Source organism: Megalops cyprinoides, chromosome 25, assembly GCF_013368585.1.
Source record: "Megalops cyprinoides isolate fMegCyp1 chromosome 25, fMegCyp1.pri, whole genome shotgun sequence".
Lineage (NCBI taxonomy): Eukaryota > Metazoa > Chordata > Actinopteri > Elopiformes > Megalopidae > Megalops > Megalops cyprinoides.
The window spans coordinates 10,795,826-10,896,985 of record NC_050607.1 but is presented as its reverse complement, the minus strand read 5'-3'; the positions used below and the strand labels follow the sequence as shown (position 1 = coordinate 10,896,985).

The following is a 101,160-nucleotide window of genomic DNA, read 5'->3' as shown; positions in this document are numbered from 1 at the left end:
TCCCTCTTGACCTCCTTGATGCCACTTGCTTGCCCCGTGGCCGTAACATTAGCTGCCGCTGGCTGATAAACGTTATCAGTATTACCTGCTTGTCCTTCATCTTCCACCGCATCAATCCCTCTTTTTTCACCTCGTTTATCAATGCCATCACAATTATTGGGCTTTTGGCAATGGTATGTAGTGATATAGCCTACCAATGCGATGGCTAAAGGTAGCCATCGAGGTCATGCACGTGAGATCAAAGACAAGACTAGACAATAGCCAATTAATCGCCACCAACTGGACAGGGGTGTGAATTACTTAAAGTTACGGTAGATCTCCCTCAGTGTTCTAATCTATCAAAATGACGGACAGCCTTCAGATTTTTCCATCATTGTTAGAAAAATTCAGTCAATGAGGGAAAATATTTGCTTAACGCGACGTCAGATCAAGAATAGGGAGTCCAAAGAGTCCACTGACCATTCCACAAATTCTGCCTGACCCGCCTATATCTTTCAGACCCGCCTATTCACAGTACTACTTATTCACAGCACACTGGTGGAATGAGCTTCCTGTTGAGCTTCGTACAACAGACTCCCTGGATGCCTTCAAGAGAAAGCTGAAAACTCATCTCTTCAAGCTTTATCTCTCGTCTGCCTTCCTTTCTATCCTATCTATCCACATTTTCTATTTTAAAAAAGCACTCTACACTCATTTAGCAACTCAGTATCTTACTGACCTCTTGTAGTACTTCTCGATAACTAGTCTTAGCATTGTGATGGACATATTTGGAAGTCACTCTGGGTAAGAGCGTCTGCTAAGTGACGTAATCTAATGTAATGTAAAATTCATACACAATTAACCAAACCTATTCAAACCGGACCCATTTACCACTTCCTTTTCACATGGCATCTCTCCTCTGCCCTCTTTCTCATCTCCCCCTGGGGGGGGTGTGGGGCTCGTCAACAACTTCATCCCACAGCCAGGTGTGATCCCTTCATTGGCCTGCAAGCCAAATAAAAGGGTTGCTATGCTATATGCTTTGATTCACATCTACTGAATTGGGAGATCACTATAAGGGTAGAGAAGTGGATATACGAATAACACAAGCACCTGAAGCACCTTTATCACGTTCCATTATTGAGAGAAATGTGTGTATTTATATGGAGGTATTTTCTAGAGTATCATCTAATTGTGATGCATTCCCATTTAAAGTGTTGCTGAAACACTTAAACTGATCACCTGATCTACCATCTGTGGTCAGGAAAAAGAACACTTTAGCGCAGACATCTCTAAACTCCTGTGCTGAATATCATCTAAATTCATTCCGCAACTAGGTTTTCAACTGGACAACTGGCAGTGCTGGTTTATAGGGAAGACAGACTGTGTGCATGTGTGACTAAACTATGCACATATAATTATGAATCACCTAAATGTACTCCTTTCCTCCCAAAACATACATTTATGTCACCTTTTTTCCTCACAAAGAACAATTATTCAGCAATTGCACATCTTTTCCAAAAACACAAAAAATAAAACCAGCTATTCCATCGAAAGATGTTTTCTAGATTCTATATATATATATTTTATTTATATCAGAAAAATATAAAATAGCAATGAGCAGTTTGTTCTCAAATCTGCTATTTTGCACGGTGAACTTCAAACATCTGTAAGAGAAAGAGACACCAAGGTCACATAGCAAAGCTGAAAAAAATCTTGCTACATGAATAATGAGATGCGCGAAGCCACAAATGTATTTATAACTATACACCTTTGTCTGCTCTCTCTCTCTCTTGAACAGGGATTTCCAAAGTTCAGTCAATCCTCCTGGTGTGTGTGCATTATGTTATAACGTTCTTCATCCACAGATGGACCCAAGTTTTAGCCGTCTTTGGCTGCTGCCAGACTTCAGCTGTGTCTGGACTAGTTTTGCTAAATGGGGTTTCCTACCTATAATAACATTATAATATAATAACATAATAACATAACTCTGCAAGTCCTCTGTCTGAAAGCTTGCTTCTTACCACAGGGATGCCAGTTGGACACTGTCCTTGGTCTCTGGTCTCCAAACTGCAAACATACAGCTGAAGTCTGTCAGCTGAATGTCTGAATGACATTACTCCGGGTAGTATAATGGCAAACGGGTATCCTTACAGGAGTATATAATTCAATCAGCTGGTTGAGTCTGCATTGTGGGAGATGGCTTTGATTGAGACGCCATGTAATTTTTTCCCCTTTTCTGTGTCTGCTGATAATTACCGCCCTGCCAAATGTGAGATGCCAGCCTGGTTGCCAAGTACAGATCGATTGGAGCCCTCCCTCTCACCTCTCTTCAAAACACTTTCAGAACTGGTGGAAAAAAGCTAAGAAGCCAGCTAAGAATATATATTCACGTCCTTATAAAGTGAAGTCAAGTCAGCAGGGTCATCCCAGTACTGGTGGTTCTATAGGCCTTGAAATTGAGGAAGACTAATTTTTGGCTGGAGAGAAAACGGGACAGAATTTACCACACCGTGTTTGTATACAGGTCATATTCTATCACTTCAGTCTCGGCAAAATGTGGGCCAGAAATAGAATTAGTTAAAGAATATACATTTTTAACTTTTTAAATTCCTTAGTCCATAAGCTTGACATTGTGCAAACGTGTATTAACAATCAACTTTCATTCATCGGTGTATGTTTTGCAATACGCTGCAAATAGAACAGCAAAATACTTCCCGATATCAGCTTCTGAACAGCCAAAGGGAAGTAGATTGACATTGAAAATGAATTTTGTGCAGGGAACGCTTACCAGCAACGCTAACTACACTTTACCTCTGTGTCTTATTGAAAAAATTATTATTAAAAAATAATACAATGCCTCGAACAGTTAAGTGTTATTTCTATTTTTTTGGCATTACAATTCAATAAAAAGTGTAACATATATAAATATTGTGTTGTCTTTGCCAGCAAACAAAATCAAACAAAATGATAATCTTTCATAATCAGTTAACAACAATACTTTAATTTCTAGTGTAGGATAACTGTCAGTCTGAGTGCTCTCACAAATTTAAACCTATTTACTCTCATAAATTACGAGCATTTATATGTCAGAAATGGGCATTTGCTACGTAAGAAACCTATGTATCTAGTACATGCTGTGTTTGTCTTTTCCATGCTTTTTGGCCTGCACAAATGTATGTTCAGGTTTGTCCCAATAGTAATTTTCAGTGTATTCCAGAACTATACAAAAAGCAGAACGCAGGGCTGTATTTCCCATCAGGCTTTGCTGGATGTCAGCATGCGACCGTCCTGATACGTGATGGTGTCGCTACTCCGCGAGCTCCTGGCGGCGGCGTGTGAGTTCGTCGAAGCTGGCCTGCTCGAAGGCGCCCTGGAAACACAATGCAACAGGAAGGGGGTGGCAGTTAGCGGGTGGGCTGGACACTCAGTGGCTGCTGCCCTCGTCGAAGGACTCCACCCCCGAGTCACTGGCCGCCGCGTTCAGCTTCTCCTGCCGCCTCCGCATGATCTCCTGCAGCTCGGAGCCGGAGCCCCTCTGGAAGAGAGAGAGAGGGGGGGGGGGGGGGGGAGTCAGGAGGGGTGGGCGGGGCTGAGTTCCCTCCAGTTACCTCATACACTGAGATTTAGTCTTTTTGCAGCGAGGCTCTGAAAGGGTCTGTCTTTACACAAGTTCTCCAGACCAGGGGTTCCCTGACTGTGCCGAGGAAGGCCTCAACACAGCCAGCCTTTCCCTTCTTCTCCAATCACACGCTAACAGGTGGGAGGGGTCAGGTAAAGTGCCTCAGTCCACACAGGTATTTATACAGGTAGGAGGGTAGGTGCCAAGTTTGTGGGAAAACCTGCAGGACAGATGTGGATTTGCATTGGAATGGGGAACCCCTGTTCCAGGATTAATGGTTCTCTACCCCAAGATTACCTCTGTATCGACTACCAGCCAAGCTACCTACATGCAGCAACACTGGTAACTCCTTCAACAGCGCATGGTGATTAAGCAAGCATCCAGCCAACAGTTTAGTGCTTTAGCCACACCCATCTTGGAAACACACTTTCAGATACAGAGGAACACTGCAGTAAGGGCTGGCGATGGTTTACAGATCAGGCAGGACCAGAATTCATTCTAACCCGGCTGACCCTACGCATGGGCACAGATATTTAATAGCAGGGATGGAAGCCTGAACGTAGTGGTCTCATTATACTTGTCCCAGTAACAACAGCAACCCAACTGCACAGACAAGCAAAGGGTCAACCCAAAAGCCAAAATGACCCTGAAGTACTGTGGTTATTCAGTGGAACATGGAGGATGTGTATTTAAAATTAATCACATCCAACTGGCAGCACAGTGGCAACACTGACCTCTTACCCTTGGGTTAAAAAAAAAAAAAAAAAAAACTTGCAATGAAAACACAGCCGTTCCTTAGCTACGGTTTCTCACAGAACTGAGGCAGATGCTAACACATCTAGACACTGCTGCGCTATGCGGTTGAGGCTAAACAGCAATGAATGGGGAACACCGGATTAGTAAGGGATTACCGAATAAGGGAACGCTACATAAAGCAATGCAATGGCAGTAATCTAACGGGATACACATTAAAACCATGTTACCTATGTGTACAGTTGTGAACTCCATTGGCCAGAATCAAACAGATGCCAAGTTTTACATGATCAAAAAATTTGAAAATGCGAACTTTTGTAAGACCCAGTGTTTGTGATAATGCCAGTTTTAAAAATGTACCCACAAATGTGCAACATTTTAGAGCTGATCTACATGCTGTTATAAAATAGTACTGTATTACGGAATCCTTAGCTTTATTGATGTTGTACAAGTTTAGTTGGACTGTTACTAATGTTTCAACTAGTTTAAGCATCTTCCCAGAAAGTTTAACTCATAATTTCCACTTCAGACAATTTTAAATTGCAGATTCTGAAGCCTTATTTAATTGGAGAGAGTCTGTTGACTGGTTCCAGTTAGGTCAGAGTGATCAGAGTCTGTCCGTGAGTGTTAAGGGAACTCCTTTGACTGCAGCATCTGCATGAAACCTGGCCAACAAAGTGCAGCTGCCTGACTTCCTTAGGCAGGGTACCTGTACGTGTTTGTGATGGAAATCAGCTGAGTAAAGGTGGGGGGGGGGGGAGTCAGAAGAACACCTGCAGGTAGGAAATAGAGAGAAACCAAAGGCAACCTCGCCAGAGCTGGGGAGCATTAGCTTCAGATCCTGGAGACTTTCACGCATGAAAAAAGTGACAGTGACAAACCTGCTTGAATCATAAATCCATGCTGTTGTCTGTATCAACTGAATAGATTCTGAAGCTCATGAAGCAGGATAGTGAATTGTAAGGGTACCATGATCTTAACTGCAATGCACATCACAATAAATGGGTGGAACTCCCGTAAACAATCTCAAAGTAAAAGCAGCAGGCCTTGGCACAACTGAACCTGCAAAGCAGCTTGTCTGTTTGAGCAAAAACAAGATGCGCCTCGGCAATGTCAATGAAATACCAAAAGGTTAACGCCTTGCCCTGGGACTTAGCTAGCTGTTTCAGTGCCGTCTCTGTGAGGCTCCCCTAACTGCTGTTCAACCCATTCAAGATTCAGCTGACAAGTCAGAACTGCTCCTGGTGTCAGCACACGAGACCCAGACTGCAGCGGTGCAGTGGGCGTGCGTCCGGGCGGAGGGGCGTCTCTTACCTCGAGGGCGGCCTTCTGCACGGTGACCTGGCTGTACACCCGCGCCCCGTCGTCCGGGCACACCGTCTTCAGCTCGTCCTTGTTGAGGGAGAAGAGCTGGGCGCCTGTGAGCACGCCCAGGCTGTTTATGGTGCTATAGAGACATGGGGAGATGGGTGGACCAGACTATCATTACTTCACATTCATACACCTGGAGCAGTTTCGAGTCCATCCCAAAGGAGGAAGCAGGCACCCTCACATGTCCTTCAAATGCACCGCACACAGTGACCGCTCACTGCCACTTTAAAGGGTGACAGATTACTCTGAAGTCATTACCTTTTTATCTATCAACTGTGGAGACATTTACTTTATCAAATGTATGTTTTTTTTTATGCAGGTATTTGGATGCGTTATTTGTAGTGCTGACAGAATAAGAACTTAAGGACTTTATCTCGCAAAATATTGTTGTGATTTATAAATTTTCTGTGGGCTTTGCAAAACATACTCTCTGTGGACAGGCTCTTCCCTGTATATGCTTAAAGAATTCTACTTTATTCTATCAGTGATAATTCTACATTACTTTGACCTAAAAGAAATAGCCTGTTCTTACAGCCTGTGTATATGTGCATGTTTGTGTGTGTTGCATGTGAGAGTGTGTGTGTGTGTGTGTGTGTGTGTTGCATGCGAGTGTGTGTGTGTGCTGCATGCAAGTGTGTGTGTGTGTGTGTGTATATGTGTTGCATGCGAGTGTGTGTGTGTGTGTGTTGCATGCGAGTGTGTGTGTGTGTGTGTGTGTGTGTGTACGCAGGTGTCACTCACACAGAGCTGAAGCCCTTGACCTGCAGCCAGGCTTTGACCTCGTCGGGGGTGGAGTCGTAGGTGATGTTGACGGCCGGCATGCTGGAGCTGCGCGGCGGCACCTGGAACTTCTTCTGCGCGCTGCGGCCCAGAGTGAGGCGCTGCTGCAGCTCGTCCTGCACCTCCTCCATGTTGGACTTCCTGCCTGCAGCCCCAGCACAAGCGTCAGTCAGTAAAACACCACAGGCCATCTCTGCCTCCACTCACATCTGAGCCAACGAGCACCCAGCAGCACTGGCTGCAGATCCCTGTGGAGACTTGACTGAAACCTGGTGCACTAAGCTAAGCGCCTTTCCATTCCAGGCACTGAGCGGAGATGGAGAGCCAGGAGGTATCATTACATTACAGTGCCTTACGTGCATTTAGCAGACGCTCTTATCCAGAGAAACTTCGATAGAACATAAGTGTATCCACTCAAGTTGAATGAGCAACAGTGTCACACCAGGCTAACAACACTCCCAGATCAGTGAATGTGAACATTTACACTGCATGACGAGTTTAAATAGTTGGCCAGACAAGGTACAAGGTAGCTGGTACATAACTGGTGAGCATAACACCATTCCATCCCTACCACAAGGTAACTTTGGAAACCCTCACCATGGGTGGCAGGGGGAGGGGCAATTACAAGCAGGGAAAGGCGGGGCTGTGGGCGGGACTCACGGTTGACGGGCGCTGGCCGCTGGTGCTCCCTCATGGTGACGCTGCCCGTTTCGCTGGAGGCGCTGCTGTTCTGCCGGCTGACGCTGGAGGGCGACGCCCGTTGCTCCCCCGGGGGGGCCGCGGCCGCCGGGGGGAGGGGCGGGGTGGGGAGCCGGACGGGGGCGGGCACGGGGGTGGGGGCAGGGGCAGGCGGTGGCATCGGAGCAGCGGGCATCGGGGTCGCTATGGATTTGGGGACGTAGTCCGTCCTCTGCTTCTGTAGATCAGGGATGAAGACATCACTGAGGTCAGTGTGGTCCCTGATTATCCCTCATAACAGGCATGTGCAAAAACTGCCCTATGGAAAGCACCTGATAACCCGAAGGCTTTAGATAAAATTGAAGCAATGGTAACTAAACTGTAGGTAATTACTGAGCTTGGTCTGGGTCATGTTTCCTTCACACTCCACACTACTCCAGCTAGCCTCTGTTTAACCTACACACAACTTTGTTTAACGATGCTGCAGAGTATTGGGAAGACATGACACTGACAATTTAAAAAATGACATCACATCAGACATTTTTTTTAAACTACACTCACAACACCTTGATATGTGATTGAATGAGTCCATCATGTCAATATGTTGCAATATGTTGAAGCAGCCGCAGAGCTACACTGGCATACAATACAGACAACTTTGCACTGTATTTGCAACTGTCATTCTGACTGGCTGTAAAATCTCTCTGGCAGTAAAACATCTACTGATAGGCATAATAACTAGCAGCTTATATCTAGTGGATGTAATGTAGCAGTTGTACAGGGTAGTGTGGTAAAAGCTACTGACACAAAGCTATTTCTACATTCTAAGCTGTCAGAGGCCTACATAAGCACGGCATACATTTGTCTTAGTTACCTCATTCAACTCGCCGAGTAATTGCTTGTGAGAGGAAATAAAAAATAAAGGGAAATAAAAGGCACGTGGTGATGACAGTGTGATTGTAACAACAGAGCTTCCCGGCACTGCAAACACACTCGGGTACAAACCAGAAACGACGCAACTTCAACAGGGAGTCTTAAGCAGGCAAACTGGTTCAATAGGTGGGCTCAGAGAAAAACAGATCACAATACTGATCATCAATACCCAAACAGCCACTGGAGATGATGAGTGGATCTTCATGAGTCACCTGAAAACACTGTCAGCATTAATTCATGGGGAAAGTGAGGTTCTATGGCTAAGCAGGCCAGTGAAAGCACACAGATGTCACAGCAAACATACATTTACACTCATGTCACCAAAAAGGGGAGGGTAGCATCACCAAAGATCAATGACAGAGGTGACACTTCTTATAGTTCTGGAAATGACTAGAAGATCAGATCTCAGTACATTAACTCTATAGCAATACAGAAGATACAGAGTCACAAATCTACTGGGGGCAGACTAATTAGCAACTACTGATACTCAAAGGAAAACCTAAAATCATTTTCAAGCTCTAGTCAAATAGAGTTTAAATGACTACTCTGGGGCAAAGCACTCACAACTTTGTCAGGAAACACCCATGAATGTCCTTTCAGACAGCCATTTAGGAGGGAAACCTATAATAGAGCCTCCTGAACGGAAATGTAGGTTCCCTAACAAAGCAGCCACAGGCATGGTAGATCTTCGAACATGGGGCTGTACTAGCCCAAATGCCTGCATTGTTGTCTTCTTTGCAACCTCCTTCTCAAAGCTGCTAAAGATCCGAGAAGCAGACTGCTAGCAGGCTGCAGTGAAGCTGATATTTTATTGATAAAAAAGCTCCTTCTGTGGCTATTTAACAGCAGTGAAGTTCAGACTTCAGAGTCCTGCTTTTATGAATTTCCAGTTCAGTGCACTGCAGTAAGGATATATCCCGTAATATATCCTTCCCAAAAGCTCCATTTGATGGTGCCTTCTCCTGATGGGCATCTGGCCAAAGCACCAAAAATGATTCAGTGGAAGGATTCAGCTACTGGTCAGTGAGCCAATTTGACCTTTGATTTAAGTAAAATAAGTTTCATAGTGAACTATGAACAGATAACTTCCTGCTGTCTCCCAGCAGTACAAGTCAATCATTTTGCCTTCAGATTTGTATGGCTACCAAAAGCAATACAATACACAAAAAGTAAAGGCCCAGCCAATATACTGATTATCTTTTGCCAAAGCTTCTAATGCCAACATACCTCAAAACAATCTGACATCATTCAAAGAAAGGATTGCTGAGGTTATTCAAATACTAAGTCAAAATAAGACCTTTTATATAATCTATGCCTCTCTCTAATCTACAAAAAATTCTAAGACATTCTAATTGGTCGGAAAGGGTGGCCCAAAGGTAACAGCAAACTAGAGGCACAAACTGAGCACACGGACAGCCCTACCTTGAACAACTCAAATTCCTTCTTTGGCATCATTAGCTTTTAATATCAAAGAAGAGCAACACAAAAAAGGTAATTGAAAGGGTATTTGAAAAGAATGAACTCATATAAGTAACTATTATTAATAGGGGTTTTATGAATGTATGTAGCTTGTTAAAGCATTTAACAGACAGATACAGCAGTTGTGTCTGCCTGGCACAGAGCAGAGACCCACCTGGATGGTGTGGCTGTAGACGGGCTCGCCCCGCCCGTTGATGTCCACCGCCCGCGAGATCTCCAGGATGTTGTTTGGCACATAGCCAGAGGCACCGCTGCTGTTCCTCACTTTCCACCACTGCTTCCTGTCGTCCAGCACCTGCACCACAGACATTCTATCACGGCCAGATATCCCGCTCACATGCTCCTTTGGCAATGTCTAGGAGGTTCTGCTTGGTAACAGGAGGTTCAGGGACCGGCTGATTGCGGATGCTCTATTTTAGACCACGTCCCTTTAATAATGTTCATAAAGAGCCAGCAAATCAAAGCACTTGTAGCTTCAATCATGGCAGAGACAGAATTTTCGGTGTGATGTGCACCGAGCTGAATAGCTAGTTAATGTGTGAAGAATCTGTGCCTGAAGAATGCACCTGGGCCTTGGCTAAACAGCATCCCCTAGCAGCTCATATATATCTCTATCTCTCATATATCTATAGCTCTTATATCAGTACCAAATGGATAAATTACTACATGGCACAAAAAATGACATTGTGTTATTATTTCTAAAACCACTGTCACACTGATTAGTGAGAAAATAAGACCATACAACTGATATTTCTACTAGAAAGTCATCACGCTGATGATTTTAAATGCTGGGTGCGTATTATAGCTGATACTACCACTAAATCTCAAGGAATGTCCTCAGGTGTGTGAGCCATTTTTGGGCCACGCTTTTCTTTCGGTACCTCCACAACTTCATCCTTCACCACTGACAGCTCCGTGTTGTTTCTTGCCACAAAGTCGTACTTGGATTTGGCAAAGTTCTTTGGTTGGGTGCGACCGTGGGCCTCGTAATTCCTGCAACCACACATGCAGTCAGTACAGCTCGGTGTGATGAGCGCGGAGGAAGCTCTCCTTGCTTTCCCACATCCCCTGAGACTGCCTGCTCAACTTCTGCGTTATGGTTTTCAATTAAGAGAGCACAATCATGTATAACAGGGTTAAACACTGTACTAGATTCATTTCAGGTCAGGACTGAATTACAAGAAACACTAACAAAATGTAATGGAAGATTAAAGCACATTATGTGTGGAGTACATTACATGGGAGTGTAAGAATATTTTAGGTCATACATAACATACCATAACAATCACTGCCTGACCATAAGTGTCAGTAGGCTAAGTGTGTAGCAGACTACAATCTGATCTAAAACTGCAAACTAACAGACCAGCTGATCTAATTTCACTTCCCCAGTCACTGACATTGAGATGCCTAGAAGCAAAACCGAGCTCAAAATAATAAACAATATACAAAGAACTGAACAGACAAATACATTTCCAGTCCAAATCTGAAACACATGTGTAAATCTAATTTAAAATTGATACTAGTGACACAAAGCATGATCTGCTATAGTTAACGAGCCAGTGTACAAAAGCCAAAAAAGGTTAAAAACAGCAGGCTAACCAGGGTAAATATGACCTACAGGTTAACATGGGTGAATATGATCTACAGCTTAACATGGGTGAATATGATCTACAGGTTAACATGGGTGAATATGATCTACAGGTTAACATGGGTGAATATGATCTACAGGTTAACATGGGTGAATATGATCTACAGCTTAACACGGGTGAATATGACAGGTTAATGTGGGTGAATGCAATCGCCGGATGAACATGGATGATTATCATCACAATGAGAGGCACACAACAAGCCAAAAGTAGAGAGTATTATTACAATATACAATATTACTGACTGTCACAGCCATGGAGAAGTGCCTCAACTTTAAAATCAGAAGGAAAGAAGATAAAAACAACCAGATATTGCCAGATTGAAAAAAAGGTTCCTCTTCTATTGAGAGGGCAGTTTAGGAGAGCACCCAGAACCAAACCAGGAAGAATCAGGCATGCAGGTTCAACAGTACTTGGGCAAAGAGATTTTGCTAGCTCTAATTTATGAACCAAGAAGAGACAGAGACACCCGAGCCTTGATCGACACACCAGCTGGGAGACAACCAGAAGGGGGCCCCAGTGAGCAGGAGTTCTGGCACAATAAAGCCAGACAGTTCTCCACGGCCTGCTGACCAGTCATGTGACCCGTGTTACCTATCTACATGGCGGCTGACCGCCTGTTTAAAGGCTGCCACAGCCATGTCCTGGTCCAGGAGGTGCTTGCGTTTGTAGGCCGTGTTACTGAAAGCGTACCCGTCAGCAGAGGGAAAGTCCTGGACGCTGGGTGGCTGGGAAAGCAAGGAGAACCAAAAGGTCAACTCTCAGACTGTAAGCCTTTTATAGGGCTTTAATCTCTCCTCCTTGACTAATTGTGCCATTAGCCAAACAGAGATTCTAATTATTGACTGTTAAATTGTTTAAGTCACAGTGATGTCTGCATTTTCATGCATATAAAGCATAAAAATGTTCATGTGAAATGCACAGTGTTGTATAACAGAAATTAGTCTTACTGAATGTCCCCTTTAACACTCGTGTGACACCATAATCACAATTACTGTCCTTTCTGTCACCCACGTGCCTTTCCATCCTCCCTGTTACCCTGGTAACCTGACCACTCCTTCCTCCTGTGCCCTCTGTCTCTACTTTTGCGTCTCTTCTACCCTCTTGTGAGCAACTGAACCCACTGTCTTTACCCCCCCCAAGTCTGACCTCTTCCTGTTTCAGCCAGCACTGGTTCCCTTTCTCCACCCTATATTCACCTAACCCCCCCTCTGACACCCCTCTGAACCCTCCACCCCCTGCTGCCGGTGTCTCGCTCCGGTGCCACGCCCCGGTGCCACGCGCTCACCTCCAGGGACAGCCTGCGCGCCACCTCCTCCTGCCGCTGGACCTCGGCGTGGGCCAGCGACTGGGCCAGCTGGGTGAGCTCCTGCTCCCGCGGGTGCCCCACGAAGGCCAGCACCGGCGGCTCCCAGCCGTCCCGGAAACGGGGCGTGTACGGGGGAAAGTGGTGGTCCTTGGGCCACTCCAGCCTGGAGGAGGAGATGGACAGAGTTAGACTTTCCACAGGGAGCACAGGGCTCATATGCCCATGTGCTCCTCCAGCTGCTGCTGTAGCTAGCTCTGTATATCAACTGACCTGGACCCAGGTTTCTACCAAATTAACCACTGCTTAGACTCGCTCCGTACGAAATCAATTGATCTGGAGCTAGATATCTACCATGTCAACTGCCAAACAGGTCACGTATGTTATGCTGAAGCTAACTATATCTGATGTCAAAACAAACACAGGTAAGATTACTGAAATCAGGTTGCTCATTCAACTTGAATGGATACACTTATGTTCTATTGTGCTGGAAGTCGCTCTGGAAAAGAGCGTCTGCTAAATGAATGTAATGTAATATGTAATGTTATCATCTCCAAAAAGGAGACCTGAATAAACATTGACAAGGCAGTATCATTAGTTATGCTCCTGTCTGAATGATGGTCGGAAAGACTGATTTGTTAGCAGGTGCTGGTGCTGCCTACAATACAGAAACGGAACCGCCCCACCCACCTGCACTTGGTCCAGCCGTCCCCGAGCGACACCCACAGGTGCCTCTCCTCGGCCGTGCCCGCGGAGTGCAGGAAGTCGATGGCCTCTCGGGTCAGCAGGGGGCTGAGGACGGTCTTGGCCAGATCCACGCCACCGGAAGTCTGAACGACCTGAAGGGGGCGGCAGAGAGAGAGTGGCGGTAAGGATCACAGATGCCTCCTCTTCCATACACCTTAGTCCCGACAGCAAGACTTGACTAAACAGTCTGTGCGACCTCCTCTGAGGAGGACTGAAGGTACCCCAGATCTTTACCTTGGGATTGTCTTTTTTAATTTTGTGTATTAGGTATGTACATATATTAAAATGAATATAAAGTATTGCCTTACAGCTGCTTATTATGGTTTTGGTGTGCTTCTTTGTTTATATTTGTATGTAGTGAAGTTAAATTAATTCTAATTGGTGATGACATGAATTCAACACAGGCTTGTGATGTTGCATTTTAATGCCCATTTTTTATGCAAGTTCCCATAGATGGTGAAGATTACTGCTCTTCAACTGAATTTCCCTTTTCTGACATGCAGTAAAATATGTTAATGGTTATTGGTATGTTAATGGTTAATGGTCAAATATTAACAAGAAGATGAAATATGATTCATGATCTCCCACCAGACAGGAAATGCTCAATATGAGGCATCCCTGTGGGTGGGAAAGTACCTACATGCACAAACATTAAAGAATAGGAAATAAGACTGAAATTTACAGAGCATTGTATACATATCTATTTAATTTAATACAAGATGCGAGTAGTACAAAATGGTGATTCATACACCTTCCCCTGAATATTCCTGGGAGAGGAAGAGATCAACAGGATGTCACTGTGACCATTAAACAGAATGTACTGTTACAGCAAAAGGCCAGTGGTATCACTTACCATGTTGAGTGGGGTGAACAGGAAGTGGACTAAATCCACAGCGCTTGGGTTCTGAATGTGTGCTCTTAACTTCCCCTGTGAACCAGAACAGTTGGGTTTCAGGGCTCATGATAATAGAGGTACAAGTATGATACAGAAGTAGCACAATGTAAGGTAGCTGCAGGTGGTGTTGTTATGTCACTGGAATCTGGAGTAGGGTGTTGTGAGTTCTGGTCGGCTCCATAGCCTTTACATACTGATAATTCAGGCAGGATGAATTACTCTTCTTGAAAAGATGAGTTGTGAAAAACATGGGGTAAAAACTTCTACTGAACCAAAACAAGTCATTTTAATTGTGTATGCTGTTTTGTTAATTACATATACATTTTTATTAAATATTCTTTACATTATCACTGAATGTAACATTCAGTCCATCACCTAATATTTTACTTCAGCAAAGCAAATAATCTAATGAGGAAGAAAAGCTTTATATACACTTAAATTAATTCTTGACGATAACCAGACTGATCTTACCAGTAAGTTGAAAGCATGCTTAAACTTTTGGAAGCAGTCAATGAATTCCTCTTGAGCTGGTGGCTTTGCTCGCAGCGTCAGCACGCCCTCTGGTGGACAAAACGGGCACACAAATCATACTGCCGAGTTACAGGACCAAGCCGGATTTTGAGAATCAATAACCTCACGTGGTTAATTACAGCTCTTTCTAGGCCCTGAAAAAGGGTCGGGTGAGGACATTTTCTGTCAATAAAAATAATTCGGCTAACTAAATATAAACATGGAGAACAAATCCAAGTCACTCTCGCAGTGGATCACAGGTAGCTGCCGTCTAAAGCAGACGAGGGTTTTCATTTTGATTAAATGCCATCCGTGGAACAAAATCAATTCCTACCTCCTGGACCCTTCTTTTTACTCTTTTTCGATTTCTTCCTCTTTGAAAGCTCATTAAAGGCCTCAGCAGCCTTCTGAAGCTTGGTGACAAAATACTCAATATCATCAAGGATGTGGTTCAGGATTTGCTGCAACGAAAATGATGCAATGCGTGTTAGAAGTGTATGCCATTAGAAACATGTGATGCACTGTTGGCATTCAAAACATCCTGTCCTATTGCCATATTTCAAATCAGTGTCTGGCTGCTCTTGTAGTCACATGCCTATTTGCAGTTTTATTTTTTTTAGACAGCATCTACAAGACTGTAGCTGAACTGAAAAAAAGAATAAAGTGAAAGTAATGAGCAAAGTAAGACTTTTGAGTTCAAAGTCAAGGACAATCTGCAATGCGGTTAGCTCGTATCCAGTCTCAATCAGGACAGACTGATTACCATCCAACCTAAATGAATTATGCCAGAGAGTAATTTCAGGTAGGAGACGCTCACAAGCAGTAAACTAGATTTGGCTGTTCCTTGTGAATGGAAAGGCTGCCACGGTACATTATGGATCAGATGATGATGACCTGGCTCACTGCTGACTCCTTCAGAAAGGACTTCCTCCATTATCGCTTCAGTCCCTGAAATTACTTGTTTTGCTGTGGCAATGCTTTCTAAATACAATATTCCAAGAGTCTACGTCTATGTCCCAGGACGTAACAATGACGAGACGAAATGAGCCGGGTTTGCTCAGGTTGAGCCAAAAAGTCTGTTGCTCCAAATGAACAGCCTCGGAGATGCAACCTTGTACACAGAAAGGGCCAAAACTGAGCTTTGTCACAATCTGGGGAGTGTATTCAGTGGTCACCTGTTAAACTCTGGTCAACTGTTTCTACATCCTGCTGGGAGGAGTGAGTGTCCTGTGAGTGCATTTTGGGAAACTGTTTCAGATAGCAAGTTCAAGGCCAGGACTGTGCCACCTTCTGTATATGTACACATTATCCTGCAAATGAGGACAGGTCTATTACTATGACTGGTAGAGTAACCAAACATATTACTGAGACTCATTCTTCCAGACCAAGGCAGTAAGCTGGAGCGCTCAAGACCACGTCTGCCAGCTGTCTCGGATGAGCAGTGTGGTGCAGTGGGAAAGAGCGGGGCTCTTAAGCCAAATGTTGCTGGTTTCAATTCCCCAGAGGGGCACTGCTGTTACACCCTTGAGCTTAACGCAAATTTGCTTCATTAAATATCCAGCCAAGTAAAATGGATGAATGGATCTATAAACTACGTTAGTCACTCTGGATGAGAGCGTCTGCTAAACAAAAGTCATGTAATGTAATGTAATGATGATCTGTAAAGCAGGGGTGACCAGTGAGCCCCTGTGTGTGTTCGGCAGAGCTCCTCTGGGCTCCAGCTGCACTGAACAGGCTGCTGTTCCGGAAGGGGAAGACCTCTGCTGGTATGGGGGTCCGCGGAGAGAGGGTGGCGGCACTCACCACGTCACGGTCCACCCTGGCAGCCATCATCTCCGGGGGCTCGTCGTGCGCCCCGTACTGGCCGTGGCCGTCATCTAACAGGGGACAAGTCAGGGAGACAGAGCTCAGGATCCACAACGTGCGAGGAACATTACACCACAAGCCTCCATCCCTGAAACTCCTGGCATCCTGGTGCTTCTAGGCGGAAACATTTCTTTTGATCTTATTCATTAGTTTTAATGCGGTTTAGGCTTTGGCTTATGTTGTAAATTATGTGAAATACATTTTTAAATCACGTCAATTTTGATCCCCAGCTTTTCTGTGTTTTTTTATATTTCTGAATTGAAACATGAGAAAATGAGCATGCCTCCGCACACTTAGTCAGGCTGGGTAATTTACCCGCCCCCACACTTGGAGAGCTACAGCGTCTGCAGGTGTTTGCTTCTGCAAAGCCTTGTCTACCTTATTCACCTAATCGCTGCCTTGATTCAAACAAACTAGATTTTGTCTGGATTAAACCTGATGTATTTCAAATCTATTAATTTATATCTAGTCCTTGCATGGCGAAGTGCTGTGGGGTGCGTTTTGAGCTGTAGCTGCAATGGGACTTGGGGGGGGGGGGGGTTTCTGAGTTTTGCATGTATCCTCTGGCTCCTGATTGGAGTAGATTCCCAGCATGCACTGCTGCACTCACGGTCGGGCTGCTCGCTGGCCCAGGCTGACCAGGCCGCCACTCGACTCTTGACGTCCACCTGCGTGACCGTGGCCGGGGGGGCGGGGGCGGGGTCCGCCGGGGGCGGGGGGATGACCCCGTCACTCTTCAAGATCATCCTGTGAAGTGAAGGGGGGGGGGTTTATAAAAATACATTAAAAAAATTACATCATTTTCATCATTTAATCCTATCAGCATGATGGGACATTTCCACTTGCTGCCACAGCACATATTGCATAAGCCTGGACCATGTATATCACACTGGCAGCAGTTCAACAATATTCCTATAATCATATTATCATTATCATTATAGTTATTACTGATATTATTATTACACCATTTAGCACATGTCCTTAGCCATGACTCACACACAATTATTCTTTGTCTGAAGGGTTTATATATTAATCTATACTAATGAACATCATTGGCAGCAACAGTAGTACTTGGTCAAATACAAAGACTTCCTTTACAGTTACAAAAAAACAAAACAGAAGCACTATATATACTACCGGTTATAATAAGACACAGATAAGGCCAGCTAAGCACTCCCCCAACAATAAAGGCTTGTGTTCTAAAATAAATAAAAGCATTCAGCTGGGTGCCAAAATCCTACAGATTCCTTGGTCCTTAAATAATCCTTTTATGGGTAACAAACATATGGTCACTAGGGCCGATTAATGGTGTGAGTGGATATCACTAGGAAATCAAGGGTTTGAATGATGATAACACAGAAGTTCACCAGTTATAAGAACCACTCAAACAAACTAAAAAGTCCGGAATTTAGACCCATTTCGAAAGCTTCTCCCTAGTGTGATAAGTAAATATGGAGTGTGTTTACCTCAGGGTGTCTGGACGTTTCTTCATTTTCCCCCCCTTGTGATCGCTGATGGCACTTTCGATATCCGCGTGGATCAGGTTCGCCTTCAACGAGACAAGCACCATCTCCTCAGCGCAAAGTCATTGCTACCCCATCTACTAACAGGCTCAACCATATGACAGCCATCACAAAAGGAAATGTTCAGAAGTGCTGCCATTTCCTCAAAGGCAATAAAGGCATAAACGCATAAAATGATGATGCTTTGATAGACGGGGTGGACACAGTACATGTGTCTGAGTTCCTCACTGTTATAGAGTCGTATCAAGTGAATTACCTAAACCATCTGACGAAAAGAGTGTACTCTTGTGCAAATGTGCACTCCCAACAAGTGCGTGACTCATAGCAGGATGATATTAGGTTTAATGTAAAAAAATTCAATATTCTTAATCAACGTCATTCGGGACTGATCAGAAATTACTGCCAGTCTTATTGTAAAATGTTAAACTCTGTTCGACAGTATACAATTGCAACAGTATATAATTGCATATAACTGTTTTCCTTAGTGCTTCCTAAAAGCAGTTCCACTCCCCCTCCCTCTCGCACCAGGAGTTCGTGACTAGTTTTTTTTTTCTGATGTTGCGGCTTGCAGTGTTTTTGTTGCATGGGTGATCCCCTCTCCCTATTAAAGGGGGACTCAAATATGAAGAATGTGAGGGATGATAATATGGGGGTTGACAATTTTCGGTTACGCAGTTTTTCACAATTTCGTAAACTGCCACCCCATAATGCTGCTACTGCTAGTATATGCTGTATCTACTGTACACAAACACTGCTACACACACACACACACACACACACACATTACAAAAACACACACTCTTGTCCATGCTTTTGATCATGCTTTCTGCTTTTGATCAGGTGTGGGTGGAGCCTGATCTGGGCGGGGCTCACCTTGATGTCGTCACACTGGAAGAGGTGCAGGTCGGGCTTGCCCTGGCCCGCCTCCTTACACACCAGCGCCAGGATGGAGTCATAGCTGCAGGCGCTCATCACTGCCTGACAGTGCTGGATGGTGCTGAGGGGGAAGTTCTCCAGCTCATTCTGAAACCCAGCACAGTCATCAAAGAGTCATCAAACTCGAGTCATTACTCACTGTGGAGCACTGTGCTGAATCGTACCAGACGAGAATACACTGAATAAACAGTACCTTATTTTCATAAGGAAAAGAAAACTCAATACAAATATAATCACCTGGGAATAAATATACCCAGATGTAGCTGGAAACACACCTGAAGTCCCATAAAAAGTACTTAAAAATTAGAAGTGGATCTTACTTCTATGACCCAGACACTCAGAATCAATTTCAGACTTCCTAAACAACGCATCATCAAGGTCTTAATCAGAACAGTTGTGCAACAGCTAGAGGGGGCAAAGAGCTGATTTCCTACCAAATTTCCCAACGAGTGGAAACCACTGGGAATGTGTGGGTGCTGCGACTCACTGAATTAAAGTGATAAAAATATGTCAACACTTAAAAAAACATAAGAAAAAAAACAGGAAAAGCAAGTCTTGCAAGTTTAGTGCAGTAACTATGCTGTACGTTACTGTAAAAACATAATATTTTGGAATAGACATGATTCCTTACAGGGAGGGGAAGTAAGTCTCTAAGAGAACAGTTCACTGTTTGACAATGGTTTCCTGCTTTTAATGAGCCCGGAGGCTGCATAAAGTGAATACTTCTTTCAACTGCAATGAACAACCACAGTGACGTCACACGGCCACTTCACAGTGATGTCACACTAACTGCTAACAAGCTGGTTTGGGGTCTCGGGATCTGATCTTGAAACGTGTGCTTTGCGGTCCTTAACGAACCATGACCTTGGAAGGTGTGCCTTGCGGTCACTCCTCCTGCAGCATGTGGAAGGCCCCACCTTGGTCTCTGCATCGATGAGGCTGACCGCACGGTCGTCCACCTGAAGAAGCATGTCCTGGGTCCACACCTTGCCCTTAGCGTCCAGCAGGCGGAGCTTCCTGATCCCATCCTCGATGGTGATCACCGCCTCCTTCCGGTCCATTACGAAGGTGGTCAGGTGCTGGGGGGACAGAGGTGGGGCTTATATGCACCAATCACCATTCAGAACTCTTACACACTCTTAGAACTCTTAGTATACAGGTTTTCCATACAGTTACAATACACCAAACAGCACAGGATGAAACACGATGTGTGTCTCTTCTAGTCCTCTGTGGAATGGCAATTTGTAATTATAAGTATTTATTCTAAAACCGAAAGTAATGAATATTTGATAATTCTGATGTGTTAACCGAGGAGAGCCTGCAGCCGGAATCATACACACATACGCATAAGTGTGTTCTGCAGGTATGAAAGGGGTGCTAATTGATAGCGCTGCAATTTAGCTGTTATTTTGATGCTTTTTAATCAACCATCTACCATATTCACAAAGTAGGCAAGCACATCCTCAAAAAAAAAAAAGCTTTAGTAATACATAAAAACTCCTAGCGAGACACAGATGAGTTTCAGTGCGATGTTATCAAGCATTGATCAATTTCCTGTAATTCCACCTTACCTCCACGCGGTACTGGGATGTGTCAGTCATGCTGTTAATACTGTTTTTCGCATAGTTCTTCCTTTGCTCTGTAGGAAGGAGACATTAAATGAGACCATCCAACAGATCAGCAATTTCATAAGCACACACACACACACACACACACACACACACACACACACTTAGGTCGTGTTGCTGGTTTCATGGCAAGTAGTAAGAAACTGAAATAAATTGTTCCTAACTGGACACTTTCATCACATATTACCACTATAGCATTAAATAACTGGATATAATGCCATCAGCAGACTGCTAGTGATTCACTGCATCTATCTGTAGCACTACTGGTGCCAAGAAACCTTCCCATAACTAATGCTGTATGGGATTCTGAACACTATAACTGAAATAAGATCATGTCTACAGGTAATTTGCATTCAGTGTTACACACAAGACGAGCTGGGAGCTGGACACACGGCAAGCAAAGCCATTTCACACCGCAGAGGGTTTGGATGCCCCTCTGTGACCATTCATTTCAGTGCTCACGCTTAGGGTAATTTTCCACTTGCAACCAGCAAGCGTAGGAACATATCTTTCACTAGCTACTGTTACAATACGTCATTCAAATTACTCATGGCTGTGAAGACTCATTTTATCTCTGCTTATCTAAGGGCAGGGCAGAGTGTGTTGTAGGAGCTGGAGCACTGAAGCAGAGGGTCATGAGTTTGCTTCCACGGCTGGTCGCTGCTGCTGCTGTATCTCTGACAAAGGGTAACACACCTCTACAGCTGCAATGGGGTAAAATTCAAAGCATGCTAAGTCACCTTTTAAAAAGGCAAATTGCAAAGTCGCTGAACTTTGCTGTTAACGAAAACACGGCCGTTATCTAAACCACGGAACACACACTTGCACACGCAATCACTGCACTCAGATTTCCTGGAAAGGTTGTGCTGGGGTAGGTGGGGCCATGAGACACAAGTCAGCAGACTTCAGCGGAAAAGGTCATTAAAAAAAAAAAAAAGGAGTAAAACCACCAGTTCTGCAGATCCAAAAAATCCCATTGGTGGAGTCGTCCCCTTTGGTCAAACACACACTGACTTTCGCTTTGACTCCCTTTGCTTAGAATTTAACGGCTGTGGGCATATTTGCCTTCCAGTGCCGTGACACTGGCACCCGACTGTGGCAGGCAACTCCACCAACAGCGAAGAAATCGGATTTCTTTGGTTCTGCAGAGGGAGGGGGCTACAAGGCCGCAAAAAACCGCCAAGGCAAACAGCTCGGCTTGTTTCTACCTTTCTTTTTGTGTTTGGCAGACGTTCGGAGGAAGTATATTCCATCAGTCCCTGAGCACAGCAGTTTGAAAGGGAAAGAACAGTAACCGGTGAACCTGTGGTGAACTGTTTCCTTTCACAAGGGCTCAGGAGCTTATTCCCCCCCATTCAGTCTCACTGTTTTGCTTTATTCTTGACTGCAGACCCACAGGGCTTGACCTTAAAACAGTGGCTATTCAGGAGTTAAAGATAAATTCATGATTAGCGTACAGGGCCCTGCTGAGACTGAATCGAGCCAGATAGGAGGAAGAAGAGCTGCTATTCATACATAATCACTTATGTCACATTATTACAATGGTGGTGCTGCTTGCACTTCTGTTCAGTTAAAAGGGCCAGGCTCTTGCGTAGGCTGTCACCTGACCTGTACTGGGAAAAGTGATGAATGCTCGAGAGATGGCCAGGTTGGGTTATCTTTCAAATTAAATGGAAGACAAATTAAATTTATGTCCTTAATGAGGTCAGATTAAAACCTGACATCATGTAATTTTATTATATGCTGCATACAGGAGTGTAGCAACACTTCTTTCTGACATAGACCCAAAGTACTATAAATGACAAATAAAAATATGTATTAACAATGTATTTACATGATGTAAACAGACTGGCAGCACAGTTACTTTTCCCTGTCCCAAGGAAGTGTGCTATACCCATAAGGCTTTGCTGAGAAAAACCTTGAGTGACATTCGCTGTAAAACTGAATCCCTGCTATGGTGCTCCTGAAAGGAAAATCACAGCTGGGCGTGTACATGACTGTCGCAGAGATGCAGGAGGGGGAGAAAGCCATGCAGACAGGCCTGCATCCGGGAATGGGAAATGGACTCAGCTGGGTGCCTCTACTCTGCCAATCACAGTCAAAATGACCTCCTATTGGATGCGGAGGCCACGGCCGGCCCACAGTACATGAAATCATCACCAACTGCGTCTCTCAGCTCAGGGGTGGGGGCGGCTTTCATTAAGCCTTTGAAACCTCGTTGCGCAAAGACCACCCATCTGCACCCCTGGCTGAAAACACGCGCGCAAATCAGTCGCATTCTTCTCCTGTTAGACCAAGGTGCGCCAGCTCCTGAAAAAGACGGTGGCAACCGGCCTGCAGCTGCGCACAGCCTCGCGTTAACGACCGGAGACATTCGGAGACGGCTCTCCTTCGCTCCTCGCAGACACGGCAAGCGCAGCCGCCTCTCACAGACACGTGAGAGGAGAAGCAATGATGCAGCGCGAAGATTAGCCCGGGAGTCTCCATGACGCGAGGCTGTGCCGCAGAGATAAGAAAGGCTTCTGAGAGCACGTCGCGCAAACGACTTCTCTCAGGCAGGTGGGGCCCGTTTGCCAGGCTGCGGGCTAACAATGCAGTCCTGAATTAGCGCAAATTCCTCTGTGTCTTTGGCGCTCATGTGTCTTGACACTGCAGATATGGGAGACAGCCCGAGCCCATCTTACCTCCATGCATCAGGGCCAGGGTGACTGCAGACACAAAGACCGGACAATCGGATTTCACCTCCTCATCAAAAAACGGTCGAGATCAACAGTTCCACACCCGCTCATTTGCAACCTGATACAATTTACAATTTTGTATTTCGCAGACGCTGTTAAACCAAAGCGACTTACAATTAGTGCATCAATCAGGTTTAGCTAGCTACCTCATAAGCAAAAGATCGCAGCAGGAATGCAATCTGATACAATCAGTGATGACATGGAGGCAGCCAAATCGCAGCTTAGCAGCAATGATGCCTTTTCAGTATTAACGTCATGTTTGACTCGATACTCAGCGCTGAATGTTACATCCCTGCGTTGCTGAATCTTAGTAGTTGCAGTGAATGCTGAGGTTTATGGACATTCATTCGCAGTGAGACTGTAACTGGTGCAGTACAGTGAGATTGTAACTCTGACCCTGACTGCCAAGGGTATCTGCAGAGTTTCTGTAACTGCCAATCAAGCGGAATCCAAACACATCCCAGGCTTTTCCGCTCCTCATTAATCACAGTGTGGCCATCACAGGAACTCCCTGGGCTGCAGCTGGAATTCTTCAACAAGGACAGGAAGGAACACAGATTGCACTCTCGCGCCAGTGATGAACAGTCTCTGGTCACAGTTTGGTACAGTGATTAGGACAATGAACTTGTCACCACACTAAGATGTCAAATCTCAAATTTAAACAGTCATTTCCCCAAAAGAATATCTCCCTTAACTTTTAAGAGCAACATTGTCTGGCAAGACAGCAACTGATGTTGACTATAATGAATAACTCATATTGCTACATACCATACAGAGCCTTGGCGCTGGAACTAGCAGGCGGATTGTTGTCAAGGAGGTCGGGGGACTGGGAGTTGTGTCCACTGTGTGAAAGACAGAGGTTTTGAAGAGTCGGTACTGACACGTGACTGCCACAAACCACATTCATCGCCTGCCCTTTCTTAAACACAAAGCGTGTGAGTGCCCCCCAACACAGCGAGAGCTCAAATGTCCTCAGTGTTAATTAGCTGCTTGATACCTGATATTAGCTGATCTGATTCTGCGGCGTGTTCTAATTGGTTAAATAATAGATGGGCTCAATTAAACTGTAGCATGTCTTAGCTTAGGGACCAGCTGTTCACCAAGAGCCCGCTGCGGAGAGACAATTATATCAGACCATTATGGTGTTAATAGGGAATTGTGTTTGACCAGCCCTCCCTTGAAAGGCTATTAATATTGGAAATGAACAACAAAGAGAAAGAGGTGAAGAACAACACCTGTAATATTACTAAATGGCTAATATTACCCTAAGCCCTGCAAGCATTTTAGTAAACAAACTCCAGTTATAAAAAGATGCTCACCAAATTAAAAGTCTGGCCCACCAGATGAACCTTACATATTATTAGCAAGACTTTTACAGCAATAGATGAACTACAATGTAAAGTACAGCTACAGTGAATTGACAAACACTTGGTTTGTTTCAGTTTGTTTGCGATCACTTTGCCCTTAAGCATTTGCTCAATATAAATGACCAGGGGCACCAGGGATATCCGGTAAGTTGAGTTTATAATAGAACACAATATTCACTATTATTCACAATATTCAATATTCAGTTGGGAGATTTGGTTTGTTTGAACTGGTTTGCTTTCACTTTTGCACAAAACTGCTTTGATTCTCAGTCTTCAGAGAAAGTGTTTAAAACATGGGTGTGTATCAACTTGCCTTAAAGCATTTGCTCATTATAATTGACTGTTGTTCATACTAGGGATTTATAAGTTGAGTTTATTGTAGAACAGAGTACTCACTTTATCTGGGAGGTGTATGATCCAAACCCCCCAGAGGGGTAGGAAGGAGGAGTGTAGCCATTCATTCTGAGCCTCACAGAGGAGTTATCTGGAACAAACAAATTAAACACAATTACAGCCAATCAAACATCCATTCAACACAGCTTTTGACCTAAATCAAAACCTCATCTGCCCACCAATAAAAAGTAATGCTGTTTGAACCCACTATTTACTCTTTTACATGAGTGATTTCTATTCCAGGAATTACACTACCTGTTGAGACAGTGGAGCAGGAGTGAAAGAATACAGCAAACAAATGGCTACTCTTAACGGGCACAAAATTCACTTGAAATGAATTAGGTTGCAAATTTTGCAACACCCTGCTGTAATGCCCTATGTACTGCAGTAAGTACAGTAAGTATAGTCCTATGAAGGTCCTATGAAGATTCAAGTGGGAAGCATAGCTCCTAAATGCTTATACAAACACTCCTTGCAAAATGGGCAACAAAACAAGATTTTTCATGGTTTATACCCTGCCCTACAATGCATTGGTGCACTAACAGCATATAAAACATTCCTCTCTGTATCACAATCAGTCCCATTTAAATGCTAAGGCAAAGATAAGGATGCAGCTTGCTGTAACAAAGGCAGCAGGTCCCCAAGACAAAGCCAAAACTCCAGGTCACATGAGGGCTGTGTCACATTTGCATTGGTAGCCAAGAACGTCCAAGACCAAGGGAGGGCATCTTGCTATACAGCTGACTCAGCTTGCAACTACAGTACAGTCAACAGCATCTGTAGGTCTCCATCTCCATCTCCTCTCAACAGTAGTGTCCACACAGGTTTGAGGGACGCACGACACAGAAGGGATAACGTAACACCAGGACGTGCAGAGCAGAGGAAGGCCACTGGATTCGCCACAGGATCTTCTGCTTTGATGAATGCTTGAACTCATTACCAGCAGCAACAACAAAGCCACCAGTGAAATCATTAATGCTCCAGACTCCTGTTACACACTACACAGTGCATGAAGGACATGAAGACTAAGTACATGAAGAGAATGATTCATAATTATTATTATTATTACTAGATGGCGCACTTATCTACAGCAGCTTGCTTCCATACTGTCCCCTTACAAAATTCAAAAAGGTATGTGAATATAGTCCTGTTGCACATATCTACTTTTTACTGATGAAGAAAGAGTGCTGATACCAATCATAAAGCTATAAAGCTTGCTTCTCTCCTAAACGTTTCAGAAACTACAGTGCTCCCTTCATTGCCATGGTAATAATAATTATCACCACCTTCCTGTCCTGATAGGCTGTGTAACTGTTGTGGTCAGACGACTAAAGACCGGGTTACAGGTTTCAAGCTATTTCCAAGTGGCATGTGGTTCAGTTTTCCATTCTCAAGGAGTTTTAGCTGTTTCAAAGCTGTGATTGCTGAGAGGGGTTGTTCCAATCTGTGACTGCCTAATCAGAGGCATCTGACTGAACATGATAATTGCTGGCAAGCTGGCATATTTTTCGCGGTAAATTACCTGTGATAATTCAGTGGCTCTGAGAAGGATTAGGTGGTGCAATGAAGCGAGCATGACAAGAAAGGATGTCTAATTAATACTATATATAGATTAGTACTATACAATTAATACTATATATAGAATATATATATAGAATAAATTAATGACTGAATTGCAGGATCTCTGCATTTTTTGATATTTCAGCAGGCAGTAAGAAAAATCAGCCCACTTTTTGGGGTATATTTAATGAACCAGGAGGTGCTGAAATTCACCAAAGAAAAGAAAAAATGGACCCTCAGTGACAGAAATGGCAGTGTCATTACTTGCTCTTCGGTGGTGCGCCGTCTTTTCTTCCACTACAAAAGAGGCGTGTCCCACATGCAGGCAGAGCTGTTCCAATTTGACCGTGACACCACGCCCTCAGCTGGGGGACACAAGCCCTCCCGACTTGGTAAAACACAGACACGCTGCTCCGAAGAGTCTGGTAATGCTGGTCTGAGCAGTGGTGCCAGCTCACAGAGCAAACACTTCCCTTTTAATTGCAACTTCAAACGACTCAGCGGTGCCTCTGCAATCGGCTGCCCTTTCCGCACACCTGACCTTGCGTCTCCTCTGAGCTGGGAAACAAAGTCAGACAACTGCTGTTCTGTTTCCCTCCTTCTCCCTTTTCTTAGTACTTGACAAAAGCGGTGGGTTTTCTTGACTTTTAAGGTATCACAGATATAAGGTCCAGATGTTTTAAGGTATAAGTGCCTGACAATGCTTGCTGTCTCATTATTGGGATGCCTTGTCAGATATTTTACCTCCACTACCCAGAACACCTTTCAAACCCCATTGGTGGAGACAGCCGTTGACACTTCTTAAGGGTCTACTGGTGCTGATCTCCCTGCCCGTCCGATAATCCCCTCAGCGCAACTCATCTGTCTCACAGGGCAAGGCTCAGGCCTGAATCGAGGTCATCAGGTGAAAGGGGCGAGGATGGTGTGCCTAAAACGAGGCTGAGGGTAGCCGCTAAGAGACACAGAGGGGGTGATGCGGGGGCAGAGGACTTAAGAGAACATACATTCTGGTTAATCTCCCTGGGACTGAAGGGCAAAGCCTCCCCATTCAAATCAATTGATTCAAGACTATAGACAGCCTCCCAAATCAACCACAGACCAATTAGAAGAAATCTGGCTTTGCAGTCTCTTCCTCTTAATCAGTAAGGGTACGGGTTTAGGTGTCTATATCACTGCTCCGACAAGGCAAGGAAATAGAGCAGGTTGTGGCAGTGCAATGATCGCATCACACAATGCAAGCAAAGAACTGCAGCAAGAACATCTAATCGCCCCATAATCTGAACAAACGCTGCCAGACAAAGCATAACAAAGTTCCCAGCGAGGAAGTATCCAAACCAATCTGCTCCACAGCTCACAAAGAGAGGCTTTCAGGCTTTCTACTTCCTGTTCAGATCATGAAGAGTTCTCTTTTCAAATGAAAATTAACAAATTAATCCACATTTAAGGATGTGAACTCACGTTTCTTCCTTGTTAAGGAAAAGTCTGGACCTGCCACACTAATACAGAACTGATCAGATGTTTTCACATTTAGCCTGCTTTGTGTTCACTGTGTTCGTTTGTGGTAAGATCTTATTCATCCACAAGCTCATTGGGTATTACCCAAATAAGAGTTGTCAGACTGAACATAAGTAGGTGGGGTAACCTGTGCTGCACTGTAGCTGCGTTTAAACATAAGGCATGTTGGATTTAGCGGGTGCAGCATTAGGGTTGGTCTCTGACAGCAGCAAACATTTTTGCCTGCATTTTGAAATGAATAACATTCACATACACTCTGCCTCAGAATTTTCATACCTCTTCTGTGACAAGGACAACAGCCACCCCTTTCACAAGATGGCTGAACAGCAACACCAACTGCTACAGACTGCCGTCGGCCATGTTTGCTCGGCTCGGCTTTTGGCAGGGAAACGACAGCGTGCTTTGAGTGCACCCTGTACCACACGGCTCTTGCTAATGGCACTGTCAACACATCAGACAAGAAAACAAACAGGTTATCACTCGATCCCATGATCTCTCCTCGTGCTCTCCCCACAGCGAATGTGAAAGGAGGCCTCCCATCTCCGAGCCCCGAGGGCACACATTTTCCACTCTTAGATAAGGGCAGACAGGGTCTTTTGACCTTGCCTGCCCTAGACAAACTGGCCAGGCTCACTGCGCCTCATCAGTACGGTGTTAACGTTGTGCTTCCCTGACTCAGCTGCTTCTGGCCTGGCCTTCCACTGCGATTGGATCGAGGTCTGTGGTGGTTAGATAACATCAACCCGAAAGCTGTTCTTGACTCAGGCAGCCATGGGCTCCAGGGGGGCACTGGCCTGTTTGGCATACGCAGGCTTGTGTACGTACACAGTGGTGCGTCTGTATTGTGTCCCTTACTATGGCATGGTACTCTGTGCAACATGGACTTTGTCTGCCACCTCAGCCAGCTTTTGTTGATTTGTCTCAGTCTGATACTGGCACTGTAACTTCCCCAAAAAATATATAAAAAAAAAATCTTGCTTCCAGTCTAACGCAAGGGTCTGTTGTCCGATTATAGACACAAAATAGGCACAAATAACCCACTGTATTTCAACATTCAACCAATAACACTTATTCGGCGTTTTAGTTTTTGTTGTAGTTTTCAACACTGCTAAGAGTTTACTCAGGCAACTAACAGCTAAATTTTACCCACTCAGTCTGAGCGTTCAGATGTGTTCTTGAGCAGCTCAAAAGACAAGCTGCTTGAGGAGGCAATGGAGGTGGGACGCCCTCACAGCGAGGGTACACGTGTCTGTACAGGCACATGTACGGGGCCACCGCAAAGGCGCTTCTGCCCCCCCCCCCCCCCCCACCAGAGTCACCAGTTCCACCCGAGACCGCTTCTCCAGGCCCCCACAGTAACACCAAGTCATTACATCCCGTGCAGTCATTAAAAGATGATTAAAACTAGCCTGGGATTCACAGGGGAATGCCTAAATCAATCTTGGAGGAGGTTCTGAAATTAAAAGCCCTCCGTACAAAAGAGTCCCCGAGGTTATTTATTAGGTCCTGACAGTGTTTGGACTCGGTCTGATGTAAGTTGGACCGGCAGTGGTGGAAGTCTATTACCCTGGGATACAGACCCCATCATCAGCACGGAGCTGCTCTATGTACCATACAGTCCTGTGATTACTTTTCCCAGGCTATTTTATTGTCTCTTCATGAGTGGGGTATATTTACCCAGAATGCATTGCTGGAGTCCATCTTTCAGAGGAACAAATTACAAAGGGTTTTTTTATCATCCAAAACCACACAGGGTGACACTTCTCCTCTTATGTGGAAGCATCAGACTGATAGGGATGGGTCTTGGGGGATAGTCTCAACAACTGTTCAAACTGATTACAAATATGGAACTTTGCAATTTTGGCTATTTGTGAGTTAATTCAGTGTTTCTGGTTCATAATGACCATCTGTTTTGAATTTGAAGTGTTACAGAAACACATTTCCACTGAAGCCATCTTCCCATAGACTCAAACCAGGTCACAAATCTGCAATGTTTGTTCCTTACGATCTGTGGAGTCTGCTTATAAAAACAGGAACCTTTGCATTTTCAGGATAAAAGACGCCAGTTATAAATTTCTTGGAACAGTAAAGCTGTTTTGGGGTTGTACAACCTTCAACAAAGCACTCTTTATCAGATGTAATAGACATGGGGCAATAAAAAAACATCCTTAAGCCTGCAGACATTTGTTCCACACGTATATTAATTTCCCTCAATTCTATACACACAAAATACGCAAATCAGCTCTGGCACAGGCCTGGCACTTTCCACTGCCGTGAACGTTAACTGTTTTTACAGGAACACCTGGTGCAGCTGAAAGCCCGACGAGAGGTGGACGCGATAAGATCGTTCGTGCACACGGCCTCGCCCGCCGGCTCCGTATCCAGTGATTTCCACATGATATCAGCCTGAACGGAATCATCGCTCCGCCTAAATATAGCCCCACGGGAGTTTCCCTCCTCCCGCACGCGCGCGGAATATCTCATCGCAGGCCGGATTAACGTAGCCGGCGGCGGGTTTTGGCCGCATCAGCTGCAAACTCGATTTAAAGCCGCTGATTGATGGCTGGCCGCAGGGAGCGCTGGCAGCGACTCTGTGGTGGGTGTGGAAAGACAGATCCGAGACGCGGACAGCGGCAGTTACACGTACGATGAAGTGACAGCTCCGAGGGGCTCCGGGCGCGAGCTGGAACGGAAGACAGCGGAACCACAAAAATCAGGACAGGGGACATGCACTGGCCTGCAGCGTATAGCGGCCCTATAGCCCTCCTACGGCTGCTCCCGGCCTCATCACAGACTGAGTGCTGCTATTATTGTAGCATGCGCTACCTAGAAGGATGACTGGGCTTTGGGAAGCTGCTTAATGTCACGTCTGGAGGCTCAGACATCTTCAGCCTCAGGTGCTGTCTGTCAGCATTAACACGCTGCCATTTAACTCAACTATTGTATTTTTGCGCTCCTCTTTGTTGCACTGAAAATCACTCGGGGCAAAGGCATCTGCCAAATGAATAAGTAATACACAACGCATTGATTAATATGGCTCAGGAACATAATTAGCTGTTGTTTACAGTGTTACGGCGCTGGCAGCTTTTCTATTAACCCTTAGAACTGCATTTGCACATGCAACGCACACATGGCCTTTGAGACCATGTCTGCAGAGTTCACATGGTTACCCCCATATACTAAATATACAGGAATATGTATGTTGATAAAAAAAAAAAAATCAGAAAAAACCTTTGAAACAAATAACAGAAGACATGCATCTGTGCATATGAGGATTTACATACAGTGTATATACATTAGTGAGATTAAACATATTGAAAACAGGTGCCAAATCTTGTATGTACCAGGTGTATATAAATATATAGATCCCATACAGAACTTACCTACAATCATGCTCAGCATGCTCAGCTTGATGAGTTGTAATTCTTGTTATGATAATGGACTAGGTCAACTTCATTTTGTGTTGACAACTAAGGCTACCGTGAACTAAACAGAACTCAGCCCCACCCTAACACCTCTGTTACCTCCACTTTGTCCTGCTCATTACTGCACCAGCACCACAAAGGGGCCTCAACAATGACCTGACCATACCTTTCCTTCCCACAACTTCAGATCCGCAATACAGTGTATCCTGCTTATAAGAACCAGTGATAAAAGAATGCTTATAGAGACCACAGTCACAGGCACACACCAATGCAGACCTATTATTTATGCTTTCCCAAGTGAATTAAGACAAAATGATTTTTAATTACTTACTCTGAGCATATACTTAAGGATCAGATGCTTCCAAGAAATGAGTCACAGAGAACAAATGTGATTCTGCTACAGTTGCTGTGCAGATGCTGGGACAGATAAGCTGGCGGTGATACTGAGGAGGTACATGTAACAAACAATGCAGCAACCTCAAATAACACAGGGACAGGGAGCCTATCTACAAACACCTCATTTAAAATTACCCAGTCATTGTATTTTTAGAAATACACATCCTGCATCCATATAGCACTTGTATGGAACATCTTTTTTTTTTTTCTTTTCAAAATACATAACTCATTTATATGAGTTACATGTGCTCCACCCCTGTTTGAAAGAGAGGCCAAAGCACATATCTCAACACCCAGTTAATGGTCGAGCCAGGAGGTATTTTGCCAACACGGAGAGAATCAACTTACTTCCTGGTGGCAGGAAAAGGCCCAGAGCCAGGTCTAAAATTAGCCTCTCGCAGGCTGAAAGGGCCTGCCACTCAGCGGGTGATTCGCCCTGATCTCCGGGAGGGGTGGGGCTAATCCCACAGCCGCTTCATCTCTGTCAAATCACCTGTTGATGTGTCCTCTGCCATGGAAACGGACTGAACCGGGGAAACGGTGTTTAGACGGCCTGGGTCGAAGTTTCCTACTCACTCATTTACACGGTGCACAGATCATTTTGGAGTAACTTAGTTTTTCCACTTAATTTCTTGTAAGTGAAAAATTCAAGCCTGAGGTGTCTTAAGATATGAGTTGAGTGGAGTGTTTATCCTGGATTTAAAATAATCAATTTTCTTTTACCCTCAATGAAAATGTTTTTACAGACTTAAACAGCTAAATGGGGACAGGTGAAAGAGATTGAGCTTCTGAGATTTAAAGGGAAAGGCCTTATAAGTTTATGAAGATGTCATCTTTTCCAATATACTGGTTACTTTGCCAAATAATACATGTTAAAGGGAAAAAATCCTACAATTAAGACAGGTGGCAGGACTTTTGAGCTACAGGGCCAGAGGTCAGAAACTGCAAATATTCAGATCTGGACAAAAAAAGAAACATGGTTTGTGTCATGCTTTTAAGCAAAAATCCTGCTTTTGATACAGTCCTATATACAGTTGTAACATGTTGCAGAACGACAGCTCTTAGTCCACAGACCATATTTTCATATTATCACTATAGATGATTTGTTCTGTGTTGGCATTGAGTAATCGGCCTTATTTTTCTGTCTCTTTCCTGTTATATATGTCATGACTTGCCTGTTAATGCCATCTGCAAACTGCTCTGCAACTGTTCCTTTGTCAAAAACAGTATATTCAAGTGGACTAATTGATATGAATCCTGCTGTATGTAACCTATTTATTGTTGTATCTACCCACCTAATGCACAGAATGGTCTCTAAACGCAGCACTTCTTCCTGCAATTGATCAATTCCATTTCAGATGGAACCTTCCAGAAAATGGGCACAGCACATCTTTTTGTATGATTAGGAAGATATCCCAAAAACAAGGGTAAGGCCGCCCATGAAGTGGCTCCTTTAGGTCAGCCACGCTGGTAACTGTTAGCTGGAGGCTTCTGAGGCCTACAGGAACTGGCCTAGGCCCAAATGGAGCCCTTCCAGGAATGCCTTTGTTTGGGCATGAGGCCTTGGCCTTGCTTGGACGTCACTATGGAGATTGAAGGCCCTAACGCTACTGGGGCATGAAAGCTTTCAGAAGGTCAGTCTGCCTACTGGCAGCAGCTGCTTTGACAATTTGTCTCATAGGTTATGAATTGAGACATGCAGGCAGGGTAAACTGGTTGTCTCTCAGGGAAGAAAACCTAGAAAACCTAACATATGAATAACTGGCACTGAAAAGATTCTGGTAAAGGGCACTACATAAATTCTTGTAGCATCTATATGTAAATGTCAAAAATGTTAAACCGAGTAAATGACAGAAGCAAAGGCAAAATTTATTGTGCCTGGATTTGAACTTGCAAACCCCAGATGAGACATAAATGGAAGTATATGGCTAAACTGTGAACTGTCACATGCTCACAGTGCTTCAAGATGTGGAAACAGAGTCAGATCATGTGAATGGTGTGACTCCATATGCTCCATATGCTCATCATCTGAAACAGTCACAAGAGACAATATCTTGGTCAATATTCTATTAAAGGTTACAGCTGGTCAATAGTCCTTTGTTTGATAGTAACTAATTCCCTATCCCTGTAAATAATACCAGGATATTGTTCTTGAAAGAAATGTACAGCTGTACATCTGATTATGTGAAATTACATATCAATAATGTAGCTCGACTGTAATGACACAATTGAAACAATGGCATTTCCAGTTACTTGTTCAAAAAATTGTAATTGCCTTTAGGTATATTGTATTGTGTCTGTTTCTACAGTTTTATTCCATAAAACAAGGTGCTTTGCAGTCGGGTAATCCCAAAATAAACATTCACATATTCTCATTTCCTCACTTCCATCCTATACAATAGGTGACTGCTCAACCAATCCCAACTCTGTGAGCCCAATGGAAAAAATGCAGCCCAGGTTGTTTGCATGAATAAAGGTCTTATGTCGGGCCAAATAATCGCTTCTCATCAGCTAGCTTCTCAAATGCAAAACACTGACCCGTCAGCGACAAAGTCACCTGGAAACATACCTAAAGGTCATTCAAATGCTCCTCACTCCGCACGGCAGCGCCTGACCTTCACTCAGGTGCGGGAGGAAGTGGAGGAGACGAGGGCTAATGACAGAGGCGTAAGCGGACCTCCCAGGTCCTCCTGAGTGACAGGCATGAATGATTGATGCCGTGCTGTCTCTATGTGGGTCAGGCCGAGAGCAGCCGGTCTGCCCTCACTGGCCTCCGCTGTTCCGTTAGGAGAACCGCTCCATCAATCTGGAGCACGAAGTCCACGTCAAATGAACAATTAACAATTCCACAAAATTACTCAACAAAATTAAGAGCCTGACGATTTATTTTTAAATTTCAGATCAAAATAAATCAGGAATTTGTTATAACAGCAAGTGAAACCACTAGTAAGTTAGGGCCAAATGTGTTTGACACTTTCATTTGCTCCCTTTGACTCTCAAGCATAACTGTCTTATCTTCAAAGTGGCACGTGTTCTGGAATACATGACTGGATGAAGTTTGAAAGGCGTATTTCCAGTTCATGCATTTCACGCTGTATTTGTGCACCTGACTAAATTCCAAATTGCCGAAGCAGGAATATGGACCTGTGTAGCTTGTGGGGCTTGGACCAGATTCAAAATGCACACATTAATGCCATCCACATCGGTCAATAAGAAACAGGAAAACCTTGTGATGAACAAATTGTCTCACAAACAATGCATTATACTGAAAACAGCTCTACATTTCTGCCTTTGCCCATAGTTCAAAGCAACCTGTCACTTGAGTTTATGGTGGAGTCCCTAAACGCAATCAGTGAGCTACTATCTGATTTTCAAGGTATCAGAGAACTTATCTTTAAGCACCATTGTTCCACAATACACTTTGCATTTTCGTAATCACAACATCTCTATGCAAATTCACCATTTCCCTTGGCCATTTTCAGAAGCACGATATACTCCACCCCACAGCAAGACCACTAGGCTACTTAATGATCATTATACTAACAAAAGGCTCTCACATGCTTTCAAAAGTCCCAGTCATTATGAATGAAGGACTGCCATATTCAGAAATCAGAACGGCTTTGCGTCACCAAATTTTCTGAATTCAAAAGAGGTACAATGTAGCAATCACTACTGTAGCGTTCAGTGATCTCTACACATTATGCAAAGAAATTATTCAAATTATGCAAAAGCACGAAACTGACCTTGGTGGACCTGCCAATGGCCGTGTCAAAAGTGGTGGCATCTATTGTTTTCACTGACTCCGAGCCAACAGGCAGCCCTGCATACAAATGACTGCCCCTACAACCGATCATAGTCGGTTATCACCAGCAGAGAAAGGTAACACACAGCAGAACGCATTCTGATTCTACAGTTTACGAGGTGAGGTTTCAGAGTTTAAGAGGCGAGGCTGGCAGGAAAAGGAATACCACCCACAGAGTGCAGTACCCATATGCTCTGCTCAGAGAGAGATTTAAGACACTACACAAAGACGATGAAATACGTACACACATATCTGTTCTGAAAACACAAATGTCAGGGCGGGATGTTGCGTAACAGGGAAATCAGACATTCGGGACATCTCTTTTAAAAGGTTAATGAGCAACCATCCGCCTCTTATCTTGTTTGGTTTGGGCTGGGCGCCTGCTGACACCACACTCTACAATGTACACTCTGTGTTGCAGGGTGTCTCAGCCCCCTTCCTCCAGGAGTATCAGAGAGATTGATACAGTCCAGCCCAGCGTGCTGTTGACAGGGAGAAAGTGGTGTACACAGAGCGGTGTGATCCGAGCTGGGAGCGGTATTTAAGACTGTCAGGTGGAATTATCAGCCGAGACGACAGCACTGCCAACTTTACTCTGGGAGATCTATTTGTAAGAGCCCCCTTTGTGATCCACCACTATTTATGTTGAGAAATAAATTAGTAACAGTAACAGTTACTAATTACATTAGTAATTAGTAACAATTAAAGTTACCAAAAGTCACCAAAAATCTAAAGTTGCCACTGACACAAAATTCAGCTCACTTCATATTAAATTTAACATTAATTTGAGGTTATTTGTGGGCAATAAGAATGTAAGGTTGCTCAATTTAAGGTTATATGGGGGAAATAGCAATATAAGGCAGGATTATTTTATAGGGGTCCTAAACGAGTATAAAAAAGACTTAGGTGTTATAGCTGACAGATGTATATATGGGGCCAGACTTGTGCTGAGGCAATAAAAAAGGCAAATAAGATGCTGGGATATTTACTGTAGCAAATAGTGTTGCTTCCAGATATCACGCATAAATTACAAAGAGGGATTTTGTATTGATCAAGACCAGGCCTGACACAGTGTGAAATACATTCTCGACTACAGGAAAAATGAGAAGTCAATTTGAGCTGAATAGCTTGTTCTAATCATTAAACAGGTCAGGGATATGCTTATACTGTACACAAAACAACTCAGTTCTGATGTTGCTCACATAAACAGTCAGAAATATCATGAATGTGGCTCAACTGTTTGACTATGTAATTGGTCTCAAAAACTACTCTATATATTTCACCAACACCATCTCCCAAGAAAAGTTAATGATACACATAGGCCCACACTGTAAATCTTACTTAACATGCTCATAACGCAACTCATAACATAACTCATAACGTTGTTGTAATGTTCTTACAATGCTGTGACAGTGGGATTAAGTTATTTTTTAGAGGGGCTATATTAGAAGACATTGTGACTACATTCACATTCTTTCTGAAAAATGTCTTCTTTCCAATTATAACTTCAGCACGGGTCCTTGTGTTCTTATCTTCACACCATCTTACAGGTAAGGGGATTTTCCATACAATTCTATGGGCTCGTGCTTTCCAGTAAACCTGTTACAACACCTCAGTTCTTACCACTTTCCTTGTTGCAAAACCTCCTCCTGGCCCACATGTATTGGCAAATATTGATACATACCAGGCTTGTTCTGAAACCACAGAATAAATACATTATTACTGCATAAAAGAAATTGATTTCATTTACTGGGAAAATAAATTAATGTATAACTGGGAAACGCTGATCTACAAGCAACAGCAAAGGACTCATCACCAATGTAGGATACACAGAAGAGCATAAATTGAGAACAGTTTAACGCAGTTGGTTTTAATGATGTTAGGAAACTATTTAAGGACAATGGCACTCATGGGGGAAAACCTGTTGCGGTAAGTGCAGATTGAACTGCAGTTATGATGGGCTGCCGCCAGGGAGCCATTCGGTTAATCCAGGAGAAATGGGAGAGACTCGCTCTCTGTTGCTCTAAGAACGGCCCGATCTGTGGAGCAGGTGAGCAACTACAAGACTGAACTATGCAGTGTTACTGTTTACAGGTTTAAATTCATTGGATGGAGACAGGATTCATCCTGGTGCACAGCACGACTACAGATTAGCATTTAAAAGGGCTGGTTTCTGTTTTTAGTCTTTCAGCAATCAGTATAACTAGAGGATGATGAATATATGAAGTATTTAAATAAGTAATGAGCGTGGGCTATCAATGCTTTAAGCATGTGCATAGTGTAACCCCTCAACTGCCACATTTGGAAAAACTCCCCATTATCAAAAATATTCTATCTGAAAATTTATTTCCCTATCATTCAATAGTTCTATTTAGAAAGATCAAGTCTAAAATGAACACACATTGAGCAAATGTTAAGTATGAACAATCTTTTTACCCAGTATGCAGTGTTTTGTCTTACAAGACTGCTTTTGTCTGAATTTTACGTACATGTTACGTCCATTGGGGATTCATATCAAGTTTTGCCAGGAAAAGGGCTGCACAAGAGTGAGGCTTTAAAAAAACAGTTTTGGGTCTCAGCTGATTGCACTCTCCTCAGTTCAGATAAATCCTCTTCTTGAGAAACTTGTCATCTGGAAATGTGTGCCACCCATCCTGAGCTCACAGGTTCCTGCTGCCCACAAAAGACTAAAGAGCAAGAATGATCCTCATTCACTTCCAGACAGGACAACTTGAGCATCTCTGTGTGCAAAGACATACCTATATTTCTTTTCAAAATGTTTCTTCCTAGTTCCACCAATAAGCTTCTCCCAATCAGCAAATGTTAACCTGTCAAACTAAAATTTAACATGTTAACCAAGTCAGTGAAATAAATCAACCTTTAATGTTTAACTAAACACCCAGATTAACTTTCCTGAGATGAAAGTATACTATTGTACAAGGAAATATAGAAAAGAGGAAATATGACTGTTCAATGGGCCAATGGCTATGGCTCCCACACAGGAGAGAGTTTGCCTGTTCTCATGATGTAACCATTTCCCCAAAAACTCCAAAACCAACTCAATGTCAATATCAAAATAATCTTATGTGCCTTTCAACAGCAATATAGGATCCAATCAAAACCAAATCTCCCAGTATGAACCAGCAAATGCAGCCTAGTCATCTGCCTTACATATTACATCACCCTACATCTCTGCTTGATCTCCAGAGATTATAATAGTATTTTTTCTGGTTTTACGCTTTGGCTTAATTGATTGTGCTGATATTTCTCTTCCTGCAGTCACAGTACAATGGTATAAGTAGCTGTTTTCACTCCGCCTCTCACTGAAGGAGCAGAAAGAGGATTTGTAAGGCGATTTGCATCTACACACTTGCTCTGCTCGGTCATAATCCCCTCCCGAGCAAGGAATGCTGGGATACGCCACAGCAGACGTGTGTTTTAGACATGTGTGGCAGGTCTGATCCAAACTCACATGTTACAGGCTCAGTCACTTCCATTCGAACCATCGGCCAATAATCATGCATAATTACCAGCAATTACTCTTCAGTGGTGTTTAATGACCCCCAGCAAGCAATTGTCCACATTTAATTCTTATTGGCAACACAATATAAGAACTTTCTGTACTGTGACAATTCAACATAAAAAACAATTGAATTCTCCCAAGTCAAGGGTAACTTTCTCTCATGCCAAGGGTACTACTCTCCACATTTAGCAGGTGTTTTTTTCTTGGAATTTCCCTTCCATGAACTCCATATTGTGTCACAAAATGTTCCCATTTGTGTTACATAGCTAGCTGATGCCGAATTCCCACTGTGGTCCTCAAAGGGAATTTGCTTCCTGTGGAAGTTTTACAGCGTTATAATCCATTACAGTCAAGCTTGGTTGGTGAAATGCCCACATCCCTGCCTCCCGCCCACATGTTTTTTGGGTAGTGTTTTGTTTTTTTGACTAGCGCTGGGCTTGTGTTGAACAAACATAGGAGATTATGGGTTTTCTTTGATTTCATGTCAAAAGGAAGTGAAATGAAGTCAGAACCTTCTTAGCATTAAGACAAGCACCAGTGGTGCTATAAACAAATTAGCAAACAGCAATTAAATTTAATGTCCTTGCTAAGTTGACATGAAATGATGTTTATGTGTTGGGTATGAATAAAAAAGTATGAATCTAAGAAGGAAAAGGCTGATTAATTAGGTAGTGCATTAACAGTGTCCTTACATTACCTGATACTGCAATATCTAGGCCAGTGTTAATTAACTTGACTACACATAGCTGTTCATTTACTTCAATAACTTAATAAATATAGTTTGGTAGTTCCATTAAGGAGGCATTATCAGCAGTGAAGTGTGTAAAAAGGCATTCAGATGAGTTGCGAAGGGACAGCAGACATGCTAGTCTGATTGACTTCGGTTTATCGCAGTGCCCTCATGGGTGCATTTATCCCAACTCATTTATACAGCCAGTGTGTGTTTGCACCGAAGTGCCCCCATCGATCTGCTGAAATGGGATGCCACACCAGCAGACTGTGCTGCAACGGCTGCCACACAGACAGTCAAGAGTCTGGATCATGGGAATCTGTGTAGTGGGAGCCTCCTCCCTTTATGATGAGTCCCTTTAAGACTATAGAGCTGCTGTTCTACACCATTACCAAAGACTGCTCTGCATACAACCTGCCTCCCCCAAAATGATCCGGGATCAGTTTATCTAACCCTAATGAGTAAACTGATCCAGGTTGAAAGCAGAATTTACAAACACTCAACATCCTCTCTAAAACATATAACATGAAATTGTTTGTGGGGGCCTGTCCATTGCAGGGTTGAATTAGGCTGTGTAAACTGAATCACTGTAATAGGTATATAAAATGCATACAACAGCACAAGCCCTGGCGAGAGCTTAATCTCATTATAATCCTCTTTCTTTTCCAGGGTTGTTTATTGTGTTTACCAAAGATAAGTAACAGGTACAAGAGAGACGTCATCAAAGTGCTATTATATCAGATGTTACTAAAATTAGACGTGACTGATTTTCTCTTGAACGGGGCCAAGGTGGCAGTAGTATTCTATAGTGTTTCATCCATCTTTGGCAATGGCGCTGTCACTAAACAATACACATAGGCTCAATATATGCCCCATGTTTTTAAAAAAAATCAAGTTGCCCTGGATAACAGCATCTGCAAGGGAAAACTTTAAAAATTTTAGTACTTGGAGCTTTCAATGATTGAGTGCATGTACCTTACACTTAACTACCATCATTATACTATTAATAAACGATTACCTATGGACTAGGGTTATGATCCTATCAACCTTATTACTCTCCCAAAGACATATGGCTCATGTTCATGTACCTTCAATGATTAGTTGTAGAGGACTTCTCCATAGCTTAGTTTCTGGCTTTACAACTGTGAAACACCAGCTTCTGATCACATTCTTTTAAGCAGCACATTGATCTGCTTAGAGACTAAAATCTCACTGAAAACTGACTACAGTTGTGTTGCAATTGCCATTTTACACACCAGCATATCTCCCGCCTGATAAAGGTGAATGCTCTGTAACTGTGCTTTTCATGGTTTTAAATGGAAATTTCCACCTCCTCCAAAGACACCTCGTGATGAAGGTTTGCACAGCAAGTGAAACTGTGCCCCCTTTTTAAGGCTAAGCATCCCTGTAACCCTGGGATGGAACACCGCTTGCAACACATTTACATATGTACTCTGAGTTTACACTGAATCTACATCATACTGAGCTCTCTGAAGCAATAAATGCACAAAATATGACAGCTGGATGAGACAAATCTCTTTATCAGTCTGGAGCACACATCAACACCTAAACATACTGTCCAATTAGCTATTTGTTCACAGGATTATTGATTGTATTCTCCTCTTTGTTTTAATGCTTCATTTGTTTTTGCTTTGAGAACTACACATGAATAAGCTCCACTATTTACATGAGAATAAGCCATTAGGCTGAGAAAACGCATAAAACTGATAAAAGCACTTTCCTGCCTCCAAAAAATTAATGTGGTCCATTGTCTGCTTGAAATCAATTTAGCAAAAAATGTCTAGTTATTACAATCCAAAAATACACAGTACAATCACTCCTTGAAAACATATGCATAAGTCAAAGTAGGACCTAAAAATATAGGAATTCAGGAAAGCACTCAGCTTTTTAATGACTTGACTTCAAAAAAGAGTAACAGTAGTGGTGGAGATGGTTAACCAGCTAGAAGAACCTAATAACTTCAACCTTTGACCCTACTTATGAAAACTGGCACTGCAAGTGCTTTCACGCTTGATTAAAACTGCCGAATGATGTTAAAAGGCAAAGCTTTTAAGGTTTTGAAGTATAGCATTGAATGTCCTTGCAAATCACGGACATTGCTAATCTACGATAGCAGACAGAACACATGCAGTAAGCTGTGTGCGACAAGTAACTTTTAATTAAATACATACTAAAATCTGTGCCGGGACATACAATCAAGTGACAACAAGCAGGCTTCTGGGGATTAAACTTTCATGCAGTTGCTTTGCGGGTGGTGGGCTAGAATGCTGCCCGTTGTTGAGGTTTTGTCACAAAACTGCCATTGTTATCATTTCCACCTGTTACCTGATGCACTTCCCATGTTGAGAGGACAGGATGTTTCTGGTGGAAGTAAAACACTCGGCCATTTTCCTTACAGCTCTTAAAAGTAAAGACTGAAGAGAATGTTTTTTCTCTTCTGAGGCAGTGCTGGGCCGGGGGAAACGTGTGACTTGGTACACCTCCAAAATCCAATACTTCTCCCTCACTGCGTTCGCCCAGCGAGCAGTGAAACTCTGGATGGAACCGAGAAGGGAGAGCATTGATAGTCAGCTCGCATCTGGCACCGAGAAGCTGAGATGCAGGGGACGTGAATAAGGGAAACCGCAGCCAGCCACACAAAACAAAAACTTTCTTCTGTTTTCCAACTGGCGGATCCAAGCATCAGTGTGCAACTGGAGCCCAAAGGCCTTCGCTATTGGACTGTGCCATTCTGGCTCTCAAGAATGAATCCCAGATTACTACAGATTTGTTTACTTTCTCTTGTTTATTATATTTGCTATGGAGTGCTGCAAACTGCATGCAACATATGCTAGGCAGATGAACATGATGAAATCAGTAATCAGAAAGCTTCAAAATCCATTTTAATCTCCCGGTTTATCAAGGTTTGCTACATATGCAACAACTCATCTTAAAATTCCAAAAAATCACAATCAAAACCTCATATCAACACAATCAGAGCAAAAGGAATTACATTTTAGGACTCCATTATAACATTACATAAAAACTGCTGAGTAATGGTAGCTGAGGAGACAGAACTGAAAATACATGACAACTACAACACATAGAAGCATCACTCTACTGTTACAGTCTGTGCTCACTGAATTAGACCATGGAGCCAGTGCCTTGTGTATCAAACCTCAAATCATTACACAACGTCTGATATAGTTTCTGCATGTTTACAGAGTTTCACACAATCTTCTGCATTTGGTGTGTTTTAATGCCAAAAGTGTATTTTACTGTTGGCGGTATTGGTAAACACGTACACACACACACGCACGCACACCTGCACATACACACATAAACACATACTCATATGCTCACAAATCACACTAACAACAACAAAAGTAAACGTACCCACTCACATGCGCACGCACGCACACGCACGCACACGCATTTGGTTACATAAGGCCACGCTTCCCGAGGGAAACAACCTGATTAACCCCAGCGGGTCAGAGGCCAGGCACAGCATCTGCTGGGGTAAACCACACCGGCCTCTCCACTTTCCATTTCCCACAGAACGGACTGCGTGTACCACCGGGTCTCCAAACCAGCTTCCCCTGCTCGCAGGCCTGCTCTCTGCACTGACCAGACAAGGCCGCTTCACACGGCCACGTTCAATTCCACAAACGACCACTCACTTACTGCTTAACACCTTCATCACAGTACACGTCTTACTCATAAGTTCTTCCACTTCAGTAAGGCATTAACCATTTCTTAAAGGAAACCCGTTCCTAAAGGAGTAATGCCACAGTAAGAGCAGAACCGACATGCTGGACAGTAGCAGGCCTGACATTGGTTGAAACAACCCAGGTGAGAACCTTTTCCTTTCTGAAAATAATGCAATATAAATGTTAGACAGGCTGCATGTGCCACATTAGCACTTGTCAAACATTTAAACGGTACACATTAACATCCTAGTTTGAAACAGTTGTAAACATGACGTCAGCTATTATAGGCTATTTCTGAGGAACAAACCATGACAACACAAAGATCTTTGTGAAGTTGTGCAAACTGGGAAACAGCCATTAGAGTCAACATGTGAATACAGCAGCTTGGAAAGGAAATAAAAGGTTGTTAAGCTCCCTGAAGCAGTGGGTCTTCACTATTCTCAGGAGGTGTGTGTGTGTGTGTGTGTGTGTGTGTGTGTGTGTGTGTGTGTTGGGGGGGGGGGGGGGGGGGGGTGTTACTGAATACACAGCCACACAATCTGAGACCTGAATAAATCTCAAGCAGGAAACAAACCACTATGGCTAGCTTCACTCCACTTTCCCAGCAGGGTCCTTCACAGGAAAAGGACATGGAACTGTGTCAAGTCAGTGTGAGCACAGTGTGGCTGCAAAGTAGGAGATCTTGCACAGTGACATAGCTCTGCTTAAAGCTTTCCACAATTACGACCACAAACCTGACAAAAGATGCTGCTAGACCAAACTCAAAGGGCTCTCTGTTGACAATACCAAATGTGCAGACATTCAACACAATGCATCAAAGCACCTCTTCCTTCTTTACAGTAATTCAGCACTTACACCGAATCCAGCAGTTCCAAGATGAAGGGGGGCGGTCTTGGGTACCCTACCACCACGGTGGAGGGCACACAGAAGGTCGCAAAAACAGAGAGGTCCACAAACGTTGTTTTCACATCGCCAAAACGTTGGTGGAGCGTCAGATGCCTATATCCCCAGCAGAACCATGGAGCGATGACAGGGAGAGGGTTCCTCACAGAGGCACGCGGGTCCTGCTCTCTGTCTGCACCTCTCTGCAGCTGCGAAGCCCAGCGAAAGCCTTCAGCAGGAGGCTGCCGGTGGATTTGCGTCTATTGTGGCTATAAGAACGGCAAGCCTAAGCCCCTAATTAATGCCTCGTTAGGGCACTGAGGCTCGGCCCCCGTGGCCAATCTGAGGTTAGATTAGCCCAGGCTGAGCGGCCGGTGGGGGGAGGGGCCTCGCGGCGGCACTGCTGTGGAGCAGCCACACGCCCCCACGCGCAGCCCCCTCGCCATGGCAACCGACCACAACAAAGATGGATGCCCCCGCGATCAGCTGCCCCACTGAGAGAGGAGGCAGGGGCTGTAGGAAACGGTCGGCTGCCGCGGCGCGCCTGGCTTTGTTGTCATTGTCACCGGAACAGCTTGAAGAGTCTGGCTACCGTTAGGCTGCGGGGAGGGAAAAAGCAACAGCTTTTTTCCGTGTGGAAAAGCAGAAATAAAAAGGATGAGAAATTTCAGACGCCCCTCCTCAGATTTCAGCCTCAGTAAACAAGTCAATTGTGAGGGTTCAAAACCTGCAAGAACTCATGTTAAAACCTTTATTTAAGGTGAGCTTATCAATAGCTTCAAACATTATGTGTACTACGTGTGGATCACCCATTAAATCCAGTGAAGAGTGGAGTGATAGCTGTTTGCAGTGTGTCGGGGGTTGCGCTCCAGTGGCTGGCAGGCTGGGAACAGGATGGCAGCCATCTTAAGCTCAGTCAAGTGAAACAACTGTTCAAGGCAAGCACTTGAAACCTCTTTTCTTCTGGGAAAAGGAGCAGGGGGAGCAGAGAGCGTGGACAGGGGTGACCGGTGAAAGACGATAAGTAAATAGCTGACTGGACACTAATGCAGTTCAGCAGCCACAGATACAAAGCTTTCTGTCACACTGTCTGTGCTGCAGTAATGTTATCTTTCACATACGTTCCAAAGGTGTCCAAAGTTAAGGTCTAAACCAAAGCTGTATGTTCCACCAACTATTCTAAACCAGTCGTCCAGACTTACCTGTTGGTGCCTGGACCAATCCTAAAGCCTTCTGCTCTGACACCTGGGGAGGCCACTGACCAGACAAATCATGTCATCTGGACGTATCAGCTGATCTACTGCAATTCTGTTCACAAAACATTTAGGGAACACCATGCTGTACTACAGCAGCACAGACAAAACAGAATACCGATACAGAAAAAAAAGCATCCAATCTCTCAACCGGATAATCCACTTATCAGATAGACATAATCTTGACCTATTTCACTGGTCATCAATAAATCTGGCTTGACGTGCATGGTTTGCTGCACAGTCAGACAGTAAAAGCAAAAAAAAATACTTGTTGTGATCCACCCCTAGCACTAAGCAAGCAAGGAGATCTCATGAGTTTAACACTCAGAGGTGGGGCACAGAGAGCCTCGGATTGATTTTAAGCCAGAAAAACATTTGGCTTGCAGCGCAAACAGCTTGGTTTAAAATTCGATTGATAAATAGCTCCACTAATTCATTAATGCCCTGAAGGAATGTGTTTAATAATGCAGCTAAAAAAAGCACACCGCAACTCAATGGGCACTTGTGGAACTGTTGGATACTGTCTGACTGCTGCCTTGGATGGGTGGAGAGACAGGTGAGTCAGCTTAGACACAGGGGAGTCTTCGTGTGGCCCTCCCTATCAGCAACTGCTTCCAACTGTCAAGTGAAGAAGGAAAACGGGAAGAAAGCCAAAAAAAAAAGCTAAAAAAGCCAAAAAAGGCCACAAAACCACAGACAGTGGGAAATATAAGACATAAAATCTAATTTTATAAAAACCTACAAAACCTAATCTTTTCACAGTCTACCACACTAAACTCATAAGAGAGTGACATTCAGTTTCACAGCATGAGAAAAGACAGATATAAGATATGAGCTGTCCTGTTCCTTTTAATCACATACACTTGGCATTTATGTGACAGTCTAATACGCTCAAGGACAGGTATACAGTAAAGCGCGTTCTGGAAAGTTCTGGCTTCTCCAGATATATGACCGTCCCTCAGGCTAACACTCCCGGCATTGCGTAACACTTCCAAGAACACAAGCAGCCGTTGGCTACGAATGACAAACTCCATCAACAGAGTGACGTGTTTATAGCCCACATACTCTTCTCTATGAGCTACATATTAAGGAACAGTTCACGTGGTACGTTAAGATACATTTCACGCCATCTGAAACACGACCTTTAACCAAAACAAACAAACAAGGCTAAAGTTAAAGTTGCGCTACGGGAAAGGTTTGAAAATCTTCGTGTCATGTTGGCAAAATGCCACCTTACTCGGTTGCAGTTGTGTGAAGTGTACTAAGCTTCTTTTAATTAAAACATACAAGCTGTGATCTGCATTTCCTTTCTGCTTTTATAAATACACTGTGCGCTGTTTATTTATGGTATTTCATTCAGGGGCTCAGCATCTGTGTCTTAAGAAGCATTAAAATGTTTGAAGAATGCTGGATTATGTTTTTTTTTCAGATCTGCCACAGCAGATATGAGATTTCATTTGCCAATCCAATCTAAAATTAGTTTCATATCAGCAGGGTTTTTCAAGAAATTTGAAAATAAAGGAGAGCCAGGGGGGCAACAGAGCTGGCCAAAATCTAGAGCCTTGATCAGCAGTTTGGACACATGTACAATCCACCCCTGAAGAATGTGCCAACTGGGATGTAATTTAGTGAATGCTCTAAGAAGTTATTCTATGTGTGCAAACCATTGCTGGCAGCCATGTTGGGCATAGGCCCAATATGGAAGTGCTCTGCGAAGCGTTTTGTGCATGTCTACAATATACAACTAATAAATATCCCCCATCTAAGTGAGATCACCTGATACTATCAAGATAGGCAGGGATGAAAACCACTACCTCAAGAGGAAAGACGGATGAAACTTTTTCATAACAAGTAAGTCGCCATTGTGGTCAGAAAGCCTGAAAAACAGGGGGAGGGCCTGCATCGGACTTTCAATACAGGGCAGCGATCCAGGTGAGTACCCACAACAGACGGGGGCGAGAGAAGTTCACACATCTGAGTTGACAGAGGTCACTCGTATCGCAGGGCTGCATCCTGGTCAAAGAGCACCTGACACGACAGCGGGGGGTGGAGAGTGTTCACAGTGCTCTGTGGTAAACATAAACACTCCTGCGTTCCAAGAAAAATACGGTTACCTTGACACTCAAGGAGCACTTAAGGTACATTCAACGGTACAGGACATTGATAAATTAAGCCGTTTTTGAAACAAGTGCTACATTTTTGCTTCATTTCAGTGGCTGCTGGCCTCATAAAGTTGTGTGAGAGAGTTTAAAGGTTTAAGGTTTAAGATTTGTTCCAAAAAGTTAAGGACAAAATAAGAAGCTCCAAGACTGAGCACAGGCGTCTTTGTATCATAAGGAGAGCCCTTAAGACTGCCTCAGAGGCAAGGCCAGCATACATATACCAATAATGCTAAATGCCAATAATGTAATGTAATATAAAAAAAATGAGGCTTTCCTTATCATGTGTGAAACAAATAGGATATATAAGATGTGATGATGATTATGACGTGCTATGTGACCACACTGAATGCATACTGTGTCACATTATAACTGTCCCTACGTAATGTTTTCGCTGTGTCACCAAAAGTAATTACAATAGTAGGTAAATTACCTAGTACCAGAAAAATATCATGAATAATAAAACATCATACAGGCAATCACTTTTTTGTTTTGTTCAGCAGAGCACTACTGTATCTAGCCCAAACTCAATGAGGAGTAAATGCATTCAGTGTTACATTAGCCTTCAGACAAGAAGGGATTCGTGCATACCTTTAACTGCCAGAGAGCAGTTACATTTTAAACTAGGTAAATATTTTATTAATGGGAAAATTCATAAAGTGCATACTTTTCAGTAAATAAGCACACCATTTCACACATCTGAACATCAGAAAGCCTATTTCTTACAGAGTAATTATGCACAATCCATTACAACCAAATATTAAATACAACATTTTCAAAGGGTAAACATAAAATATTAACAAATTCTTGTATGTTAAACTTTTTTTTTTTTAAATCATGGCTACTTAAACCACTGGAATATTAATAAATTAAGATAAAAAGATAATGATTCAAACCAAAAGTAATGTTTCACAGTGCTTGTTGGATGCCAAAACCTTAGTGAGTGTGATTTGCATTTTTGCAGGTGTGTGCAATATTGAAATTTTTTCTTATTACATAACCTTTATACAGTACTTATCAGATAAAAATGTGTACAGCTGCCTGGCTTCATCATATTTCTATAATCAACCATGGTCTCTAGTGTATTAACTCTAATCACTGAAGGTCATCAGTGGAAAAGGTGACCGTAGGCAAATTTCTACATGGCTGTTCTCTTTCAACCTGCATAGAATCTTCCATCTTGTTGAAAGTCAGTCAGCCTCTTTTTAGACTGCCTATGACTGATTGAAAAAAATCTTAATCATGAAAGCTTTTTCTGCCCTGGAATAAAAACCAGTCCATTTCAATAATGCAGGTTGACACCCATTATAGGTGCTGAATTTGTATATTCCTAGAGGACACACACAAGAACGATCTTCTGTTACTCTTTGGGCTATTTATTTCCATTTTGTTTACCCAAAACAGTTTCCCTTTCCACATATCTAAGAGAGTGCATTTCACCAAGAACACAACTGTCCTCTGTAAGTGAGAGAACAAAGTTATTACTCACTAGTGTAGAGTGGCAGGATCAAAGAAAGAAAAAGATGCAGATGGATTCATGTGAGCAGACAATACTGAAAAGATCTCCACAGACGACGCACAAAGGCAAGTAAGGAGTCTAATTAAGTAATAATGAGGGAAGGCGGAACCAAAAGCCAACGAACCTGTAACCCTCAGGAACCCGAGACGAGCGCACAACTCCAGGCCTGAGCCTTGAGCACAGATGCTCTATTATGACCAGATAGTCAGGTTGAGCGCTCCTTTGGTCTAGGCGGTTCCAGCTGGTAACAGGAGGGTAGGGTGCTGTTCCCATTCCTTTGACCACACCTTTTCAAGAATGTTTAAATCAGGTCAACAAATCAAGACATGTGTGGCTTCTAAAATGGCAGAGGCAGAATTTTCAAGGTGATGTGCACCAAGCTGACTACGTGGTCCATACCTCCGTGCCTTGAGGAAGGGGATGAACTGGTACGAAATGGTGGTACTCCTTCAGGAAGAGTCCTGCCAGATTCAAACTGAGTTGCTGAGAAACATTGTGGGGGTTATTTAATACCTTTCATATGGGGCAGAAGTGTGGACCAGTGACAGTGTGACTGGATTCTGACCAAGTTGTAGCTTAGGACCACATACAGTGCAGTGTTCCTTCAATGCAGAAAAGGGTCAGCCTACTTAATCAGGATTTAGCAAAATCTCAGCTGAATACTGTACCTGTTCGAAATGTAACTCCCTTTGATTATGGTGTCTCCCAGACTAAATTATGTTTGGAAAAATGTGCTGAACGTCACAATACTGAAAAGAGGAATTTTTTGCAGGGTGCGAGTAACACATCTCTTTTCCTTGACTGGTGCAGTTGTGGGACAAACGCCTTTATTTTAGCTGCATAGGGGAATCCCATAACGGTAAAATTAATATCACAAGGATAGAATTAATGAGAGTGCCCTTGGTGCAAGTTCCTGACATTCTCGGCGATTAAAAAGTCATTAGATTTAAATGAGAACCGGCTCTTTCACCACAAATCCAGATCCTTTTTTACTTCATTCCACGGATGCTGTCCCAGACAGCTTCCCCTCTATGCCGCAAATACTAAGGACCAGACTCACAAATTAAACGGACAACACATACAGAAAAAAACACCTCCATATTTCCACAGAGACTGTGTTCAACAGTGGGAATTTTTTTCAAAAATCTCATCTCAATAATCTTCTCACTCTTCAGCACTAGTGGGAACGTGGCCTGTTTTAAATATCTTTCTTACGCTTTAAAACAACCTCTTCATTAGAACTCCTTGGTGAGACCCTGCCCCTAAGGACCTAAGATTCCTTTCATCTGCAGATATGGGCATTTCCAATGGAGAGCGTACTGCACTTTGGCTGTACCACATTAGGGATTTGCCTGTTTAAATGGAGACTGCGCACTAGCAGACATGCGCTGAAGGGGAAGATTCTGCAGAGCGCAGCTAATTTTGCAACCTGAAATGCATTCCTGCTTTAGTGATGATGATTCAATGATCTCTGCTATTATATATTGATTTTGATTTTCTATATTTATCAATTGCAATCATTGATAAATTTCCTCTAGATCCAGGTCACTTGTGATTTGTTGGCATCCCATCCACTGTCATCCAATGACAAGAGATAAAGATCATTTATATGACCTTAATAATACTTAGCAGCTGTAGTAAGACAAGTATGAAGTAACAGTACAGCCTTATTCGGTAGAACTACTGTGCAGTGCAGAATTTTCTTAGGCCTATGTACTTTTTCCTCAAATGGCACATCTTCAGCTAAAACATCCTCACTGATAGTGCCAAAATGCATTTTGCACTTACGCCTATTTTAACCCTACCTAGTATTATTTTCAGATCAGTCTGTGCACACCAGAATACAGCCAGGTACTTTAAGGCTAAAATAAAACAAGCTGTCAGTTCTCTGAATTGTAAGGTCACGCAAACTGTCTGACTCCTTGAGGTGAGACATTTGCCACACAGCTGATAAACGTTACACGACATGCTTTCTGAAAGAGAACCCCTTATCAAACCATTGGTCCTTTCGGTGTTCTTGTCATGTATTCGCAGATTACCAGAAGAAATTGATATACAAAATTGATTAAATAAACAGAAAATGATTAAACAATTTCTTAGGAGGCTGTTACGCTGGCCAGATTCTGATTTGCCTTTCTAGTTCATGACTTCAGCCTGCTCAGATCCTCCCCAAATAGAACTGGTAGGAGCCCTCCCAGGGAGAGGACGAACGAACCCATGAGGAAAATTATTCTTTCAATCACGTTCAGACCGGCGCAGTTCTTCCTCCCAGCCCCGAGCTCTGCAGCAAGCCTCCTTTGTTCATGTGTTCACTTGCCGAATCAGATCCCGTCAACGTGAGACGAAAATCGTTGGTAGAATCTTTGATATCCCCGGGTGCCCTGAGAAGAGTGGGGGTGCACCACCAAGGCCCCCCCCCTCCCCCACACCCCCCAGCCCCTCCACAAAACCATTCCCACCTTTTTCTTCTTCATCTGAAGTCTAAAATTAGAAATTCCGCAATTCCGTCTCTCACCCATCGGATTCGAGGTCAACACGTGCCACTGCAGTGTTCTGTCTCCACCAGGGACCGATGCAGCCTTTCGCCGCAAACCCAAACGAGGACGAATTCTAAAGACCGAGTCCTTTAAATCCCATTTCTGGATATTCCACAGCTTTGTGTGGCATCTGTCTTCCAATTGCTGAGCTGGTTTCTAGTAATCAGTTTTGAAAATGTTTTTAATACGTCTATGTAATTGTACTTTACATTCAATACTGCACAAAACGTATATAATAGCATACAGTCATTTTAAGTGTATGCAGATATAAATCAAGGTTGTAAGGGTGGATTGTAAGTGTGATTAAATTTTACTGTCATACTCTTAACTACCACTCGTTTAAGATGAAGTTAAGGTATTACAAAGAATACTAGAGAAATCAATAAATATGAAATTTTGTCACTGGCTTTCTGAAGAAAAAAAAAAACTACAAGCACGTTTGCCTTCATTTGGAATACACAGCAGGCTTTTGTCATGGCCAGGTGTGCTTTATTTCAGTGTCAAAAATTACCATCACTCCATACAAGTGAGCAGGCTACAGTTGCTGAAAACTACTTATTACGTAGCCATTACAAATCACAGCCTGCAGATATATAAAGGAAATGTGGAGTACAGTTTCATATAGCAATTATTATTATTATAATTATAACCCATAGCTTTGGTGTGTAGAATGTAGTCCTGGCATTCATCTGGATGTGAACAGATACCTCTGTGCTACAGCCTTGGTTGAGGATATTGCAGTGGAAAAGCTAACATACTGTGCCGGGTCAGCCAGCTTTGGCTCTGGCTTGTGTTAGCCTGGTCCCAGCAGTACTGCGGAAAAGGGTCATCAGTGCACAGACTATCATTAACCAAGATAATTTTCTCTGTTATCACAGGCCAGACCGTCTTGTGAGCCTGTCAAAATGGTGGAATATTGACTACGAAATGGCACACCTGTTTGGAAGTCTCCCCACAATCCCACTAATGGTATCAGTCAAAACAAAATGACACAAAGGATTCTGGGAGGGCCCCACCAGGAAACAAATAGCATGTGAGGTCAACAGTGTTCCCTTCAAAAGACAGCTTCTTCTTGGTAGACAGCTGAATGGAAATGGATTATTACTGCTTTCCTTCTTCCTCAAACCGCAAAGCAACCAATCAGGGAAAGGTCTGCGTCCCACTATGGCACACAGTACTCCAGAATGTTCATTTCACAACCAGTAACCTCAACTCCACATCCTAAGACCATCATTGGTTTTTCCTCCCACATTCTTCTTGTAAGACTTTTTCTACGAGGCCTAATAAAACCCCCACAAAAACATTCAGGACGAGACGAGGCCATCCAGTCCATCGCATCATTCTGCTTACAGTTAAGAGCATACATCTATCGCTGTGTCAAGCCTGGTCACAAAAACACCAGAGGGCTCTACTCCCATGACAAGTCCAGGTGAGCTATACCATGCATTTACAACTGGAAAAAAAAAAAAATCATCTTTACCTTTCAAAAATCTCCACCTACATCCTTTTTATTCTACTCAAAGAACTTTTCTAGCTGATGTAATTACCTTATTAATTGCTTAAAAGAATGAAAAATCCTCATTCAAATCCTCTCTGAGCCTTCTTTTGCTGAGGCTTACAAAATTAAGTCTTAAGTGTCCTACGTTTTTATTCATAACTTGCATGTTTAATATTTAGAACCCCTGTTGTTGCCCTTGTCTGTAGTTTTCAGAGAGCTTCTATGTTGTTCTTACTACGTAGTGGACACAGAATTGCATATATGGTCTGGCAAAAGCTTTTGTATAGCTTTATTTTTATTATTACCCTGTCATTTTGCCAGCTCTGTACTCCGCTCATTCTAATAATGAAGTCTCGCCAGGAAATGTGAATACAATCTCACTATTGAGATAAAGAGTCCCCAAGAACTGACAAAGTTGACAGCTACATAAAGCATAATCACCACTTTAATCACATCAAGGGAAATGTGATTACATTAGAGGAACATCAAAGGTAAACACAGGAAAGGTTATCCTTTTCAAATCAGTCAGATATTTTATAATGCGTGTCAAGAGTATGCCAAGACTCACCAAAATTTCATTCAGCCCAGTCGCCGTTACTTGAACTGAAGAAGGAAAGGTTTCTCCGCAACAACAAAGATCCAAGAGGGGGGCCTCGAAAGAAATTCACACATACCTATTCACACATCGGGACACAAACCAGAACACATTCCCTGACTGAAGTCCGATGCAGCTCCGAGCCACATGCTAGCAGTATAAGCCTACACTCTTAGGTTGCTATTTGTACAAGGATGTGGCATTTGCTGTCCCCACCAAGCCTCACACAGGCCCTCGGCCAACAGGAAAGACAACAAAGCAGGACTGTGCAACAAGCTATGATCCAGCTAGAAAGTCGGGAGCCTATGAATAGAAAACAATAAAGGACATAGTGACAGTAGAGATAAGCAAAGAGGAAATGTGTCCAATAGAAACACGCTCGGCCAAGATGACTCTCAAAGGGATTATTATGCCTATAGACTTTATCTATCGCTTCTATCTAATGTCGAAAGTGGGGAAACAATGCTTTCATAAGCAAAACATGGCAGGTTTCGCATGGCTTTGCACTCATTTCCTCATGTTGTTTCACACAGTCTTGTGATTTAACAGTAAAGCCATATAAGCCACATTTAATGATTTCCCTGCTTACTATTTAGACTAACTTCAGCCTCTGCTTGTCCCCTTGACTTACGGTCTATGACATGCAGACTGCTAGGGTAAACTGGACCAAACTGCACCAAAATGCATGGTCCTTGCACCTTGTCAGGTTAAGTTCAAATCAGTCAGTCATATTCCAAAAATCACACAAATATTAAAATTGGGCCTTGCAGTTTGGCATCACACCACAAGTCAGGTTTTTAATCGTCATTATAAAAGAAAATGAAATCTTGATCCTGCTTGAGCCACATAGCGGGATTAGCAAACCTCACTCAGCATGGGTTATTAACCCTGTTGTTCAGTAGGATGCATATCCTGACCCCTATGGTGCTGCGGCTCGCTAGTCAATCTTCAAACAAAGGCTCTGATCTTCCTCCAGATCTGGTTACAATCTCGCCACCAAACGCAAATCGCTTCAGATCTTCATTGAGGATGTGCTTGGGCGGCAGACTCTGCTCCACCACTATGGTAGTCCTGGCTGCTTGCGAGTTGGGATTCTGTCCACATTGCATGTAATGCGGCTGGGGGTATGCATTTACGCATGGGCACCGTATGTGTAAAGGAACAAATAAAAACAATGAGGAAAGCCGTGTCGGTTATTTTATATTTGAATTTTGGATTTGCGCTGGCTCTTGTGATGCACGTGCTTATCTGCACACCTAATCCAGGTTACCGGACTTCAGAGAGAAACAAATCAGAACATACAAATGAATTACTCAGAACTACCTGGTGCTTTACACATGCAAGTAAATGCAAAGTGCATGAAGAGGTACTGCCTCTCATGCGATTCACTGACATGCAATGGATTTACTTTTCTGTGTTTAACTAACATTTAACTAACATCTGATTCTGTGCTAATGTGTCAGTGTCACTGATATACTGCACAGTACAATAAAAAACACCACATGTAAAAAACAACAAAAAAAAAAAACATAAGAAATCTAAAATGGAGAACATCCAGTGCTGTCCTTAAATGCACTACTTGAGCCCCTCTCCCGTTGCCACCAGTTTCAATCTGTAGCTATCCAGGGTTTCCACGTCTTCACAGATGGGTGCTTTACTCAAAAGCCTCTTTCCCCACCACCATAACTTTTCACGCGGGCCCCATGACAGCTCCGTGGCCCACTCTTACTGTCACCATCTGCTCCCAGTGTAAACTCCAGATTAGAGCTTCAGTTCCCTCTTAATACCCACGATCCCCTGCTCCCGGGTTAATTGCGCCCAGAGCACTTGCTTTGAGCCGCTTAATTAATTCACAGAAATAACAGGAAATGGCGAGGGTCCTCTGCCCCGGGCCCAGAGGTCCGGCCGAGCGACCGGCTCTTTAATGATCACCAACCCTCTCAGCACAGCGGACTGGTTATCAGCCCTTCTGGACCAGAGGATGAACACTTTGGGTGCTTTAGTGCCATGCTTGAGGGGTCACAACAGAATGGACTGGACTCCAGCTTCATTCTATGGTAGAATTCACACTCGTACTGGGCTATTTATAAGATACATAATAAAGCAACAGAATGCAAACAGTGCGTATGTAATTCCATGTCTAGAAATGCCACTGGACATAACAGCCGTGATTCATCAAGCAATTTTAGGACTGTGCTAGCACTTCACATACTTAGAAAGCTCACAAAATATTTAAATGAAGCACAAGAACACAAGTAGTTTAATGACAAGCGTGGGCCAATCAGCCCATCTTGGCTTCTTATTTTTGCTATTGTACAGTACAGTGCATCTAGTCCTGTGTCGAGTCTGGCCTTGATAATTAACTTGTAAATTGTGGATCTCTGTTTAGGATATAGTCCTGGGGCCTTTTCAAACATCTGATAGTCATGCCACTTGGTGATAAAATGTCATTTTGAAGATTCTGTGCGGAAAAATGTGAGCAAAACAAACCACCCTTGAAGGACTTAATTAATCAGGGCACGCATAACGAAAGAAACACCAGCTGCTGACCGGCAGTTCCGTCACCTTCCCCCGCAGCTGGCAGGACTTGTACTGCGTTCAGCGGCTTTGCAGTGGAAGCCCCATTTCAAACACCCTGCGATGCAGCTTTGCACAGATCTGACTTTTCCCACACAGATGAGTCTCTCTTTGTTAAACGTGCCCTTCGGTAAACAGGCCATAGCCTGCACGGCGGAGACCACATGGGACAACACAGATGCGCGCAATGTTGTCAACAACAAGTCAGCTGGGAACCTCCAAAAATAGGCTACTTGTCCAGAATGCGGGGACTTCTGCCAGCAGAACTTTCACATGGAGGCTGCAGTCCCAGTCAAAGCCCAGCAGAAAACATCTGGCCATAAATAGGAATTGTCTGGTGTGTAGTCATGGTTCTGGCACAGGGTGATGTTCTACAATACGATTCTCTGTGGATGGATGCGTTGTACGTAGATGGAACTTTTAAAGAAGTCCATAAACTGACTCTGAAAACTGAAATCACCATTACTTGTTTTTTATGTTTCTATTCAGAAAACAAGAGACCCAACAAGTGATACGACAGCAAAAAAAATGCCAACTGCTGGAAGGTGTCAACTGGGTAAAGGTGTGATGTCCCCATATTATGATCTGCACTCTATTTAGCTTTAATTCTGACACTTCAATATCAACAAGTGTCACATGACTAGGGACAATGGCCAAATAGACTTGCTCCCTGCATATCAGTCATGGATCCAGTAATTACACATTACGCCGCGGTCTTGGAGAACATAACGTAATCCTGACGGCCACTGTCAAATGAGCTCTCTCGCTAGAAGCTCATGTTCCACTTTTCACTTAAGTGTTAACAACCGACTCTCCAGAGATTAGCATCACGCACACACACACACACACACACACACACACACACACACACACACACACACACACACACACACACACACACGCACACAGTACGGTTGCTAAGGGTGACCGTCCCAGAGAGCACACAAAAGAACCGCGGTTATTCTGCCTTCATAAGAATCATGCTCAGTCCAACAAGATATGCGTATGTGCTGGAAAAATTAATACTGGGCTGTACAGTGCCTTTCACGGATCCCACAGTGCTGCACAGTGAAGGGGGGGGGATTTACCCCCCACCAATGTTTAGCACACAACTGGCTGATACGGAGCAGCCATTTTGTGCCTGAATGCACTACACTGCAGATAAGGTGAAGAAAGAGGGGTTTATTTGGCCAACTGAACTGGTGAACGGCTAGATGGTCAGACTTCACGCTGACTTTGCACTGAAAATTTGGTTAGGATACCAAGGAATCCCCTACTCTTTGTGATACGTGCCACAGGATGTGAAACTACCACAGTGAGTTAGACCTTGGTTCTCATTCGAAGTACAGCATCTCCACCAGTAGAATGGCCCCATCACTGTGTGGGGCAATGGCTGTCTGTCTGGCAGAAAGAAAACTGCCTGTTGTGTTCTGCATATATCATTTCCAGGTATCTTCCAGGTTCTCCACTCCAGTACTAAGCTGAGTCCCACTTTGCTTCAGCCGTCAGACAAGAGAAGGTTAGAGGCTGGTGTGGCTTATCTGAACAAGAGGTTCCTTCCATGAAGCCAGCAAAATAAACAGTGAACCTTCAAGGACGCCGCACTAATTACACCAGCAGTCGAGGGCATCTGAACAACATCAAAATTGTGTTGATTAAGGCTTGAATAGTGTTGTGCTCACACTCACTAGTCTGGGAGTGTTGTTAGCCTGGTTTGACACTGTTGCTCATTCAGCTCGAATGGATACACTTCTGTTCGTTTGTGCGGGAGGTTACTCTGGATAAGAGCATCAAATGTAATGTAAAATGTATAGCACATAGACAGCTAGCTAATTCTGATGTTCCTTCAACTAGCCAGCTAACTCTACTGCCTCAGAAATCCTCCACCGGGATATCTAACTGCTTATACACCAGAGCTTCAACCCAGGCTCTTATTTAAAACAAAGACATTTTAGAACAACAACTAAGATGGATAATAGGCATGATGACCTTGCTTATGATTTTGAAATTAATTGCTAGATGGTTGGTTTGTAACTCTGGTTACGTAGCTCTAAGGCATGCCTCAAATGAAGTTAAACATTTAGAGATCTAGGTAACAAAAAGCAAACATGTCTATATGTTTCACAGTTATGGAACTTTTCTGTAGCTATCACTCATAAGCAATGCTAAAGCAGATTAATGACCACAAAATACCTAATAATCCTGTTTAAGACAGTTAATGAAATTGAGCAATAAAATATTAACGTCATACAACCATTTCAGTTCCATGGTAAGCATGCTCAAAAGACAACCCCCTAAGCATTACCCTCTTACCTTACCGTTCCAGCTGATTCTTTGTCATGGGATGACATTTACGCTTCAATGTTTCATTCAAACATTTGTAAACCGTGCTGGGGGTGTTTGCAAATAAATCCAGGAGAGCCGGACAGGGTGTTTACCCAGTGAACACCCCAGGATCTAGGATTGGTTATCACAAGATCACACAGTTGATTGGTTTGTATCAAGGAGGAGAAACGTGTATCAAAATAGGAAATTGTGATATTAATGTTTTGTCAAAAAGGGGCAAAATGAATCAACACGAGCAATGATATTTAAAGAGCCTGAGATGTCAAAATGAAATAAGTGTATGTTATAAGAGCCCGAGGCGTTAAAATACCTAACGTTTTCTGCTTTGGTCAAAACGTCTGACTGAATAATGGCTGTAAATATTCACTGTTTGAGTAGGCATTTGAGTATTTGAGTAAATATAATATGTCGGCAAATCAAAGCTAACCCTGAAAAAGGGAGCACAAACTCCCCATGCGCCTAAAAGAAACGGCGATGCACGCTGCATACCGGAGGGTGGTACCGCAAATCCGGCTCTCACGCTGAAATCTTTGCAGGAATGGGAGGCACCGTGCACGTGAACCCCAAATAAATGCTTAAAGCGTGACACAGGGACACCGCACAGATCTCAGCTGTAAATAAGAATGACATCACAATAAGGTTACTGCAAAAATGGCAAAGACGGTGTCGGTTCATTATATTTTCAATCATTCAAACGGTCTCGAGCTGACGATTGGAATTTCACGCGCACCCTGCAGAATATAATAATACAACTACTTGATACAGCTTGCATGAAAACGCCATTACCCGTCTGGGGCGACAAAGAAACGTACGGTGTGTTTTGCACAGACCAAACCCTTGGAATAAATATGCAGATTCGTTCATGTATGTGCATCATGTATGGACATTAATTAAAGTTGAGTTCGGTTAAATATATGCACTCTCTCTCTCTTTGCTTGGTTGCTGGGAAATTAATATGCATATTATATATATATATATTATATATATATATATAGCAATATAATATAAAATGCACTCGTAAATATTGAGAAATTTTGAAATTGGCAAAGTCTTTGGCTTTTCAAAGTAAATTACACTAAATAATCAGGTAAGCACGAACTGCACACGAAACGTTATATTTTATTTCCATTTCATAATATATCGCATTATGACTTGATGTGAAAAAACGACCCTTCCATGAACCCGACAAAATAAATAAAGAACACCCCTCATTGTCAAGAGACTGTGGATTCAGATTCGCCTTCACCAAAACAAAGGACCGCAGCGTCGTTAGCCAACTCGTGTCTGACTTTAACACGCTAAGCACAGTTAGACAGAGTCGGTCGATACAATCAGTACCACGATTATATTTTCCATTCATAACGTCTTCTTATAGGCTATACTTGATACACTAATATCCAGAATTGCCTATAGCTTTATTTTGGCACCCACATTCTGATGGCTACAGTGTCGCGTGGTCCCTTGATATATACCGTTAACAAGAGACTACACCTTTCGTCCACGGCTGTTTAAAATGCTTTTCCGTTTTATCTTTGTGAGCGTTTTCTGTTATCTTAACATGGAGGCTTTCAGTGGCCCCGGCTTCGCCTAATGGGTTTTGGATGACACGCGCTGAGAACGGAACAAGGGCGCTGGAGCCGTGCGTGTGTTATGGCAACCGTAGCACAAACGGGAGTCAACGCACAGGTGTGGCGTTTTCCCATCCTTACCTAAACATATCGGATTGCCCCGGGGGTATACATAACTCTCTATTCTCTCCGTGCCAACATTGCTATTCAGCGTATGCAGGCAATTAATTTTTAAGTTCACTTCTTAGCAGCCCAAAGCTAACAACTTGTTCTCAGCGAGTTCGGACAAATAACACCGCCCGAATACAACCGCCTGGCCAGTTCTCTTAGACTTAGCAACACAGCTGAAAGGGTCATTTTTGATCCCGTGGTTAAAACGGCAGTTAACAAGTAAAGTGTAAACTTAAGCGAAATACTGTGCAAGCAAATGTAGTCGGCTAACAATGCGCTCTCCACATTTAGACATGGTTTAAACTATAGTGTACATCGACAATTCGGCCGGTTCTTTATCTAATTTATGTTGGCGTTAAAATAATCTACAGTCTACACAACGCTTTATCCTATATTTTAGGCTAAAACGTTAACATTTTTAAACAGCGGCGTCCAGCTGGCGTAATCAGTACGTATTGAGATCAAGGTGTGAGGAAAACGCTTACCTGCTGCAGTTAAAACGGATGCACTTTTCCCCGTCTAGCGAGTGTTAGCTAGCGCATGGCACGAGTTCTATTTTTCATTGAGCTGAAAAGGGGATGGTGAACGATGGCCGTAGCAGGCTACCCTCAAATCCAAACGCAGCAACCGCTTACGGCAACAGAGAAAAGTTACGCACTCTTTCAGTAAGCAGACAGACCGGGCACTGGTGAACCGTGGTGTCACCACGAGAGGTTCCTCTGTGGAAAGAGTTGGTAGCCTATCTTCTGACGATGGTCTCTCCTGAAGGCAAAGGTCCGCCTCACCTCTCCCAATACACCGAGAAGTCGTATAGCGCCCTCTAGCGACACAACTTTATGCAGGACGATAATGTAATAATTCCAACAGAAAATGAGTTAGTGTCACCTGTAATTACTGAACCACTGTATCTCCACTCATAATACCGCAAGAGAAAAAGAGGGACAAATAATGCCTATTAACAAGCTCCCAGCTCTCTTAAATTAATAAACAGAATGTATAGTGCTGACGCACACTGTTTCATAAAAGCATATTTACTTGTGTAATTTACACACAAAATAAAGGAACAGCGAGGCTGTATTCTCCTTATCAAAGAAAAACAAATACACATTCAATACACTTAGGCAAATTATTCCAACAAAGTGAAAATACTAAAATTATACAATATAAAATGATTTTCTTGAAACACCACCCGCTTTGTGTAGAATTGTTGTCGACTGTATATTTTAAATGAAACGTGTGCTGCGTTATGCAACTGCAGTAGCTTCAGATATTCGAGAATGCATACTGTACGTTTGTGAGCGACGTTGCTAACGAACAAGCCCTTCTAATGATAACAAGCAAGATGCACCGGGTAAGACAATAACGTTACCTTTTTATATGGTGTAAGAAATTTAGTATTTTAACATACTGTTTCATATTTCGAACACACCATTGGCATTTGTTCAGAAATACCAACTTGCAGCAATAGAGAGGATCTAAAAAAAATATCCATCCGAAGTCTGTTCATATTTTCTTACGTCTAACCTTTAGGTCGGAAATTGATCAAAATAGTGGAAAAACCAGAGTTGTTGGGAGAGCTGCCAATAAGAGGTGATATCCACTGTTAGAGGGGATTAAGAATCAAGTTACAGCGTCAAGGCCCAGTTTATAGCCAAGTATGTTAATCCTTTGCCTTAAAACCCCCAGCCTTCCCACCCCAAACTAATGTGTATTCAGTGAGACTGTAATCTCGTTTATCTAAAGACCTCCTTTATCGTTGACCAAGTAAATACATTTAAGGTTTGCCCGCAGGAATGGCTTGCTCTTTATAGCATTAAAGAGTCCTCGCTAAAGACGTGAACTCAGATCCTATGCCAACCTGCCTCAGTACTAACATTCAATGATGTAGTCACAATCCTGTTTCAAAAGAGTAAATGTGTAAATGTTTCTGGAGCATTGGGACATGTGCAACATCCCTGAAGCATCTCAAATTTGAAAAGCTGCAACATGTTTGTAGTGCCTTATGGATCAAGTAATCATCATGTAAAACCCTGGGGCGCTGGAATAGTCGTGGAGGGATTGTGGGATTTCTCTCTTTGCGCATGTCATTTTATCTTGTCAACAGGTATGTTTTGTACAGTTAGAGGTTTCACTTGACAACAGTGAATTCAAAACTCACTGAATGCAAGACACTGGAGGTGACCTGCATGAGAGTACAAGGTCTCCTATGAGTCCAAAGTTTTGGTGCCACATTCCAACTGTGCACCAGACCTATTAATCGCACATGTGACTGTCTTGACCTTACAAAAATGTCCAGCAGGAGTGCCCAGTTTATTGTATGATTAAATTTATGATTGGGTTCTGTGGGATTTTCTTAATTTTTTGAATGTTTGAATGACGCTAATCACTTCTGTAAATTTCTGTCATAGTTTCTGATAGTGTGCTGTAACTAAATGTACTCAATCTTGTTTTTTTTTTCCCAATTGATCGGAGGGGTTGGGTCAGGTTTTTTGTAAACTAAACCTGGATCAGTTGCTAGGGGTACAAAGTACCTGCACTGAGATAAAAAGCGACCAAAGATAAACTGAACCGCCAGGATTGTTGCACTGCATTTCCTTGGGAGATGATATTATCATGTGTGTGGACTTCCACAGCTTACATTTGTACAGCTGGATATTTACTGAGGTAATTTAAGTTAAGGTCCTGTCCAAAGGTACTACAGCGGCACTCCACCAATCATTACCCTCTGAGTTACAAGCCCTGCTCCTTCCCACTGCACCTCACACTGCCTTCTGTCCACCTGTTAAATCTGCCTCTGCCCTCTCGTGAGATAAGTTCCCTCACAGTAACACAGTGTACACAGACAGCTAAGTGGTTTATCTTTGTGTTTGTGAGAAGATTCTCAGGTTTGTGTACCAGACTTTCTGGGGCTCAGATGGCGTTCCACCTTCCCCCACACCCCCCCAGTCTGAGGATCAACCCCACACAGAGCCCGCTGTCCCCCAAAACCACATCCCCTCCAGTTCCCCTGAAAGAGATGGGGTTCAAGATCTGAGCAGCACCACAGCAAATGAGGTACAGAGGGCCACATATTGACAGACAGAAAAGCACCCCCAGATCCAGAGATGTTCTGTTAGAGGTTCTGTTTTGCAGAGATCGACAGAGGAAACACACTGTCTGAGAGGAACAACATTCGAGAGCTGAGATTATCGAAAGGGCATTTCTTTTTGGTTGTGTTCCCCTCAGACAATTAATGTGTGGGTTCTCTTCTCCTTTTTTGTCTGTGATACTTGTGTTTTTTCAAAACTGATACATCTATGCCAACTATCTATGCATATATTTTTTATTTTAAGCCTCATATCCAAAGCTTTTGTTATGTTCAGGGGCAGTTTAGACAGACATTCTGGCATCATGTTATCATTGTGTTCAGGAGGTACAGATGACATTTAGCTAATTCTGTGACAGTCAAGAGGCTGCCCACTGTGCCTTTCAGATAACACAAACAAATAAATATAAAATAAAATAGGGACAAGTTTTTGGTTCAGTTTGAGAACTTAACTCTACAAATATTCAGAGGTCTTTTGCAGGGGCATTTTTAAAGCTGGGGAAATTATCTTTTGTCACCCCTAGCAAAGGACACTGGACACTTTACATGACAGGCATGACGAAGGCCCAGTGTCAGGCCTGATCACAATGCTTTGCTCTCATCTTTGGGATATGAATTTAAGCAAGGCTTACTATTTTACTTTTCTCACACAACATCATAACTTCTGTGGTCACTGAAATTAACGAAATGAATTAACAAAATTAACTTCTGTGTACAACTCAAAGTTAAAGACAAAAGTGCATTATAGTTAGGCATCCAGACTAAAGATTACAATAGCAAAATTCACCACTGACCAAACCATTTTCTAGACTGACAAAGTTGTTAGAGCCAAAACTAGGCAATAGTTTTATTCTTTAAACTGCACTGCAGCGTCTTACAGGCCCGGCGCCAGGAGAAAATACAGAGGGGTGCAATTGCAATCCACGGGGTACACAAAAGTCATTAATACTATGTAGACATCACGATATAAGGAGACAACTGGGGGTGCACTGAGGTCTGTGTGGAGGTGCAACGCACCCCTACACACCCCCAAACTGCCGGGCCCGGTGTCTTAATTAAAATGTTATTTGATTTTCATGTAATTTGTAAATGCCATGTGAGGTGTGTCAACATGAAAAATGAACAGGGCATCTAATGCCATAGTAATGGTATTGATTTCATCCTTTCATAATGTCTCATGGTTTAGACCCTCGAGAGGCTGAGTGTGAGTGAGAGAGGTGGTACGGACCAGCCACCAGGCAGCTCTCCCCCCGCCCTGGATGTCCTGCCGAGGCAGAGAGTGCTCCGCCCGAGGTGCAGGGAATGTCCCGCCGCCCCCCCGACCGCACGGCCCTCCCTGCGCATGCACGGGCTCAGCGTCAGGAGGTATCGCTCCGTCTACAGGGCTGTGGTGGAGCCCGCCGCCCTCTCGCCGCCGCGGAGGCCCGGCCGCCGCACCTCTGGGAGGAGGGTGAAGGAGAGGCTGTGGCGGGCACTCAACTGCCCCGAGCTGCAGGAGGTGGTGCACGAGGACGGGCGCGTCGAGGTGAAGGAGACCTTCGGGTCGCACCCGACAAGGGAACGCGTGACGCGGGCTTAAAACGCTGTCACACTGGAGCCACTGTGATGCAAACAACCACCTGCAGAATTTTCAGGACACTGGTGAAGACAAGCCTCTAGATGGCAGCACAGTGTTTGTGGGGGGGGGGGGGGGGGGGGGGGCAGACAAAATGTCAATTTGTTTTTTTTGTCAGACTTTCTACCTTGCAGTATAGTATACAATAAAAAGAAATATTCATATCAACAGCCCTGGTGGGATCAATATTATGAATTCAAATGGTTTCTACTTGATTTATAGACGGAAAACAAAATCAGAGAAACTAAGCACACCAGACTCTAATACCACACAGAGACACACAGGAATACACAGGCAACAGTGTGCATATTAATGCATGCAAATTCATTTTACATATGCATTGTATTGACAGGAAAATATTTGTTGAGGTGTCCACACATGAAGTACGCATGAGGCCTTGGAGATAAGGAAATGAAACAAGAACAAAGCTGTTTTTTGTTAGGAAACCCTTTGTCACCTGGATGGCAGTGTAGTCTAGGAATCAAATGCAAATGAGGTCATTTCAGTTCATTTTAGATACCCTCTGATTATAGCTTTGAAAATACTTTGAAGATTCATGACATATAATAGAAGAGAATATTCTGTATATATATAATAGAAATATACAGAAAATATATTAGAATTAGAGTTAGAATACAATATTACAATATTATATGGGAAATATAATTTGAAGTTGACAATCAAAATGTGCTTCAAGTCTGTTGCCTGGAGACATGTGTGCTGTACATGGGTCAGCCTTTTCTTACAGCCTAGTGTTCTACAGTGTATCTGATGTGCTGTGAGATTAAGTGGGACATGTTATTAAGTCCGAAGGTTAAACTGAGAGTTGCTGCTCAGACATATTTTTCGGTCTCCTTCACTCATAAAATTAGTGTAGAAAGTCTGACTGAAGATTGTGCATTCTATTCTCATGACCATCACTACAGCTACATACGAAAATGAATAACAGTTGTAATTATGTTTATGCACATTATCTGGAGGGAGAACATTTAAAAAACACTGCAATCTACATGTAAGCCCAAGACAACGGAACCAATGTGCAGGAATACTGGCTGTATTGGATGTGCAATTGCTTGAGTGAATGAGGGATATGGGATATAGAAATATGGGATATGTGCATGAGAAGTCACTGTCCCCAGGACAGAAAGGACAGAAAACAGCACAGAAAAAAAACTGAGCTCTTCTGCTTTAGTTTGAATGCAGTGGCAGTGTAACTTGTATGATGGTCATGGTAAGCAAGAATTAAACTAACATTTATACACACACATACATGCACGCACACACCTTCAGTCATGCACTGTCGGTCTGCTTTATTCTTGTGCTAACTGCATGCAACACTGGGCAAAAATAAAGGATGTGACACAGCCTGCAGTTAGATTTACGAACCTGTTTTGAAGTAGTTTCTGGAAACGTCCAGCTAAAACCTTCAGCATTCGGAATGCAGAAGCTTGCCTCATGCTGTCTGCAGACGAGTTTAACTTTAAAGACTTTAAATGGCATATCTTAGGGGTATCCAAGGGTTTTCGGTGACGTTTTTGTTGCATTAATGCCACGGACACTGGATTCTCTGAACTGAGCCTCTGAGTCATAGCTCTGCTCCCTGAAGAATCCGCCTACCCAACAGCTCGCCGTTTTCAGCCTGCTTTTCACCTTAAATTTAGGATTGGCATTTTGGTCCTCAACACTAACTGCTTCACATGAACTGAACTCTGAGGAGGCACAGAGACACTCGCCCTGGTGGTCCTGTCTTAATCACAACATTCCCACTGGGTCATGTCATGTGACCTCCTGAAAAGAGAACTGACTGAGAACATTCTACAGTTACAGTGGTTACAGTTAGTTAGGTTACAGTGTGCAGCTGTTACACAGCAAAACATAACACACATAACTACAAAAAACAGCAGCATTACACATTGTAACCTGTGTGAATTCCCCCCAAGTTTGCAATCCTAGCCTCCTCCTCAATAATACATTTATGATAAATAAAAAATGTTGGTCTAAGCATCAACTATGTATTTTTAAATGATGTATAATTCAGATATTAATTCTTTAAAACAATTCTTTAAAAGGTCCATATTGTGGTGATCCTGCCTGACCTGTGTAGGATGGGTCTGCGTACAGGGTGTGGAGATGTGTCTGCTGTCTCAGAGATATCTCCCTCATCTTTTCTCTTTCCCCATATTTCTATGCCACAAGGACACCATCTGCAGCGAAAGCCTCCACAACTGTTTTTAACAACTGTTGGAACTATATTACACAAGAATCTCCATGAAACAGAGAAAGAAGCTGCAGGTGAGACATGCCTCTTATCTTTCCACCAACACAAGCACTTTAGCTGCAATGCAGCTCATGCTGTATTTAGCCCTGGATAGGTAGGCATTCACTTGCGCTGGTTTACCACTTGCCCTTGGGTTTTTTTCAGATGAATTGCACATTAGTATATGTATCTGCTGTTTGTGAAAAAAAAAGAATGAATGAACAAATTTATGCAACGTATGTGTTACTATTGTTGTAATGGGTTTAAGGACCACTGATGTAAGCAAGCAAAGCGTTTCCAACCTGGGGACAGTGAGTCACCTCCCTGACCCTGCTGTGGAGAGAGACTGTCTTGGTGTCACACAGGTTAGTGTCACAGTCTGTGATGAGTCAGCCACTCACTGCAAGCACTTAGCGCTCTGTCAACAGCGATCTGACCTTGAGTAAGACACTGGACCACACACACACCCCCAATTGGTCAAGGGAGTCCCTTTTGCTGACAGTGTGTGAAATCTCATCTTGATCCCTTCACCCATTGTCTCCACCATAGCTATTCACAAGGTGCGCTCCAGTACCTCATTGGTTAAAGCACAAAATTTGTTATGGTACTGGTAGCTGGGTATTGTGGAAGGGAAAATGTTGTTTGGTTTTGTAACTATGTTCTTTTTGTTCCCCTGTCTGTATCTCTCCCTCTCTGTCTTTCTTTCTTCCCCTCTCTCTCTGCCTCTCTCCCTCGCTCTCTGGGTTGCCATGACAACACTCCACGTCAGCACTTCAACAGAAACGTATCTGTATTTGATTATGTGAATGAGTGCATGACGACGTCATGTATGTAAACCCTTGTTTGAGATGGCATTTGTACATAGAGAAAAGAAAAAAGTAGTACTTGACAATGAGCAGTTTTCCACAAAACATTATTTACTGGTATATATTTTTTGGATGAATAACCTAGGTGGCCGTTATAAACAACATAACAGTGTTTACTTCATGTTTAGTTAAAAATGACGAAGCTGCAGATATGCAGCATGTCATGCACGCAACAGCACAAAAGCAGATATTTAGCAATTCCATGTGGTAGAAAATGGCCAACATTGCATTTATTTTTATTGGCCACTAGAGGGTAGAGAAGGCTTTGGATGGATGTACACATGATCATTTCGGACAGTTTGTTCCAGGTACTCTTTCATTATTTTTTCTCTGAGCAGATTAACATTAGATCAATCACATTCTGTTGACATGATCTGAAAAAATCTGACAGAAAATTCACTGCCTTCAACGTTCAACATGAGCCTTAACATTTAAATACATTCGCACTTGTAATATTGCAAACTATTAGACAGCTGAAATAACTGAAACTGAAAATAACTGAAAACTTCTCATCTCTTCAAAAATCTCTGAAACACTGGAACCCAAGTGTCCTTATACTTGTACGGTCCCTCATTTGAACGTAATGCTGAATTGCTCATTTCTATGTTTTATGTTGCTTTATGGTGTGTCTACACCTGTTGGTGGGCCGACAGGTTACGTAAGGTAAATGAACTGACGAGGAAAGACAGGACCGTGGACTGATTGGCCACGCAACAAACCCAGTATACGAGTGCAACTACAATACAGCTGTTGCCATGCCAGCACTGCTCCATGTCCCCGTTGCACTTTTACTTTGTGTGAAATGATGAGTTACACAAAATGGCAATCATTCATGTACTGCACTGCAATGTAATATATTGTTACATAGGTAGGCCTGCTTATCTGTCCCTGCACCTATCGCAGCCTCTGTGCATTGGCTATTACTGTGTAGCCCATGATGTCGATGGTGGCGTGTAGAAAACTCCACTCGATCAGCCTGAAAGTTGTGAAAGCTAAACTGACTGTTCACAACATTTGATTTTAGTAACACTTTAATTGCACAGTGAGGAGTCTGGTCATTGTGGATGGATATCCTTTATTACTGTGAAGGTTTGATGTTTGATGTTTTTTTTTTTTTTTTTTTCTTTTTTTTCATAATTCACAACTCACCCATTTTACCAAGACTGTCATATTTTCTCAATCACAGTCACATGGGTTACATTTAGTCAATTTTATGGTCAATATTTTTTTATGAGAGTTGGCTGAACACAATTCATAGGTAACATGTAAAACCCCTGCCCACACATCCACGCAACATTTTTATAGTTTTGATGAACAGCTTTTGAATTAAAACAGATCTACAGAAACAAGAGTGAACAAATACAAATCAGAGAGCGTAACATTAATGAGCTATATAATTTATGACAGTGGCATGAATACTTAGATGTCCCAAGTCTTTCACATTAATATTACCCAGTGGTTAGTGTTACATTTCCTAAACAGAATAACTTTGTGTCAAGCAGTCAGGTTGTAAACAAACGAACAAAAAACTTCTACCAGTAAGAAATGAATTACAATCAACCTTCTGACTGATCTTGTTTTGTTATTATTCTGTCATGGGTGAACAAAGAACGTTGATTACAGATTTGTGTCAATATAAGGTTGTAATCTCAATATCAGCACTAAATCTCAAATGCAAATACCCGCAGTTATTTTCGTTTTCTTCCTTGTTGCAGGGAGTGTCAATCGCTTCTGTAATGGTTAAGCGTTGACGACACCAGCAGCTGGGAAAATGCTAGTAACGTATTTATGACGGGGCTGGAAGGTAAAACGCTGTCCAGGGTTCTGAAACAATCCCTTATGCTTTCTTGCACAGATTGCACGGATGTTACCATGTTCGCCGTCAGCTCAGCAACATTTTCCCTTCCAGTACAAAATAACCTGAAGTGAATTTTCCGTCCGTGACAAATCTGTGATTTTATTGATGAAAAACCAAGCGATCATTGATCGATTCACGACGTTTACGTGCACAACTGAGCACATGACCATACCCATCTCACGTGACAGTCTCTGTTTGAGGAAAAAAAAATGAGCCTGATCATTAAACCTCCCTCCACGACATTTTGTATCGGTCCAGGCAAACCATTTCCAAGGATACCGCAGGTGGAGGGGAGTCAGACAGAGCCATGGATTGAACCTGTCGCGCGTACCTGGAGAAATAGTTTTCTTTTGCACAGTGACACGTAACAGGAGCATCACAATGCATTTGTGCTTCGTTTAAGGAGAGGTGGGTAATTTTAATTGATTTTGTGGTTGTTTTGGATGTCATCTCCGGGCATAAGGATGCCAGATCCTTCAGCGTATAAAACGGCTGGAATGGAAATGTGACGAGGAGCATTTTTGCGCCACGGTCAGATCCAATCTGTGGTCACGAATACTCCTTTCACGAAGATCTCGGTATTTAAGAAATGAAAAGGGCGATTTCAATATATCATGAGCCAAAACCGTGACAATTACTCGCAATGGTCGTACTAATAACTCATAATGACCACACGATTGTTACACAACTGAGTATACGTTTCTTGAAAACCATCATCAGGCCAAATATAATTAAACATTTTCCACAGTTATTGTCGATAACCGTGATCACCGTGCGCTTTAAACGAAATATTGATATTGATTGTTTGATATTGATATTGTTTTGGCACACATTGTTGCCATTTGTACATGGTCAGCCATACGAGGCTTGAAATAGCAGAGGCTAAAAACATGCCTCTAACACAGCTAATTGTCGTAAGCCTGCTTTATTGTTCGACGAGACCGAGTGCACCAGTCTAAATAAGGATCACCGATCAACAGCTGATTCCATTTGTAACTCCGCTTGCTGTAATCTGTATTGTTTCTTGGTTCCTGTCTCTCTCTTCTTGTGTGTGTGTTTATATATATATATATATATATATATATATATATATATATATATATATATATATATATATATATATATCCTTCATTCATATTATGATTTTTAGGCTTTGATGTCTCAAACAGACTTTGGTTATGTATACTACACACAAATAATGTGATCCGTGTGTATATTTCAAGCAAAGTTTTTTTCTTTTCTTTCACCACATAATTAGATTGATAAAACATAATTCATAAATTCATATTAGTTTTTGTAAAAAGACTTCATTCATATACTGGGGTAAAATGTGTCTGCTTGTATTTTGCATGTATTTTGTTCACCTGTGTTCATCACCATCTTACATTGGTCAGACTTAACTTTCTGAGAGAAATTTTCCTGGGACCATTTTGCTCTACTTCACACTTAAAGTTATCTACATTTTAGGTGCTTTGAATACAGAAGAGTAGTCACTCATGTTGTGCAGTAGCTAACCATGTCCATGATATGATATTGGTATGTGTATATTAAATTAAAACGATAAACCCGGCTTGGATTATTTTCTTAATTATTACACTGATACCCTTAATGTTTAACTTCAATTACGCAGCACTTTGTTCGCTGTGGTTACACAAAAAGAATCTCTTCCAGTTTATGAGAACAAGGGCTTAAGATGATTGGCTGAATTCTGAAGTGTGCTTTTAGAATAACAGGCTGCCTCATTACTCATAGTCACCACCAACCTCTGAGATCTTTGTTTTAATCATGTCTGTCTTGTGGAGGTTTGATAAAGAATATATCCATGTGTGATTCCCTGAAGGTGTTAGTCATTGATTTGTATTTGGACTGGAATTAATCTGTGTTTGTTAGTTTTAGCTCTTGTCATTATTAAGCAGAATTCATGTCTAACGGTTGTAGCCATTCAGAGAGATCTAGATAAGTGATAACTGAGAGGTTATTGTCGATTAGTTTGGGATACACGGTGTCTCTGTTGTGCATATTGGTATGATCTTCTTATGTAGCTACTGTAAAGTGTGAATGAGTGGATATGATACTATCCGTCTTACTTGTGACATATCAATAGTTGCTGACCTTGGTAGTGCCGTGTCAAATAACAGAAAACTTCATGTGCGCTGAGAGGCAGCTTCACTGCTGTCACTTTCCCCCCATTCTGCCTGTTTGCTCACTGTTGGCAGAATGTCATTTTGGCTTGTTTATGTCATGTTTATGTTTATGGCATCAAAGGCAGAGGTCTTCATTCTGGGACAAGGGAAACAAGCCAGCGCAGAAAGTCCTCGCGTGGCGGTGTCAGATTGAGAAAAAGTTGCATTCAGAGTTTGGAACGATTGGAGGATTTTCTTTTTTGGTAAAGTACCTTTTGACAATGCCTTAAAATGACACATTGTGCTCTTTTCTACAAGTGGTTTCCATAAGCAAGGAAATATTTTAAACCGGTCAGTGCCTACTCCTGGCCGGAGCATTGCACTACAAGCCAGTTTAAAGTAACCTGCATTTGCTAAAGTAAACATGAGGTTTGAGATAGGCATACAGAGGCCTGTGCACATACACATCCCTACGGTATACCACCCGCTCTCTTAATTAGTGTCCTCCGGGGAAGCCAAAGCTCTCCAAAGAGGGACATGCTTGGTATGCTTTTTTTCTCTGTGGTAAAGAAATTCCTGAACCACAGCCATGGTAAGCCCTTACCAGACTATTTGTATTTTAATGCTGGTGTGTATTTGTTTTGAATCACAGAAGTGCGATTGTCCATTTTTTAAAAGGCTCAGAGCATGCACAGGAAGTGACCGCATTACTGTGGAAAAATAGAAACAGGCTTCACGCCCTGTGGTGGAGATCTCATCTGCTTTTAAAAGCAGCCGCTGGCCTAGATAGGTTACGTTCACAATTTTCAGAATGTGTTATTCCATTCCTAGCTGTTTGTCAATAGCAGTCTATTCTGTGAGTTGTTCATATCTTCTGAAATCGTCATTTCCTTCAAAGCTGATGCATTGTTATCTTTATATAAGATGTCCTTACACAGAACAAAACCTTTCATATGCAGAAAACATAGTTTATCTTGAAAAGTTGATTAGATCAATATTCAGCAGGTAATCATATATGACTTTTTTTCTGAGAGAGGAGTGGGAGATGTAAGATATAAATATTTAGATGAAATATCTGATTACCCGACAGCAGTTAGAGGGAGAAGTGTACAATTACCAAGGCAAAGTGTTTTGTGATTTCATGAGAGAACTGACTTTATTATGGAGTCCTCATTCTTTATACGAGATATACATGAAAGAAATGTAATGTTAAAGCAGTTTTTCTACAGTACAAGATATTAATGAGTACTTTATACCTATATTTATTATCCAAATGGGTCTTATTATTACCCACTAAAACACAACATTGCACAATGCGTTCACAGTGTAGGTCACATTCAAAGCAAGCAAACAAACAGTAAGCCTCAGAAATTTCTGTGAAACGGCAAATGAAAACGATTGTGCAGCACATTTCTACAATGGTCCATGAAGAATTCACAGAGCACGATAACTACTGAGAACTTTGAATATGCGTAATTAAGACCTCACCCTGCCATTCGTTCTCTGGCTTTTGAGGGGGAGAACACGCTTGAAGGGCTCAGAATATTCCCCTCGGAGTGAAAGGGGGTTTTATGCATGAATGTGATTAAATGAATTCGTCTCTCTCGAGTGTTGTTGTGGCTCCGAAAAGGCAGAACGATTTGGGTATCTTAATTAATCAGAATCTGGCGTAAGCACACACTGCTGGCCATGTGATCCGGAGCAGGGCCCCTCGATTGAAATTAATTTGTAACGGATTTCTGTCACTTCGTCTGCTTGGAATTATGTTCTCAATGCAAGATGCACCACTCAAATAGCAGTTTTCATGTAATCTCCCTCAATTCATTGCACTAAACATCAACAGTCCATGGGAGTCCGGTGTGGGAAGGACAGGGTATGAAACATTTATATTATCATATGTTTCAAGATTAGATTTTTACCGTTCTCATTTTCTGGATGGTTTTACTATTCTCTCTTAAATCTGATATCTATGGATCAATGTAATATACTGTAATTGTTCCTTAAGGTTGTAAAATCTCCAGCTCTCTGCTAAATTACATAATAATGACAGTGATACTGGCAAGGATAAACTCTGAGCGCAATTAACTGATAGGCATCTAAGGCATCTAATGTTTTGTACTGACAAAAAATTTTGATTATATTCTTTAACCCAGTTAACTTGACTGCTACAGTTAACTGTACTGTTTTTCAATTTGCATTAACTCCAGAGGTCAAAAACTCAGACTGTGGTAATGTATCATATCCAGTCTCCAAGCAAATAAAATAAGTGATCCATCCCCACATTAATGGTCTTTGGGCTGACATTCCCACCAGCATATAAATCCCTTAAATATTCATTCATTATAAAGTGCATTTAAGTACATAAAATGTCTTGATATTTTTTCACTGAGATAATTAATGCATTTTTGAGGACTAACTGGCTCAGTTCCCATCTTTTTTTTCTGGGCACTCAGTGCTGAGACACTAACAGCGACACTCTGCTTCTTTCATCTTATGTTCTATCCTTGTCACAGCTCCCCCTGTGCTCAAAGTAGCACATTTTTCCTCACCCCAAAAAAGGTTTCAACAGCCTTTGCAGTTACATAACATTAAGAGCATAAAACCTCCCTGTTCCCTTTGAACAGTGAAACCTCTTCATTGTTCCAAGGACCAAATTATGCAATACAGTCGCTGGATATAGCTTTCTTTTGTCATCTTCACAGTGGTGAAGCTGTATTGTTCTTTAACCTCATCATTCTTTTACCAGAAATGTTATCATTAGAAATTTGAGAGGTTCCATTATTTAAGGGTTAATATTCACTGGACAACAAATCACTTAGCAAATTATACAGACTAAAAGCATGACTATCAGTAATATTACCAAGAAATGTTTTTCTGATTGGTACAAAATTGTGCTAATTCAAATTCTTCCTAAACCTAAATACTTCTAAGGAGACTGCTTTTATTTTGACATTCAAAGCTTTCCCTATGGCCCTTACTGTAATGTAATTAGGTGATATATTTCTGTCTTTCTGCAGGTTCTGTTTGAATGAGAAAATAATGATGGTTTATTCTCAGATGACAGACAGCATAAAGCCATCCCTCTACTCCACCCTCTTCACTCTCCCAATCTACCCCAACACCAGTGACAACTCCACTCTCCTGGCTGGCTCGCCAACACCCGCTGACTGTAACCGAGATGGCTCTTCCTCCCCACCTTCCTCCCTCCAGAACAGTTCCTCCGTTCCTTCCTATGAGCTAACCCCAGCAGAGGTGGTCACACTCAGCTTGGTCCTTGGGGTGCTCTGGCTGGTCTCTGTCTTTGGCAATGCCCTGGTCTGCCTGGTCATCCACCGCAGCCGGCGTACTCAGTCCACCACCAACTACTTTGTGGTGTCCATGGCCTGCGCCGATCTGCTGCTGAGCCTGGGCTGGGCGCCCTTCGCCTTGCTGCAGGTGGCCTCGGGGCAGTGGGTCCTGAGCGACGCCGCCTGCAGGGCAGTCCGCTACGTTCAGCACCTTGCCCCCGGCGTGCAGGTCTATGTCCTGCTCTCCATCTGCGTGGACAGGTTCTACACCATCGTTTACCCACTGAGCTTCAAGGTCTCCCGGGAGAAGGCCAAGAAGATGATCGCCGCCTCGTGGCTGCTGGATGCCGCCTTCGTGTCGCCCTGCCTCTTCTTCTACGGCTCCGGGTCCGGTGGCCACTGCAGCTTCTTCCTGCCGGACACCTGGGACGGTATCGCCTACGCCCTGGCGCACCTCCTCCTGGGGTTCCTCGTCCCCACCGTGCTCATCGTCCTGTTCTACCAGAGGGTGGTCAAGTACATCTGGAGGATCGGCACGGACGGCCGAACGGTGCGGCGGACGATGAACATCGTCCCCAGGACTAAGGTCAAAACCATCAAGATGTTCCTGGCCCTCAACGCGGTGTTCCTCCTGACCTGGGCGCCCTTCTACGTGGCCCAGCTGTGGCATCCGGGGGAGGGGGCCTCCCGCCGGGGGGCGCTGCTCTTCGTGGCTGTCACCTGGGTCTCCTTCAGCTCCGCCGCGTCCAAGCCCACCCTGTATTCCATCCACAACGCCAACTTCCGCCGCGGCATGCGGGAGACCTTCTGCATGTCGTCCATGAAGTGCTACCGCAGCAACGCCTACACCATCACCACCAGCTCCCGGGTGGCCAAAAAGAACTACGTGGGGATCGTGGACATCCCCGTGCCGGCCAAGATCGTCACCAAAGAGTCCATCTACGACACCTTTGACCGTGAGGCAAAAGAGAAGAAGCTGGCCTGGCCCATCAACAGCAACCCACCCAACACTTTTGTGTGAAAAGCGAGACATTCTGTCAGACGAGACTGATAAAAACACATCCTATAAATGACAAGAAAAGCTTTACTGCCTCTGCACTGTCAGACTTTTTTACCTGTGTGACATAACAACATTTTAGATGTATATCATTTCACAGCTTGTGTCTCTTCACTTGCCCAGAGATATTTGATGAATGGCCCAGATTTAATGCATTGAACTGGAATTTCAGATGGAATTTCATAAAAGCAAAAGAAAAAGAAAAAAACTGATTTTGGGGGTCTGGGTTAAAGTTTCAAACTCAATTTGAATTACGAACTTCAAAATGAACTGTGTCAAGTTCGTTATGTTGCGTTTGTCTGTCCAGTAAGTTGTATTACATCTAACCCATAATTATCCCAAAATAGCTCTTATTCTGATGTGTTATACTGTCTTTTACCTTCAAGCTCACAAAGAGGGCTGGCACAGTGCATCATCAGACCATGCAGATCAGACAAGGGGGTCCTGCCTCACACAGACTGCAGGAATGACAGATTATTCCCAGTGCTGTGTTGCCAGTACTGTCACCATTTCACGCTGTCAGCCAAACAAATAGGTCAATGGTAGCTGTTAATCCTGATCTTGCCTCAGAGGAACAGAGTTGCTCAGCCAGGATACAGAGACAATGAAAGTTAAAAAGGAGACACTGTTATAAGTCTGTGTAATGTGTATCTGTAGAAAGCAGCCACAGTCATCGTCCTGAAGAACTCCAGCTTCAACACCTTGTCTTTGACTGGACATGTATAGAACTGAGTATGCTGAGTGTTTTTCCTGTTTCAGGATGGAGACAGACACCGTTTGCTTGTTTGATTGAGCTGCAATCACTGTTAATATGCGCTGGATCACTGCAACCAGTTATCATTGTGATAGCTCAGACAGTGAGGGTCTTGCTTTAGAATGGACTGTCTTTGCTACAGCTGTTTGTGTCATGACAATCTAGCCCCTTATCTGCATGGTACAGTGCGTCTTGTCTGTGCATTATCTCTTGTGTCATGTTCAAGACGGATATGCAATCTCGAAAGGTTTCTTTGAAGAGTCTGAGTTACAGAATGTTCTCCCTCCTTCTGTGTCCCACATTATTGGTCGGCATTGTCATGTTTCAGACTGCGGCTTTCTTTATGTTATGTGAAGTCCTTGCTTGTGCAAGTGCCCAGAGCTGCTGAGCTGGGCCGTGATTGGCCGAGTGTCAGTCTCTGCGGCAATGTAAACAGGCTGTGTTCCTGCGGGGTCCTGCTGATGAGACCCAGCTGTGAGCCGAGACCAAAAGACGTGACCAAAACTGGAAAACTCACCTCCGGTCACGCTGGCCTCTGCCTTTATCGTTTGCTGTTCCGCTGCTGTGCACTTCACCTCACCATGCTGCGGGCCGCTGCTGGTGAAATACATTTCATCCCCTCAACCCTCCAGCCTCTGTGATAACACCACCGGCTCTGTGGACTGGCAACCAATAAATAAAGAACTTTATTATGCATCCACCTCCATGCCATGCTGTGCTGGTGTTTGAGGTCAGCTCAAAAGGCTTTCAAAGACCAGGTATGATAGGTAGAAGGTGCCAGTCAAGCATATGATGGCCATTCCAGGGGGTTATTTTGGTTGTTTTCTGTACTTTCTATAAGGTAAGTTTTCAAATGACAATTCTATGACACTGAACTCTGCATTCAGAGGTGGAGCAAATCTGTCTGTTTATCTACCTATCTATCTATGATTTTCTTTCATATATTTGTGTGTATGTGTGTGTGTGTGTGTGTGTGTGTGTGTGTGTGTTTGTGTGTGTGTGTGTGTGTGTGTGTGTGTGTGTGTAATTCACACAAGTTTCTCTTCCTCATTCTGTTTTAATTGTTTATCACCCCTGAATCAAATATGAAAACGAACATGGACACGAACCACACTGCTTCCTGTTGGATCTCATGGAGCACTGCAATGGGTGACTGAAGGAGCATGTCACATGTTACAGGGCTGGCTGACTTGCAGAGGAGTGACCTGATTATGATAATCCTGGAATTCTAAGATGAGAGTGGGGCTTCGAAAAGAAAGCCCCAAAGAACATGAAGCTCAATTCATTCATTTCAATTCAAATAATTATATTGTGATCCACCCAGGTTGGTAGCAAAATCACATTGGTCCATTCTTGTTGCCTATAACAACAGGTTATATGTTCCCTGGTGTGACAGCGTGGCATCTGCTGGGTAATTATCCCATTCTCCCCCACAGTCTGGTACACTACATATGCATTACAGTACGGCTGGGAAAGCGGCATATCAAACCAGACAACACAAAAGCCACTTGGACATTCAGACCGCGAGGTAATGACGACCACATTTGCATTTCCTTTAATGGTGTGTCGCCACAGGAGTCGGTGGTTATGTCATTCCCTTTGACTGTGCGGTCTCCCTCAACGGCTGCACACATTGTGCTGTACTGGAGAAGGAATCGGAGTGCTCCACTGGCAACAATAAGGCCACTGTGCATTATGGGTGGTAACCAAATGTTTTCCATCATATTAGCAAAAAAAGGATTGTTCTATGAAACAATATTTTGTATTTTATCAAGAGTATGGAAACAGGGGACCAGTGTTTATTTACATTTCTAACAAAAAAACATTTTCTCTCCGCAGATACACCAAGTTACTCACATGTATAAATTGTATATTCTCATTGCATTGGTAGATGAACCTTAACAAATATTTGTGTAGATTGTTTGGCTTGCTCCCAGATAATATAGTGCATTTGTGCTTCAAAATGGGGCACTGGTTGTTTGTCATGCTGACTTTAATGACAGGCAGTGTGATGACTCACCCATTAGCTCGGCTTTCTAATATCCCTGCTGCCAGATGGTCTTAAACTGGAACCACTTCCACGCTCGCCATTGCCACATGTTCTGCCTGACCAAAGGAATTAGCCTGCCCACATTTCATTCACATTTACCGAAGAAGGACTCATTAAATAGCGGGTTAATAGCATTCACGGCTGCCCTGTATCCATCTGTTTAAACCACCCAATGAAATGCTCCACAGGCTGTCAGTTCTGAATACCTGCAGCTCGGGGCAGTTTATACAGAACAACCTAACACAGAATGTTTCTACATCATCCTCACAACATTACCACATAAGAAGGCTACTCATTAAAGTCCACTGTGAGGGCAGTAGGGCAGTTCAAACGCAGCTGCTGCACGTGGGAGAATTGTGTGTATTAGACTGAGGTGTGACCTAAAAACTGTATTTGTATGTTATTTGTTATTTGTATATGATTGGACTGTTCACTCTCTACATCATATGCTTTCCTGTCTCCTGTATTCTCTTTCTTTCTATGCTACACGAGATTTGCTGGCTGCTGAGGACTGCAGTTTAACATTTTGATTCCAGAGAAAGTTTTTGTATTTATATACATATATATGTATTTTTTTTTTCCCATTTCTCCGATCTTTTTGTCTCCATCCCTGTCTGTTCTGTGTGTCTAGCTGATGGCCACTGTTTGGCCATACTTGCTTTGCTTACTACGTGCTTCACACGGTAGAAAGACTGCTGTCAAAACAAGACAAACCGTGGGAGAAAAGCCAGCTCTCCCCCAGTGACAGCTGAGCATGAGAGGGACTTCGGTAACGTTTGTGTCCTCTGTTCCACTGCGCTTGTGTTGAATGCAGGACATGTGTGCCTGCTCTCGGCGGGAGCGTAGGAGGTCCTGGATGTCTGACCTTTCACCAGAGCACGCGCAGCAGGTTCCTGTGGTGTTGAACACTGTTTACCAACACCGTGGGGGGCAGGTGGGCACCGACAAATGTCACGGGCGTCAGGAACCTACACATCTGGCATGCCATCAACAGGCTGCCGATGTTGCGCTACTGCACACCTGGAAGAAGAGGGCAGTGGAATAAGTGAAGAGGCCGTGTGTCGTCTACGGAATGTTCCGGCCATGGCATTAGTGGTCAGGTGATGCTAGCCACCTCAATGCCTTGCCGCGTCTATAGATAAATACATCCACACTCTAGACCATCTGCTCACATCCCTCTGCCTCATGGATGACAATGTCAACCAGGAATGTATGATTCCCGCGGCCTCTGTAATAATACAGGGTTTTGATTTCACGTGAGTGTTATCCTAACGTGACACAGAGCAGCGGAAGGTGCTGTAAACTGCACTGCACTTGACTACATGACATAATTGAGGCTGCCATGTTGCATGTCCATGTTGCAATTTTATATCTCAAAATACTCAAGACATAAAATGCCAAAAAGACGCACAGTTTAGGTTGTGTACCATTGAGTGTTCGTGAGCTACAACAGAACTGGCTTGGGTTTGCAGAGATATTATTCCTGTGACCCACACTGTGTTCATTGAAACAGGGCAGCTGAGGACTTGTGTCTGGACATCTGGAATCATTTTAAACCTAAACACACCGAGGGTGCATACTGAACTTCTCTGCCTTGCATTATATTGTTAAGCATATCCTGTGTTACAGCAATCTCAGTACACAATTGCATCACGCCGGTAGCATTTTGCATATCCAACATTATGTGTGCAGCACAGATTGTGCAGGGTGAGAGGGTAAAGCAGTACAAACTATGCAGCATCTGCCAGAAAAAAAGGGACCCTATTGATTAAGGTCACCTCATCAGTCAATACACATTTGAATATGTACATACTTTATCATGTATTTCCTGCAAACCCAAGTTAATGCAGGCTGCATTTATAATAAGGCAGCATTGTAAAAAGGTTGCAGTTGAATTAAGATGAACACGGGTTTACAGAATTACAGATTTACCCCACTAGATGGCACCAGTACTCAACAAAACTGAGTAGCCAATAAAGTAGCCAATAAAGAATTTGCACTCATTTTCTTCATTAAATGTTCAATCACGTGTCTGACATGCTGGGGCGAAAGGACGTGCGGCAGAAAAGCTGGATTAGACCACAGGGTCGCACTGCAAGGGTCTGCCTTTCATCTGATGCAGTCTGACCTGACTGACAGGACCTGCAAGCTAACTCATTCATTCAGAGAGCATAGAGCCAACAGGGAATGCGATTTTGTGTGACAGCCATTTCAAGGGTTCACAGTCAAGGGGTTCATATGGAGCCCTGGGAAAAAGCTTCTGAAACAGTCCCAGTGTAGTGCTGTAGTATGCAATTCCCAGGTCCCCTTTAGTTCTGTGCTGCACAGTTACCTTGCTTTTCATTAGTGCTGTATTGTGAATTCACCCGCCTCCTCTTTAGTGCTGTAGTTACAGGCCTAATTTTCAGTATCCATTAAGAACATCCTCTCTGGTTACGGGGAAGGCTGAGTGAGTGAAGCAGGGTCTAATCAAGGCCACAAAGACTAAGGAAATCACTTGTTACTACATGTTCGGTCACAATCTGTGCCGTTACTGTAATATTATGTCAGTTCCATTTCCAATCTGTACCACTGTTTATGCATATGACTGTACAAGTGAGGAACATCTCATGCTTCTCAGTGTTTGAATGTTTTGTAGAAGGCTGTGGTTTTCAGCACTGAGGTGTGTTGAAGGAGGCTGTGGTTTTCAGTTCCTGAGCACGTTGAAGAATGTGGTTGTTTTCAGTCTGTGAGTGCACTGTAGTGTTGTCTTTCACATGCAGGTAAAGACACACAGACCATGCAGGCTAACGCACACACGTAGACACACGCACACACACACACACACACACACGCCGACACACACCAACAGACACATCTAGGACATCTAGAGCCTTTGGATTGTTTGACTTTTACTTGTATCCTAAACACTTGCAGTTCTCCTATGATGAATTGAAGGTTTTGCCTATGGAAGAGAGCCTTTTTGGGCCAAAGACACTAACCGTGTGTTCATGCAGGTACACTAGTTTGCAGGCATTGCTAGTGCCTGAGCAGAATCTGTTCCCCATTTCTGTCCATTTCAGCCTGTGTCAACTCAGGCAGCAAAGACACTGCATAACCCCACAGCTGCCTGCAAAGACGCCCACATTCCAACACGCTTGTCCCAGATCACCTGCCTTAACACGGCAGCTGACTGAAAAGAGAGTTCATTCACTCTGAGGGATGTCGTAACTACCCTCCAATTTCAAGCACAAGGTGTTGCCATCAAGCGTGGTGGTGTCATTGACACGTGCTACAGGGGGGGGAAGCTACCTCTCTCAAAGCACTGGATCAGTTACAAATTATACCACCAAGTACAGTACCGCAGATGTAAAGTCAGACTAGTTTGTATTGACGTGTATGTACAATGTCATGCGTTTTTAAATCAAGCTACAAAATGAGATGGCAAGGGATGAGCCAGAGATGAATTTCTGCTTAATGCACTACATCATGGACAATTTGAATTTGAATTCTGAATTTGAATTTATTGAGGCTCTTTTACTGTTGTTGAAAATACTGTTGCACAGGAGAAGAAAAATATGGAGGAAAATAGAACTCTGCTCCCACAGTGCCGTTATTAACGGCATACTATTCAATGAGCGAGAATATTTTGACTTTAAAATGAGAATAATCTCCAGAATTGTAAGGAAAACCGTGAAAAGCTCCAAACTATTTTACTATTCGAGTGTGTTGAAACACATTGTTGTTGATTCATTGCTCTTCTGCTGCATTTATTAAGTAAACCACCGTTCCCAAACCCCCTGCATCCTACACTGCAAAAAATCCAAATCTCACCAAGCATATTAGTCTCTTTTCAAGTCAAAATATCTCTACACTTAATATAAGACACAATCACCAAACAAGCAAAATTTCCTTGAGCTACAAGGATTTGTTTTTAGACGGTGCATCTTGAATGTCTTGTTTGGTGAAACTGTCTTGAAAACATCTTACTTTGAGTGGTATATCAAATTAAGCAAGAAGGTTTTTAAACTGCATGACAAAAAACACTTCCTAATACCAGTTAAAAATGGATCAAAATTAGTTTTATTCCACCTAATTTTAAGATCCTTTTCAAGAAATCTTAACAAGTGTATTTCCACTAGTTCCATTGGCAGATTTTTTCACTTATTACTAGCAAAAAACACCTTGTATTAATTATTTAATTTCTTATTTTTGAAGGGCTATTTTTTGCAGTGTACGCTCTCGTTGCTCCCGATTACATCACTCCGTTTAAGGTATAGTTGATACTACTGCTCGACCTGGAGGCGGTAGCACGGGCTTCTGGATTGCAGACTGCCCGGACACGCTTAGGAAAATCAAACGGAACCATCACCCCCACTAAAAAATGTGAACGTGTAAAATGTGCAAATGCTGATTGGCGTTTCAGGGCCTGGCCTTCCAACTCATTTGGGCATTATGTCATCCATACTTTAGGGAACGCGCGGAGAAACTCAAAATGCGTTTGAATAATCGGAAGCATTTAATAACAACCTAAACACAAACAACAGCCATTTTTCTGACATTTGGGTTTTTTTCCAAGGGTCGTATTAATGTACAATTATGATGAAAAAGGTATATAAGCATTAAAATTGTCACGTTCCGTCAATTCCCTCTATGCGCTACCAGATGGTCCAGATACCGAACAAAATGTATCTGTGCATTACTGATCTTAAGATGCATAACTGAACTTACTGATCAACATCTACAACAACGCTTGAACGCCTAACAATTTAAGTGAATGTGATTTTTTATACACGAGTTGCTACTCATACATCAAACATTGTATCTCAAAAAAGTCATTCAGTAAGTTGGTAGTGATACTTAAGCAATAATTAATTAAATCGAGATATGCCCTTCTTAATGAATGCAATGTTAAAATCTATACATTTAATAATATTTGTACTTTATAAACATTTATAGTATTTAATAATAACACTAGTAATAGTGGTGCTAGTGGTAGTTATTATTATTATTATTATTATTATTATTAGAAGAAGAAGAAGAAGAAGAAGAAGAAGAAGACGACGACGTTATTTCTGATGTCCAAGGTGAAAAACACTGCAAGAAAGAATTCGCATTCTTGTGGTGACGAACGGACACCTCCCCCGATGTCATGAGTCACGAGGACCAGAATGCAACGCGTTTGCATTTTACACTGGGGAGGAGTACTTCTCTGGACTTAAAGAACACCCCAGCCGCTGCACTAAAACGCAGTTCTCCGCAGCCCTCTGAAGGTACACGGGTCCCGAGAAACTACACTGAAACCAAGAGCAATATTTACACTTTCTCATTATGGCAAACTACATCCACGTACCCGAGGGATCTCCAGCTGTCCCCAAAATCAATGTCACTGTAGACGAACACGACTTCAGAGCTGGGGCACTGAAACTTATCAAAGAACTGAGACCCCGCTGGAAACCATCAGAGGTCAAGATCAAGGTATTTCTTCCTCATTGCTTTCGTTCGTGAAAAACCCTAAATGAACCGGAGAGTCGTCATTTTGCAGGCGGCGGTGGGTGTGTTGCTCTCATTATAACTGTATGTACAGTAGCTAACCAGCTATGTTCGGGGTGCGGTGTTGATTTTTGTCTGCGTCAGGTAGCTAGCAGGTATCAAGTCAGCTGGCTGGTTGCGTAGGTGGGGAAATCGTGCTAAAAAGGCCTTGAGGGCCTTGGTTAATATCTCGCTACATTTAAAATACAGCGATCAACGTCACAAGTGTAGTGTGAATATCAAGCTGTCACTCTGGTTGCACGGCCGGGATCCCGTGCTACTTAAGAAGACTAGCAAGATTCGTTCTTGTTGGAAGTGTTTTTTTTGTTGATTATTCACAGTTGCAACTCCTGTTTGCAAACGAGTACATATCTCCGTGTGTACTATGACTCTTTTCAAGACTTTCCCCACGGTTTCTCTTGGTTCAGCTAACAGAGGGCCGTTTTCTTCTCCCCAGCCTGCTTTTGTAGGACTGCGTGCGGCGTCGGAAAGCGGCGAGCGATCACGATAATGTAACTACAGTAGATTATCACATGCCATTAACAAGCGCTCTGTTCTTTACTTGCAGTTTCGCAGTGTGCAATGCAGTGCATTTACCCAAATACCACGGCGCAAGCAAAGCTAACGGTATCGCCGTATCGGAAAGGCCTGACACATCTACCGACAGAACAATTCACAGACACCTTAAATCTGACGGACCGGGACCGTGTCTTACGTTCGCAAGCACATACTTCATAATGTCGCGCATCTGATGACGTATTTTCGTCCTAATTTATATTTATCCGTACTACAGATGAGCAGTTATTAATATGGCACTGAACACAAGAAAGTAACGTTTATTATTCAAACTCTTGACGGTTCTCTGCAGTCCTGTTCTGGTGAGCAGGGTGTCCAGGGAAGGCGACAGTCGTGACCAGTGGAGATGGGAACGCAACCCCGGTCTCCCACTCCACAGTGCAGCACTAAAGATTGAGCTCATAACTCATGTGGGCACATCCTACTCAAACACCAATATAGCGAACTGGAGCTTCCGGGGGCGGTGGCGAGCTTCACTGGTGGAAGTGAGAACCGAACCCTGCTCTCCTACTCTACAGCGCATCAAACATTATGGCATTGCGAAAAGGCTGGGCTAATTTCCAAGTTGGAAATAGTTGCCAAAAGCTCTCCCTATCCATCACCCTGTCCGACAGGTGTGATCGCTACAGTATGTTGCATGAGATGTGACGTACTGTGGCCCACAACACAGTTACTTGCTGGCTCATTCTGTCTACAGGGTTTTAAAACAACTAATATCTATTATATGGCTTGTACTCGTTTAAATCTTGAAAAATCCTCTCACTACTGCAACCCACTGTTAGTCAAACTGATATAAAAATGATTGCAGTCTTCCAGAGGGGGAGAATATCTGATTTGGTTAGTCGGGATGACGTGATTTTATTCCACCAGCCAGCCTAACTGAGTGTGCCTTCTCTGGAGCAGGTTTAAGATGCTGGGTGTGTTGCTGTGGAAGTCAGTGTGGTTATATGCAAGCTTGGTTTCCAGAAACTAGAAAACCTGAACTGTCTTAAAACATCACAGTTTAGCCAGATAACACAATACTACTGCTTTGAGAAATACACACCTGCTCTGCGTGCATAGTGATGTTGCTGATTACTCTTACACTAGCAAAAAATGTACTGTACCTTTCTGGTGTCTCATAGCAGTGTAGTGCAGAATTTGAGAGTGTGAATAGGGCAAAACCTCAGCTGGTTTTGAACATATAAAAACTTAAATATCTGTGGTTGAAATGCACCTCTGGGAAGATTAGAAAATATGGATTTAATTCTGCTGAAGCGCTCTGTGATTCCTTGAGTGTCCCACACTTAAAAAGATGAAAATACTACATTTAACTTAAAAGGAGAGATTGAAGAAGATGGGTGTGGCTATGCTGGGGAGAAGGTAGCTGGAGCAGCAGGTAAGAAGAATCACCACTCACTGTCCAAGGTTCTGTTCCTTCTGTCCGTTCACAGTGCTTCACCGATGGCATTACCAACAAACTGATTGGCTGTTATGTCGGCGGTGTCACGGAAGACATGGTCCTAGTTCGTATCTACGGCAACAAGACGGAGCTATTTGTGGACCGGGAGAGTGAGGTCCAGAACTTCAGAGTACTGCAGGCTCATCGCTGCGCCCCACAGATCTACTGCACATTCAATAATGGGCTCTGCTACGAGTTCCTGCAAGGCACCGCCCTCGAACCCAAGCACATACGCAACCCCCTCATTTTCAGGTACAAACATGCACACACACACACATGCACACACAGACACTCACAAGCCAATGAGCACATCATTTCCACCGAGCCCGGTGGAGGCGGACACTTTAATCAGAACAACAGTAGGGCGTGGTGCTATTCATGCTGTGTGCTAGCATGATTACATCACTGCTTCTGTGCTCCAATGCTGACTGCTAGCTGGTAAAGATCAATAACCTGTCACGCTAACTCATACTATTTTTAATATTAATGGCAACATTCATATTATATCCAGGGCTCTTAATTTGCGTGTGAAGAAGTCTGGTACAGTAGCAGGGATGATCATATGTGTGTCCTGCAGGTTAATAGCCAGGCAGCTGGCGAAATACCACTCCATCCATGCGCACAATGGCTGGGTCCCCAAGTCCAACTTGTGGCTGAAAATGGGGAAGTACTTCTCCCTGGTGCCCACCCACTTCCAGGACCCTGCCCAGAATCTGAGGTAGGAGCTTGGTAGGAGAATAATTGAGTTTGTGTGATATTGAGCCATTTTCCAGTGTGTCACTGAGTCGAAGTTTAAGATGTTCATGTGTTATTAGTAGCAATAGTATTAGTGTATTACGGAGTTGATGTTGTCCCAGGTTGTCATGGGGTTGACGTGGTTGTGTCTGTCTGAGCCCAGGTTCTCGCAGGAGGTGCCCGGCAGGGAGTGCCTGCGTGAGGAGATGCTGTGGCTGCAGAGGAGTCTGTCTGTGCTGGGCTGTCCCGTCGTCCTGTGTCACAACGACCTGCTGAGTAAGAATATCATCTACAACCAAGGCGCAGGTGAGTGACCACAGCCGGTCTGCGGGGGGCGCCCCTGAGCCAGGCCGACTACGCAATAACAGATCATCTCAGACTGGCACGCCTGCTGAGCCACTCCTGATCTCGCTGTATGAGCTCAGTCTTCCCGTCGTTTCACTCCATTGAATGATGTTATAATTGGCTGCAGACCCGCCTTGTTCTCCCGTCTGTCACAAACACATGTGTGGGAGTGTTATTTGTTATGATGTGAATGCGTTTTTTTTTTTTAACTATTAGCTGAATCATGGTGATTCAAACTGGCTTATTCCATAGGGGGTTGGGTGGGGATCTCACAGCTCCTTGTGTCTAGATTTTCTCTCCTAGGAACAACAGCGCCGCCTGCTGGAGGGGGTGAGACGGCTTTGAGTGGCCATATCTAATTTAGTACCACAATACACCCAGCAACACCCAGTTCAGTTCTACAGTAGATCTATGTTACACCCAGCTCAGATACTAGATATGGGATTCCTGTTTCTTTAAGTGGTCTATTTGAAAGCTTGTGCCCCCCGGTGCAGGAATTTTAGTCAAGGGGTGTTTTGCTTTGTAACTGTTTTGCATTTCTTCTCTGCTTCATTCAGTCAAGTGAGAGAGAAAGAATATTGCCACAATCAAATTATGCATAAACCCCCTAGGGGGCCCTGAGACTAAACCTGCTGTGCAACTTGGCCAGGAAACCTTTCGCATAATTTCCATGTTAAACTGTGAGCTGATGGGGTGATCTGTGGCCCAATGAGAGGGCAGTGCTGCGGGGGGAGTGTGCTGACAGTGGGTGTGTCTGAAGCTGCAGGGGGAGGGCGCTGCCTCTCTGTGTGTCCGTAGTGAAGCAGCTGAGTGTTTTGTGTCAGATGTGAGCGTGCCCAAAAATCTCTTCATCTGCCGCGCAGGCCTATAGCCACTGACTGGAGGTGTTCTGTTGAGTCCCACTCGGACTGCACCCGGCCCGGTAACCCCTTCACATGTGTCCTGTTGTAGACTAAACACCTGCTAGTCTATTGGCCAGACACACAGTACGATGTCACAGCACAGACCAAACTCAAATTGCTGTGTAGAACAACATTGTAACATTTGCCTACATTTACTACAGCTATATATTCAAAACAGTATTGAAAACAAGGAAATGCTTAAAATAGAGGGTGGGGTGGTCAAGTCAAATTCTGACCATTGTTAAGTGTTTTTCATTTTATGAGGGGTAAGGGTTTGCATTTTGGTTTCTCACTAATAAACTCAGAACTCAATTTTGCCACCAGGGGGCAGATTTTCCTGTTACATTTGTTTTTAATGTTTTATACAGGGAATGCCTGTAAAGCTGTAGCTTCAAATGCTCAGAACCAAACAGAACTAACATGTCATTTAGATGGCTGTCATTTAGACTGCCACATTGCAGTGGTTTTGCAGTATTCTAGCCTCTGGCTTCTGTAGTGTGCCATCATTTTAATGCTTTTGAGGAATGGTTGCCTTCTCAAGAAAGGCCATTACTTTGTGCTACTAATCAAGGGGTTTCCTGGGAAAAACTGGATATCCCACATTTTCTTGACACTAGTTTGATATGACAGACATCTACCCGATAATGATTTTAGTGTTTTAATCAGTTTTTGTACCCAGCGTATACAGTTGAAATAACTCAGTCTTGTGTGGGTTATCAAGTTTTTTTGAGGATCCCTCAAAAGTTACCAAGCATGCTGTGTTGTCATCCAGTGCATGTCAGTGTGGTTGCCTCTGTATCTCCGCAGTCTTAAGTGTTTTGAAATGTCCCTTCCGACTACCCTCTTTCCAGTCAAAATGCAAAACTCTTACCCTGATCTAAAGACCCTTTAGACTCCTAGTTTGGGGGAAATACTCATGCTGTTAACATGTAAGAAATGATGACTGGGGTGTATAATTAACACATGTTCATTTGTTTGTCCTGCTTAGGAAATGTAAAGTTTATTGACTATGAATACGCCGGCTACAATTACCAAGCCTATGACATTGGGAACCACTTCAATGAGTTTGCAGGTACGTGATCCATATCATTACCAACCACAATATCAGTAGTTTCTCATAAATCTGTGTTTTTAACATTTAATGCCTAAAAGTCCTTGACCTTTTTGGTAAGTGAATGAGGTGAGGTACAGTTTCATGCTGCCAGGTTGTTTTCTTATAGGTTTAGTACCATTATTATTTTTTTGTTTAGCCCACATTCCTGTGGTGTTGATACTGAAGGGCTTGGTGTAGATTCCTTCCCCTTTCCCTGCATGCATTGCACAACTGCCTATTCATTCTTTAAATAATCACCTTCTCAGTGTCATCTGGGTTGAAAATATTTTAGTTGTGTTTTGCCTGTAACCTCATTTTCTGTTTTTGAAGTATCCTATGGCAGATGGTGTTCTGATGCTGACTACTGCGGTGTTGTATTCACTTATTAGTTGGTCATATAGGCATAAGGATGAGCATTAACAGTAACATTGGCATACAAGTACAGTACAAATCAATACTCTACAGTTTCGTAAGTGAGTGTGCTGAAAAGGAACCGGATTTACAACATCTTGGCACAGTTCATGCTGTGATATAAACACACTATATTTCCTCTCTCTAATGCATGAGTGGTGAAGACGTGATGAATGAATAGCTGTTTTTTTTTTTGTTACCGAGTCCATATTAGCCCTAAAAGCATAGAAAGGTAGCTTTTGTCAAACACGCCTCTTTTTTTCTAGTTATATTCATATCCTTTATAACATAATTGAAACTTAGTATACTTACTCTCACCATGTTTCTGTGTACCCCCTCTAAGCAAGTAAAATGGCACAAGGCTAATGGAAAGCTAAATCAGATATCATATCAAGTTCCAAACCGAAAGACACAATCTGGTTTAGTATAGAGAAAGAAGATTACTGCATATCCACAGATCTGCAAAGTGTTTTGAGTCAGTATTATGTATTTAAGTGTTATTGAATGGTGTTTAAAGAATGATTATCATCAACTGACAAAATTGGCTGAAGTCCACAGATAACAGGACTGGGCTACGTATGAGGGCTAGATAGACTGACGTTGATAAGGGAACACAAAAGAATTTCTAATTCAGTTGCGCTGTTAGTTATTTAATGAATAGCTTTACAGTATGGATGCTTACCAAGGTAAAGATAAGGAACAATAAATTACATTAGAAGTTTACATTGCTCTAAATGATTGTTTGATAATGTTGGGTATCAATATGATGAATGTGTACTGGGCAGTAGTGCTGCATCAGGAAGAAAGGCCGTGTGATAAAGCTCGGCTAATGGAAGTCTATAAAGTTGTGACTTTAATTGCCAGGTGTGGATGAGGTGGACTACAGCCAGTACCCGGGACGAGAGTTCCAGCTGCAGTGGCTGAGGGTGTACCTGGAGGCCTACAAAGAGCAAAAAGGCCAGGGTACGGAGGTCTCCGACATGGAGGTGGAGGTGCTGTACGTTCAGGTCAACCACTTTGCCTTGGTGAGTGTCTGTTTCTGTGTTACCAAGGTTCCTGTGAATGTTGTTAGCACCCGTGTTATTAATTGGGGCTGTGAGCAGAGCAGGTTACAGTGGCAGTGTTACACTGCATTGTGATGTTTGGAATACATGTGTAATAAGCAGGCTTTAAAACATAGGTACAGTTAAGCCAACATTTTCTCGTGTGTATTTGGTGAATTGTATCCAGCGTCCCCTGATCAAGGCTACTAACACACAGATAAGCTCAAAGCACATCTCTTTATGTAACACAGATAGTTGTATCAGTTCATGTTGTACTGTTCCCTGTGTTTTTGCAGCTGCTCAGTTGTCCTTCATGATATTTTGTGCATTTCAGAGTGATCAGTTACTTATTTTATTTCACAGCTTTCAAGTAGACTGATGAAACTGTGTTGTACTGAAAACCTCAAGTTTACAGTACAAAAGGCATTACTGACTGTAGAAAGAAATGAACTGTAAGCTCTCTCCTTCTCTCTAGGCATCCCATTTCTTCTGGGGGCTGTGGGCTTTAATTCAGGCAGAATACTCCACCATTGACTTCGATTTCATAGGGTAAGTGCATCTGTCTGCTGTTAATACCTGTCCTCTCTGACACACTGGATTTTTTGTAAAATAAACTGTCATGAAACTATAACAGACGGTGCTTCAGGTGGACAGTTTTATATTTCTGCCCTCTAAATTTGGTCCATTAGCCGTGATAGTTGGGCAATCCTGATGACCTCAGCTCTCAGCTGAGAATAAGATTATTTGCATGTTTATTTGCAGCGTGATGTTTAAACTGTGTCGCCATTGTCGTTCTGTTCAATGTCGCTCTACCTGTACCTCCTTTGCTCACATGACTATTAAGCAATCCTCATAGTTAGGTAATAACAAAGTGTGACACTGCCCAGCGTCATCGTAAATGTTCTGTTTGTTACTCCTCTAGGTATGCAATAATTCGCTTTGCTCAGTACTTCAAAATGAAGCCAGAGGTTACAGCACTGAACTCTCCCTAAAGGCAACGGCAACTGAAACCTCAACAGCCACTCACAAGTACAGCTCCCCCTGGTGGACATCATGATTAATATAAGCAATCATGCCTGTACTGTAGATACTGGTTTGCATATGGTTACAGTGTTCAGCTGTGTCAGCTGCAACTCAAAGCATTGCCTGGTCAGTTCTGTATAGCTATAATACAAAGTTATCCCATGGGCAGTTCTGTTTAGACTCCAACAACAACTCCTGCATGGTCAGTTAAACTCCAGTACCCAGTACTGTTGGCCCTGTTTAAACAGCTCCGGGGGGGGTGGGGGGGTTGTGTTGAGCACTGTTGAATAGGGGGATGTAGGGTAGCGGTGAGTCTCAGTGTACTGGGGTATGGTTTACATATTTTTACAGATCCGTTCAATGTGATACACGTATACTCAGATGCCATTTACTTGTTACACTAATTGCATGTCCTGTATAAATACATTTATACATTTGCATTTTTGTCATACATTGAATATTGCCAGCAAAACTGTGGAAGGAGCTGAGATTTTGAGACCAAAGACCGGCGCATGGTTGTGTTTCAGAAAGATGGTTCCTGCCCAATCATCACTGGTCTGCTTGTTTCAGCTGTGTTATCCATCCCAGGGGGTGTCACTTCGATTGTTCAGTTTCTGAACACCGTACTTACTCTTTTCAATAAGAAAATTAACCTGTAGATAAACCCGCACCAAAGTGCTGGTATATTTCCTTGCAAGTGCACATTTCTGTTCAGGAATAGTGTATACTTGTGAAAACTGCATTTTTATACATACTGGAATGAGATTGTTTGTTGTGTGAATGTACTGTAAAATGACAGTGATGGGCGATTACATGACATGACGCTTAACGGGCACTCTTATCCCTAGCAACATACATAGCTGACAAGTTTTACATGTTATCAGTTTATACAGTTGGATATTCACAGAGGCAGTTCAGGTTAAACACCTTGCCTAAGTACACAACAGCTAGACCCCACCTGGGTATCAAACGGGCAACCTTTACATTACAGACCCTGTTTCTTAAGTACTACACCACAATGCTGATAGATTAAGAATTAGACAAGAGTGGTTTACAGCGTGAAGAGACCACCTTCTTGCTGATCAAAATCAGAGGAACATACTAACTATGTGGGGTAGTGGTTAAGGGAACTGGACTGTTTATGAACATGTGTCCACTATACATACATTTATAAAATGTATAATCTGTATGTATGTGTATGTTTACATGTGGATAAATGTATACATGTACATATGTGTAATATATGTACACTTTAAGAATATGCAACATCTCAAGTTTTCTGTTAGTGTACATAGAGCAAATGTGCCATTGAAAATGATCTAATATAAAAGCCTGGATTAAACTGTGAAAAAATCCAAGAGTTATGAATGTAAATAAAGGAGTAAATTCTCTCTCTCCTAACACCTGTTTATTTATGTGTGTGTGTGTGTGTTTGTGTGTGTGTGTGTGTGTGTGTGTGTGTGTGTGTATGTGTGTGTGTGTGTGTGTGAGAGAGAGAGAGAGAGAGAGGGAGAACATGTGCGAGCATGTGTGTTTGTTAGAAATTTCTACAGTGGAACATCCTTGTGGCATAGACTACACCATTTAAAAACACAACCTTAAATCTGTACAAACCTTTTGATTTGTTTCACTTACAGGGTCACCAAGTGACAAACTTAAATTGCCCAGCGTTAAAGTCTTACCTTGCACAGACTCTTTTCTTTGATGTGATTGTGTTACATCTCAAATGTTCCTCAATTGAGTGCTTGACAGGAGTTTTTTGACAGGAGTTGCTTGACAACTGATGTCATATTACTAAATATCTCCACTGTACAACTTCAGGTTCTTCAGGTTTCTAAGGCCAGGGCACACCTGTTAAATGACGCAGTTGTTATTTTGCACAATTGTTTTTCTTTCTTGTAATTGCAACTCATAACTGTAATAGTTAATTAAGATGTTCATAAATGTGGCAAATACATGCTAAATTTGATTCCCTCTGATTAAACATGTGATCCAAGATAAGATTCAATCAGAAAAGGAGAGATGCTGAACAGTGTGAAAAGTTGTTTTCTCAAAGGGGAATTTGTCTTTCCAGCACATTACTATCCATAATCCCCCTGGTATCACCCAGGTTTAGATTACAGTGCTATACATGACTTCCTCTGAGAGAGGTACCCACTTGATTTGTCCCCTGTTTGATTTAGGTATCCATAGTACAGTTCTGCATCTCTCTCTCTCTCTCTCTCTATGTAGTGCTGCACTACAAGGATGTACCTACCTTCTTTCAATTGCTGGAAATGATCCCACTATGTAACATGTATGGTGTGTTTTCCATCCATCAAGAGGTTTAATGATTCAGTGAGAAGCAGTTACCTCCACGAACAACATGCAGGCCTTCCAGGACTGTGTGACATACAGTGTTACTTCAGCTTGATTGGCCACACAATATACCTGTGTAACATGATTTAAGAATTAATGAATGATGGAAAACATCTTCAGCATGCTGAGAATAAGTATACACATGCAGGTGAGACAGAGAGAGAGAGAGTGAGCGAGAGAGAGAGAGAGAGAGCAAGAGAGCGAGAGAGAGAGAATAAGTAAGAAGGAACAGAAACATGACTGATACACATGTATAGAATCACAAAATATAGAGTTCTAACTTCTGAAAGGACCACTGATATAGAATTAGGGGCTGCTGCTCTTAAACAGTTCAGTACCACAGTAGTGATCTTGAATCTGTATCTACCATTTACAAATAAAGAATGGGGTTAAAATTACAGTGGTTCAGATGATCCTGGATCAGGTATAACGGCAGAAAGAAAATAGCTCATTCTGGAAAAAAAAAAAATTCTGCAGGTGTCCAGTAGATGGAAGCAGTGTCTGAAACCTGTCTGTTGAATTTGCAGTCCGTTTTCCAGGCACCTCTGCAAACTGTTAGAATGTAGGGAAGAGTATGCACGCAGCATTAATACGTAATGCCTGCCGATTGATTCCATGTTTTGTTCTTCTCCCAAAAACAAGTTTATTTTCTTTTTCACCGACTCTCTTGTTCTTTTGTCATCTCTATTTTCTCACCGGTTTCTCCATCTCCATCACCTTCTTCTTCGCTCGTTCTCCACACTCTCCTTCAGTGGACCTTGTATCATTTTTACCCTCTTTCTTTTTGCCTCTCTGCAGAACTTTATTCCCACACCTCTTCCCTGGGTATTGATCCTCATGAGTTCTCCTACAGCTCTGTCTCTGGTACTGAAGTCACCAGATGAGTCTGTGTGTGAGATCTCGGTTATAAAGCATGCACTATGGTCCTAGTCCTATGGTCCACTATGGTCCTCTCCTAACAGTTTAGCCAGGTTTAACATGTTGGTTGACTATCTTGTTTTATTGATTACCTAGATAGTTGTATCACAAACAGCAATAATGTCAAAATTATACCTCTCTAAGAGAGCTACAATGTTGGATAATGAATAATAATTGAAGTTACACACAAAGATAGACAATCCCTACACAAATAACCAAACCTAGACAAACCAGTCCCCTCCAAGACTATAAAACATCCCACTCACTACCTCCATCTCCTCTGTGTCAGCTGTTTATGGCGTCCCTCCTTCACCCCACCTTCCACCTTTCTTTTCCCTGATTATAAGGTCCATATGGGGGGTTAACAACCACAGCCGATGCAATCCCCTCATCAGACTCCAAGCCAAATAAAAGCAGTTGTATGGAAATTCATATCCGCTGAATTAAATTGTTATCATAGTGGCTGTTTGACGATTCACTGCTGTTTTTCAGTCCATCAGATTGTCAAATTACATGCCAAATGCAACATGCTGATGTAGCACTTGAAATAACATCTGAAAATGTAAAACAGAATTCAGGATACCATAACTGATAAAAGAAAAAAACAGCAGACATCCTATTGCTTTGTGTTGCTGGAACAATGCAACACTTTCCCAGTATGTCAGCACTGGCTGAAGACAAAATCCCAATCAAGAATCTTCACACAAGAAAACACTAACTCTTATGCCATAAACCTCGCCTTTGTAGGTTCACAAAAACAACAGATAAATCCAGCGTCACAAGGCCTCGATTGTCAGGCAAACAGTCCCAGGATGTTCTTTTCCCAGGTACTGATCTGTGACTCTCAGGATTGCAAATGGAGGTGGGGGGGGGAGGGGGGGTTTGCACCTCCCAGACTCCTCCGCAACGCCCCCCTGGTTCCGTCACATAAACAAATTTTCTGCACGCCGCATTTGCCTCACGCGGTTCTGCTTTGTCTCGAATCGTCCCTCAGGGGACGTCATGGAAGCCGCCTCTCCACAATCTGGCCATATGGGTGTTTAAAAAGTTTTCTGAGGAAGAAATTGCATGTAATCCAGTGGAAAAACTCATCCTATTGCAAAATAAATGCGCATAGCCACCTACAATGTACTATGGGGCGAAAATTACCCAGAACATAATACGCGCAAAGCGTGGATCACAGGCACCTCCCACGCGGCCTCATCTTTAGGGGGAAGCGGTAAGAGAGACGCAGCCATTTCTGGAGTCCTCTCCTGGAACGGGAGCCATGACAAATGAACCGCTGGAGTCAGATACTCCTGGTTATCTCCTGCATTCAGGAGCGCTCGGCTGGGGGTGTGAAGAATGACAGGTCTCAACGAGCAGAATTATTTTAGAGGATGGAGGCGCTGCGTTTATTTGGTGAAAGGCCGACAGGCTTGTCTCTGTCTGATAAGCCTGAAAGACCAACGGCTTCTGCTCCTTAGTCGATGCAATGGTAAAGAGCAGGGCTTATAACCCCAAGAGATTGCTGGATCAACTCTCAGGTGGGGCATAGCTGTTTTGCCTTTGGGAAAGGTGATCAACCTGAGAGATGCTACCCTATTGGAGAACCTAAACACATTTGGGACAGACCAAGAAGGCATCAAGGACTAGTCACATGACAAATGAAAAAGTGTGGTAGAAATTCTGGACTGACATTAAAAAAAGACCAATCAAACATGTCAACCTGTGTGGCTAAAATATGAAAATGAAGACATCAAGGTTGTGCATGAAAAGAGAAACTATCAAATTCATCCCTCCATCTCTCCTCCCACCTCTCTCCTTCTCCCCATCTCCCTCCCTCTTTTCATGTCTCCTACCTGCTGCTCCACAGCTTCCCTGAGTGGCCACCTCCCATGGGCTCCACATCGTGCTGGTTCTGCAAACAGCTCCATACCTCTGTGAGCCACAAATGACCTTCTGTAATGCCAAAGCAGATACACATTTGGAGGACCAGCAATTTAGGGGAAAAAGACAGTCACACAATGGACTGTAGCATTTATTAAAATAATCAAGGCAAATGCAAACGACATGACCGAGACCCCCCGTGGAGTATAACGATTTGGCACTTACCTGTAGATCAGGCAAGATGGAATCAGGAGCAGTTAGAACTGAATTAATGATTCATTATGGGAGGCCAAATGTCAAGCCTGATCAGCGTCAGCTTGTTGCGCGTCTGTGTTTTTCCGTGTTTTTATGAATCTCATGAATGAGTGATAGGTCATTAAACCGTCATGAAAATTTCACAGCCGCATATCTAGGCATCAGAGTACAGCAGCAGATGGATGGATGGATGCTTCTGACAGATGGGGGACTTTCAGCAGGTATAAATGAGCCCGCATGGAGGGCGGATTGAGGTGCAGATGATCATCGCTTCTCTCACATGACTGATGGAGCTGTTGGAAGCGCATTTGAGGCTTTGTTACAGAATGAAGCTAGGCTATCACCTGCGGCAATACAACAGTGGTGTGTTGAACCGCTGAACTCCTGCACAATTGCAAGCTGCAGGCAGGGATCCTTAAAATCACATGCGGATTTGGAAGGTTCTTCCCCACATTTGGTGAGCGGCCCACCTGCTGTGAAGCTCCTTGGTGTTTCAAATCTCACTGCTGCAGCAGAAAGACACTCAACAGAACCACTCAGCTGTTACAGAACTTGCCTTTATTAGACCTTTGACAGGTAAAAATACTGAAAAGTGAACTGTGACCAGGTGTCATTGCATGGCTTTTTCTTATAAGAGTACATAAACACCTGCTCTTACTCTGATGTGGATAACATACAAAACACGTATTAAGAAATGTACAACTTCAACACAGAACAAAAAAAAACACATTATAAATATATCTCCGTTAATATTTACATTTTCCTTGAACTTCAAGTTGAGATAGTATTATCCATTGTTTACTATAAAAATTTTGGCTCTATTCAAGAATTTGATTGTCTTAATGTTGTGTGTTTTATTAATGTGTCAGAAGAAACAACATATCAGTTGGACTGATTTGCCCCTTCTTATCAATCATGTGAGGATCACTATCTGGTAGGACAGGACTGTGAGGGTCACTGTGTGGTCAGGTGTGATTGTGAGGGTCACTATCTGGCAGCATGGCCTAGAAATGACATGGCTGAGCCATGCTACGCAGCTAAAATAATCTTTTCTGGTCTGGAGGCACGGAAATACAGCACATAATCTGTCATGGCACTATGGTAGAGTATAACCGGAGTTGTAGGGCATACTGCTATCTCTAATCGGACATCACTGCATCTTCCACTGGCCTCAGTGTGGTGTGCGCTGTGAAAATAAAAAGGCGTGTTATAATGCACAGCACGGAGTGACTATACTGATGGGAATGAATCTGTGATCGGTTACCAGCCCTGCATATATAACAACAGCAACTATGATCAGCTGCTAATCCTGCATATCCATCAACAGCAGAGAGTACAAGGCAGGATAAGAGTGATTGGTTCAGGCCAGTTATATTCCACGGAGTTGTTTGTGAAGACTCTAGCAAAAAGAGCCAGGATGCATTTCTCTCCGTCTGGTCAAAAAAAGAGGACATTTGACATTATACATGAACCAACAGAATGTTCTTTGTGAAGCCCACACAGAGTCTGTGTACTGTAAGAATTAAAATTGGAAACTGATGAGGATGCTGTATCTAACAGCAACAGCAGTCCATTTCACAGACTAGAAAATTACCGGCATCAACAGGATTATTAACAAGGTCAAAGGAAGCCAAAAGAGCTTTGTAATCCAAATAAACACCAGTGACTGCTTTTCGGAGCAGTTTCAGAGATAAATACCCAATAAAGAAAAAAATGTACACAACTTAATGATGGTCAGTTATTCCTTCACTAAATATCAATATTATGACAAAAGCAGATGGATTTTAAAAATATATTAAATAGAAAGGAAACACTGAAATGCAAAATATGATGGGCTCCTTTATGCATGCACAAGAAGGAAGGAAAACAACGTGACATCACCAGGAAAAAGGACAGTAGTGTGACATCACCAGGAGAAAGGACAGTAGTGTGACATCACCAGGAGAAAGGACAGTAGTGTGACATCAGCAGGAGAAAGGACAGTAGTGTGACATCACCAGGAGAAAGGACAGTAGTGTGACATCAGCAGGAGAAAGGACAGTAGTGTGACATCAGCAGGAGAAAGGACAGTAGTGTGACATCACCAGGAGAAAGGACAGTTGTGATTTTTGGTAAAATGGGGATTAAAGTCATACAATCTTCAAAAGCTGAGTCAATGGTTTCAGCTTTTATCAGTTGTACTGATGGACAACGCAAGCTGATTATTGTGTCATCCTATCAAATGTGTGGTGTGGAGTTTACAGCCTTTACAAAGGACAAATTCACAGCCTTTACAGTGAGGATAAACTCACATCCCAGCCTTAACAGGGAGAATAACTCACAGCCCAGCTTTTACAGGGAGGATAAACTCACATCCCAGCCTTTACAGGGAGGATAAACTCACATCCCAGCTTTTACAGAGGGGATAAACTCACATCCCTGTTCTCACAAGGAGAATAAACCCACACCCCATAAATAAGCACATTGTGTGATTCTCAAAGGCTCTGACGATAAAGGACTATAGTTCCAGAATCAAAGCTCGATCCTCCCACATGCTACGCAATCCTCCTCTCGCTAAACTGTTTGTTTTAATTCAAATGCACACTGGGTTCTGTACACATGACACACCCATTCGGCTAAGGAGAATCCCAGTGAAAAACTGATAAATTACCATATAGTTTAACAAGAAATGCAGTGTCTGTGGAAAAAAAACAGCAGTGTCTATTAATGCATACAGCTATATGCTGCACACACATCAGACATGCAGTTAATGTGAGGGCGCGAAGTATGGTAGTTAAGGTGAGGTTTCATCTCCTGAGCTGCTGAGTCTTCC

The 101,160-nt window shown here is 43.0% G+C and overlaps 3 protein-coding genes across 3 annotated transcripts; 2 read left to right on the top strand and 1 right to left on the bottom strand.

The window, feature by feature from the left end:
- Window positions 1-1,632: 1,632 nt before the first annotated feature.
- Window positions 1,633-61,660, bottom strand: LOC118771838 (epidermal growth factor receptor kinase substrate 8-like). The gene is made up of 21 exons (XM_036519936.1): window positions 61,402-61,660; window positions 25,154-25,241; window positions 24,159-24,232; window positions 20,596-20,663; window positions 19,942-20,103; window positions 18,962-19,111; window positions 18,032-18,114; window positions 17,176-17,312; window positions 16,503-16,576; window positions 15,034-15,160; window positions 14,661-14,749; window positions 14,148-14,222; window positions 13,238-13,386; window positions 12,530-12,713; window positions 11,836-11,969; window positions 10,477-10,588; window positions 9,750-9,890; window positions 7,166-7,421; window positions 6,467-6,650; window positions 5,669-5,801; window positions 1,633-3,517 (listed from the first exon to the last, which is right to left on the bottom strand). Exons 2-21 carry the CDS (start codon window positions 25,216-25,218, stop codon window positions 3,407-3,409), a joined length of 2,508 nt encoding a protein of 835 aa, XP_036375829.1. The 5' UTR covers window positions 25,219-25,241; window positions 61,402-61,660; the 3' UTR covers window positions 1,633-3,406.
- Window positions 61,661-70,867: 9,207 nt separating this feature from the next.
- gpr19 (G protein-coupled receptor 19) lies at window positions 70,868-77,203 on the top strand. Its single transcript, XM_036520491.1, has 2 exons — window positions 70,868-71,005; window positions 75,738-77,203. Exon 2 carries the CDS (start codon window positions 75,760-75,762, stop codon window positions 77,026-77,028), a length of 1,269 nt encoding a protein of 422 aa, XP_036376384.1. The 5' UTR covers window positions 70,868-71,005; window positions 75,738-75,759; the 3' UTR covers window positions 77,029-77,203.
- A 7,816-nt stretch (window positions 77,204-85,019) lies between these two features.
- LOC118771979 (ethanolamine kinase 1-like) lies at window positions 85,020-94,278 on the top strand. Its single transcript, XM_036520190.1, has 8 exons — window positions 85,020-85,325; window positions 87,389-87,648; window positions 87,974-88,114; window positions 88,295-88,437; window positions 90,367-90,450; window positions 91,747-91,907; window positions 92,401-92,474; window positions 92,848-94,278. Exons 1-8 carry the CDS (start codon window positions 85,179-85,181, stop codon window positions 92,915-92,917), a joined length of 1,080 nt encoding a protein of 359 aa, XP_036376083.1. The 5' UTR covers window positions 85,020-85,178; the 3' UTR covers window positions 92,918-94,278.
- The last annotated feature ends 6,882 nt before the right edge of the window (window positions 94,279-101,160 follow it).

Coding starts and splice junctions, on each gene's coding strand:
- LOC118771979 (XM_036520190.1), top strand. CDS start 85,179: ATGGCAAACTACATCCACGTACCCGAGGGATCTCCAGCTGTCCCCAAA. Junction 90,451..91,746: donor CCACTTCAATGAGTTTGCAG/GTACGTGATCCA, acceptor TTTAATTGCCAG/GTGTGGATGAGGTGGACTAC. Junction 92,475..92,847: donor ATTGACTTCGATTTCATAGG/GTAAGTGCATCT, acceptor TTACTCCTCTAG/GTATGCAATAATTCGCTTTG.
- LOC118771838 (XM_036519936.1), bottom strand. CDS start 25,218: ATGAATGGCTACACTCCTCCTTCCTACCCCTCTGGGGGGTTTGGATCA. Junction 20,664..24,158: donor CAGCGCCAAGGCTCTGTATG/GTATGTAGCAAT, acceptor TCCTTCCTACAG/AGCAAAGGAAGAACTATGCG. Junction 7,422..9,749: donor TCTACAGCCACACCATCCAG/GTGGGTCTCTGC, acceptor CCTGATCTACAG/AAGCAGAGGACGGACTACGT.
- gpr19 (XM_036520491.1), top strand. CDS start 75,760: ATGATGGTTTATTCTCAGATGACAGACAGCATAAAGCCATCCCTCTAC.